General features: G+C 44.2%; 1 protein-coding gene and 1 long non-coding RNA gene across 6 annotated transcripts; one reads left to right on the top strand and one right to left on the bottom strand.

Annotated features, from left to right (window-relative positions):
• Nucleotides 1–52564: 52564 nt before the first annotated feature.
• On the bottom strand, nucleotides 52565–132207 carry LOC308067388 (5-formyltetrahydrofolate cyclo-ligase-like). 5 transcript variants are annotated; one of them, XR_013929579.1, is made up of 5 exons: nucleotides 129013–130351; nucleotides 125509–128881; nucleotides 121912–122176; nucleotides 63416–63583; nucleotides 52565–62806 (listed from the first exon to the last, which is right to left on the bottom strand). XR_013929579.1 is itself a non-coding variant. In XM_080396170.1 (4 exons), the coding sequence occupies exons 2-4, from the start codon at nucleotides 125644–125646 to the stop codon at nucleotides 63468–63470; spliced, it is 519 nt and encodes a 172-aa protein (XP_080252296.1). In that variant the 5' UTR covers nucleotides 125647–128881; nucleotides 129013–130351; the 3' UTR covers nucleotides 52565–63467. The 5 variants fall into 5 exon arrangements, 3 of the variants coding, with proteins under 3 accessions (XP_080252296.1, XP_080252294.1, XP_080252295.1); XR_013929580.1 differs by having other exon boundaries at nucleotides 52565–62776; XM_080396170.1 differs by having other exon boundaries at nucleotides 52565–63583.
• Nucleotides 60930–77865, top strand: LOC308067391. The gene is made up of 3 exons (XR_013929581.1): nucleotides 60930–61040; nucleotides 61078–62541; nucleotides 63467–77865. It is a non-coding gene; the product is annotated as an uncharacterized lncRNA (long non-coding RNA).
• Nucleotides 132208–144179: the final 11972 nt, after the last annotated feature.

The raw sequence follows: 144179 nt of genomic DNA, 5'->3' as shown, positions 1-144179 counted from the left end.
TTTTAACATGTGCTGAAATGTATATGAATGTCTAGAGCAGGAGCTCTTATTAAAACATTAATTGATTAACCTTTCCCACTTCTACTTCCAATGTTTTTCCAATAGTATTTTCAGTGTTACTTATTATTTCCCCCCCTGTATCTTTCTAAGTAAGCAGAGAGCGAGAGCGAGCAACTGCTTTATTTTCTGGAAAAAATAGGTAAAACAGGAAAATCAGTGCCTTTTCCGTTACAAGGGTGGAATCCTGGTGCCACTGAAGTCCAACTTCCCAGGGCTTCTGAAGAGGCAGTATTTCACCCAAAATGCTCTCTGGGGCACCTGCACTCTGTGTCGTGGGGACTGTCCTCGGATCCAGCCAGCCCTGCATGCTCTTATGGCATCCACGATAGCTCATATTCTTCTTCTTCCCTCAGCCATGGACCTGCTAGCTCCATCTGCACAGGCAGCATTTGGTGAGAAAACCAGTTATGTTGCATGTGATTTGATAATGACGCTGTGAGAATGTCACTGCCACATAAATCAAAATGTCCAGGGAGTGGGGTATCTAGATGGATTTGAAAGGCACACTTTGCCGATGCATGGGAACATGTCCTATGCTGTTATGTTAATGGATATGATTTATTTCAGAAAAAAGAAGAAAACCCAGCCAAATGTAGAACCAGTGATTTACGGGAAATAACATTGTTTGGAATATAAATATAGACATGCAACATATTTGTTGCTGATGGTGCTATGTTCCCTGGGCTAATAAAGCCATTTTGTCACTATTTTTCTGTGTCTTGATCTTGCACACATTTTGCCTCAAAGTTTTTCATTTCTAATGAGGTTTCCTATCCTGAATATTTTTCTCAGCTCAACAAAAATGGTTTGACATCCATTTGTAAAAGGCTTCATTGTAATATATTAGTACGTTCTGTTCCTACATCAGTTTCTTCTGTTTTCAGGATCTTCCCCAGCACTCCTTTGTCGCCCAGATGTGGGGGAAGATACCTGCAAATAAAGATGTATGTTGTGTCAGGGCCTGCTGCTGAAAATGTCCTGAGCGTTCCTGAGCTCTGCTTTTGTGCCATACTTAGCAAAAACTTGTCATGCTCCTTTCCTGGAAGGTTAGTATGAACTGAAGCACTTGGAAAGCAATTGTTCTTCATGGGGGTTTTGACCCTTTAAGTGACTAATATTTTTGGAGCTGTTCATCTTGCTTTCACTGCAGGCATTTCTGCTGTACCATGAAAGTAATGAAAAAAACTAACCAGAGAATGAGGTTTTCCTGTTATTCTGTGACAAAGTAGTACACAATAATTATTTTTCACTATGTACAAATGAATTGTATCTTTTTTAGTTAGATTGTAATCATGGAAGGGAAAGAACATCCTGGAAACTGAAGAGCTATGTTTAGGGCAAGTTTAAAGGACAGCATGGCAATGTATTACTTTATCATCATGTATCTCTGATCTGGAACAATTCCTCTACAAACCTTTAGCAGTAAGAGGGTAATCTAGTGCCTGGTTTTATTCAGTATGGGGCTTGTCTGCTGGTACCAGTGGGAAGAGGTGAGTTTATGATGTTGATATTTGCAGGAAGCTGAGGTGATATTGCCAAGACTTACCAAGCCTATGAAGTGCCAAGGCTGCAGGAATCAACTCTTTGTATTTCAGAAATGTTGCAGATAAAATGCAAATAAAAGTCAAAACAGTAGTAACTGTGAGACTTGAAACGCATTAGTCAAGAGAGATATTTCCCTACACATTGTCAGTCTATGCAGCTGTCCGGCCTTCCTGCCTGAATTTTGTTTTATTCAGGTTTTCCCCAATAACGGTGGGTTATCTTTTCTACTCCTATCAGTTTGCCATAGGTTTTAAGTGGTAGAACTGAATACAATTCTTCAAGAATAAGTTCTGCTGCTGTGATCTGTTTTACTTAAATGTGTGATCAAACAAAAATGCAGCTTCTGAAGAACACTTTGGAACACGAGCAAAATCTGGCAACTTGTTAGATGCCCTCAGTGACTGTAGTCTTACTGAAGACTTTGATCACAACTTCCTTCATCTCTTTTCCCGCTGCTTATGAAGTTACTCTATGTAAAAATGTAGTGTACGATATACTTCAACCAAGGAACAACAAACTCATTCTGAAGGCGGGAGATGGCCAATCTCTGGGCTTGAGTCGTGTGTAGATCTTGAATGATTTTGGAGAAGTTGCTGTGGAGAGGATGTGCCAAGTGACTGACAGCAGGGCTGCACCAGAGAACATCCTTGTGCTAGTTACCAACTATAATGAAGTGGAAAGGTGACCTTCTGCAGTCAGATTTCCTTATTTCACAATTGTAAATGAACTTTCCCCCAAACTGTATGGTATAATGGGTATCTCTGCGCGAACCCTCCCGCCAGCCTTGTCTGCACACCTACATTTTGAGCCATCTGGAAGCTCTTTACGGGCCAGGAGCCATAGCCTGAAGTAGGACAGTCTTCTCTAGGGGAGCTGTGGTGGTTACTGAAGGAATTCAGCCTTTATTTAGTCCCTAAGAGATGGTTCCCACCGCTGCTGAACTGCAGGTACTGCTTAGCTGCCGTTGTGCGACTGCTGCGCTACATTGCAGTATTTCAGGAGGAAAAGTGGAGAATGACTTTTCCATTTGAAGCCATGTGAGGGGATTCAGCCAGACGGCATGTAATTACCCTAGCTGGAGCCAGGCCAAGGCAGAGGATCTGTGGCTCCCCATCTGCGGGCTTATTTTCAGCACTTCAAATGAAAGATTGCACAGAACACATTGAAATTAATGAAACAAACTTAGTTTCTGTCTGGACATCTCTTCTGTCATGCCCACATCAGACACAAATAACTCACCAGTGGTGTACCCTGGACTGCCCTTCACAGGCTCAGCCTACAAGTCCAAATGAAAGAGCAGCTGGAGGCAGGGAGCCTTTCCCATTCATTCAGGTGAGCTGCGAAGTGGGTAATGAAAATGCTATTGTGTTCCAACATGGGCGAAATAGGTTATTCAGACAAGTAAATTTTGCCTGTGACTCTTCCTCTTACAATGGAAGAATGGCCCTAATCCAGTAAAGCACTTTAGTATGTACTGAGCTGGAAACTGGTGAGTGGCCCTGCTGATTGCGAGGGATCGGCTCTCGTGCTGGAAGTTAAATGTGAGGAGTGGGAGCTGGCAGGTGGGCGGATGAGCGGTGCGCTTGCCCGGGGGCCCTGCCTTATTATCTATGATTATACGGGCTTAGCGTTGGGCTGGATCCCGGCCTGTCTGAACAAAGCAGCAGGATTAGCAGGCGTGCAAATAGGGAGCAAAGCCAGAGGGTTCCAGCAGTGTCAAACACAACTTTGTTACTCTGACAGAATGTATAAAAGTAAATGAAAAGGCTGTATGATTGCTGTTGCCATCCTGTTAATTACGCTGAACTCATGCTTCATTAGTGCTACAATATGCTTCCATCTTAACAAAGCCCTGTTGGGTGTATGGAGCCACTTTACTATTAGTAAAATGAAGCCTTATCAGCAAGCCCGGTAATTCATTTTGTAAGACAAGTCATGACATATATTGTGTTGGAATTGCACTGAAGAGACAGATTACTTGCTTAACACTTGCTTTTCCTAATGAACAGGAAAAGATGTTTTCAGAAATAAGATATTTATTGTATTGGGAGCTCTTCTGATCTCATGCCTAATTACAGTGCATAGCCCTATAACAGTGTTTCGAGTAGTTCCTAAATAACACAAATTGAACTGAGCTGCTTTTGCCCTTGCACGTACTCTCAGTGGCACGGTAAAAATACTGTCAAGCATTAAAATCCCTGTTTCTTGGTGTCATTGTGGGGAAAAGAATTTTGCATGTAACCGGTACAGTATCCCTGCAGCAGGAATGCAGCAAAAGCACTAGCACATCCCCCATTCCCACAGTCCCTGCTTGCAGCAATATAAAGCAGTCCTGATTAAGCAGCACAGTGAAAACTTGACACAAGCAAGAAACTACGTGTACTGGCTTGTCCACTGCCCCCAAGAAAACACTGTGCTCCCCTGCCCCTGCTCTATCGTGGGCAGAGCGTGTTATTTGTAGTAGTGTTATGATCGATGTTGACTGGCACTGGTTTTTCTATGGACTCACCGTGCTGGGAAGGGAGTTTGGATGAAATTAGGGGGCAGGTCCACACTGGACTCAGCTGCAGAGCTGACTTCAGGCTGTCCTGCCCTACCAGACTTCCCCACTTAGTGATGTTGGTGGGGTTTTGTGGCTGCTTTCAAAACCAGATTTCTGAAGATTAGAATTATGTTAGAATTAACACCCACCCCTACCCACCCACAAAAAAATAATAATCCCAGAGAGTTTTTTCTGACCTTTAGCTGTTTGACCTATCCATCTAGTGCAGTGTACGGCAGCCCTCCGCAGTGCAGTCGGTGCCATGGGAGTAATTGGTTGTGGGTGGAAAGAGAAAGAGCAAATGGGTGAGAAAGTGGATGTATGGAGGAGTGACTTTAACAAGTCTGCCACCAAGGGTATAAGAATTAGTTGTTTTCACAAAGGTATGAATTTGAGGCAGAATAATTTCCCAACCTGTGTAACTAATTGTTAGTGACTGTTAGGGATGTGGGGGCAGGTTGTGTTTTGTGCTTCGGTGGTTCTCACACAGTACCTCTCTCTTCTACAGGCTGAAGTCAACTGGCAAATGTTGGCTTCGTTTCAGCACAGCAGGAGGAATACCATGGTGCTCCACCATCTTTCCCAGAAAGTCCTCATTTGATGGATCCCTTCTGGGACCCCCGGTGGAAGCATCGCTCTCTGCCACAGCCAAAAGTAGCTGGGTCCAGCAGAGCGGGTCACACGTGGTGGAGTTAAATTCAACTCCATTCCCCTCACAGCTCTGCCTGCCAGAGTGATCTGGATTTGCTATTACGGGTGGTAAGATCAGGGAAAGATGTGTAGCAACATCTTTTTATTTTCATGTTTCCTCCTTGTACCATTCTTTAGCCTTACTGTAAACACCCATGCTTACTCATGTCTTCCTCAGTAGACCTAAAAATATCTCCCTCCTCCCATTTCCAATGCTATTCCTTGCAAACCTGAAATGACCCTATATGAGAGCGTCATAACAGCACAGTCTAAAAAGAATAAAAATGGCGATGAGGTAATGTAGCAAAAACAACTGTTTGAAAGAGCATCTCTGAACTGCTCGCTGATTCTGTTTGCTTTTGCAACTCAGGCTGTTTGTGTTGTCATCCAGCTCCTGGGCTGAAGGGCATTTGTTGGTGTAACCCTGTGAAATCCATGGATTTTATCCCAGGGTGGCTTCAGTCACAAGTGAGTGCCTTGGACGAAGGGCGTAGTCTCACGTTCACGTGCCAGGCGCTGTACGATTGCATGTCCCCAGTGAAATCGGCACCAGCCCTGAGAAGCTGGGGAAGCTGCGCTTAGTTTGCACCACATCAGGTTTCAGGTTTGCCCCAGCGCTCTGAAATGAGCACTGTCGTACAAAATGTACAATGACAACAGGGAACCTGAGGTGGTGTTGCAGAAGGATTATTATTTACTGCTTCAATAGAAATATCTTACTTTTAACAGGCATGAAAAATGCTGCACTACGGTAAATTTGGGAAGATCCTGTAAGATTTTCTTACAAGATGGAATAACACCTTTCCTGATCCCTTAGGGCCACCATCACCATAAGCCAGAGTTGTTGGTTTTCAGCAGGTTAGTTTGAATCTGGATCAGATCCCTTGCTCTGCTTTGCTACGCAGCTGTAGAGGTGCTTGAGCTGAAACAAATGGATGTGACAGGATGAAGCAGGGCAGGACAGGAACGGCTGTTTCGGTGGCAAGGCCAGCCTACATCAATTTAAAGCGATCACAGAACTGTCATGCAAGGTGGGCGGTTGCTCATGTTCTCCACTGTTTATGGTCAAGGACACACAGCTGGTTGCTTAACCAAGTGGTTTCCTAAGCTCATCTTTGTGTAGGTTACATATATAACCAAAAGTGGATAAAGAAAACTAGTGTGTCAAATAGCAAGAAACCGTAACTGCCAACTCACAGTTGTGGTTTTAGCATATACAGGCCATAAGAGCATCTAATTTTTCATTCTTCTGCCTGTATTTGTAAATGTGGATGTGAAATGATCCATTATCAACGCGTTCCCACAAAATAACTTCAGCAACAGTACAACATAAATCCTCGTGCAGATGTCTAATCCATTTACTCTATGGAGTTTTTTAGATAGCTTTTCTGTGGTGAAATAACCTTTTTTGAAAAGTGGATGGTCAAAATTTAACATGTTGAGGAGCACAGGCTCCCCTCCCACTTCCCTGTGTGTGTGAACTGAGTTTGTGGGAATGGTGGGTGTCAGGTGGTACTGAATATATTTTGATTCACCTGTCATATGCCTTAACTCACTACAGTGTTTTGCATCTGGGTCAGCTGTATTTTTATCAAGCATTAACATGCATAAGGGTTTGCCAGTACTTAATAAAAATGCTACTGAAAACTGCATTCTTCCACCTCTTTATTGAAGCAGATTATATTGTGTTTGAACTGTGTTTGAACTGAAGGTACACTCATGTGAAAACTGTTATATTCATAACCCACACCCAAGCAATAACAAAGAGCTCAGCTAATGAAAATCACTCAAAGGAAATCACTGCCCACCTCTTCCAAGATCAATTAGAAAGATTATTCCAGCATCCCTAATGCTACCATGCTGCTGTTGTACTCTAAAGCACCTCTTCCCTTTAGAAAGCTAAGGCAGGGAGTCTGACAACAATATGTAATAAACGGTGCTGGGAAAAAAGCATTTCTGGTGCTATTACCACCATAATTTCCTACAGCAAAGGACAACACTGGGACAATGTAAATATATAAGGTCTCCCTGTGAGGCTCACATTCAAACGAGCACAAGAACAGAAGGTTTGGGGCCAAAAGCTGCTGCCCACAGCTGGATCAGAGAGTTTGAACCACCTTTTCAGACAAAGGCTGACAAAAAACTGTTTCCTAGGGGGGTTTCTATCTTTGGAGGACACCTCAGCTAATGCTCAGTAGATCAAGGATCAGCTGGAAGACAACTGTTTCTCCAACCGGAGAAGAAAACATCCTTTCTGGCAGCACACCAGCAAATTCAGATGCTGTAGCATGACAACAGACAGAGTAGCTGCCAGAGAAGAAATACCGTGTGTAGAGCAGGGAATCCAGCATTCTGCTCTGTGGCTTTGAGCATGGCAGTGTGGGCAAACTCTCAGCTGCTGGGACACGATGATGCTCCACGGGCTTTGGAGACAGAGAGCAAATTATACCAGTTGCGAGTTTGGCTTTCTTGTGGATATTCCCATTTCTAAATGTGTTTGTTCTTCTCCCCTTTTTCCTCTCTTCTGGTGTCTCTGTTGACAGCAACAGGTTTCTCTCAGGGATTTATTTTCCCCACTGCATCAGAAGGTAGGTCTGAGCTTTAGCAATGCAGAGCTGAATGCTGGAGTTTCTTAGTAATTGGCAAAAGTCTTAAAAACTGAGAGTCTAGTATTTATCAATAATGAGAAACTGTCAGAACTGCTTTGAATATTTGTCTGATGCTAATTGTTCTGCCAAAACCAGCTGATTTTTAACTATATGAAAAATTAGTATTGCCTAAACATGACTTCTCATTGCAAAAAATGTGCCAGTCCTTGAAACAGCATTAAAGATATAATTCATTGACTTATGCAAATGAAAAATGTTCATAATAATTTTGGTAAATATTTCATTTAGTTTAAATACAGATCCATTTTAAACTGCAAACATAGGCAAAGGCAGGTAAGTTTTATTTCTAGCAGTTTGCAACACAAAGAGCTGCTGCATTTTTCAAGTGAATCTTCCTTCTGGCCATATCTGGAGGCTGAAAGGGAGTAGAGAGAGAAGAGGGTGAACCTTTTTCTCCAATGGTCATGACCATACCACTGAATAACTATGTTTTTTCTCTTTACAGTGGTGTTACAATATGCGGTGTGATTCCCATGCTGCACTATGAAGGGAAAAGTGCCCCAACCCAAATAGCTAGGAACAGAAAATAGAAATACTAATCTTAACTACCCCTGTGTTTGAATAAGAGGATTTGTGGAGCACAGCAGGAAAAGCTGAGGCACTGGTTCCCCGTGAGCTAAATTCTCACTCTTCGCTCTCTAGCCATGTGGTTCATTGGCCTGACACATTACAATGCATTAGTTTGGCCGTGTTAATTCCTTTGAAATATGTTTCAACCCACTGTACTTCCAAAATTACAAAACAGTTGATTTAGCTTTACGTACTTACACGTTGTTGGAAAGATAGGGCGTTCCCGATTTGACTCTGTAGCGTTCACTAATTGCATTCGGTTTTCTTGTCTGAGCCATCAATAAAAGCTTATGAACTTCTGACTTGTGTGATTGCAGTCACAAAATGCCTTTTTTTTTAGATGTGGAAGGTGCTTGTTTTTGTCATGCCAGAAGATGGAGAAACTTTCTCTAATTCCCTCCGTTGATAATTTTTATCTTTGCTTTGCTTGCTGCTTACGGCCACCTTCGTCAACAGGCACCACATCGACCGCTTCTGCTTGCGGAGCGCTAATGAGTGCTCGGTGCTGTTGGTGGCTGCTGGAAACAGCTTCATCTTCCAGCTTCATCGCTGTCCACAGCAAGTGAGTCCACCCCATCTGGAAGGGATTATAGATGAGAGAGACGCAGCGGTTACAGGCAGCGGGCAGCGGGACTGCCCCGTGCCCCCACTGCAAACTGCCCGTGGCCGTGCAGGGCGGCAGGGCACCAACCTGGGGGAGTTTGTGGCCGTCTTCACCGTGCTAGAGCTGTTTGCCCACACTCTTCTCCTTCCTCCACCCCAGGGTTTCATTTCTATGTGGCTGTTCATAACCACCTCAGTTCCCGCTGCAGGGAGGGAGATCCCGCAGTGTGATGGGGACCATCTGTTGTCCCCCGACACAGTTTCCTCAGGGTCCTCCTTTCCCACCTGGGAAGCACAGGCAAGTCCTGCCCTTCACTGTTGGTGATGAAAAGCTTACCAAAATCCACAGGACTCCTCTTCAATAAAACACTAGGTTTTCACCAAATGCAACAGGCCAAATTTCTCGTTGAATTTCTAAGACCCAAAGACCCCAAAGAGCTTTGCCCGAAGCCCAGGAGTTTGGTTTTCAGCCAATGCCATTGACAACCAGAAGAGGAAAGGTGGAGAAGGGGATAGCTGCTACATACTGGTTCCTTTGGTATTCTGCCATTCATGTGTGTATTCAGCTTTATTTTCCTTACCTTAAACATTTCTTTTCCTCAGCCAGGGGAGCTGCTGCTTTCTCTTGCTGCTTTTCTAGTGAGCCTGTTTTGGATGATCTCCATATTCCCAGAGGGTTTGTACCTGCATCTCCCTGGAGAGAAGCAGCTGACTTTGTGCTCTTCAGGTGGGGGAAGAGTGTTTGCACAGCTAAAATCGCCTTTGTTTCTCACGTTGGCATTGCTTACATCTAATTTGCTGTCCTCTGTTATCACCTAGGCACTTTAAGAGCTATTGCTTGCCAATACACACATCTGCTATTCTTTTTTGCTAAATGCATTTCATTTTGCTCTTCTAGGAGGTATCTCACTGTCTGAAGTCTTGCACAAAGCCAGAAGGGGGGCAGTACCCCCATTGCGTGCTCCCCTTGCAGGGCAGCGCTGCAGAGCAGCTCGGGTACAGGGCAAGGACTTTTCCCTCAAACAGAAGTTGCCGCACGGCATGGCACCAGGGCCAACAGCCCGGCTTGTCGGCATGAAACCCCCAGCAAAGCCTGGAAAGTGAAATCCTGGAGTCACCAGGGCTTTTTACCCATAACTTCAGCAGACTCAGGATATCGCCCCTCCACCCTCTCCAGCAGTGCAAGACGGGGTCCTGCAGACCTTGTGCTTTGCTCAGCACCTTCAGTTCAGGGTTGAAATCAATCATTTGGCTTTAGATTCAGTTTTAGTCCTTGAGATTTCCTGGAAAACCTTAGACAAGCAGATAGTGCTTACGTGATTTGTAACCCAGAAGAGGAACAGCCGCACCTTTCTCATGGCAGCGGGAGAGCTTTGCTGCTGCAGAGGCCACCTCCTCCCTCTCTCTGTGGGTGCAGGAACCTGGGCAGCAGGGCGCACCGAGGGAATAACCTTCAGTCTGAAAAATATGGATAATATCCAGACTGCAGGCCCTTGCATAGATGTGCTCCCTGATGCCAGCGAGGCGTTGCAGATGCTGCAGAGCCGGTGCTGTGCTCGGGACTCCCAGCTCAGACCTGTTGCTTTTTTCCTTTGGCACCTCTCACCGTTACTGTGTATTACAGCTGGACTCCAGATGTATCATACTGTAAGATCTTGCTTTAAGTATTCCCTGAAGAGGCACACAGCTTTTCCAATTTTAAAATGCTAATAAAAGGATTAGCATCATTATTTATTTGGTTGCTGTTTTCTCCCCGATGCACACATGTCTGAACAAACACACATACATGGCCCAGGGTTTTTTCTCTTGTGAGCGAGGCAACATCAACAACGTTCTCACCCCCTGCTCCCACGAGGGTTTTAAACAAGAAATCACTCATTTAACTGAAGTTTTATTTCACTCATTTAACTGAAGTTTTATTTAAGGTATAAAGTTCAAAATGCTTTCCACTAATGTGGTCAGCTGTGTTTTTTCTGTTCATCAAACTGGGATGAGGGAGAGCGATTGGTGGAATAGGAGGACATAAAAGGGAGATCACACAGATTGATGGGAGGGTCCAACAGGAAGGTGGGTAACAAGAAAGGGATGAGCGAGACATTGGGAATGTTGGGGCTGGAAGAGATTTCAGGACAGGGAGTTGCAAACTGCCCTGGGCTGGGGCAGGGCACTCGTTTGGTCAGAGCATTCCAATCAAGATGCTGTTTCTTAAGTGAAAACATGCGAGCCCCGTTTCCCAGCAGGCAGCACTGGGCTGTGCCCTCTGTGATGTGCTCATGGGCAGCAGCTGAGCCTGCTGGCCCCTGCCAGGTGGGAGGTGGATGGCAGCAGCGCTCCTGGGGACTCTTCCTGCTGTGGCTGCAAGGTAAGGCCCTGCTCTGGCCAGGGATTTAGGTCTTTCTTTCCTTGCCAGAAAGGCAAAGACATGAGCAGATCCCTTATTCCTGTTTGCGCAGACTTATTTGTGGGTTGCAGCTCTCTTGCTGCTCCTCCAGGCGTGAGACAGTGGTTTGGTTAGGGAGCTGAGTAGAAACTTTTCCCATTAGGACCCGAGTTGGTGGATATAAGGAGGTTTGTTTGTCTTCACCTTTCTTGCCGTGTCATGGAAGTGCAGCTGGGTTTGCAAGTGCAACAGAAAGAAAGAAAGAAGCGTGTGGTGGTTTGCAGGAATGCTCGCTGCTGCGTAGCCTTCAGCTGGTGGCCAGCACAACCACCAGATCAGGTCAGAGGCTTCGGTGGTTTTGATTTGTGGATTTTTGTCCAAGGGAAGATGTGACCTTTCTGCTGAGGTTCTTGCCTCTGGTGTCCTTTTTAACAGGTAGGGTCAAGAGAAAATCCTGAAATACAGCTCAGATGTTTTCCCTGAGCTGTAATGTCAGGGTGGAAGCACTGTAGGTTTTTCTTCCAGCCAAATTAAATACCCTGTGTCTTTGATTGTAAAGATACATATTTTGTGGGGTCTTTTGTGTAAATCAGTACTGTGGAGTGAAAATGGTAGAATAATGATAATTCTCCAGCTGCCTTGTGTTTTTTCCCTAACATAACCTCTCTGGTGCTGCCTCCAAGTGCTCCTTATCAAGCCTGAGGACTTTTCTGTCCTCTGGCAACTACAAGAGGCAGCCCGGGTTAGTGTGCTTTCAGAGAACAGAGCAATCATTGTCTGTATCTGTGAAGATCTGAGAGTTAACGCCAATGGTTGGGATAAATAGTGGGCTGTGAAAAGAAAGAACGTGGATTTCTGAAACCCATCAAAGCATTTAAAGGATTTCTCATTGTGCCCAGATGATCGCAGTCAAAATAAAACATTACAAAACAGAAAGAGTAGGTGAGGAACAAAATAGTTGAGGATTGTTTTAAAGGGTCTTACGCAGAGGCTGAATTCAAGATGAACAGTGTTTTCTGGAGTACCAAAACAGCCCACATAATTCACATAAATACTTCTGGGAATGTTTATCTTGTGTATCATTTATGTATCTGCCTTGTGGCTGGAGCACATGGGGGTAGAAGGGAGGGCAAACTCTCTGGGAGTGTGTACAGGAAAACGAAGTGCAGCAGTTTTGATGCTTGTATGTGCTTTACTTGAAATTCAACTATGGAGCACACAACGTTGTGACTTGGGTGCCTCTGGAGATCCACAAATATCCATTAAAAAAAATGCTCACATGAACAACCACGTTATTGCAGGAACACATCTTTCTTTGGCCTCATACAAGGTAAGGCAGTCTGGGTTCCCAGCCTCACCCAGCCCAACTTCCCTGTTCAGTTTTTCTTTTTCACATTTGGTTGAAGTTCACTGTCAGTGTTAATTTTGATGAGGTCTGACTGCTTACACACGAACATAGCTCCATACCCTAATTTTCTTAACTGATCTCAAATTAGAGATTAACTCTCTTTAAAAAGTGATGATGCCCTGTTAATTTTTAGAGAGCAGAAACATATGACTTAGAATTTGCTTGACACATTTAGTAACGCCTTGGAGCAGTTCTGGATTTTCAGTATGTCTGTATGCAGACCCTTTCCCCTCCTGCCTGTGCCTATAGGAAGCCCTTTTCCCCTCCTGCCTATGGACCTGCCCTAACTCGAATCTAGTCTCTTCTTCACAACTTTTAGCTGGCTGTAGTTTCAGGTCTGTGCTACTTTTCTGTGCCTTCCCAGAACATTCACCGTGGCACTAGGATACAAAAATGGAAAAGATTGGCTGAACTGATTTGCATGAACACCTCTTAGCCTGCTTTCTATAATTTTCATAGAGTTGCTGTAACCTGTTATGGCTGATTATAAAGCTATAGCGTTAGTGATCATCAGTGATGGTGCAATCTTTACTGTGAGGAACAGAATTTCTGCAATACCCATCTTGGTGAATACCTAGGCATTCTTTCTGCAAATCAGAAAAAAATGTGATGAGAGTGTGAATCTTTCTGTTGCTCTACCCCACAGTTAAAAGGAGTGGTAGCTTGTATTCTCAGTCATTCCTCTGATCATACCGAATCAGCCAACTACTGTAATGATAAAAAAGAATGTCATATCTCGTGTGATAAATAGGGATATTTCATCCTAGAAAGGATGCCCAAGTGGAAACTTAGCGGTAAGATGACCCAGGCTCAGTACCTTTCAAAGTCAAGCTCACTGGCAGGCTGCTCATAGATTTCAGAAATAATCTAAAAGCAGAATAAAAGCTCAGCCTGTACCTGAGATCATCAAAACTGATGTTAGCAGCAAATCTGACAACTTGCTTGTCTTAGAAAATCACTTGTGAGCGTTTTTCAGTTTGTTGGAGTTCCCTCAGTGGTTTAGAAAAACAAATATAGATGTACTGAAGAGAACACGTTTGCTTAGGCAGTATCCTAAGCCACATGGGGAGCCCTCAGTATAAGATGATTCTTTCTGAGGTTTAGGGACTTCTCCTGTACGCATAATGATGGCTGCACTGAAAGGAGAGCACCTGGAAAGTGAGCAGCAATAATCCCAGTGCCTGGGAAAGGTGGTGCAATAAGCAGGGTTAGTTCTAGAAAGACTTGGCAAGACCACAGTGTTGTGTTTCAGGTGTGGAGTGAAAACAAAAGATAAATTGAGAGGGTAAATAATGAGTATGTGCAGTAGAAGTAAAAAGTTTCACTCCGTAAAGGCTTGTGGTATGCTTGCTAACCTGTGAACTGGTAACACCTTTTTGTGATTAATCCTGGGTGTCTAAGTGGCATGATCAATACATCGTTAATTCTCAATAACTGCACACAGTGAAAGTCTATATTCCAGCTGGACAAAAGCAGCCAAGAATGAGAGGGCAGCGGTGCTGGTGGTGACCACTGAGCTGGCAGACTTCACTAGCTATGAGGCCAAGTTCACATAAATCCAATGGGACACAGACTCCAGAAGGACCCAGCAGTGTCTCCTGCAAAACTAGACGGGTAATAGGAGCTACAACAAGGTGCTAAAGTGCTCGGGGTTCTTAAGGATATTAAAGAAACTCCAAAACCAAAACAAGTTGTAGATTCATAAGAGCAGATCAAAACTTTTCTCTGTAGTGCCAGAAATATTGGGAAACCTGAAACTTCAGGAAACTCCCTTGGGTTTTCTCTCTGTTATAAATTCTGACCTTTGACTCAGCTGCCCAGACACTGTTTGGATTTTCCATTGGTTTACCTCATAATTGGATGAAGCTCAGCAGTTCCAGCTGAGTTTCTGGGTTCAATCAAATCATCATATATATGAATGCAGAAACTTCTCATTGAACACCTACTGGGAATTCACACTGCGGTCCAAAACCCAATAAAAAAATTGTCAGAAGAAATCTTTAAGTGGCATCTTGTACAGATGCCCAGAGGAACGTGTTAAGTATCTTGTGGTACTTTTGACGTGATTCAGCTATCGCATCCCCTGTCCCTGTGCGTGCCTCTAGCTTTCAGCATGCAGTAATTGCTTCCTGCACCAAACTGCTCTGTGGAGCCCCTGAGCCTGCACTAAGCCTGATCCGTCTTTTTTTTCCCAAGCAGTGCAATAATTTAGTCTCCTGAGGAAGGTTACTTGAGTAGACTTGTGTTCATGTATAAAACTTACCTTTGCTTGAACACTTGTTTCTCTGCACTGATGTGTGCAAATCATGCAGCAGGACGTTGACCCCCCCAAAAAGCCTCCTCCTGCCACTTTTCTAAAGCATCTTTTCTCTGTCTCAGGGAAACCTGCCTCAGCTCTCCCCAGTCTTTGATTTCTGCCTGGTGCGCTTATGGCTGCAGGTTATCTGAAGGCTCATGGTAAAGGGAAAATGTAAAAATACTGCCACAGCTTGTGATTAAATTTTTGAAGACCATGCCTCATCGGCTGTAGTTTGTCAGTAAGCAGTTGCTATTTAAATTGTACTGTTTGTTATTTGGATGTACCTACAAAAGCCTTTAGTCATCTGGGTTTTTTAAAATAAATTGAGAAATATCTCTTGGTCAGACATTGCTTTTGCATTTGGACTCTGTATGGTGATAAAACATTTCAGTATTTGCATTGCTTGCTTGCAGCTAATGCTATGCCCCTGGAGGTTCTATTAGTAGAAAGAGTATTTTCTGTAGAGGAGCCATATGTGTAGAAAAGATAAGATTTGCAATTGCATATTTTTTAAAAAAATAAATATATAGGTCAAATGAACAGCTGGTCTAACTCCTGTTCTCAGTGAGCTTCCTTGTGGGCAGGCTCAGCTCAGAGCATTTATGGAAGCATAGCACCGGTTATGGCACTGGTGGCTCAACTGTTATTAAACAATTAGTAGGAAATAGCCCAGGTGAGAGACAAGGAGCATAGGAAAAGCCTGGGAAGCTTATTTAGTGAGATTTTTCTGAGTTAACCTTTTCACTGGGTTACTGTGCCTGAAGGAATAGAGTTTGCAGCTGGTGTAAGTTTGATACATTTTAGATGAGTCACTGAGTTTTATCTTGGAAAAGTGAATTTAAAAGTTGCTCTTGCTGTGTTCTCATCCTTATTTTTCATGCTTGGGGACAGGTAGTTCAGGAGGTGAGTGATGGGTTCCCATCCCTGCTGGGACTCTGGCAGCTCACATGAAGACGGTGCAAGTGCTGTGTGTCACCTCAGGAGTGGGATGTGGGGCTGGGGGGACTGCGGGCACCGGTGTGGTGTGGTGCAGTGCCCTGGGGGTCCGCAGCATCTCCCACCTGGGCACAGGGATAACACAGGGCTGTGACCTTGGGAAGGTTGAGGCGGGATCTGTTTGTGGTCCAGATCCAGTATATCTGTGTCTGCCGTTTGGATTGCCCTGTCTTAAAATTACTGTTGTGGATGTCATTGGTCAGAGCGGTTAATAGAGAGTGTTTCTGCAGAGTAACTTACAGACTTCTGAATCACCTGAGCATCCCCGTGAGCTGACCTCTGGAGCCAGGGCAGCCAGAGATGGCTGAGCTGCCCCGGGGACACACCGGTTAGCACAGCGATTCATGCAAAAGCCCTTTAAATATTTAAGACTGTGTGTGGTGATACGAGTTCGGCTGAAGTTTTCAGTCCACTTCATGAATTTGAATTACTTGTGAAAAAGAAGTGGAAACCAGAGGTCCGGTCTTCTTAGAGGGTGTCTGGAATTTGTGACATCAAGGTTGCTGGAGGACGGATTTATGTGTTTTCATCATATGCCCCTTGTGCTGTTCCTTGGCCAGCTCATTTGCTGACATCCTTCTGATTTAGGATATAGATTGTGCATTCTCCTCCCAGTCACTTCCCTGGTGACAGTGACGTGTTTTTTGAGAGAATACCTGGGAACACAAATCCATCAGGAATTTCAAGGAGAGTGGCTTATTTGGAAAATAGTAGGTCTAAGTTTTGTACATCTGCCTCCTTATGAATGCACATTTTTGTCTAAAAAGGCAGTGCTTCTCTGGAGAGGTGTTCTTGCGGGTATTTTGCTTCTTTGTCTGAGGTCTGTGCTCTGAAACAGGCAGGATGGAATCTTAACACCTCTCAAGTAAATGAGAGTCTTGCTGTTAACTATTTTACTTTATTTCTACTGGCCTCCCTCCAGGCCAGTAAGATGGTTATGTGTTTATGGCACCTTCTCCAGGATCTGTTTCTCTGCTCTTTTCCTTCTCAGGACATGAAGTGTGGTGATGCCGCTGCTCATTGTCGCAGATGAGAAGTGATAGTTGCATATTGATTTAATTATTATATTTTATAAACTGAGGAAATCGGCGGTGCAAGTTAACCGAGCTATGCAGTGGTTGAGGGACGTTAAATACCCCAGGCACTGTGTGCAGGTGGTTTCCTGGCAAAGGAATGGTCAAATTTAGCCTGAATTGGTGGGATAATGAGGTTGCTGTGGATAATCTGGGATCCTTGGTGCTCTGTGTAGCTCCTGTTACCCATGGCTAAGGATGGTCAAGGAGGGATTCCCTCGAGAGGGGGCCCCAGCCTGGCAGAGACCTGCCTAGATTGCTGGGGAGGGGCATTTCTGCAGCCTCCTTGTTTGCTGGTACCTCGGGACCCTGATCTGGGGTGCTTATCTTGCTCTGTATGTGTTCTCCTTCTGGTCCCAGGTCCCCAGGTGATGAGCCACTACCCTGCTGCAGCCTGGCTGGTGCCAAAGGAAGGAGCAGGGATGCTCCTCTTCGCTCCACTTGCTGCCACAGTCTGAACCGTAGTCAAGGATGGCAAAGAGCAGGGGACGAGTCCCTGTGTGGCTGAGGGCGTTCAAACCCACTGCTCCCAGTTCCCAAGTAACTCATGCCAGCCCCTTTTTGGACGATGGAGACCTCTGGTCTCACTTTTTAGTAACTGTGGTGTGGTCTGGTGAAGGTGTCTTGGGGTTGCTGGTGTTCACCTCCATGCCAGCGACTGGGGGGGCCACGAGGGAGATGCCTCAGGCTGAGCATCTCAGATGGGAGGAAGGCTCTGAGCTGCCCTGCTGGGGTGCTACCAGCCTGCAACTAACACAGGGGCAAAACACAGGGTACATAAGGAATTCACTAGCGAAGGTGTGTTTATTGAGGGCAGTTTTGAGGATGGTCACTCTCAACTCAAGCACCCAAACCGCCCCCACCCACCACTTCAGGCTGTCGATCCCTTTTGTCGGTGTAGCCTTTGGTCTAACAAGGGAAGAGGTGTGTGTTAGAAGACAACTGCCAGCCACTGTGCTCATCCCTCATGCTGATTTGAGAAATAAAGTATGTTATGGAGAACCTCTCCCCTAATTCCTTTTCAGTTAATGGGTAAAAATAGCTGGCACAGCTTGAAAAGTGCAGTGCATGTAGTTCAGGAAAGTCTCAAGTCACAGTGGGAAGAGTTAAACTGCACTTAGTTAGTCTTGTTAATCTGATTTATTATAAGCGAAGGCACTCCAAGCAAAACAGCAATCCCTTAGATTTTTGTAAGAGATCTGACAAGTGTTTTACAAGAAGCATCTGATAACGTTTAAGAATATTAAAAAAGCATATATAATTGCCTCCTAGGAGAGGCATTTGTGCAGTGGAAGTCAAGAGAGTAGAATGTGGCAGATTTGATGAATAACAGTAAAGAAAAGCTGAGCTCTCAGAAACAATATTATGAAAGCGTGATGCCTAATAGTGTTTTCATGCTGGCAAAACTTTACACAAATATTTAGGGAGTAAATCACTTGTTCTCAAACTCAGAGGCAGCATTTATCCAGGAAGATACAGAGACTGCTCACTTTGAGTAGCAAATACTAGACCCTGCCCTTCCCAGGTTCTGTGCCTTAGAATTCAGTGGGCAGGCGAGTAGATCAGATCTTAATATTAAAGACAGGGGAGAGGAGCTCAACATAGGACGCAGTTGTGGGTTGGTTTTTTTTTTTTTTAATTTTAAAAAGTCTGCTTTATCCTGAAATACAGCAGAGATTTAATTTCACATTAAATAAGACTGTGATCAGGATACTAAAAAAAAGTATATTTATATGTCTTGGAGGACAATACATAGTGAATTAGTCTGGTATAGGAAGAAACATAGACTTACTGTGCACATACGGGTGGGATGGAGCTGTGTTCTGGCCTGCTGCAGCTTCATTCTGGGGCACTGAACCGCACTGAGGCTGTGAGGATTTAGAAATCCTGCACAGTCTGTCCCGGCACAGCCAAACCCTTTGTGTCATTAAGCCATTAAAGTCAAGTACTTCCAGTCTTACACCCTATTTTGACTCGTTACCTAGGGTTTGGGTTTTTTTTCCTTTCTAAGTCACAGCGCTGATGCTCCAGCACCCCGGCAGTTTCCTTCCCTCCCTGTGCAGGCAGGGGGAAACGGGCAGCGTCCCGCGCATCAGCACAGTGAGCTTTGCTCGTGGCCTCCCATCCCTTAGCAGACAGGAGAATTCCTTATGGAAGTTTGAGTTACTGCTATTTTACATGCTGTCCTAGGACGTGCAAAGGGCAACCTCAGAATAACAAACCGTCCTTCCCCATCTCTTTATGTTTGGTGATGTGCCCAAGGATTCAGCAGGGAGGCTAAGGGCAGCACGAGGTGGCAAGGAGGTCACAGGTGGCTGTTGCAAAGCATCTGCTGCCTCAGGCTGTGGGGATTTTTTTTGCAAAAGGCCAGTATTGCATCGGTAAGGCACTCCTGGCCACAGAAATGCATCTGGAGAAGTACAAACATGGACTCTGTGTCTACTTGTTTTTCTTGTCTGGAGAAAAACAATTTTGGGATGTAAGATAACACTCTGAAGGGAAGTCTTCGGCATAGGATCCTGCCCTGGGACTGAGCAGACAGTGAGAAAATTCCTTCGTGCAATCTGGGTCTGTAGTGGAAGCCCCAATTTTGCTCTGGATAGTGAAGCTGTTGCTTCATGAGAGCTCAGAACTGAACTTATGGTCCCTCCTATCCTGGGACAGAACAGGAGTGGGGACTGGAAGATGCTTTGCTTTTGGCCTGATGGCAGCAGGAGTCCTTGGGACACTGCTGCAGCGGAACTTGTATACTAAGGGAATTGAGAAGATCCACCAAATCTGAAATAGGAGGTGCCTGAGACCTTTCCTTCTAGCTGTTTCCCAAAAAGAGGGTTTATGGAAAAATTTCCGCCACTTGACATCAGATCAATTTTCCCAGCACTTAATAGATGCAGTTTTGCACCCATTAACTTTCAGAGAGTCTGTTTAATGCCGTGGGTCTGGTGTGCACTAATTCTTCAAAAGCCTTGAAGCTAAACAGGCTACTCTGTCAGTGACATGTGAAACTATTAGAAAGATGGATGTGTTAAAGCTCTATAGCAGCAAGACTCTGTAGCTGTGGCTGTCAAGTGGCTCCTTCGGGAGGCAGCAAGGCTGTGTGGGTGGAAACCCTCTTAGGTGGGAGCAAAGTGCCCTGTGGGGTCCTGCAGATCTTCAGGGACTGCCAGCCTGATGCTGGTGAAAGGTTTGTCCTAGAAACCCTTCCCCTTCCTTAGCTTAGCTGGTGAGGGTTTGGGGTACAACACCCTCCTTGCTGGAAGGACAAGGGCTGGAAGTTGCCAAGCCCAACCCAAGAGCCCCCTTCAACTGCGTGGCACGGGGGCTTCAAACCCCCCCATCCAGCGCTCTCATGTGCAGTGAAGTGGCCAGTCCCAGTGTCATGATTTTTATTTTCACATTGAGAATGAGGTGGTTGTATATGGGTTTTTTGGGGGGTTTGGGGTTTTGCGAGGCTTTTTTTTTGTTTGTTTGTTTGTTTGGTTTTTTTTTGTTTAAAGTATGAGCTTCTTTTCCTTCCATTCTCAGATTAACTCAACAACCTTTTTTCTGAAGCCGAGGGAGCTGGAGCTGGCTGAGACGAGGCCAGTTGCACTTCATAGTGCTTTGAATATCTTGAGACTAAGAAACATGTGGAACTGGGATTTATTTTTACTGTAAAGACCTATAAGGAGGGGGGAAAAAAGAAAAGATCATGAAGGAAACTTTTTAGACCGGATACTGGAGACTTCATTACACCACCAACCTCTACTGCTTGTCTCATGGGTTAATATTTTTAGACCAAGTTAAAACCATGCAGCTCAGACAGTATAAACCGAAAAGTCATTATAGAAGAGGATAATTCCACTTCCAACCTTTTATTTTAAAAAGATATCCTATGGGGAATTCAATCATACTGTGCTAATCACTTTCATTATCACCGGTACAAGCGTAAGACTTCACAAAGTTCTCTGAAGAGCAACTCAGTAATACTGTGCCATCAGCTTTTATGGTTTCGGGTTGCTTGTTGTAGCCCCTGTGAATATGCTCTGTGTCTATCTTGACTCTTCAGGGATGCAACGCTTGCTTTATCTCCTCCTTCCTCTAACAGCAGAGCGCTCCTCCAGGAGTTGCCTTAATGACAAAACCTCAGAGGATCCACCAGAGAGGGAATTTCCAGGATTCTATAAAAATGTAATGGGCTTCCATGGAAATGGTTTGAAAAAACCCAGAGAATTGGACTCCGTCTGTGGTGGGGTTTAGCCATCCAAAATAGGTCTCTTGCGGTAACGTGATCTGTTAAACTCTACTGAATGTTTCCCTGCAAAGTGTATCTTTTCCTGTAGAGATCCTGAAATTCTGCACTTTTCCACATAAAAGGAAAGATGAGTATTTGTTTCGTAATCTGTTTGGCCCTTTCAGAATGCTCTGAATGACAGACTCAGCAGCAGAACGCATTTTTCAGTGTGTTTTTTGTTTTATCTCCTTCAACGAGACAACTCCAAGAGCCACTGGACCAGAAACACTCTGCAGAGCCCCAGAGCAATACATGACATGCAGTAGATGAGGCTGCCTTCCAACACCGAGCACTCCGTATCACATTTCAAGTGGTATTTAAATTATCTTTTCTGCTAAAGCCTGGAGAATTAAGACTTTCAGAAATGGTTAATCTCATATTGCTGAGGATCCAGATTCCTGCACAGCCAGGGAATCTAAGGCAGGGCACACGGCTACTCAGCAGCAGGAGCTCTCGGTGTTCTCGGGTCTGCAGGACTCGGGTGTTCAGGCTGCATCCTCGCCAGGTACAAGCAAGGTTAGCCCTGCCAGAAAGGGCTGGCAGCTAAAATCAGACCTTTGTAAATTTGTGCATTATGTAGAGCATCACTTGGAGGAGCAACACTAGAAATATTTAAATCTTCTGCAAAAGCTGAATTTCTATACTGTGTGCTTTTTTTTTTTTTTTTTTTTTTTTTCCTTCTTAAACCCCATTTGGGGCCAGACTCCTCACGGGTGTGCATCTTTCTGACTTTGTGAAGCTGTGCTAATTGAGAGCAGCAGAGGATCTGTCTCTCTGGTGTTACATTTGAAATATTCATACAATTAAACAGTGCTTTGAAGTGCTCTGGCGCTAGATGTACTCTGCTTTACTTTGGGTGGTCAGGAGATGAAAATGGAAATGTTTTAATTAGATTTGGTCCTAAGAAAGTGTGCCATGTCCTTGTTGGAATTTCCTTGCTAAGTGATACTACACCTTCTCCTCGCAGCTCAGAGCGGTTGGCCCTGTGCAGAGGAGACCGTGATAAATGGTTGGTTTTAATCATCTCTACTTTGGAGTGAATTAGGAAGGAGGGGGATGTTTTTATTCACTGAACTGTATTACTCCACAGAGAAGGATTTTAGACCGAAGAAAGAACTTGAATACATCTTGGCTGCAGGACAGGATTGGATTCATTTGTTTATTTGGTTTTGGGATTTTATTTTTATTCTGCTTTTTACAGTGGAAGAAAACCACTTCAACTTCCTGCATAATGAGGTGCTGTTTTCTGATATGCAGTATCGAAAGGTCAGAGAAGCCTCGCTGCTATAAAGTAATGGCTTATGCACTTATGGAGTGTGTGTGTGGGGGACTTTCCTCTCCCCACCCAGAGCACCAGCCCTGCTGGCAGGGAACCGGGGCTGTGGCACGTTCCTCATACAATTGCACCTTTCAAGAAACTGCTATCCCTGGCGACATCGCATTGAGGTTTAAAATTTATTGTGCTGTTGGATGGGGATTTTTTTGTACATACTTGTCTCATTTCAGATTAATTTACAAACAAGTCTCTGTTTTCACAAAGCTTTCACTCAAAGTTGTCATATTCCCAAGCTTTGTTGGGTAACATCTTGTTGGCGACGTACCTCTGGCACAGCTAGAAAATAACAGCAGATGAAATGTATGTAGCTTTCTCTCTTCAACAACAGCAAACATTGATACTTTCACAAAAAGTTTTCTTTCTTCCGGAGTCTTAAAAAATGATATATACGTGTGTGTATAGATAATTAAAATTATGTATAGTGTATATGTACACACTTGCGTGCATATATATAAAAGCTAGCCACTTGGTGATATTTCTGGAAGGTTAGATGACATTGTAATCACTGAGAAGTTTACTTCCTTGAAAGTTTAAGCTGAAAATCCACAGGCAACATTAAATCCACTGACTTTAGTCACCAAATGAACTTGCCCCTCAAATGTGTATTTCTGTGACACTCTCCTTCCACTGCGAGACTGTTTTCTAATTTTATTTTCCTCTTTCATCTTCCAACTGCTTATCTGTCCTTCCAGATTCATTACCTCTCCTTTCCTTTCTCCTTGCTTCCTTTCTTCTCCTGCTGTGTTCCCATTTTTAATGATTTATTTTATGTTTTATTTTATAATGTTTATATCTGCAGAATGAACTGGTTTTATAACCCCCCCAAAATGAATTCTATAATTTATTTTCCTTGGGAAGTTAATGCTCACTGCCGCTGAACAGCCTCTCGCTGATAGTGATGCACACCCTGATATCGATGCTGGGTGACTTCACTGCGGTTCAAGCCACACGTTTTGGCTGAGTCAGTGTCGGGATGGGATCGTGATGTGGGTGCCTTGGGGGGGATGACCAGTCTGGGGTAGGAACTTAAATATAGCTGTTCTGAATCAAACTGGTCATCCCTCTGTCCCTAGCTCCTGCAATTAACAGATGCTTAAACAAGAGTATGAACTGGAGGAGCATCTGCAGCAGTCCTTCCTTAAGCAACCAGCTACTCTTCCCCTTCTTGCTGTAGTACACAGCAATCAGAATCTGGTGATTTCCTAAGCAGAAACTGCAGAAACTCAATCATCCCATTTAATAGCCATTACTTGGTCCTGTCTTCCATAAGTTTGTCTAACCCATCCATGAACTTATTTATCATTTCAGTCTCCATAATCCCAGGCCAGAGTGTCACTCAATTATGCATGGAGGGGAAAAGTATTTATTCCTGTTTGCTGTAAACTTGAGGCCTGATAATTTCACTGGGTGCCTTCTAGTTCTTAAGTGTGGAAGAAGGCCAGGAAGATGCAGCACTGGGTTTATAGTGGGTTACGTGCCTCTGTTCAGTGTCAGAAAGCTTTATCTCCTCCTCAAGGCAGAAACACCTCACTTCCAGCTGAAAACTAAAGTCCATAAATGCATAAGCGTTACCAAAGGGGTGCATGAGGACTGTAGAGGTTGCATAACTCATCCAGGGTATTTTTAAATAATAGCATGTCTCACTATATTCATCTCTCCTGAGCTTATTCCTCAACCTCTCGGTACGTTTTGACATTCAGAGTTAATCATACCTTCCAGTCAAAATACGCAGCACAAAACCATCTTGGAAGAAAGCTGCAGCTCCCTTGAGCCCAGACCACAGATCGTTCGGAGCCGGGCAGCACCAAGGCTGGGCTGATGGTGTAGATTATGGCACATAAATGGTACCAGCTTCGCAGCATCCCTGGGAAATCCCTGTGGCAAACACCACAGCTGCTGCCCTGGTTATTCCTGTGCCTGGGCACGGGCAGCTTGGTGCTGAGCAGTGTGTTTCTGCTTTTCCTTTCTTCTGTATTAGCATGGCTACTCTGGTCACCGAGCAGAGGACTGGAATAAGGGTGTGTGTGTGGGTGGTCCAGTGCACTGGAGTCCTTGTTCTCATCTGGCATCCCTGACCATTGGCCTGGGATTGTGGGGATTGCTTTCTTCAGTGGCTGTGTGCAATGAGAACTGCTTTATCTAAATGCAAACGCTGAAGCATTTAGAAGCTGGAAGGAAGGGAAGGTGGATCCAGATACTGCCTTCAGGAACAAGATGTGATTCCTAGTGGTCTTCGTCTGGGTTTTGTCTCGGGACAGGTCTGCCCTGACTGACCACCTGCCTCCTGGCCACCGCCACGATGTGGCCTGACAGCAGAAGCACAATGCGCATCTCCCATTGGATTATCCGGCAACATTGAGCTCTGCTGCCAGTAGCATGAAAGGGAGACAGTGAGAAGAGCAGTGGGAGGCAAGCAGCATACTCACTTTTAATTTACCCATAAAGGAGGAACAGAAAGAGAAGGATGATGTGGCCTGCAGTGCTTTGTGGAAGGGAACATCTTTTCCAATTATCCATGTCTGCATTGTGTAAAGTATCAGGAGTTCCAGTACGTACCCCCTCAACATCCCACTCATGTCAACATACATCAGCTTAATGCACAGAAATGATAGGTGATATGAACAGCTTATCCAGCACACGGGATAATTGCTGGGCACTCCATCCAACCAACAAACCATTCTCTGGGAATCCTTAATACTTTGGCTGTGACCCTTGGGAGTGATTTTAAAACTTGCAATCTTCTCTATCTCCTCCTGCAGTTGAGGAATAAAAACTATTTTCAGGAATGATTCAGGCTAAAGATCCACTCTGTGAAGAAACTTGCAAGGAAAACACCAAAGGTGGGTGATCCCTGAAAGCTGGGATGACCTAAAAGCTGTGTGCATGACAGCATGTAACAACCTTTTAATTGGAGTTGCTCTCTGCCCTCTGTAGTCCTGGTCTGACACAAACCTGCAGTGCTCTCAGCCTAAGATGGCAATTTCCTTCTTGCAAAGCCCTGCAGAGAGGAGCATCCTCAAAGTGCCATAATATAGCAGTCTCTGGCAGAGACAAACTGCACGGGACTCACTTTCCCCAGTGCTGCCTCTTGATTATGTTGGTATATACTGCAAAATAAGATAAAAAGTCCTCTTAGCATCAAGGACACTATCTCCCTAGCAATCCAATACTTGCCAGCTTGAGAAGTGAGACCAGATGTGCTTTGTTGCTCTTGAAGTACCAAAAAAAAAAAAAAAAAAAAAAGGCACTGACTGCAGGGTTATTAACTTAGGAAAGTTGTCCATCCGCTAAAGAACCATAAATAATCCACGACAGCCTCTCTGCCTGACTCCACATCCAACCTCCTCTGCTTACGCTAGTTCACAGCCAGATGAGATTCTCCTCCTCACAGCTGTCCAGCAGATTATTTTGGGCAAAAATGTGATGAACTCAGCTGGAACCACCTGCTGCCTCTTTGGTTCTTGTTAGCTCCATGCAGCTCTTGGCATTAGACTGGGCAGTTGCTTCTGGGAGCAAGAAAAGATGGAGGGACCTGATTATAGTTGGGGACCGTTGCCATCTTCCTGGGGATGGCAGCCAGCGATGTGGGCAGTGACGCATGTTGGTAGAAGAGCTCAAGGTTGCACCAGTGTGTATTACAGGCTGGCTGTGGCTTGTGAGCTTACAGCATGTGGGGTAAATGGCTCTAGGCACGTGTGCTTTGGTGCACTAGAAGAAGTTCCCATCAGCTGGTGACTCAGGTTTTGGGGGCTTTGTCACTGCCTGGTGGGCCTGGAGATGGGCATTTTGACCTGCTGCAGGAATATTGGTGCCACTCCATGCTGTGTCTCTGGCTCTGGTTTCTGGGTGCTAGTAGCAACTTACTGAACTCTGATTTCAAAAGGATGAAAAATGTAGAAGGGGGGGGGGGGGGGGGGGGAATTAAAAAAAAAAAGAAGCTATCATGGTTTGATAAGGTTCTACCTATGCATTATTTCTGCTCACCTCTGCTAAAACTGTGGTATTAGAAATAGCCTGTTTCTGTCTAAATTTCAACTCCATTTTCATGCCTAATGCTCAAACATGGCCTTTTCTTGCCTACATGCATATGCATCTGTTCCGATGGCACAAAGCCTACTTGCATGTTAGCAACATGCCTGTTGCGCTGGGAGAAAGTACCTTCTCACACTTAATTACCCTCAATGAGAACTGCCAAAATGGGCGGAATCGGCTTCAGCCTTTGCTGTGTCTCCCTGATCTAGTGCTTAACATAAGAGACTTATAAAGGTTGCTGTGAAGAGGAAGAGAATAATCTTTTCTTCTCTCCAGGATAAAGTAATGGCTTAAACTTCAACAAGGAAGATTCAGACTAAATAGGAGGCAAAACCTTCTAACAGCAAGGATGAGGGTTTCCTGGGGAGGTTGTAGGGATTCCACAGCTGGAGGTCTTCAAGCAGAGGCTGGATAAATATTTATTAAGAGTGACATAGCCATGGCTGAGCTTTCACAGGGGAAGGGACTAGAGAAAGTAAGTTGCCGAGATGCTAAGGTTCTTTCCAGCTTTTTGTTTCCATGAAGTAGGCAAGAAAATTTTCCTTCTAAACAAATAATAAATAAAATCTTTCACTTCTGCTGCTCATGCTTCTGCTCTAGGGTGCAGAGTCAGGATATGGATTACCTGTGCCAGGAAATGTGAGCTGAACAGAACAAGACAGAATATGCTTTCCCAGCCTGTACAACTCAGCAGCTGTGGCATTACATGCTGGATCAGCTGTGGTTTCTGAGTGTCAGTCCTAAACCTGGCAACAGGGCACTCAAAGGGGACAGAGATTCAGATCTTTGTGTTCATGCATATCTTTTTCTGATGTTGTTTTAACTTTCTGGGGTGCCTAAAGCCATCTTTAGGAAACAGTGTTGGCAGTGATTTGATTATTTGCTGAATTTACCTCTTGCTTCTCGTTGCATTTTTAGACCCCTGCTTTGGTTAGTAGTTCTACACACATCCCCTTGGTCTGCTTGCACCTTGCTGGCTGCAGCTGCCCCACTTTGTACTTTGCATGAGCAGTTCATGTGCTTTGCCTGGCCAAGAACTCTGAGACTGATGATGGTGTTGATGCTATAAAACAAATTTCTGACATTACCATGGAGAAATGGCTCCTGGCTGGACAACTGGAGAGGGGGAACCCGTTGGGCTGCACCAGGAGTAACCAGAGATGTTTATTTAGTGTGTCTGCCTGTCTTCCTGTCCTGGGAGTGCAAAGTCTGCAGCTGGCCCAGCACATGCCCTCCAGCTCTCCAGGGGAGCTGGTCCATCTGCTGCCCATGGGGGAAGGAGCAAAACCTCTGCTTCTTGCAGGGGGGGAGTTACCTGAACAGGAGGGAGGTGGTTATTTCCCTCCATAATCTAGTATCCGAGGCGTGGGTGGCAGGATAATGATGCACCCCGCAGTATAGATGGCCCATATTCTGTACTGACTGAGCACTCCTACCCGTGAATGTATGAGGTGGTTTATTTTCAGGGAGTTGGCACAAAAAGGGGCCTGTGGAAATTCAATTAGCAATCAGCACTTGTTTTTGGCCATAGCTGTTACCGTGGTAGATGAGGCTTATATGACCCCCAAGACCATCCATCTTCTTGAAGAGAGGAGTTGCTGTGAACACTGGGTGAGGTAACTGGGTGGTTTTTTTGCATTATTTTGCCACGGTCCCAGCTGTTCACCAATGGCTCTCTTGTCTCTGTTGATTTGGAGCCAACTGCTTTGCATCTGGATCTTATTTCACCTGGAGAATGGCACTTTCTGGATAAATCTGTGTTACTCATAGGTCTGAGGAGAAGGAGTGCTCTGAAGACAGTAGTGTGCTGGAAAATCTTATAGTGTTTTGCAAATTTTCCTTTAAACTGACAAACTACTCATGCAGATCTTCTCATTGCTGTAGGTCATGAATATATCACATCTAGTTAGGTGTTAGCCTGCCAGCAACACTGATTTGGGACTGAAATAACAGTAGTTTTCTGGCCACTGGGCTCGATTGTGAATCTGTGTCCAAGGAGTCCATCAGCAGGGAAAAAAAGGTAGTCCAAAATAATTGAGGGGAATTAACTGCCGCTTTATGAGAAAAGACTGAGTCTCCCCATTCAGACAGGAGAGGGTATCGGGGAATACAACTGAGAGATCCAGAGGCTGAAGTGCACTCGGAACTGGTTTTCACTATATCCCGCAGCACAAGGGAGGAGCTGGCGTGGGAGCTGGGTGGGCTCCAGCAAGGTGCTTCTCATGCTTTTGTGACCAGGAGTAGCGGTGCAGTGCTTGGCTGTGTAGTGGCAGCCACCGAAGCTTTGTTGGGAGCTGGAAAGAAATTACCTACTTGGTCAGCCAAACAGGAGCATCCCAAGCTGGCCAGTACTGGTCCAGCTGGGAATACTGGGCCAGCAGCTGACAAAAACAGTGTGGTTTGTATGGTGTGGATGTGACAAAACCCCGGAACAAAAATCCCTAGAAAGGGAGCCTCCAAGCTTTGCTGTGCTCGTGTGAAAGCCAGTCCTGGAGGCCAAACGTGTATAAACAAACTTTATTAACCAGGTGGGTGGAAGCTGTACCAGACAGGGTATGTGATGGCGGTGCAAGCTGAAACCTTTCAGTGTGGTTGCACATGGTAGGTCTGTGCCAACACAGCCAACGATCTGTGTTCATAAAGCCAGTCTTGATTCTGTTCTGTGCTGTGCAATTAAGACAGCCAGGGAGACCACCAGTTTTGCTTGAGCATTCATCAAATTAACATGCCACCAGCATCATGTTAATGCCAGTGCATGAATTCCGCGCAGGCAGCAGCACTTTTACCTCAGTGGAAAAACCTACAGCTTCAGGGTGATGATGTGTTGCATACCTCTTCTGCTTTAATATTCACTCCCTGAATTGCTCTCTTGGATGTGTTAATTCCACATGCCTTTGTCTGCTGTTCTGTTTTCCTCTCACAAAGCCAGGGAAGAATAAATAGCAGTGTAATGCAATGTGCAACAGTATAAACGCCCTCCAAAGAACAACTGCTGAGACTGTTGACATGAGAGTTTGTAAGAGAAACAAAAGAAAATATGCTGATTCTGCTGGTTTGCTGCCTAACTCATGCTATGCCTGACTAAATGTTATGTCAGAGCTCCATTGCTCATGGTTTTCTGATGTTTCACTGAGGAATAAGTGTCATTGTTTAAGTTATGCGGTTAAACCTCAAGTTGCAAGGTAGAAGTACTCGCCTCTCTTCTATCAAGCGCCTGTCTAAACACGCTTTTATGGAGTACAGACATTAGATGAGACATCTTACTGTGTTTCACAATATTCTGTAATTATTAAGAGGAGGAGAGAGATACACAGAACACCCCTGACTGCAGCACAGGGGTACCACCACCCACCTGCCTGTCACTCTGCTCAGCATCACCCCGCAGGGTGGGACTGGGGGAAGCTGCCTGCTGGAGGCAGCAGCAGGCCTGGATCCTCACCTGGCAGGAATTGGTCTGGGAGCCATGAAATCTGGTTCACAGCCAGGTCAAAATCCAAAAGGATATAAAAATTCTTGACATATATGGGGGACTTATTGAGGGAGATCTGTATCATCCCCACCATCATCCTCAAATGGAAGAACTGGAGGTACAGGAAAGTGTTTAATCCAAGGTCCGTAGGGTAGGCTGGTACCGAGAACAAACTTGGATCCCAGGCCTCAGCACAGGTTGCTAAGATAAAGTGAGGGTGCTCCCCAATTCCTCAAATACATAAGGAACCCATAATCTTACAGGGGCCCCTTCTTGTCTGCCCCACTACATGACTTGTTCCCCCAGGCTGTTGTATTTCTCATTCGCATTGCATTGCAGAGGAAAAATAGCAGTGCCCTGAGAGCTAAATCCCAGGTGACCCATGTTTTAAAAATGGGCCAGCAGTGGAAAGGATAACATATTAATCCACTTTAGAATTGCACTCTCACAATAACTGTAAGACCCCTGTCTCTTCTTGGCTCTGGACATTTCAGGTCTGGAGTGCTGATGATATTGGATAAGTGTATTACAGCAGAATAAATTGCCTTGCAGTTAATGACAGGAGATTAATAAAGTTGTCTGAGGCAAGGAGCTTAAGGTGGGGAGTGGTCCGTGCTTTCAGCTTTGGTGACTGTCGGTGCCATTGCATCTGGGGGTTTCAGTGGCAACCTGACCCCTGAGGGACTGCAAGGAGCTGCAAGGAGCAGATGATGTTTGGAAGGCGCTGCACATCTGCCCACGGGGAGGGTGAGTCACTGCCACTGAGCGACAAAGAATAATTCAAGGTCAGCAACTGAGTCTTGGGAGCCACCTTGCCCGTTGCAGCTAGATGTTCACTTAAGACCCACGGTCTTTCTTTTCTATTACATATTTTTATCTTCCCACCTAGTTATCCAAGGCTCTGAAATGTGGAGCATGGCTTAACTCAAGAGATAGTGATGATGATAATAACTTAGCATTTATCCAGTAACGTCCGTGGTGGGAAGCACCGTGCTGAGCTTTAGTGGTTATTGATATTAGTTTCCCTCATGTATCAATCTGGTAACTTACCAGGGTGAAAAAGCATTTGGTCAATAATCTCAATGTAAAACTACTGTGGAGCAGCACATTAATTGGATGCAGGCATTGGACCGGGAAGGTCTGGCAGAGCTAAACAGAGGGACTGGGCTGGCAATCTGTTTCCAAAGCAGAGTGGCACAAAGTGGCAGAAACTTCAGGAGTGTCAAACCAGCTCTGAAGATTTACTGCAGAGAGGTTTTGGGTACTTGGCACAGGGTGGATGTTGAGCTGTTGTAGTCTGGCTCCCCGGGAAGGTGTATCCAGCGGCATCTTTGCACGCCTGGTTGCCTGCCTTTGAGTGGCGTTCTGCAGAGGTTAGGTGAGATGAATCCAGGCCAAAGTGCTTAATGATGCTGTGTTGTAAACTTCAAGTAACCCTGTGAGTAAGGCAGAGCTCTACTGCCCTGGGGCAGTATTATCGCAGCCTCTGATTAGGAAAGCAAATTATTTCTCCAGCCTTTGGAGCGGCTACTTTCTTTCCCTCAAACCAGTTGTCTTGGCCACGGTGCCTGGGGAAGGAAGGGAGCAGTCCCTGTGCTTGGAAGTAGGCTGGAATTAAGTGCTTAAGTGACCCACCTAGGGATTACCTTTGGCTGGGGAGGATTCTCGATCAACTCTAAAATAGACTGATACAATCTGATCCACAACAGGCTCCCAAAGTCTCCGTGACAGCTGAATTAATTGAACAAAGCTACTCACAACAGCAGCACCTGCACATGTAAAACTGACTGGCAATTCCAGTTAACAGCATCTGGCAGTTTCAATAGAAGTGTCAACAGACCATGCAAAGGTTACTGGAATTAAAGGGAATTACAGAATTGGTTTTAAAAACTTAATAAGCTCATGAACTCGGAAGATTGGATACACAGGATCTGGTTTTTAAAGCTGTTCTAGTGCATCCTTCTGGCAGAGGTTATTTCTTTGACCATCTGTGAATGCTGAGCACAGAAATAAGGCTCGTGGCAAACTTTCCTTTCACTATTTCTTTCCTAAAGCAACGTTGTTCACAAGCTCCCTAGGAAGAGAAGCAAGCCATGAGAAAGAAAAGAGTAGCATTTGGTATGGCTGGTGCAAAAGTCTAGATCACTTCAAGTCATAGGAATTTTGTCATGAATTTCAGGGACTTGACAAGCGTTTTGTTTGTGAAGTTTTGATATCAACGAAGTGGAACACAGCATCAAAAACAGTGAAAGATCTTCAATGGATTTTGTTGGACTTCGGTTCAGGACCTGAACAAGAAGTCTAACACCCCTGAAATCAGTGGTACTTTCTACCTGACTCTGAAACAGATTCTAAAAACTTTCTATCGGCCAAGCTAGTTTTAGTGACAAGAGTTATCCCTGTGCCGTGACAGCAGACGCGACTAAGGGGCACTCAGGGATGGAGAACTCCTCTGAATCCTCCTGTGTGCTTCCAAGACAGGTTTCATCATTCATACCCCCGATCATTAGGCACTCATGATGCGCATTGCAATGCCTGCAGAAGAAGTGTTGATGCTTTTGGGTAAATTAAGCCACTGGAGGTTTCCCAGCAGGGGAATATGAAAAGCCTCCTTTCTAATGCGATGACAACAATGTGTCCTCATACCTGTGCATCTCACCTCTAAGCCAGTATCCCCGTTCTTACCAAAAGTCCTCCTGACTACTGCAAAACCAGCCTGAACTATGTACAGGGTATTCATAGGCTTGATGCGTGTGCAAACAAGAAACAACATTGTACTCCAAAATCTGTAACAAACTGCAAACCCTCTTGTTGAGATGCAGAAGAGATGCAAGTTCCTCAGTGAGTTACACCTTGGTAACGAAGGAGTGCATGTTCAGCTGCCTCCCCATCAGCTCATCAATCTCTCATATCTAAGGCTGCCATTGTAATTTTTTTTTTTTTTTATGTCAAAGAACAGATTTATGGGTAAACAGGCAAAAATAAGTAAAAGGAATGGAAATGAATGGCCACCCTTCATTAGGCCACTCCCCAGGTCCTTCATGCAGACATGAAATATGCCAGTGTAAAATCTTCGTTGCTTTACATGCTTGCTTCAGGAAATCACTTGCAAACATTCCCATTAGTGTTTCTCTTTGTAAACCAGTAACTGAAACTTAAACTAGTATTTGTGGCAGAGGCTGCACACAATGCAATGCCAGCCTTCCTGGCTTGGGGGAGAAATGCCTCTTTCGGCTGGGCAACAGTGTGTTGGTTAAGCAAAGCGGGGGGACCACCGGCTGCTAGTTTCCACCTACGCTTTGACGCTCCTGTGCTGTGTGGCCTTGGGCACGTCATTTAACCTTCCTTCCCTGGTTCCTTCTTTTGTAAAGCTGCAGGATGAATACCTACCTTCCCTGACAGTCTCTGCTGCAGGGGTTTTATACAGAACAATAGAAATGAGTTCAATTTTCAAGAAAAATGAGTCAAAGACCCAAACAGTATCACTCTCTCTTTAGCACTGAGTTATGTGTCCCATCAAGCATAGCTTTGGGCAACAAGGTGGATAAAGTCGCAATGTCATATTGCTTAGACACCTGCTAACTGTACCATTTGTAAAGTTTGCCCATTATTAGCAGAGAGAGAGAGAGAGGAAGGAAAGCAAAAAGTCTGGCATATCTGCAATTTGGGTTTTGCTGCTTTCATTAGAAATTCTTCCTAAAGCAATTGAAGGTCTAGCTGGCCTTGAATGTTGTGGAAAAAAAGAGAGAAATCTCCTGCTTCCCTTTGAAACGTGCTGCTTCCCTCTGAAAAATGCATGGAAAAGACAAACATTTGGAATGTGTACCTGTAATCTGTGCCCTTCCTCTCACAAACTGGTAGTCACAGGCAGCTGATAGGAGCAGCAGTCCACAAAAAAACCCAACCTATATACATGACCAACAGCTTTTCAATGATTTTTTTTTGCATTTTCAGAGTTGGAATAATGTCATCACTGTGTAACATTGCCAGATTCTCTGATCTCCACAAAAACATAAGCTGTATCCGTAATGTTAGAGAACACTTCTCATTTGCAAAAATTTGCATTCCTAAGAAGTGCATTAGAAAGGCAAAATTCTTTGCAGAAGCCGCTGTTCAGAGCGTGCAGGGCTGCCTGATGCAAGCACACGCTCACAAATGCTATATTCCTAAAAGAGCAGAGAACAAATAAGGGAAGGAAAGAGTTTCCAGAGCCCTTTGGAGAAAGTTTCAAGGACACTGCAAAACTAACAGTTTGTGGGTGGGGTGGTTGCAGGGCAGCTGCTTTGGGCTGCTGGAGGATGCCCATGCTGGAGCCGTGGCCAGCAGTGGGGCTTTGCTACCCGCTGGGTAACTTTGCTGGCTGCTGCGCAGTCTGAGCCCAGGCTGTCCGAGGAAAGGAACCCAGCTGGGCTCAGCCCAGCAGTGACATGGGGAGCCTTAAGTGTCGTTGTCATCTTCTGCTCATGAGCAACCCTCAGAAATCCTATGTCCCCAGAGCAGAGAGGGGAGATTGTTGTGATTCTGGCTGGATGAAGAAGAATGAGGTGTTTTGTTCCTACGTCACCTTGGTGGGAGCTGCTTGACTCTGCTTTTGTATGTAAGGGTTGAGGAGCATCGCCACTGAGCTGGTTCAGTGCATTCATTCCGTGTTCAGGTTTTGAGGCTATTATGGCATTGGGTCACTCACTTGGGTTCCTGTAGGTTGCTTGACATGCCTCCTGGCAAAGAATAATTTTTCCAGCTGAACTGCTGCAAAGCATGTGTTTGATTTTTTTTAAGTCAAGGCTAATAAATGCAAAGCAGATGGGGAGGTGTCCTCTGCCTCAGAGAGGCAATTCCATCAGTTGATGACTTGCACAGCAGGTCACAGCTTGAGCAGAAAAGTTGATGTCCTCTCACAGCTTTTGAGCTTGGTGGGCAAGGACAAACATCTTATTTACTTTATTTATTTATGGATAATAATTTAGGGATGAAAAATTGCAAGAAAGTATCTGAAATGAACTTTGGCTATTCCATTTCCAAGGAAGAAACAAACAAATTTTGCTTTCAAGCTCAGATTGTGTGCCTGTTGCTAGCACAGACACCAATTTTTAAAGGAAACTTCCCAAAGCAAAAGTTTTAATGAGTCCTCAACACCATATTGCATCGCTTGGATTTGCATCATTTGAACCATATTTCTACAGGTAACTTTTCCAAGTGGTGCACAGCACTTTATTTGCATGAATGCCTCTGCATGAGTGATTCATACTTCCAAACTCCGGATGTACAAAAGGGGTCCAGACATTTGAACAAACAAGTATAGCATTTTTCTTCTGTTTCCAGTGGCTTATCCATGGACAGTCAGTGTGTCCATTCAGGAGAAATTCAAACAACCGTTTTCATCCTCCTCTGGGGCAAAAACCTATTAAACCATCTCTACCTGCAGCTTGTGCCCTGCAGAATGGGCAGGCTGGGGTGCTGCACCCCACATCTCTCACCTGTGCTGTGGCAAGGGATGCTCTGGGACCGTGTTGCAGTCTATGGCTAGTCAGATCCCCAGCTTGCACTCTGTCCGGGGACAGTGGAGCTGCCTTGGAGGCTTTCATTACACTATTGCTTTGCAGGAGAATATCAGAGAGCCTGAGAATGAAGTTCTGCTCTTCCCTGTGCCTTCATCTCCCTTGCCTCTGGGCTATGCCCACAAGCTGGAGTTTGCTCTTACAGCTCCAAACAAAAGGGAACCCAGGAGAGCACAGGAAGATTTCATTCCCTGATGTAATCACATCCTAAAAGAAAAAAGCTCTCTTGTCCTGGAAATAGGTACATTAAATAACTCTCCAATGTTCTCAGCTCAGTGTTCAGCCCGAGCATTAAAACCCTTTAAAACAACTAGGGAAGCCATCTGATTTTACTATGTCAGTAATGATGCTACAGCTTTGAGAAATTAATTTCTCCCCCACTGCATCCTCTGTTTGAGAAATGATATCACATTGTGAGATACTGCACCAAGCTTCGCTGATCACATTGCATAACAGGATGCTGGCTAATGATCCGAGATAATAGAAGGCAAAAGCTGAATACATTTTTAAAAATCATCACATGATACAAAATAATGCCAGTACTTGGTACTATGCAAGAGAGGAGAAACTCTTCTAAATGGGCTACCCAGATGCTCCATCAGAAAGAACGTATTTTCATAACCAGAATTATCTACTTAATTTTTTAATTTTTTTTTGTTATTTTTTCAACAGTGGAATCAATGAAACACCTTAGGCTGGATGCTCAGCAGGTGTAAATCAGCAGTGCACCACTGGAGTTGATGGATCATTATTTCCTGCTGCTGGAAAAGGAAACTAAGAATAGACGCAGTCAGCAGTTAAAAGTTCTCTAGTCCCAAGCAAGTGCTTGCAACGTTGGCATCATTAACATCAAGCAAAATCCTGCCCTCATTGTAGATTAATAGCAATATTCTCATCAAAGCTTCAGAATATCTACAGCAGGGACCCCAGGTGAAATCCAGCCAGCATCACTTAGCGTTAGTTAAATCCAACTGCCGGTGCTTATTAAGAAGGTTAAACTTTGCAACAAGGACACTGAAGCTTATGCAAGCAATGACTCGCCTTCCCTGACCTTGCTTTGCGGCTGGTGCTGCACGTTTCTCACCAACAACACTGACAAACTTCAGTGCAAATCCAAAATTACACGGAAACCTCGTGATCTTCCACTTTCCTTAGCTTGGTGATGGTCTCACTTTTACAAGGCTGAACACGTGAAAATCAAGGGTGGAGGACAAGGAGAGCAGACATGAGAGAGGGGGAGAGATGAATTGCTCTGCCCAATAAAACAGTCCAGTCTGTTTTTTGACCCGTTGCTGTTCATTACTCACAGCTCCTTGGGTGAATGGATTTTTGTTCCTATTCAGAATAATTCTCAGATCTCTTACCAAAAAAACCCATCAAACAGGAGTATGCTTGTTCAGTTTCCCCCTGGAAAAATTTCAGAGTAATTAGGAAGCAGAAAGAATACATATGGCCAGCCATATAGCTGGAATAATAATCAAGAACAGCGAGGGCGGGGGGAAGAGTCGGACAGCACTGCCTGTGAGACAGCCTGGGCTGTTTGGAAACTGTGTGCCCAAGCAGCATCTGGTCAATTATAAGAAATGCATCAAATGAAATTCAAATTCACTCACAAATGAATTAAGATGAGAGGAAAGGGGAAACATTTGCGAAGAATTTAATTAGAATGAGTAATTCAGACAGTCCTACCTTACCTTTTCGAAAAAATATATAAATATTTACTCCACTTTCCCATGCCCAGGCTTGTGATGGTACCCATCTTGCTGCTGCCACTATGGAGTCGTATGTTGGGCTTTTGCTCGGGGTTATTCTTGCAGTGTGATGCACAGTGCACGGCCCCTCACCTAACCCAGAGTTACTATTTTTCATAGTGTTTGTATGTAGAGGGCTTTGTGGTGACTTGCTGCCTGAGTGGGAAAGAGGAGTGCTTCATGCACGTAGCCAGGTGTGTGTGACAGGAGGGAAAGATTCCTTGTGATCCTATGGAGGCAAAAAATATCCTATGGTCATGACCAAGGCTGGAGGGTCTCGTCAGGAGTGTGTCCTCTGTGTGTCTGGGTTGGGATTGCTGTCCGAGCCCGTGCGTCCCTCCTGTTCACTTGGAAAGCCTCTCTCCATGAAAGCCTGCAGGTGTTAATGACCTGCAATACCTGTTAGTTTTGATGGTACCAAATGGGGTAATCGAAATCACAACGAAGGAAAAGCCTGGATGAAGATACTCTTTAATGAGGTTCTGTGTCATGTAACATAGCTGCTTCTGTCTTTCCACTGCCCGCCTGGCAACGCAGCGTTCTTCAGGACAGCATTTCTGCATGTATTTTAACTCCTGCAAAAACAGAGGCAAAAGCTTAAAATTAAGCATGCGCTGAAGCACCATCCTGAACCGGTTCTGTGCTTGCTTAGCACAGTATAACAAGACACCCCATCATCAAAGAGTGGGCAGGGAACAGAGATGCTCTGCAAATAAGTGTTTAGTTATAATATTTCCTGTAGTGCCTGTTCCTCTGTCCCTCCAGGGTCAAGTGCAGAACCATGTCTCCTGCACCACAGGCTCATTAGCCTTATTTATCTCTTGAAGGGGTGGACATGGATTCTGACATTTAGCATGGGAAAGCAGATCTTCAGCACCAATCTGGAGATTAATTGTTGACATTTCTCTCCTTTTACTCCTTTGATGTGTGTGGAAAAATATTAAATAAATATATGTAGATTTAAAGGGATGTGAGTAGGGAGAGGAGCAGCCCAGCTAAAGGACAGCCTGGTGATGCAGAGCAGAGGCCACCATGCTCCCCTGGGGTGATTGCTCCTAATGAGAGAGCAACAGCAGTGACGAGCAAAGTGAGATTTGCACAGCCCATCCAAGTGCAGGAGGTGTCAGAAAAATCATTCATCTCACATTTCCCACCCCCTTCCTCCAGCACATGGCTCAGCTGTGAACAGGTCTTCACACCAGCGTCTGCACACATGGAGCCAGCACAAAGAAGGAGCAAGTGCTGCATGTATGGCCTTCCTTAATGCTATTTCTTTGTTGCCTCCTGCTATTTTCAGTGGTGCACCAAGGCTATTTAGCCTGTTTTTGTTGTTTGCAGCAGGCTGGATGAATGCGTGTGTGGTTTGGTGACAGTAGACAAAAGCAAACCGCAGCTCAGAAACCAGAGAAACTAAACCAGTCTCATCACTTTGGTCACCTACGCTGTACTTGGACAAGCAAAGGTGGGAGAAATTAATAAGTAAACATGGTTTGAAAGCCTGGCCCCGGTTAAATTGGTATCAAAGAGCCCAGCTTCAGTAGGTGCAGGATTTCTGTGGAAATAAGGCCCACCTGTCTGCTTAATGACAGCCCCAGGCAGCATCGGGCACATAACACCCTGCCTCTGAAGGCTGGGATGGGGAAGTGCTCCTTCAGCCCTGAGCACTAGCTAAGGCAGGTTTCTGACAGGTAACACCTTTAAAGCCCTGTCTTGGTGCAATAAAGGGATGCCTGAACCCAGGTTCCTAAAATTTTCTCCATTTTGGATCCTCCCCTAAGGCAGCAGAAAGAGAATGGGTTACTTTATTGTAGGTCCATAATTAAGACTTTTTCTAGTTACATGTCCCACTTGTTTTCAGCCAGACCAGAGATGCCAGAGCCACTTGTTGCCTCTAACCATGACTGTCAGATGCTTCTTTCAGCGTCAGAGCTGAACCTTCCCCAGAAAACAGCAGATGTTTGCCGACTGCATCCTCCCAGAGCATCCCCGGTCTGCCCATGGGTTGCTGCCACGTGGCACTGACAGCATGAAAGTCAAATGGTGCCTTCAAACACAGCATCACTCCCAGGCAAAACCTGCCTCACACAGTGGAGTAGCACCAGGTGTGATCTTTCTTTGATAAAACACTGTGGATAAGGATTTGATCTTCCCAAGAACAGGAAAATTCAAAATGTTGCTAGAGGGATTAAATACCTACATCTTTTAATGAAGAAAAAATTCATCATTACTGTTACTATAGCAGACAGGAAGACATCGCCAGACAGTAAATCTGTCGTGGTGGTTATTGCCATTTAATATTGAGTCAATATAAGTAATGTCTTGGAGTCTTTCCACATAAACTGATAAAGCAGCCAGGACATGGGCTGCTCTCCAAGTAGCAAGTAGTTTGAACTTGAGATTTCTGTAATAATTTTTCTCACTCTGCTGAGGAGGAAAGGGTAGACTTAAGGGCTAAGGCATTTGCTGGAAAACTGGACTGAAATCTTGGCTTTGGCTTCCTATGTGACCTTGGGCAAGACATTTAATCTCTCTGAATTGCTGTGGAAGGGAGATCTCACTTCTGCCACCCCAGGAAACTTATTTAGATTCTCTGGGATACAAATTGTCTTTTATTATGGTTTGTACTATCTCAGCTTGATCCAAGATCTGGTATGTGTCTTGGATTTGGAACATAGGAGACATCTGTGAAAGATGATATATTCCGTAAATTTCAGTTCACAAGAATCTTTTAACAAAGACCCTAAGTCTTTCATTCAGAAAAATCTGGTAGAAGATCTGGTAATGGCATTGTTCTGTTTAATTGTGCACACAGCCTTGGAAAATTCATCAACATGCCTTGCCCTGGTGTGAGATTCAAAATGTTTGGCTCATTGCTATTGAAAATCATGGTTCTTGCTGCTGCCATTGAAAGAACTTTTTGCTGTAAATAGTGTCCCAAAGTAATTCCTATGAAAAGACTGTATGCAGAGATCAATGTGCAGTGGCTGGCCCGAGAGGATTAAATAGCAGTATGTCTTCAAAGCATTAGGATGAAAGACAAAAGCCCTGTGCCCACAGAGGCACCGTGTCTCCATGTCCTCTGGGTCCAGTCACAAATCTGTGCTGGAGAACGGGCCCAGGGCTTCATCCAGAGCAGATGGGGAAGGGTGAGGGGAGGTTTTGCGGCCAGGGAACTGTCTTGCGTGATGCAGGGGTGCACACTGTGACAGCTGGTGGCACAGGCAAACAAGCCCTCCTGCACCGCTCCTCCTCTCTCCTCCTCCCATTCTCCAGCACCCTAATAAATTGTACTGCACCAACACAGGATTAAAAGGAGGAGGGAAGCACCAGTTGTTACCACCAGTGAGCTGTGGGGTTTTCAAACTATGGGCGATTCTGGGTATCGGTTTTAGACACGGAGTCTCAGGTTAGGATACCTGAGGGACTGAGACAGTCGGTAGCGACAAATAATGCTTAAATACTGTGGCAAGCCCTCATCCACATCCCCAAGTTCAGCCCTTTTCATTCCACTAAACCCCACCTTTATGGTCCAAGCCCCATGCAGTCACACTGATGTGGGGTACAGTCACCCTTCCCTCCTCTCTCCATACGTGTATTTGGTTGACTTCCTTTGCTGTTTTTCCTTCTCTTTTCTCAGCTGTCTGCACTGCTGTGGTCCCTTGTTGACACGGAGGGAGGGCAGACGTAGCTTGTTGCTAAAACCACTTGCCTTTGGCTGCCAGATTATAGTCCTGCTCGTGCCTGGTGGCTGGTGGTCACTAACCTGTGGGTGATGCTGGGATGCTGCAATCAAGCCCCAGCCACCTCCTGCAGCTCCGGCTGAGCAGTAACAGAGATGAAATTGCACTAAGATTTCTCTTTGTTGCCTTAAGACATCTTTGCACTTTCTTTTGTTCAATGTGTATTCCAGCTCAACTCAGCAAAGAGCTCTAATGGGGTAAACGTGGCAATACACTTAGGTAAACCTGTCCCAAGGGAAAACAGTCTAAATCTTTCTGGTTTGAAAAAGCCTCGGTCAAAGGTTTCCATCAAGACACTGAACCGATGTAGCAGTTTCACAGTTGTTTAATATTTATATAATCATGCTTAGCATCCAAATAGGTCAGGAACCTATTGTGCTACGTAAAAGACAGACATATTCACATGCGCAGTCTCCAGCACATTTTGAAAGCATCACTGATGCCTCCAGACTGTTACTGCAGCCACCAGTACTTGCCTAATGGGAAAAATGAGTACTGAAGGTGTTCCTTAATGCAATGAAAACCCTTTGTGGAAGTGTTCAGATACACAGACAATTGAGTTTTCTCTGAGCTTCTGTTCTTGAAGGCTTCATTTCAGACAAGGAGATCTCCTGAACTAGTGGCACTTACCTCCTGTCTCTGTGCGGGCAAGTTCTGTATTGATTCTGGATCCAGATACGCTGGTTATCAGGGCTCCGGTTCAGGGTTGCTCCAGGAACCGTGCAAGGGAGTTGGGCAGTTTGTATTTCTTCTTTCCCTTCCTTCTGCCTCTCTCCGCCTCCAAACACACGTGCTCAGTTGTTTACTTGCTCTTGTACGTGGCTGCAGGAGGAGTTAGGTGTACAGAGTGCTACCTGCATGCACTCCTATATTTCTCTATACACCAGGATAATGCTGGGTTCTGAATAGTTTGATGTTAGTATTTCTGCACTTTAATTTAGCAACCCAGGCCTTTGTGGCCCTTGAATTGGTGCAGGCAGAATACGCCCAAAGGGAGCTGTGACCATGCAAAATCCTGGCAGAGGGGAAAGGCAAAAAGAAGGAAGAAATAATGGCTCTGGCCATAGCTCCTCTCTGCTAGCAGCACAGCAGATGGTGGAGGGTTACTAGACAGCAGTTCCTTGAGGCTTAGCATAAGCCAGGAAACAATAAAAGAAAGAGGGGAAAAGAAGATAGAAAAGGGAATTTAAACAGATTGTCATGTCACTGTTCTATTCCTGCCATCTCAGCAGGAAATTAATCACATAATGTCACGTAAAAAAAGCTAGCCCTGAAGGTCCAATGCAAAAATAGCTCTGCCTTGAGGGCACGAGAGAATCAAACCTCAGGGGAGGAAAAAGGAAAACAGTGATGGGGGCAGGGAGGGCAGCACGGGCTGTGCTGGGAGGGGGAGCAGTTCATTTGGCCAAAACCCAGGCTTAGATCTGTCCCATCGATGCATCCAATGGCTCTGAGAAGTGGGAGAAAAGTAAAAGTCGACCTGGGGTAACGCAGCTCCCCTGTGAAAGCATCTTTCTGCTCTGGGTGGGGGCAGAAGGCTGGGGGGCTGCAGCAGGGCAGGTGGGGAAAGGGCTTGTTGGCTGGAGGAGCCAGCCTGATGGAGCCACGAGTCAGCAACGCCTTGGCATCGCAGAGAAGTAAATGGACCGTTCTTTTAATTGCAGATTTACAGCCAAGATGGGTTCAGAGGAGTCCATATTTCTTCAGAGGAGTTGGATGGCCGTGGAGAGAAGGCTCCCTGGAGAGATATCTAGGATATGGATGGACGTTACCCATAAATACAGTGAAATAAGTTTCCCATTAGACTTAAATTCAGTGAGGCGGCATGAATCACCTTAAACATGCATAACTCCCCCTTATATATCACCACTGCTGAAACATTAATTAACCCATAACAACCATCCCTAGACACTCAAAAAGATCTCATTCATTCCTCTATCCCAGCACAACTGCTGGAGAAACAAAATAATGGTTTCTGTGTCAAACTGCAGCCTGTGCATTTGGTGCTGCAGAAAGCTGTGGGGAGTCCTTCGCTCTTCATCTGGGAGGTAACTAAGGACCTATGGGACTACATGGCCCAGGGGAAGGGGTGGCTTTGAGACCTCTGCTTGGTTCTTTAAGATACTCATATGCTCAAGTGCTTTGCCTGGACAATACCTGCCTGAAATGTGGTTGGTTTCCTTTTTCATTCATTGGTTTTATACAGCTCTACCAAAAAAGATCACGTTGACTTGCATTAGGTTGCACAGATTGGTTTGAACTTGGTTTCCAATAAGAGAGAGGCAGCTGAAAGAGCAGAGCAAGGCAATTAAAGAAAAGCCGCTAAGCAAATAAAAGGGTTATTTAAAGTGGCTGCATCCCTATCTGGAGCTCCTAGTATTTGTATCTGTGCCAGGAAGACCAGAAGCCAAAAACAGAGAAAGAAAGGGAACTAAGTGGAAAAGAGAAATTAATTCTCAAGTAACTGAGAACAGGTGCTTCATTTGGGCACTTGGATGTGAATGTACTGCAGTTGGTTGCTCTATCGACAGGGGAATTCAATAAGTGAGGCTGATGCACTGATGACAGAGCTCAAAGAATGAAAACCTGTGTAAATTAACTCCCTTCACCAGACTGTGCTTTATTGAAAAGCACAACTTGTCAAGGCAATACCTTGAAGGTCACAGCTGCAGCAGCTTGGGCAAAACCCCCTAAAACCTGAACCTCCTAAATACCTCATGTAACTAAAGGGACTTGAGTTGCAACCCTTTATTTTTCCTTCTGCTGACAGAAGGCTGGTGCCTGCCTGACTTCTGCAATGGAAATGTGCTTGCTTAGATCCCCGAGCCATGACAAGGGAAGAAGAAATGGTCTGTACAGCTTCCCACACTGCCGGGAGGGCAGCAGGGGAAAGCAAGCCCTTCCTTGGCTTGGCTCGGCTCTGGTGGCGTGCTGCACCAGCCAGGACACCTGAACTGCTGCTGGAGGTGGTGTAAGGAGCTTCTAGAATGGGCCAACAAGAAATTGCTTCCCCTGCTCCCAGTGCAAGGAAGAAGCAAGACAGGAATCGTGCCTATCAGCTAGGGCTCCAAGCAGCATTCCTCAGCAGCATCCCTTTACTTAAGCTTGCAGCTAAAGACATAACCTCACCCAGGTGGGTTGTTTCTGTTGAGCTGGGGTCACTGCACATCGTCCAGAGGGAGCTGGGAAGAGCAGCAGCTGTGACACCCCCCTGTCATGGCATGTGTGACGTCTGGTGCTGCAGACAAAGTTATGGCATCCTGACTCCATGGGATGCAGAATGATGTTTCAGAAAAGAGTTAAGAGCATCATGTCAAATATAATTATGAGACAATAACAGCCTATTAGTTCCAGTGCCTAATTTTAAACCTCAGACTGTCTAAAAACCCTCAGTCTGCTTTTAGAAGAGCTGTCAGCTCCTCAACATATGAATAAGAAGCATAGAGAATGGATAATCTCTGCCTGTCTTAGGGCTAAATACCGTCTTCTAGAAAAGGTAAAATTCCCATTTCATCATTTACTCATTGAAATTTTTCTTTCTGGCTAGATATGAGCAGTTTCCCCTGGGATGAGCAGGCTAACACAAGGACTTTATCTGATTTGACTCTGAGCTGTTGCAGTCCTTTGAAAAGGCAAAGGCATAGGGGAGAAGCACCATCCTCTGAACAGCTCAGCCTCAGTTATCCCAAATCTGACCAGTTCCTCCTTCCTTTGAAGCATCCCACTCTCTTCTCTCATCCCCCTGTGCACTACTGCAGCCTGTCTTTCCGTACTCACCCAAGTCATGTTCTCTGGATTAATGTACAGATCAGACTGTTTGCTCTGCAACATCCTTGGTAACTTGCAGGTCAAAGTATCTACAGAGAAAAATCTGATTTGTCATGCGGGCATGAGCTGATAGCAAGGTTTTTATTGTTTGATAGTCTTTAGTTAATGTTATACATATGCAAATAATACCTTTCAAATTTTGAACGCTTTTTGGGTAATTATTATAAATTGCTACACAAAATATCCCCCCCCAACCCTGTGATGTAGAGTCGAATGTTGTATGTATGAATGATGCATCAAAAGTTGCCTGTATCCTGAGTCAAGATATCTTCCACTAACGAAGTCCCTAAAGAAATGCACCACAGACCTTCTGAGCTGAGATAATCTGATGGTTTGGATATATCAAGAGATAGCTAAAATAGCATTAGATGTAAGATCTTCCTAGTAAAATTCACCAAAGCAACACATAAACATCAAAGACTCTTAATTGTTATAATATATTCTTCTTTTTGGACTGATAAGAAAGTAGGGTAGTGCCCTAGATGCATAGCTATGAGAAGTAGTGTGGCTCTTAAACTGTGTTGGTGTCTTATTTGTATAGAATTATAAACATTTTGGAATTAATTAATTTTTGCCTTGCAAAACACTCTCTAATTTGCACATCTACGGTGCGAGGTCATAATATACTTGATTTTTCACTGTTGGCCAAATATAAAAACTAATAATGCTCAAAGGTTGCACGTAAAATTGAATGAAAAAGCACCTAGTGTCGGCACTCTCAAAATAATCCTGGCTACCTGTTATGATATCTGTTGGTTCTGCTCATGTGAGTGAAACAAGTTAGTTCTTTATCAGATCAGACCTCATCTTTTGGAAACAGACACTGTCACAGACATGATGAAATCATAAGTTCCTATCTTAATTTTTTATAATGAAGTAGTTAGAGTATTCCATTCCTGCACCCTGAGTTGAAAGAATGATATAAAGCTAGTAATTCGATTAGAAATCAGATTCTTTTCCTAACGAACAACTATACATTGTGATACTAATATTCATGCATTGTGCTAAAAAGTAAGCGTTTGCAGGCTTGCTAGCCACTTCACTGAGCTCTCATGAAAATATTGATTTTTTTGGTGCTCAGCCTTGAATGTCGCTGTTAGGCTGTGGGCTCCTGCTCTGCAAGGCACGGAAGGTTACACGTGCAAGTCACATTTGGTAACTGAAAAATTAAGTGATTATGAAAACGTATTACAGTAGCAACCCTCTCTCTCCAGGTGCTTTCTGAAATCCTCCTCCATGTTGAAGGTGGTGAAAGTGTTGAAGCACCTCGGTACCATCTCACGGGGTTGCCACATACCACCATGCAGTAGCAGTCGAGCCTCGTCTTCTGCCTGCCCTGTGCCCCTTGCCTCTGAGGAGCAATGCAACCTGTGCTCTTATATTGCTGCTCTGAGTGTGTCTCCTCCCCAAAAATATGCCCTGCGCCGATGTTGCATGGATGTGCTGGGTGAACCGCCGCAGGAACAGCTTTGCTGTCTCATTGCTGCAGAGCCCCTGTCACTGTGCTTTAGCAACATGGCACGTGAAAACAAAGTTATCAGAATAAACCTTTTAGCTATAAATTGCAGGTATTAAAGATCCATGTGATAATTGTCTTATCTGGCTCCAAATGTGCTTATGATGCTGAGAGAGAAAAAATTGGATTACGCCTGAAACAGGCTCTTCCATTTTCATAAATTACCCAGGAAAGCAGCGCGGGCTCAGAAATGCAGGCACCTTGCTTTTGGCAGACTGTGATTTTGTTGAAGGATCTTGTGGAAGGGAACAAACAAACAAACAAACTGAGAAAGGTCTATTTAGGAGGAAAGGCTGGAGAGTTAAGAACAACGAACCAAAGGCAAAAAGCTGTATAAAAGCAGCAAAGCTACAACAGAAGAATGGGGGGAATATTATATTAAATATGTCCAAATCAGGACAATTTTTGGCTGTATGATTAGCAGAGAAGAACAGATGCGTCCCCCAGCTCCCATCATCTGAAGCCCTCAAATCTATCTTTCTCTCCCAATTCATCTGCATTTTACTGTTTGCTCTTGGATTTTACAGTGGGAGGCAGCAGCCACTTGGCCCAGGACAGCCCCGGAGGCTTAACATCAGTGGGTGCAACCTGGCTTTGCTGGCAACGTCCTCCTCTTACATCCAGTGCAATTTAATTGCTTGTTTATGGGGCTGGTGAATTTTTCAAAGGACATACCATTAGTCTTCCACATTGGGTGGACAATTATAGCTGGGGAACTATGGGAAGATATGAAAGATTGATCATAATCTCATTTCCAGCACAAACTAAAACTGCAGTGTGCTCCCATGGTGTACCGTCTCCCATTTAAATGCACGTGAGAGCTGTTGTTCAGGCTGGGAAAAGCCATGGGTGGACTTTAATCTGAATGGCTTTGTTACCCCATGCTGAGGGGGTCAGACATCCAAACTGAATGCAAAGTGATGCTGGTCATAGAATCACAGAACCATTTAGGTTGGAAAAGACTTATTAAGATCATTGAGTCCAACTGTTAACCTGGCACTGCCAAGTCCACCACTAAACCACATCCTTGAGTACTGCATCTACATGTTTTTTAAGCGTTTCCAGGGATGGTGACTCCACCACCTCCCTGGGCAGCCTGTCCCAGTGCTTGACCACCCCTTCAGTGAAGAAATTTTTCCTAATCCCCAATCTAAGCCTCCCCCGGCACAACCTGAGGCCATTTCTTCTTGTCTTATCACTTGTGACCTGGGAGAAGAGACCGACCCCCCTCGCTGCAGCCCCTTGCAGCAGCTGTGGGGAGCGATAAGGTCCCCCCTGAGCCCCCTCCTCTCCAGGCTGAACCCCCCCAGCCCCCCCAGCCGCTCCCCATGGTTCTTGTGCCCCAGCCCCTTCCCCAGCCCCTGCCCGGCTCTGGACACGCTGCAGCCCCTCAGTGTCCCCCCTGCAGTGAGGGCCCAGCGCTGACCCCAGGATTCGAGGGGCGGCCGCACCAGTGCCCAGCGCAGGGGGACGGTCACTGCCCCGGCCCCGCTGGCCACGCTGTGTCTGACACAAGCCAGGCACTGCTGGCCTCCTTGGCCACCCAGGCACACGGGGGGCTCATGCCCAGGCAGCCCCCCAGGCCCTTTTGCACCCTGGATGTGACCCCGTCCTGCCGCTCCCTGGGCCCGGCGGCGTTTTACCCCGGGCAGAGCCCCCGGCCCGGCCAGGAGCAGCCGGGCTCTCCGGGAGAGGCTGTGGGAGACGCTGCCGGAGGCTTTGCCCAGGCCCAGGCAGACGCCACCCACAGCCTTTCCCTCAGCCCCCAGCAGGTCACCCCGTCACAGAGGAGATCCGGCCCGTCAGGCAGGACCTGATGTATGGGTTGGTCCCTTTGCCCTGATCACATTGACCAAATGATGACTGAGAGAAGCTGACATCCAGGAGCAGCACCATTAGCATCGTTATAAACATTGTACCTGGTCTGTGTCTTGGTGGCACAGAGGAATTGTGTAGAGCATATATTATTTTGCATACGTTACTCTAGTTGGTTAGAGGCAAGTGGTAACAAAAGTGACAGAAGTTCTGAATAGTGTTTTAAACTATGGAAGCGCTTTCAAAATACAGTAAGGAATGCAAAATGGCTATAATATATATGAATGCTTTTTGGGCTCTGGTATATGTTGAATCTTGAAATAGTGTGGTCAGTGATATCTGCCATATCCCTGACATGGATGATTTTTTAATTTCTCTGTCTTTCTTTCACTCTTTTTGGAGAAGAAAGGCTAAAATATTTATCTCAAAACAGGCTTCTGAATTCATAAAATACATTGAAGTTATTTCTTCACTTTTGTCAGCTCTTCGTAAAACTGCTCGGTAAGCTCTTCGGACATCTTAAGTGGATTTTCCTCTCATTGGTTTGCTCACAGTGCTCATTGTTGAAAATTATTGGTGTTAAAAAAAACCCACAAGCTTTTAGAAAGATAAGCTTAGAAAGGAAACCCAGACAGAACCAGGAATGGGTTAGCATTAAGGAATATACTGAGAAATGTAACAAGGCTCCAACAGCAGCAAGCCTGGATCTTCAGGTGAGAAACCAGTTCTCGCAAATCTCACAGTGGCTCTGGGAGTTGTGCAGGTGGGTCTGTCCCAGAGCTGGGTGTCATGAGCTGAGATGAAGGGAAGCCCTTTGCAATGGCCTTGGGAAGACTATGACCAAGGTGGACCATTTCCAAGGAAAGTCTATTGCTGCAGAAATACTCTTTCTTTGTCCCATGTTTACAAAGATCCCTTCCCTAGAGAGCTTTGTCAGGTCAGGCTGGTCTCCTGGTGTGGATCCTGCAGCAGCCAGAAGCTGTGGGACGAGGGATGACCAGGCTGATGCCTCTTTCTTGTGCTCACGCTCCTACTTGTGAAAAGGGGAAGCCAGGCTAATTAATACATGATACTGAAATTTTACTGTCTTCAAGGCTGATCCTCCTAAAGCCAACTGCCTTCAATTTTAGGGCAGTAAATTGCTGGCAGCACAGAATAAAGAGACTGAACTTTCTTTATTAGCCTGAATATTCCTTATGGGTCTTGCCAAAGAGCTGGTTTTTTTTTCCGTTCAGTCCTGGTGCTCTTCATGCTCCCTCCCCATTTTCTGCTGATTTTTCTTTGACTGCAAACATAACTAAAGACCTTAAAAATTAGTGCAGGGCTTGTTTCTCCCTGTCACCTACCCACTTACTATAGACAAAGTTGTTGTCACCTGGTAGCAGCCATTGAGCAGCTGAGTAAATGCATGATTTATTGTTGGTTTTTTTCCCGTTAGGAGAGAAATGAACATCAGAGCCTCATATCTTTGGAGTAACCCTGTTCGTGTAATAGGAATGTGTGCGAAATAGACTTATTTCCCAGACAAGGAAAAGAAAGTAAGAAGGGTGTGTTCCTATGCACAGCACCCAAACCGACCCAGCAGTCATCTCTGAAAGCTTCATTCCAGGCTGTCCTGCAGCCTTGCTCAGGCCATCATCCCTGTAATATATCTGCTGCTTCTCTTTTTCCCAGACTTAAAACACCCCTTCCTCATCACATACACCCATCCATAATCAAAATAATATCAGCAGATCCTCTTTTCCCACATCATTCATGTTCTCAAGTGCCTTCGCATGTGTCCTGCTCGTGGCAGTGATGGCTGGTTGTATTTTGGGGAGGGCTCTGCATCAACCAGTTGCTCCCAATCCAATCTAGTGGAAGAACAAGACCAAAGAACATAGGTCATGGAGTTGAAGTGAGCAGCTGAAGGAGGCAAAACCAGCAAGGAGAGGGTTCGCTGGTTAAATCTTTGCACGTTTCCCCCATTCATCCCCCCTAAGGCAACATCTTTATTGTGGTCTTTGCTCCTACACAAGCCCACACATCATTATAGTTGTTTACATACCATCACTAGCAATAATAATAATAGCTAAGTAATAATTCTTCATTTGAATGTGATGAACGGCTGCATCTCTCAGTAAAAATAAATACATGAGGAAAGGGAAAATACATCATTGTTACTAGCAAATGAGGCATAGTGCAAGAAATTGAAATATCTGGCTTATGGAAAAGCAGGGAAAAACAACTTTGCAAGGAAGTCTTAAACCAACAGGCATAAGGATCATTTATCGAACATAAGAGAAATTAATAGGGAAAAGGATAATTAAGAGAGATATAAATGTTTGCTGAAGTTCTGTATAAGTGAGTACCAGCAGGCATAAAATTAGAGCTCAAATAAGAACATAGATTACGGTTTCATACTGCAGCTGACATACTCAATTTGTACATTTATTTTTTTTAATTTCTACATTTTTAAAGGATGAAATGCATCCCATCAGGAGAGACCCCATACGTTGCCAAACACTTAAATGCCTAGCTCCATAATATGGCGGGTGAAGTTAGAGTTCCCCTTTCTGAGGAGCACAAAGACTTGTGCAGCTCTCTGCCCTGAGCACGGCAGTGGCCACAGTCCTGCCGAGCTCAGAGGGCTGGGTCAGCACGCCAGCAGCCGGCTGCTGTCAGCCTCCCCACCTGTGCAAATGTGCTCCATAGGGCACCAGTCTTCCTCTGCCAGCAATTTCTCTACCATTTGTGGAGCAAGGAAAGGGGGAAGACAGAGGAAAGCATCCCATCCCAGGAATGTTCCGTGCTCTCCCTGTATGCAGGGCATTTGCAGCACCCTACCTGCTGTCCAGCCTTCCCTATCTCACTCATGGTGTCCTTCAACAACCCTGCTGAGCCAGGCAAAGCCCAGGATTTCTGGGGTTAATGCCTTGTCAAGGTTCAAAGACAGTTCAGGGAAATGCTACCAGCTGAGAGCTAATAAGACAAAGCTGTGCCTGCTCAGGCTCAAGGCTTTGGAGGGAAAGGAAAGGGAGGTAAGTAAGCTGTTTGCTCCAGGGGGTGACGTGGGGTAGGAAGGGAAGAGGGTGGTGATGGGTCATGCTACATGGTGCTGCTCTTACACCTTTCAATACTTTGTTTCTGCACTTTCAGGCTTGTCAGGTCCACACAGGAGGGTGCTATGGCCAAACTGGCACCTCTCTGCTTTGGGCAGAGATGCCTTTGCTTAGACCCTGCTGTAGGGATGGTGGCTCCTGCTTTCACCTCTCTGGGCTCTGCTGGTCTCCTCTTTTTCCTCCTGCAAAAGCAAGTGTGCTGTACTGGGACCAGATGGGTGCTGGGTAAGGGGTGTTTGAACCATTAAGGTTCTTCAGTCCTCTAGGCATCTAGAAAGTCAAATTATTCTCTGGTGGGATCATGCTCTTGTTTTCAGTTCTCATAGGTTTGGGTTTTATTTGGTGATGTGTCAGTGAGAATTTAGCACTCTCTCTGAAGCTGGAGTAGCTGGATTCATGACTTTCACAGAGCTTTCTGTACCAGCAAGGGAGGAAGGTGAATAGATTGGAAATATTCATTTAATAGCACCCTAAAGCAGCCTGTCCGCAAACCGCTGCACATCCAGAATGTGTAACAGTGAGGGGGTACAACCCGCCCCCCCCCCCCCCCCCCCTTTTTTTTTTAATTACTTACAAGCTCATGCTGAAAAACTCTCATGCTTGTGCTCTCTGGTATAAATATGTCAATATTAAAATCATGCTGTTATTATACTTCTAAATCTGTAGGATAACTCCACCAGCATCTGTCTTGAATAGCTGAGTTTTAGCTCAGCAGAAAGCAAGGACCTAAGACCTATTTCATCAAAGGGAGTCGATAGTTCTGTTTCGTGTTTTTTCTTCCTCTCCTGAACTGTTTACATAATGGCAATTTAGCCCGTTTTTTGTCAACATGTTCCAGTCACAAAGCCTTCAAAGATGGCCAAAAATGCTTGTCTTTACTGTAAGCCCTTTTGCCACTCCACTAGAGATGAACTATATTGTTAAAAACAAAAATTCAGGAGTGAGTCAGAGGCACGAAAGCAAGTGATAACAATTAGGAACTGCTGCTCACCTTTGATGTTCAGTATTTGTGCAACTACCCCAAGCCCTGCTTGTCCTGAGTGCGGGGCTGGCTTGGTGGCAAGGCAGAGCAATGGTCTGTCTCTATTCATAGCAACATGGAAAAATAAATTCAGGGGCTACCGAAGTGAGCTTTATGTAAATGTTTCAATAAGCTAATTTTTCCAGGTGGACGTATTCATGCAAGAAAGCTAGAATTAGCTGTTTCTTAGGGATGTGTGTCATTGTTTGCTGTACTGTTATCTCACATACACGTATATCCATGCTGGAAAAAGGCTCAGGTTTCTGTGTTGTGGTGAACAATGGCAGAGTAAAAGAATCAACGTCTTTATTTAATGAAGCTACATCATATCCTTATAACTCTTTCTCTGAATTAAACTGCTTTAGATTTTTTATATTAGCAGGAAAAAAGTCTCTTGGTATGCCCATAATTAATTGTGAACCCAGAGTACATTGTTTCAGTTTTGCAGAGATCCAGCCCATGCATATTCATTAGAACTTAGTTCAGCCTTTACTTTTATTTTCTAATGATGGCACAGAACTGGGCAAAGGTCTTTTTACCCCTGTGGTAATGAAAAGGCTGGGATCAGGCTGGGATCTTGCTCTCCTGGCATCCTGTAACACCCACTGACTTCTGACTGAATATTTTTTTCTAGAACAACACGTGAGAGGCTGGGTACTGTGGTTTCTTAACAAAGTGGAAGCATCAGAACAGAAAAATGAAGACTTTTTAGTTTAACCATGAGAGGAAATATGGGGTACAGGGAAGCTAAGCTTTGCAATAAAAGCAGAGAAGCACAAAATTCAGCAATTTTATTAAAAATAAATAAAAACACAGACTGGAACCTTCATCTTTCAGGGAGCAGGAAAGACTCCTGTTATGGGTGAATTTGCCACAGGCATCTTACAAAAAGGAAATGGGACACACTTCCAGGTGGGAAAACAGCATGTTGGCTCCAGTCTCTCACACGCTGCGACACCAGCTGTCCCATATAACGTGGGATTTCCTGTAGTACATTCACAAATCCTGTGCCCCTTATTAAAATGGTATTGCTTGGACAAAGGTTTCAGCAAAAGCAATGTGCAGAAGTAGTCCCAGTCTGCTACACATGGCTGACAATAGGCAATGCTATTCTCTAAAAGCCTCACTGGAATGTAGGGCTCCCCATCACCACCTCTCCTCCTCCTTGGCTCATGTGCCCTCCTGCCTGGGGTCTCTCTCCTCCTTCCTGGATCTCATGGTGTTGTGTTCATCACTGATCTATTTCGCATCTTAAAGGCTTTAAATCTGGCAGTCCTATTCTAACTGCAGTCAAAGGAGATGTGGAAGCCCATTATTTCTACTGTGTCTTCCTTCAGTCACCGTACCTCAAAAACATCCCATGATTTCCCCTCCAGCCTCGCATGTCAGAAATTGCTGTGAGATTAATGAAGACATGGAGATTCAGCCTTGGGAAATAAGATGGCTGAGCCATCTTAAGTTTCTCCAAGGACATTATAACCTCAAATTCAAATGTGACTTAGATGAGGTCACAGAAGAGAGAAAGCCTAGGAGAGAAAGGGGGTTGCAATTAGGAACATGTAACTGCAATAATTCTTCAATTTCCACGCATGATGAAATGAGTCTGTCCTGGCAAAGCCAGCCTGAAGAGAGGATATGTTGCAGTACGTGTTTGTGAAATGTTTGTATCATCCAGGAGGAAAGACAAAGCTATTTGGGTAGCAGCATGCTGGCAATACTTCCACGTTTGATCTAATCCCTAAAAATGGTTGGGTGTGTGGCTTTGCCAAGCTCCAGATGGTGGATTCACATCCGTATTAGGAAAAATTAGGTTTAGACCCCAATGAGGTGTTAATTTTTAAACAAGTTTAAAACAGCTCAGAGCTAAGAATAGTCTACAGCTGAGAGTCTTGCGGTAATCTAAGGTGAAGAGAACATGCATAGAAACTTTTATAAAACAATCGCACCACGACTGCGTGTGCTAATTCAATACTGAAGAAGTGCAGCACGCATCCCTTTAGTTCAGATGCTGTTGTAAAGACAGGAAAAAAAATCAGCTGAGAATGTGCAACAACACAGTGCAGGACAAAGGTCCTTCAGGAATGCTGTAAGGTTGGTCTTACCTTGGAGAATGGATGAGAGCCTCTGAGATATTCCCATTTGTGTTTTTCTAAGGCACACAAAGACGCACATAAATGGCATGTATTAGACCATTTGGTCCAGAGGTCATTTAAGGGCACTGTTTGTCCCTTTCCAATGCCCACAGGCATGGAAACCCACAAGGCTCAAAGCCTGAGGGGATGGTGGCAGTCGGAACAAATATTCCTGAATAATTGCTTTTTGTGGAACACGATCCACCAGGCGGAGGGAGTCTGTGATCTCCTTGCAGTGGTCAGAGGCTGTGAGGTTCCCAGGGCTCCTCCATGCTCAGCAGCATCAGAACAAGCACTTTGGGGCTTCTTGCTGTTCTAAGACAATTGCACACAGCTGGTCTTGGGTTGTTTGTTTTTTGTAAAAATGTGAATGCTTTTTGAATTTAACTTCTGAAGTATGAACCTTCTCGGCTCATCAAGGCAGGTTGTAATTGCTTTTATAATTTCTGAGAGCTCATTTGTACTCTTGTAAGGTGTTGTACCCCATTCTTATCAGTTGAAAGATTATCTCTGGGAACTGTTTACTATTTGCCAGTGGATCCTAAGGCATATGGTCAGTTCAGTTGTGAACGAGAAACTGTAATAAATGGGGCACTTCCTTCACTGACCCACTCTGTCTTCTTGATGTAGCACTCTCGCAGGTTTGCTGAGGTGCTCAGAGATTAATGTAGACAGAAGGAAACAGTGCAGGGACTCTGGTTTAACCATTCATTTTGATGTAAAGAGTATGTAGGAACAGTAGTTAGGGTGACAACCTGGGGTTTAGGAAAGCTGTGTTCAATTCCCTCCTTCACCATGTGTGACGTTGCACCTCTGTGCCACAGCTCCCAATCTTTATAATGGGACAACTGTATTTTCCTACTTCGTGGGGTTCTTGGGAGAATAAATGTCTTTAAAACTGTAAAGTGTTCAGTTAACCTGACAATGAGATCATATAAGTGTATTACATAGATATGGCAGAATCCCATGAAAGTGGCTTTAAGATAATATTAACATCTATCTTCTTGAGGTTGAGTCTATAAGAGACTGCTCTGCATCTGTATTTCAGGTTATTAATCATCTTGCTGATCCATCCATCATTCAGGATGATCCCTGGCCCTGAAAACCTAAAAGAGCTTTGCCACGACCTGCATATTAGAATAAATATTTCTTCGATCTGACAGAACTCCTGGATCTGACATTTTCTTAAGTATCTTATATTTTCTCCTAAACTAACAGCAGCTAATAAAACACAGTGATGATTTTTACAAGGTGTCCTGTAACTCAGAGGAATAGCTTGCAGATCTGAACTTTGCTCGTCTTTCTAGGTGCCTTGCCTGGGCTCTAGAGATAGGCCAATTCCAGTGATTAAGGAGTTCTGTTAGTATCAGCGTTATTCAGAGTTTTGGCTGCTTTATCTCTGTCTTGCTTTTAGTCCCAGCTGAAATCAAGAAATAGAAAGGCAAATTGAATGAGAGTGATTGTTATTAATTAAAGGAGAAAGTTAAAAAGTTATCCAAACTTTTTTGGTGTGGAAAAAAACGTTGAGGTATGTGATGTCTCAGGCTTCATGAACAAGTTGATGTCTGTTCCTTCTTTATCTGAGTCCATTCAAGCATGCCACACAGCTGATATGGGGCCCATGCAGCTTTATCTGAATCAGTTCTCCCAAAGTCTTAAACTATATAATTAAGCTCCTTTTAGTGACTGGAAAACTGCCACTAAATTTGAAATCTGTCATGGTAATTTCAAGGCTAAAGGAATTAAATTTAACAAGAGATATTAGTCCTAATTATTACCCTATCTCTAGCCTTTTGCACTTGCCTAAATTCCTTAAAAGTTTTGTCCCTTCTGTAACACCTGATCATCAGAATTTTAATTAAGGCTAATCAGGATGTCTGAACCATGACTGGCCATATATTACTCTCTTTGACTTAATAGTAGGTGTTCATCTCAAAGCCTCATTGTATTAGTTACTTGGGGTGACACAGCTGTCATGGCTTCCAGTTTTTAAACAGTTTTTCTGAAGTTATTTGAATTGAATGAATTCAATTTAAGTTGTAATTCCAGAGTAGATTACCACTCTTCTGCATTATGGCAGGCTTGTAACAGGCTAAATCCTTTTTGGAACCATTTATTGTTGCCACTGATAACATATTTAGATGCAGGGTCTGATTTTTATCCCAGAGAAGTACAGATGAACTGCTTATACCGGCTACTTTTTTGCTGGTAATTTAGATTATTGACTTCAGCAAATATCTTCATTGATTCCCTATAATTTCTGTCGTCATGTTTTTCAGTGTTATATAATAAGCTCCTCTAGAGTTCTTAATAGCGTGAGTATTATTACAAAGGGTAAATTCACATATGTGAAGAAGATCTATGCATCTGTCCTTCAAGGGGTGAATGTCCATTAAAGAACACTGGTTGCACATCACAGCTCTCAGAAAAGGAAAGGTTGGCTGGGAGAGAATGTTCACCACCTTATTCCCATTTATGAAATTGTTGTCTATCCTTAGTTTTCCTATGGCAAGCATTTTACTTTAAAGCCACTGTTTTCTCTTCATTTTCCTCTTTCTTTTCAATAAATGATGCCATTTACAGAAGAACATGTCAACAGCTTTTACTGGTTCAGACCATGGTTCCCGTTAGCTGACTGGGAGCAACCAAAAGCAGGCTCCCAAGGCACAGGACAAGGACACTGCAGTAAATATCAGTGCCTTCCCAACATATTCTCCCAGCTCTTGGTGGTCAGAAGACCAGTGACTTTCTGGGCTGGAGATCCAGTTAGTGGTCTTCAATATTTTCAAACATTTTCTTGCCTGAATTTATCTAGATGGGTTGTTGCAAGAGACCTGATCCTGCAAAATGTTGATTCATAAAGGTTTTTGAAGGCAGTATTGAAAATGGGTGTGTTTTTGCAAAAGAGGTGTGCTAAGACAAGTCTGTGTGGCAGGACAGGGTGGCTGGGTCACTGTCCCATGTCAGAGGTGATGTCCTCTGGAGGCTGTAATGGGCAGTTCTCTGTTGTGACTGCTCTTTGTTAGTGATACTCAGGGAAACAGAACCTATTGCCAACATGATATATTGTCTGAGGTTGAACAAGAAAGCAATTACGGTACCAGATTGCCTTTAACAGGTGGAAGAAAAAAAAAGGTTTCTTCTGCACCTCAGCTTGTGGGCTGACACTCAGATAAGGTGAAAACATCATAACTTGCAGTGATTAACTGTGAAACACTGGAAATGAGTGTTCAGAAGTGAATTTGTTCTCAAATACAGCCTTAAATACTTTTAGCTATGCACTTCTTTTTGAATTGCACAGCCTTCTGTAACACCGTGGAGCATTTTTATGTGCAGACTTAATTGAAATAGTCTTATTTATAGTAGTGAATATTCATTCTTGTTAAAGGTGATTCTGAAGGAGGCTAATAAATGTTCTCGCTTTCCTTTGCATTGGCTAACGATCTGGAAAACTAATATACTGCCATTCCCTGGGAACCCGATCTTGCTATGCTGGATTATACTGGACCAAAGTTGTATTTCACCTTCTGTTTATTTATTATTCACATCTCTTCAATGCCTGAAGTTCCTGCCGTGATGCATCAGGCATAGACCCAATGGGCAGTCTGTGTCCCAGAGCTGGCGATTTAAGCCTGAGACGAGAGATGACAGATGGAGCCAGGGAGACAAAGAAGTACAAGGAGATAATTAGACCAAATCCATCAATGCAACTGGCCATGGTCTTCATGCACTAGCACTGCAGCAAAGGATTGTGGCAGAAGAGTGTTTAAGGAGAGTCTTCTAAGATGCATGTGACATACTATGCTAAAATATCACCTTTGATACTAAGAAAGATAATTTTAATCAGAGAATTTGATTTCAGAGTGAGTTATTTTTATCACTGATCAGTAGTTGTTCTTCACAGTGCTTTGCTCTCAGTTTAGCTGTCCAGGGCTTAGCAGGCTGAAGACTGGCTCATCACATGTCAAAGGAGACACTGGCCCTTCGTGCAGCTGTAACGCAACGCAAAGCTGCAGCTTTTCACAGGGTGAGGTATGACAGCACGGACGTATGAACTGTCCAAGGCTACAAGTTAACTGTGACTGGTCATATAAATTTTTTCTTCTGCAGTGATGATGTTTCATCATTTAAATTGCCAGAAACAACGAGGATGCATGGCAGTATCCTTTACCTCAGTTCTTTTACATAACTGAATGCAACATTGCACTGCAGTGAGGGATTTGGGGAATCTGAGCCTGTCCTCAGCACTTATTGCTTCCTTTCTCAGCCAAGGAGTGAGAGGAGTGATGCTGGCATTGGGAATTGATGAATACTGAGATTTCATGGACCAGTGCTCCTGTGAGCTGCCTGAAGACTTAAGCTGTGTCACCTGGAAAAGTTGTGCACTGGGGCTACCCCTGCATGGGGGTCCTCAGCTCCCGCTTAGGGAGGTCTCTGGGTACAACAAGTAATAAAGGATGAAAAATGACCTCTGTCAGCAGTCTTCTCTAATAACTCCTGGCAAGTGATTCTCAGTCTGCCTCATAGACGTGTATTGAACCCAGCCTCCATTCTCAACAAAGGCTTTTTGTTAATAAATATTATCAAATCAGGAAACGAGCTATACAATGAAATGCAGAGCCTAATGATGGGAAATGTCTGTTGACTTTCAAGATTTTTTTGGGTACCCAGCCCTGCTCGTCCTTCTGTGAAAACAGGAGGCGCAGGGCTTTCATCTATAGCTGCCATTCTGTGCCTATGGTGAACTGTGCTCAAGTAATTTGACTGGGACAATCTTTAGGAAGCATCAAAATGTGTTGGTCCCACCTCAGAGCAGAGAGTTCATCTGAAAATCAGGGTGGTATGAGGACTCAAGAGCAGCTCATTGTGTAGGTGGGCTGCCCTTCCTGACTCGTTCTGAGCAACGGCCAGGGTGCTGTTACAAGTGTTGATCCACCCCAGCAATTTCTAACTTCTGGAAATTATATCAAGCTCTGACAGAAGCAACTTTGGAAAGTCATGAACAGACCAAAAGTGGAATGAAAAGCCTCTGAATGGTAAAAACAACCTCACTCACACCTTCTCTAATTCTTCTCTCTCCTGAAAGTGCCTCCCTCTGCGAGCTTTTGCAATTACCTCTCATTAGCCATTGACAATAAAGGAAGAGAAGGCATAAATTGGAAGCATGAATCATATCCCAATTTAGCCTATCTCTTCTGCTAATAAAAAAGCATATGCTTCTTAGATACTCCTCTGCATTGAAGCTAAGAAGGAAGGCAGCAGAGGGGAAGCTGAACCATGCAGACTTTTACAATGAAGTGTTTTCTATTTTCTTTTAAACAAGAGAGTAATACATCAGAAAATGTTCTTAGAACTGTCTTCATCTTTTACCAGGTACGCACCTAAACTAGTTCTCCATATCTAAATGTGTGGAGGAAAGCCTGCTTTCTGGCTAAGTATCTGCGTGTCTGGGGTTAACTGTGCGGCTCTGGTGCAGATTGTGTGTGCTTGAGCATTCTTTATGTAATAATCTGCATTTTACAGCTGAGGAAATCAAAGTGCCCGGATACAGTTCATTGAAAGGGCTGTACGAGACCATTGCAGTAAAAGTGAACTCGCCTGTGTGACCTGCAAGATTCTTCTAGCCCAGAATTCCTGAGCTCACAGGCTTGACAGGTACATTAGTATTCCTGAGGGCTTCAGGCACTATAATGATGGAATAAGTTGATGGAACAGAAAGACTTCTTTAAACAGACAGTAAAAATCTAATAATCAAAACACCACCAGCTCCAAATATTCTTTTTCTTGAAGCAATGGATGTAACGTAGATTAGGATTAGGTAGTTGTAATGCTCAACTGACAGTATAAAGCCAACACTTTTGAGAGCACACAGGTATCTTTCAAATAGATCATATAAAGACCACCAGTGATGATATCCTAGACAGAAATAAAGTAACCCAGCTAGGCCATGGGCCCATTGAAATAATCCAAATTATTTCATTTGAAAGATACATATTTTTATTCCATGGCAGTACTTTGTATGTTTTCTGTAGTGCTATACTATATTCATAGTGAAATGCTCTTTTTTTTGTATAAGATCCTTACAAGTACCACGTGGTTATGAAACTCTATATTTAATTTACAGAAAGCTGCGGAATTTAAACAGGACGAAGCTACTCCACAGAAAGAATCAGATATCAGTGGAAAAAAAACCCAACAAAACCCCACAGATGAAATATTGAGGAATTCTCAAATTCCACATGGTTGTAAAACAACCTTTGGTACTCAGACAGCATAACAACAAGGCCACTTAGAAGCAACTTTGCAAAAACTCAGTGCAGATCTGTTGCACTGCAAAAACTTTGAAATGTGCAAGCTAGCTGTTGTGCTATTGTATGTTATTACATCTTTTCAGGAGAGAAAGAAGAACAAGGCAGTAGACAGTGTGCTCTCTGAAATCTGTTTCTTTTATCTTGTGCTGCTACTAACGCATTAGTAGAAGAAGAATCTCTCATTTGAGTAAGTGCTAAAAAGGAGCCTCTGGAAAAATGCACTGTGGTACAATTCATTGTATTACAAAACCCAAAGTATACCAAAAGGTGCAGTCCGTGGTGTGTTGTGAACTGCCTGGGAAGAAGGTAATGGATGTAAGAGGTCATGATCCCCTGTCTTTGTGGCGAAGCTAGCTGAGGACCCGGCCATGCCCTGGCCGACATGACTATGGTAAAGTGGCAGCATTTGCCCATAATATGTAACAAAACTTAAACAGTGTTCTGGGGTAAAATTAGCAGTTTTGTGAGTGTCCCCACTGCTCCGCACAGGCCAGAAAAGTCCCTCTCTTCCAAGAGTGACATAAATAGGCAAATTTAGAAAACTGGGGGGTTTGGGACAGCATTTTTTCCTCTCTGCACCTTCTCCTGTGCTGAAAATATACAGAAGTGGAAGTAAGTTGACAAGTATGGTTTCTGAGCACTGAAAGTCCAGCCCTGTCTTGGTGTTCTCCAGTTGTGTCACCATCGGCCACAAAACCAGCTGCTATTAAGGAAGTGAAGCTGTGGTGTCTGATCTGCAGGGTTTTTCTCTTTGCTGGAAAACTTCCCTTGGACTCCATCTTGTCAGAGTTCCCTGGAGTCCCACAGGCTCCTGGAGGCTCAGAAGGGAAGCAACAACAGGAATGAGCCTTTCCCATTTCAGAGCTGACAGAAGAGTCCTTTGGTAGCGGCGGGGAAATGACAAGCAGAACAATTCAGATTAGAAGTCCACAAATCCACTTGACTAACACAGCTCAGGCCAGCAGTGCCAGATAATGAAAGTTATTAGATGAAATACAACCCTTATTTTAGAAGGTAATACTTGTCTTTATCTCCTTTAAGTTCTTTCTGTGAAAACTATAAATGCTCCATCCTTCCCAGAGCCTTTTCAGACCGGCTGTGTGGAGTGTATAATATGCTGATATTTAAGATTTTGTTCAATTTTATACTCAAAAGGCTGAGCCCTTGGCTCTAATCTGTTAATGCCTGCACTTCTGGAGGCAAGACCATACAATGAGCTCAGATGTGAGACACCAGTAAAAGCTTTATGGACCTTCAGGTACCTATGTGCTGGCACTGGTTACCCAGGCAGATTTTTAGGAAAGGGCATGAGAAATTTTGGTTGGAGTAGTTTCAGCAGGGTTGCTTCTGCCATGGGGCAGCCTGTTGGACTAGATGACCTCTGAAGAGGCCCATCCTCCTTTCCATTGTTCGCCTTTTCGTTCTTGCCTTGGTCGTGGTGGCTTTGTGTTTTCTGCTTTCCATCCATGCCAGTTTTTAGAAACAATTATCTGATCCTGTGTCTCTTCAGGACCCCTCAGTGCTGCACAAGTGGCCCTGCAGCCCTTCAGACCAGGCAGAGACACGGTTCTTCTTGCCCTGGAGAAGAACCTGTCCTCTTCACAACCAAGAGGAAACAGTGTAAGCTGAGGGGGTGAAACAAATCACATGTTTATCTCTATTTAAAAATTGTACAAGAATTCCCATGCTATCTTACTGACAGATAAAAGCTAATATTATCACCTGTCAGGGGAAAAGAGGAGGAAGACTGGAACATGATCTCCTGGGAAACATGAGAACCTGCATCAAGTGAGCTGTTTGACAGGTGGATCCAACAGACTAAGGTAATTCCCTTTTTTATTTATTTCAATGGGTAGCTAAATAAAACCCCATAGTGAGATCCCTGCTGAATGCAGCTGTTTTGAGATCTTTCAGAGTTACTGATTTCAGCCTTGAACTGTATTGAAGCTTCTTTTAAAACAAAGATTGCTGCTTCTGGAAGGGCTACAGAAACTTGCTTCAGGCAGGTGCTCTCTTTTCCAGTCCTCAGCAACTGCCATAGCTCACTGCAGCTCTCACCTGAAGTGTGAAAGGACAAAATTCGTCTGGCTGAAGAACATCCATCCCACAAAAAAAGAAAAAAGAAAAAAGAAAAAAAAGATTAATATTCACCATGTGCCATCCATCAACTTGGAAGTTCCCACTTCCAGACATGAATCAATTTATTCCTTCTGTTGTCCAGGACAAGTGTGGTAGACACCTTGCTCTCTCTAGGCTGTACATCCCATCCAGGAGGCACAGGCAAACCAGCAGGATTCATTTTTCACTGTCACCCATTAGATAAGCTTCACCCCGTTAGAAAGATGTCCTGGGAATGAAGTAAGGGTGGGAACCCACAGTGACCACCCACCCTTGACTTGAGACACAGCTGCAGGGGTAAGGAAGCCAGAAGCTTCCCATGGGCATGCTGACATGGCAGAGATGTGGACACATCTGTATAAACCACACAAGTGAAAAATTTTCCTTTCCTAGCCCATTCCTAGCTACATTCACATGAAAAAAGGGAACAAGTCCCAAACATCCACAGCAAAATAGGCAAGGAGGAGATTGTTGTAAAAAATGAAGAAAAAAAAAAAAAGTGCCAATAATGATGTGGCCACTGGTGTTGAAAACAACACAAGTATTGAGGGAGGGATGGGGATTTTTTTCCACGAGCACCTGAGGGGTATTCATTTGCTGAAAAGCATTTTCTTCTGTATGCCTCTGAAGGTCACAGATGTGAGAGGCTTGTGCTGGCTCCCCGGGACAGTCTCTGAGCACAGGTTTCAGTGGCACCTCCCGCTCGCTGCCCCCATTGGCAAGATCCACACGTGGCTGTCAGCACTTCTGGAGAATCCAGCATGCAGCAGATGGGAGAAATGAGAGAAGACAGAAAAAATTGATTCAGAGACCTCAAAACAGTGAATCTTTCCTTTGATGTTCTTTGGGACAGAGTATGGCTTGTGTTAATGTTTCTTTGTAACTGGGCTGGCCATGGATGGGCTTTAAACCAGCTGTGAAGGGAACATGACCAGCTCGTAACACCACTGGCCTAGCAGTTCTGCTCATGTTTTGGAGGGGGATGTACACGATGATGCAGAAATCTTGGGTAGTATAAGACTCTCAGCAGCTTTTACAAATCGAGGCCATTTAAAGCAGCCTGAAGGTTGCTCTGCTTTCTACCAGTGGTGGATTTGGCCTTTGGCCCATGCCAGGATCAGGAGTGGAAAAACGTCTCTGCCTACCTTTGCCTTCCTACAATAGCAACTCTGAACGGCTCTCTACTCTGTTAAATCTGATTTCCTTAGTGCTATTTCTGATATAAAGGTAGAGGGTCATTGAAGTTACACTGATTGCAAAACCACTGTAAAAGTGAGGAAAATTAGGTCTGTTCTTCTGTTAGCCAGTGTGCGATTTTTAGCTGAAGTGAGCTTATTGCCACAAACCTGTCAGCAAACAATATGTATGGCGATCAGAAATACCTGGGGAAAATGCTTTTACTGATGTGTGAAATGCCTCAGCCGTCACTCAAGTGATCCATGCAGCTCCAAGGACAAATAAGCAGCATCTGCGTTAATGCTTTTTGCAGCATTTGGTGCTGGCAGCTGCATTTCAGGAGGCCAGTTGTGGAGCAAGCCCTCGCTGCTCTTCCATCAGCTGCGTTTTCTGTCTTATGTGAGCGGTCTGTGCCTTCCAGGAGGTTTCAGCACAGCTGTTTTTCCTCCCTCACCCAACACCATCTCAGATCAAGTAAATTTCAGGCTGCAAGGAATGCAATTTTAGTCGCTATAAACCAAGGTTAGACATTTCATGCTGTAACTAGAACTGGCAACTTCCAGTGAGCTTCTTTACTACTTAAAAGCAGAATTGGTTGTACAATAGCGAGGTTGAGATCCTGAAGGAGCAATTTCTCTTGCACAGACCCATCTGGGGCAGTTAGATGACCTGCTCTGTAAGCTGTAATTTTAAAACAGTAGGACAGCTAAGCACGTAACTGAACCTAGAAGGAAACCTCCTGAAAGCCCCCCAGCACCCACTAAAAAGCCCCATTGCTCATGGATTTCTGGATGTTCGATTCTGGCACTCGGAGCTTCCCTGGTTCAGTTAGCAGATGTTGTTCATTGTTTGCAGTCTGCATTCATCTGTCTCTACTTCTTTCTGCTCATCTATAATCAAGTTCTTGAGCTACAAACGAGCTACTCAACAACCCACTGCCTTATGTTTGTATCATAACCCATTAATCCTGGGCATCCTTTACAGGAGCTTTCTATTTCTAGAATAGTGGAGAGAGGGTTAATAGATGTTGCACAGACAAAAACATCTTGTGTTGAAGCTGGTCCTTATCACATCACTCAAGGTGTTATTGGTCACAATCAGCTATGGTCACTAGCAATATATTGACCTGTTGGACCGTATAACAATCCATATAACAAATAACATTTGATTATCCATTTCTTGAAATAACTATGAATTGTTCATTAGCCCTTTATAAGGTATTTATAAAGTATTTATATACTCATATTTCATATAAAGCATGACTGTAATGTTAAAGTCTGGTATTTGGCCTTTTAATGCAACCAATTCAAAAATCAGTAAGAAACAAGTTTTTGGGGCATTCACATCTCTTTGGCTGAAAGTGCTGAACATCAGCACCTAGTCCCAGACTCATCTGGATGGGGGGGCACTTTCTCTGTCTAAACAGTTTGTCTTGCCAAGTTGTTCTCCTGTGTTCCCTCTCCTGTTAGAGGAGAGATTGTTGCATTATCAGAGCAAAATAGATTGAACCCATCTATTTCAGGTGCCAGGCTCAGGATGGGTCAAATCACTCTCTGACTCTGGAGATGGCCAACCTGGAGAGACTCCAAAGAGCTGAGGTGAGGTGAGAGCATCCCCACCGTTCCCAACACTGAAGGCCTGCTCTAATTCAGGAAAGCACTTTAGGATATGCTTAAACCAAAGGGCTGGATGGAGCTGTAGCATTTAGCCAGGGCAGGGGGGGTACACCACACCATGCAGGGGGGAATTTTTAAGGGAGCAGCATGGTTTACGGGGCATTTTAGCGCACAGAGTGGCTGAGGATATCTAGATGTCCACATGTGGAGTGAAGAGCTTAGTTACAAGTGTAGGAGATTCATCTTTATCACATCAGAAGGTTGGAGGAACCTTGGAAATTTCAGCAGGGCATTCAATTCTGAGGCATATTTGTTGAAAGGTCTTTTATCTTTGGCTGCAGTAACTTTCTCTCTCTCTCTCTGGCTCTTAGGACTAATAACAGCAAAGCTAGCTAATGTTTATGAAAATGCTTTGTACAGTTTCCAAGTTGGGCACCGCACTCTTTCTGGACTGCAGTCCAGTCATCCTCCTTCATCATCTCCATGTCCTACATCATCAGGCAGCAATGTGTCACAAGATTACACATCACGATTTAAACCCCGTAACAAGCTGTTCTGAGATGGGAATGTACAAGAAGTATGTTTTGGCAAATCATATGAGAAGCAGAGGAGAATAGCCGATGATTCCAACAGGCAACCATTTCCAGTTTGGCCATGAGTCTGTACTCTGGACCAGTCTCTAGGTAACATCATCCAGCATCATGCCAAGGGGAACAATGGCTCTTTTGATTCCAGTGCTTGCCTTGGTATCTGCAGACTCTGGGAAAGCCAGCTCAAATTCCTTCCAACCTCATCTTCATCCAAAGAGACCCAAGAATTTCTTTATTCTCTGTCCCTGGCTCTCCATGGCTATAATCCACAACCTGCATTTGAGCCACTGGAGGCAAAGATCCAAAATATTCACAAGGGGAATGGAGTAGTGAGAAGGCGAAAGACAATCTGCTGTGATATAAGGTGGGTAATTCCCTATCAACGCCTGAGCAAACACACAGACACCATGGCAAGGAGCCTGACAGATGGTTAGAGGGGAGCAATGGGCTTTTATTCACTGAGGCATGGCCGCCTTCTATTTCTGTTTGAAACAAAGATGTAACCTGGATAACAGTTCTTGGCTTGTTCACTAAATTGAGCCCAAGTCGAAGGATGGATGTCCACACAGGGTGCACTGAAACCAGTTAGGGTGCCCAACGGTTCTTCTTCTACATCCAAAAATGTCAGTCCATGTGTCCATACCCTGAGGAACTCTCTGTTTCCAGCCCACCATCCCTTTGGTGTTGGCACTTTGAGCCCAGCACTTGGGCCAAAGGCAGCTTAGGTGCCAAGTCCTCAGCTGCTGTGCCTGGGCATGGCACCGCTGCCTGACTGCAGCCTGGCATGGACAGTAATGGGTCTTATGTTCCCTTGGGGGATGCCTTTGCTGTCCTTGGATGCTGTCCTGCGAGGGTATGCTACAACTCCCCTGTCCAGGGTAGGAGGGCACCCACCACCAGCGCAGCCTCTGAGCAGGAGACAGCACTGGGGATGGGGAAGAGGGCTGAGTTTCTCCCCTTTTCTGGGTAAATCTCCAAGTGTCCAGCCTTGGGCAGCCCCCCCAGGGAAGGGGCTTGCTGTGAGGCTGGCAGCCCTGCCACAGAGATGGGCTGGCCTGCAGCATCGCTGCGAGCTGTGCTCTGCAAGCGGAAAAGACTTTAAAGGCTTTGCTTTCATTCATTTGCTCTTTTGTTTCATCAAACTATCAGCGCAGACAGCCTGCCTCTGATGTCGCCTTTCAAGTGATTTCCCTCGCCGCTTTTGCAAACACAAGTTTATCCCTCCTAGAGAGGTGAACCGGGGATATGTTTAATATAAAAAGAGAGAGGCGAGGTAATCAAACACCTGCTCCCTCTAAAACAAAGCCTTTCCTCTTCACAGGCTGTTGAGCACTGATGAGGAAAGGCGAAGGCGCACACCAGCCCTAAGCCGGCGCAAGGTCCAGCCTTCAGGGTGGGCAAAGCTGGGTCGTAAAAGCAGAAACGGGAACCGCACTGTGCCGGGGTCTCAGCTGCTCTGTCTGGGCTGAAGAACAACGTTTTGCCAACATTTCAAGTTGAAAATTATAGGCGCTGTCACTGCTGCCTGTTCCCATCATCAGGCAGGGAAAGAGCAAGTGTGAAGTGGATAAATTTAAGAAAAATTGACTTTGTTATTGTCCCTTGAGAGCCCCTGGGGCTGATCTACGCAGGTGTTGTGCCTCCATGGATCCCATGGACTTTGGCCAGACCTAGCTGTGCTTGGCCCTTTTCGCTCAGGGCTTCATGCTGCTGCTGGTCCTGGGGTCACTACGCTGTGGTGGCCACAGGTCTGTGCTGGGAACCAACCTCAGCACCTCCAGCTGGGCAACCCCAAATGCTGGCATGCAAAAAATGGCTGTGACATAAAACTGGTTGCCTCCTGGTTGTAAAAGCATTGACAGATGAGTGTGACCCTTCTCGTAATGCCACCCGTCCTAGACCTCCCAGGACTACATCTCTCTGGGTGCACAGCAGATGTATCACAAACTACAAGGGCATCTGCAGGAATGGACAGAGGGACAGGTACCATATTGCCACCCTTCTCCTCCCAGAATATTTTCTTTTTCTCTTGCTGCCCACGTAGCACATATCCATGGCTCCCTGGCACTGTCCCAGTTGCAGTGGGGGACCTCATCCTGCAGACAAGCCCGTGGGATGGGCATTTCTTGCTTCCCTGAAGGACTTGTCTCATGCAGGTTTTCAGACCTTCACCTGCAGCCAATCTGAGGCTTCAGACAACTTGGATGCTCTTGGAGAATGATGTTTTACAGTACTGAGGAGAAAAAAGGACAGGACCGGGGAATAAAACAAGCCCAAAAGCCAGAAGGATTTCTATACCCCAACATGTGGCAGTGACACTATGAAAGCAGCTAAATCGAGCTGGCCAATCCTAATACTTCATCAGGTGCCCTTTGCCTCCCTGGTGAAAAGCAGCGGTGCCCTCACAAATGTCAGCCTGAACATCCTCAGTCAGATTGCTGGTTGCCCATGAATCTGAGATGGTTTCTCATTGCCTCTAATGGCTGACGTGCAATAATTTCAGAGGGAGCTGCACATGATGCCCATTAGCAGGCAATCAGGCATCTCATATTCCTCCTCCAACACACAATTCTCCATGCGGGATGGTCATTTTCTCTGGCCAGGGCCAGGAGCCCCCTGGTCCTTTGGCTGTTGCCTTCATCAAACCTGCAGCCTGAAAGAACTTTTTGCCCATCAAACACCCGCTAGGACTGACTGCCAGGGAAATAAGCATATATATCATGTGGAGTACAGTGACATCAGCCCCGGAGAGCTCTCTCCCAGATCAGATGCCTGAAAAATCCCATCTGATGTTGACTGCTCTGAAAGGCTAGAGATGCAGAGGTACGTATTTCAGACAAGCAGCCCCCAAAGCAAATCTGTACAAGTGTCTGTAGACTGCACTAGTGCCTGAATTGTAACCAGAAGAAAATAGGCTGCCAAAATATAGCAGGGCTCAGGGAGTTATACGCAGAGCTGCTTTATATACTCACCTGCACGGTAAGCATTGCGCACCACCTATTGTACTGCTCTCCTTGCCCATATTTCATTATAGGTTTGCCATTTCTCAATGTGTAAAAATAGGATGTGCTGGCATGGTTTAAATGGTACTAAGAGCACCGTGGAGAGGCACAGTGATAGCTGCAAGGGAAACAAGGAAACGGGAGTTCTCCTGAGCAAAGAGCAATATCAAGCAAGTGCTGAACTGACAACCTCTGTTGCTGAAACCGAAATGCTCTGGCAAAAAGCCACCTCCACATACATATATACAGCAACCAGCAGCCCCGAAGAGGAGAGCATGACAGAAATGCACTCAGCAAGTAAAGCCTCAGCTGGATAAGAAACTGCAGACAGGATAATCCTGCTATTCTACCCATCTGAGGAAAGGCAGGTTTGGATTTGGAGGGCAATTCTCCACGGCTTTCTACTTTGTAAATTCAAAGGCAAGTGGCTATACACTGGTGCAGGTCTCGCACCTCCCTGCTGTCCAGGATGATTCAGGATAACTGGGAGGGAGGTCTCCAGGGCTGGTTTTCTGAATGTGCTGTGGTTTTGCTTTGCTGCAGCATAGTGCAGTAGCCAGTGCTACCCAAGACACACAGTTTTCACCCCCGCCACGTCCCACACAAGGTGTGCTCCTGGTGCGTTTTTGTTTGACGTTGGAGCTGGTCAATCCAGCCTGGTGGTGGTGGTGGTCAGGGAACCAAGACCTTCAGCTCTCTGTGGGTGCCCTGATGGCATGAAAGTTATGTGTGACCAGAGCGAAGGAAAATAAGGAGGAAATTGGTTGGAGGTGATTTGGAGACTTGTTTGCTGGGCTTTAATATGTTTTGGATAATTGACAGCTGGCCTTGCACAGTCACATTTTTCTCTCAAATATTTCTGTTTCCTCAGGTGACATTTACCTCTGCTTTTTAAACGAAATACGGTCAGAACCAGACTATCAGAGTGCACACTGATTGACTGCTCTCAGACAGCTCTCCAAGCCTCCTAAACACGCTAACCCACCCTCTTCCTGGTGAGTAGCTCCCAGTGATTTCTACATGAATAAGGATGCAGCTCTGCCAGGAAGCATTAGTGAAAACATGATCATCGATAAGAGCCACTCAGCCTTTCTGAGCTGAAATTATCCACAACAATATTTTTATAATTCTGGTTTTAATTTCTAGTAGTGGGCACAAGAGATGCTCTTTCAGCTGCATAGATAGCTTTTCTCATTATCTGACATGTAATAGTTTCCCCAATAATAAGAACCAGCAAATGATTAGGATTTTTGGCTTTTTATCCTGAGATAAAATTCAGCTTTGTACGAAAAGTATCATATTTATGTTTCATAGTAAAAAGTTGTGGGGTGTTTTGCATGTAGAGCTGAATCTCATTTACAAATAGTAAGGAATAAAAAGAGAGTTTAGCTAAAATGCTTATACTAATGTTTGGGAGTGATGGAGTGGAGAGGTTTTTGGCTGGAAAGAAATGTGTATGGGATATCTGTAATTTCCCCAATCTAGTGAATAGGACATCATTTTCCTCTTGGGTAGTCCCCCCTTTTCATCCAGCGAATTCAAATCACTGCATCTGGATAGGAAAGAAGACTTTGAGACATCAGTGAACAGCAAACAGCAAAATCTCTGGACCTGCTATAAATGTGATGAACTCCTAAATGAGAGATCCAGACACACGACACTTTTCTGCCAGCCCGGGGAATTTGGTATGACACAGTCCAATGAGCTCACCTGTGGTTGCTCTGCACTCCCCAGCGCTGCTTTTATCCCTCACCCAAAACACGGGAGACTGAAGCCATAACTAAATCTCAGCATCACAAAAGCCGGTTGCTAGGGCTGGTACATGGTCAGTGAGTCTCTGGCATATAGACACTTAGTGGTATATAAGCCTTTTTCTACTGCCAAAAGTCCTCAGCAGCTGCACATGCTGGATTTATCAGACTTTATGAGATATGGCACCACAGAAATTGGTCTGAGACTGCTGGACTATTTACTACCACTGTACCAGAATAATTCATATGTTTATTCCCCATCCTGAATACCTCCAAAACTAAACCTTCCAGGTGAAGTTGCACTGATTTAAAGCTAACCATAAATCCACTGACCCTTAGTAAACCATGCTTTTTCTTTTTCTTTTTTCTTTTTTGAAGGGAGAGAACACGGATCTGTTCAGTGTTGAGAAAAAGAAAGCAATTTTCCAACCATACGCATCAAGCAAATCTCTAGATCCTTTGCACTATGCTGTTCCCTCCTTTTGCTGGTTCCTGTTTGTTTTTATTTCCCAAAGCTTTCTACAGTCTCTCCTGCCCTCTTTTAAATTTTCTCCCTCGTAGCCTCTTCCATAAGGAAAGCCATAGATGGAAATGTGCTTGGTTTACTTGTTCCCTCTCTAAGCAGGGTAGCAAACAAAATAAAGCCAAGTCCCTATATGTGCCGTATGTCAAATCATTTAATCAGTGCACGTTGATTCACTGTCTGTATCATACACTGCCCTTGATTGGGAGCTCTGCAGAAGGAGGTAACCCCGTGGTGCTGCACCAGTAGCAGATAACTGATTATTACTGGGCTGTTATTTTTCCCCTTTGGCAAAAAGGGTTGACTTTAGAGGGGGCATAATTTTTTCCTAGCCTGCTGATGGCTAGATTTTGGCAAACCTCTCTATTTGGGACAGCCTGTGTGATTTTAAGCTTGTTTTCAGCTCCCACTGCTTTTCCATTAAGCTTTTTTGTAGCTCACTTCCATGAATAGGAGCCTGTGTCATCCAGTGCTTCTCTGTTCCTGCATCACTTCCAATCTCTTAACCGTTTTCTGCATCTCGGACATTGTTATGATCCAAAGCAAATAACTGCTTCCTTAGCTATTCTGCTGATTAGCTAATTTTAAAAGTGCAGATTTTGTTCACAAAATTCTCGCTGGACACAGCATCAACAACAGCCTTTTGTGCAGCTCCAAGCACAGGGGCCTATGACTCCAGGGCCAGTGATAATGAATTCAGATGGTTCAGGCAAAAGTAATTTTTCTCAAACTAGACCATTTCTGTACAGAAAATGGGTGCGATGAAAACACTTCATCTCACCCACCATGCATTTCCTCCACAGCTTCCAACAAACTCTGTGGACAGCAGATAAAAGGATTTTGTCCATTTTGCCAATGTCATCCAGTTATCAGTCTCCACTCTGCCTAAATGTTCCATATATACCATGGCTAGGCAAGCAGGTCTGCAGTGCTGTCAGATGATTGGAGACATCTGACAAAATTGAAAGAGCAGCTTGGAGGCAGGACTTGGGTTTCTTCGTGGCTATTCCCTTGCAAGGGTCTGAGACCTGGTGAGAAGAAGTTGATGGGTGGCAGCTCCAGCACCAGCTCAGCTCCATGTGTGGCTGTGAGCACAGGAGCAGGCACAGGGACATCACCCCCGGACTCTGGGTCCTGCTGTGGACCATAAACAAAAGAAATCCCCAAAACCCACAGACTTATTAAGTTAGAAATGTTGTCCCTTGTGTGAGGGAGTATTTGTTAGGTTCTGAGAACTGCCAAGGTTACAAAACCCAGACCTCCCACAGGGAGTTACGTAGACTGAGCAAGTTTCTCCTCCATCATAGTTTTACCAAGAAACTATCAGCTGGTATTTTTAAGGAATACTGAGGATAGGAGAAACTAATCCCTTTTTATTTTTTAATTTATTTTGGGGTTATAGACTGATAAAAAAAGCCATTGGATAAATTGGATGAATAACTGTATCATCTATATTTTTCCCTGTCTTCTTTAAAATGTCAATAAGAAGATGGGAGTTTTTTCCATGCCTCTTAGGAGAATATTTCACAGAGATTTTGTCCTGTTTCTTAGTTCAGACTTTCCTTTCTGTCATTTTTATCGTGCTCCCCTTAGCATTACATTTTTGTACACACAAAATAATTCTTTTCTGTCTGCCTGAACATGGTACCCATAACCCTAGTCATTACTCAGTGAAGCTGTATATATTTAGTTCATCATCTTTTCTCATAAATCAATCTTTTCAACCCCAAAATCATTTTAGCTGCTCTTTGAATTGTCTCCAGTTTGTCTGTTTTTTTTTCCTGCTAATGAGGTGGCCCAGAACTGAATGCTGTATTCAAGGCAGGCTGCCACCAAAGTAATGGGAACCAGGATGATTTCCATTATCTGCTGTTTGACACAAAACTTTATGTGAACATGTTGCAAGAAAAGGTCTGTTCTTGCAAATGTAAGAGTGCTGAAAACATACACAGTCCTTATGCTGTGTGTTTAGTGCTGGGGCCTCCAAGCATCTGTATTTCCTGAATTGTGCTATTTTTCAGTCCTGTAAATTTTGCCCATAAAAAAAACTGGGGAATTTGGCCTTTTGGCTGATTCCAGATGCAGTGTCCAGGTAGCTGAGGACTGAAATATGGGACCTCAGCAAAACTGTATGCTTCTGGTGCAGTTACAGCTGTAATTTTTTTAGCAGCTTGATCCACTGTCTCCTCATTTGGAAGTATCAGGTCTACACCCTAAATGAATTGAGATATTTTATTATTGATATGAATGAATGAATGAATGAATGAATGAATGAATGAATTAATGAAGCAAGTAAGAATAAAATCAGAGATTGATTTTCTTTAGTGTTCTCTCCAGCTCTCCTGAGCTGAGCATCACCAGGCAGATGACACGTGGATCTCTCTATGTCTGTGCATGATTTTTGCCTAGGGATTCTTTTGTAAATTTTTTTAGAGGGATAAGAGTATCCAGGAGGGGTCCTGTGTCCCACCTCTGGGGGTACACAATCTATAGGTCTTCCTCAAAGACGATCCTCTTTTAGAATGACTCACTGAGAAAAACACCCCCTCTACATTCAAACTTTTCCATTGTTGAGGGTCCCACCCCAGCCCTTGACCAAGTAGTACACAATTACTGACTAGTTTAGTTAAGAACGAGTGTCTTCTGAGCTGGCAGGCTAAAGGCAGTAATAAGCCACAGAAGTGCATCAGGCCTTTCTTCTGGCTGTGCCTGGCCAGCAGGGAATGCACTGACCACAAATTAATCTTCTTGGTACAACAGACAGCACAGTTTTCTGTAATTCAGGTTTACATAAAAGACAGGTTCCAAAGGCCCAAACCAGACGTAGTAGGGATGGATCTACCTCATGCTCTTCCCTCTACTCTGACATGGTGTTGCCACTGCTTGCAGAGCCAGGAAAGGCTGTTGGGTTGCAGTGAGGGGACAGGACTCACAGTTGCTACACTTGCCTGGAAGGATCGAGGTCTGGTTTTGCTTTTCTGGCCTGGCTTCTTCCTAGCTACACACGGGAAGATGCCATGGGGTCCTGGATCCTCCTCCTGGTACTACCCAAAGGTGCAGTTTCACATTACAGCTTCTGTAATGGTGGCTCTGGCTATGAGTGCCAGGGTCCAGTAGTTTACACCCTCTTTACTCCTTAAATCCTGCCCTGTGGCAAGTGACTGCCTCCTTGGTTGCGCTGGGACATCCAGACAAGGCAGTGAGCTGGTACAGAGGAGAAGATGGGCTCCGACCAGCTCTGCTGCTGAAGGACTCGGTGTGTTGGCCTGTGCCTTAGGGATACCCTTTCAGCACCAACTGTCTTCCTGGAAACTGTAAGGTGAACTCATGCCCTGTTTTCTGCAGTGTGTTATCAGTAAGACTGAGAACAGCAGAGGACTGAAGTTGCAACATGCAAATGAAAAGCAAGCTCAAAACCACTGTGACTTTTCAAGCCTATCTTGGGCCCCTTCATGGAGGAAAAGCTGGACTGAGCCTTGCTCCTGACACCTTGCAGGTCTCAGGTTTTCTTTTGCGTTATCCAGAAGCCTTGTTCCTCCTTGCCCTTCTGGAAATGCATCGTTCAGCTTCTGAAATCCTTCCTCAGCTCCAGCTCATGTCAGGTCACGGGACTCAGCTCAAGCCAAGCTCTCCGCTTGAAGCATTTACTGATCCATTTTTATGGTACAGCCGTCACATAAATACAGCACCAAGTTCTCCTTATGGCCATCTGGGGACTTGGTAGCTGGTCTAACAGCCCTGTTATTTTGATGTTAAATAGAGCAGTGAGAGTAGCGCAAAAACAAAAATCAAAACCTTAACAAAACAAGGTCCCCCCACAGTTAACAGGATTTCTGGAAATTATTTCCTTCCATCCACGTGCCAGCGTGACAACGGCCAGTCCCTGTTCCTTGCACCCGTAATGGGAAAGAGCAAAAATCAATAGCAGGAAAGAAGGATCAATGCAAACAGAAATGGCAAGTTTTGTTTTAAAAGATTTTGGCAGAGGGGTTTTAAAAAACGATGCCATCTGTGGTATTTCTCTACATCGACAGCATGCACTGTGGATAATGCCAGTCCCACATCAATAACATCTGCTAATGCCGCTTTCTGAGTGGTGTAATCAATCCTGCCCAGCAGGCCCCGGGGTAGAAAAGTAAGCTCACAAACGGTGCCTGCCATCTGCATCCCACCCGCCCTCACCCAAAATCTGGCAGCCCTCACCCCAAGTGCCTGACAAGGCCATTGCTCGTACTGGGCACTGAGGTGCTGGGCAGAACGAGACGGGGGGTAGGTTACCCTGCAATGATGCCAAAACTATTCCTTTATTTTTTTTGCAGCTTGTCAGTCTTGAATGTAACCAGCAGTTTCCCAAAGAGTCTTTGCACATCTGTCCCTGGTTGGGACAATGTGGGTCCTGTGCCACGGCAAACCCCACAGGCAGGGTCATCCCGGGACTCTGGCATATCACGGGGGCAGAGCTGGACTGTCACTGTGCTCTGGGAATGCACATGTGGGCTGCAGGTGCGTCATGGTTTGCCTGTGAAATATCTGAGGATGTGTTTTCAATACTCCCAGGGACAATGATGAAGGGATGCAGGGAATAGTTTAACCACTGCTCAGGGCATGCAGCCCTCTGGCACCTCTTAGCTCTTATTCCAAGAAGAAAGTATGCTTGAGGTGGCTCTGGCAGAAAAGTTTTGCTTGTTCTTTCTACGTGAAGTATCTTGAAATCTGCTGAGATTCGAGGTACCACCCCAACTGTCAGCCTCACCCATTATAAAATACCCATCTTCCTGCTAGAACATGTTGTTTGCATTACCTTGGTCTGCGCTGGCTCCAGGCAGCAGGAGTGACGGCAGTGCAATGCCTGTCATGCTGAGCAGCACGCCCTACGTCCCCCAACCTCCACCTAGTCTCTTCAAATACATTTATATAACGCTGCAGTTACAGGGAGTTCCTTTGAATGCAAAGTTCATGGGGCAGTAGCAGAAAGGAGGTGGGACAGGAGCAGATGCATTTTCTCTTGGGGCTGGATGGGCTGGTAGCCTTCAGCATGCAGCCCTGAAAGCATCCATAAGGGCTCATGGAAGTGTAATAGAGAGTAGGATAAGTCATGTTAAAGAAAAAGTGGTCAAAGCACACATATTTGATACAAAATCCCACTGTATGGAGGAACTGGTTTCCTACCAGTCTCATTTGATATCCATTTCTACAGAAACACTAGGCTGAGGTGCTGGGGGAGGAGGGAAGCATAAAGTCCTCACGTTGAAGGGAACATATTGGCTGGATTAAAAGGAGTGGCTTTTCCCCCCAAGTCTGAAATATGTTTGACAAATAGCATAATTTTTTTAAAAGGTTTTACTTGTTGTAGACATGATAACAGGGGTTTGACACCTATTTTTAGCCAGATTGTGAGCACTTATTGCTTTTTCTCCACATACAACAAATGCTCCCTTCAGAATTGTTTGCTTTCAATAGCACAGAGCCAAGCAGTTGTTTTAATTAGGTTTCCTATAGACAAGGACATTCATGTAATACCTTTCTTGCATCAAGACCAAACAGAATGGGAAACTTGGTGCAACAGCTGCTGAGAGTTATCCATGACAACAGATACAGCCCAAAATAAAGCGAAACCTGGCCGGTACCTGATGCAGAACTCAAGTGCCCAGCTGCTGCTGCTCATCAGCAGTATCATAAATGGAAACTTCTGCCCGTCCAGCAAGCAACTATGGGTTCACAATCTCACTGAGTCCCTCTGCATATCTCTTGTAGCAGAATCACAGCAGTATTGGCAATGCACAACCTGAACAGTCATGTTACTGCGCTAGCACCAGTTTGACACTTGCAGGAATTTTGACAAAGGGAGCAAAAAAGGAGAAGGAGAATGATGTAGGGAACTTGGTTAGATAAAGTTTCACTTGTCAAAGAACCGTTGAGGAAAAAGGCTGATGTATTCCAGCCTGTTGTATGGTGTATTACAGAAGCAGTCTATTTTTGTTCTGCTATTATGCCATGGAGAATTCATCTCTCTGCAACCGCAGAAGCAATAAAGGAAAAAATTGGCCCTTTTCCTGTAAATTGACTCCAGTACTTTGGGGTGGGTTGTACTTGCTTTCCTTGCAGCTGAATGCAAACCTATGTATTCCCGAAGGAACCCCACAGTGAAAGCCAAGGCGCTCTTGAAGATCAAGTGCAAAACTCAACGACCCGGGACAAGAGAGCAAGTCTCGAAAATAATCAGCCTGAGCTGGCATCTGAACCTCAAAGTAAATCAAACACTTGGAGCTTTGAAAAGTTCAGAAGGCTTTAAGGAAGATAAAATCAGTTGCCACTAAACTTCTTATTTAAAGCCTTGTATTTGGTTTTGGTTGTTTGGTGTTTTTTTTTTTTTTTTAATAGAAAGAAATATTTCCAGGGAGCAGCTACAAACTCAGTGTCATTGGAACAAGAGAAGGCCAAACTTCACCTGAGAGGAGGACTGAATGTCTAGATCCTGGAGGACATGAAGCCTTTGATGACAGCCAAGAGGAGAGCATTTGATGCATCCCATATCAGAGGTGCTGCCATGCTCATTAAGCATGTATCTCCTTGTGGTTATGCTTTATAAGAATCATCTTTATCCTGAAAGGTATGTACAGATGCACCTTCTGTTGGCCAGCAGCTGCAAGATGTATATAGAGGAATTATAGAGGAATGAAGATGGGGTAATTAACATTGATATTATACAGCTGTGGGCTTGCTTCAGGGGCGGTGGGTTGGCTGATGTGGATAAGGTGCAGCTGTGGCTGGTTCCTGCTAAGTAATTAAATAGCTCTAAGGGGTATGGAAGAGAAGGACCATATGAAGAGGAGTGCTGGATGAAGAGAGGCCTGGAAGAAGCAGAGGGAGGAGAGTGCGTGCCCTGAATGTAGGAGAGATGAGAGAGGACCCAGGAGAAGCAGGGATCCCAGATGAGGAGAGGCTGGCTGGGAGAGGAGCCAGAGAAAGAAGAATCTAGATGCAGCAGAGGCGAGAAGCAAGTGGACTAGCCTGAAGAGGATGGAGAAACAGCACGGAGAGTAGATGAACTTTTGAAACCTTGTGGGGGATCGGTGGCTGTGCTGGGGCAAGGTGTGGGAACTACTTATTGAAGTTAACCTGGTATGGGATGGTAAAAGCCTTGTTGCAGCTGGTTAGTTTGGATAGTGCTGTGACAGATACACGCCCTGAACTTCCAGGGAGACTTTAGGAATAGCTCCTTGCCAGGAAAAGCAAGGATGGACAGGCTGGGACTATGCCAGGTTTGCAGATGCTGCTCTCCCTCATTGCTGGGAGCGACTCTCCCAGGGGACACCGCAGGCTCAGACCTCCCAGGATAGCTTTCTGTCCTCCTTACTGCTAGCAAACAGAAAAACATCGCCTCTGCGCCAGAGGAAGAGAAGCAATAGCAGGTCAGTGTGGACTGACAGGCAGGGAAACCAAAACAAATGATAAAATAAATAATATGGGGGGTTGGTAAGAGTGCAAAACAGCCGCATTGGCACCTCGGTTCTCAAAACATTTCAGGTTGCTGTAGGTGTGCAAGGCAGTATCTAAACAACAGAGCCCCTGCAGCCTCCAGAAGGTCAGCCAGACACCACCCCTGCACTGCCTCTGCGGCTGCGAGCAGCACGGGGGCCTTGGGGCTGGCCAGGCAAATCCCACCATGCTGGCCAGCACGGCCCCCACTGCCTGGGAGGCAGGGATGGGCATTGCTGTGAGGATATTTGGGTTAGCCTGTGGCTTTGCAGATCACTGCAGAGCAGGGAAGCTTGTTTGAGGCAGGAGAGGTGCTTTCTCCAGCTCAGGACAGGAACCTGGCTACAGCTGGCCAAGAAATAGATGGGGAGGGTAGCCGGGGCTGCGCTGGGTGAGGTGCTCTGGAGGCTCCAGAGGATGAGGTGCCCCTGCAAGGCTTTGGGAAGCTTTAACAGCACCCCCAAAAGACCGAGGGGGGGGGGGGGGGGCGGGGGAGGAGAGAAAGAAATCTGAAGCAACCAGACCAAAAATAAAGGGCACAGACTATGAGAACAAAGCATGAGCTGCCTTTGTCTGTGCTCCTCTGGGAGGGAAGGGGAGTGGGGCAGCCGGAGGGCTGACAGGGGGGTGAGCATGTGGGGGGAAAGTGTGGTGGGGAGGGAGCTGTGGCTGCTCATCTTGCTGTGGGGACCTGCCACACATGTCTCCTGGGAGCTGCCGAGCTGGCAGCACACGGCAGCCTTGTTTCACTGAACGAAGAGGGGAAAGCAGCCAAACAGGGAGAAGCATGAAGGAGGGAGTGAGGCTCTAAAGCAACGAGCAGGGGTGAAGACCCACCAGTCCCTGTCTGGCTGTGGCTCTTCCCCGAGGCACCCAGAAAAGCCACACATGGGTTATGGCAATGTATCATTCAGGGAGCATTCTCTGTGGAAAAGGATGGTGCTGTTTACGTGATGTACAGCAAGATAAGATTATTTATAATAATGAATAATGAATTCCTACACATGTTAACTGGAGCTGCAGCACAAACACGACACCCTCTAAGAGCAAAGGACTTGCTTCCACCCCATCTCCCCCCGTGTACCTTTACCCAGCATCACCCTGTCAGCACCTTTGTTCACGTTTAATATTTATGCAGCACAGGGTACCAGGAGACTGGTTGGGCCAGGGCAGCAGGCTGTGCCCGGTGCACTGCAGCAGCCCATCGTGAGCCCTGCCTCCTGCGCCCCACTCATCTTGTTCTGCAAGGCATGCAAGCACCCTAGCAGCCTCCTTCCTGTAATTTTAATGATGTTTTTTATTTACTGGATGTTGTCAACTTGCTGGGTGCTGCAAAGGGGTCAAAATCAGTCTGACCCTGCTCCCCAGATGCTTGGCTGGATGGGCTGAGACAAGTGGGAGATACTTGGAAACGCCAAGCAGAGCAAACTGCCCTTTGGTCCTTCCCACAGGATGTTGAGGACCCCAGGGATGGCACAAGCTTTGAGTTCTCGCCAGCTGCCAAGGAGCATTGTGATGATGGTGATGGGCACGGCTCAGCTGCAGGTTCCACACCTTGAGTCATATAGACTGGGAGGAACTTCCCCAGGGAGCTGCAGCCCTCAGTCCCACATGAGGTGATTATTTATTGACTGTTGATAATTCAACTCTTGTGGGACCGAAGGGGAAAAACAATGAAAAAAACAAAGTGTTTGGAAGATACCCAGCTTCTCATGTTCTGGCCTTCCTGCTAACAGCCTGGGAGATGGTTTTGGTGATAGCTGGTGGAGGCTGAGGCTGTTTCTCAAATCTCAGATGTTTGTAAATATTTATCCAAGTTGACTGGGTTGTGGCATTCCAGTTTGCATTGCAGACATTTATACTTCTGCTCCATTATGTCCTTTTTTTGCTTGCAAACATTTTGTGGAACGAAAACAGGCGTTTTTGAGCAGCACTAATTTTTAATCTAATTTCAGGCAGGTTGGTAAGTTAAGGTCAGCATTCTGTCAATGACAAATTTAATGAAAATAAAGGTCCAGACACCAAATGTTATGAAACTGGATAAGGCTTTTTGACTGCTGTCATTACAATTGATAGTTCTATTCAGTCACTTGAAATTTTATTGATTTTTTTTTTCCCAAGCACTCCACCTTAAACTTATTTTTCATTTCAAGAAATCAATACTATGGATCCTTTGACACAAGGCATGCAGCATTCTGCCACAATATGTATTTCATGATGGAAGAAGCTGGGATTTTTTTTTCTGCTCAACTTCTTTCATCATGAAAATAAACTGAAAATCTTGTTTACTTAAAAAAATACAAATTTGGGCAAAACTTCCTGCCCTTGATTCTCTGCACTAGATCACTTGTGTTGCTCTCTGCCGTGGAGATTTTTTCCCCCCAAAGCCTAGCTGCTGGTGGAAGGCAGAGTTATGAATGTGCGATGAGGTTCATCTAACAGCTCTGGTAAGTGGAATTTTTTTTTATTTTTCATCTGTCTGTTTTTCTCTCTTTTTTTTCCCCCTCAATTCTGCTTTCCTGGGCACAGGTGGAAAATCTTATTTTGCAATTTCATCAATAAAATGAAAAAAACAGGTTTTGCATGGGCAGAGGCTCAGGGTTGGAGCTCTAGTTAATGTTGCTGCTGCAAAGGCGGTTGCACTCTGGGTCAGTGTACACAACGGGTAGAAAACATGTGGGGTGATGAAGCACTAGCAGGGATAGGTCTCTGTGAAGCTGCCTGGTGAGATGGGTGAGACCAGGTGTGGGCGAGGGGCCTGGGCCCACTGGGGACACCAGGTTGTTGACTGTGGGGACCAGTCCACACCACTTCCCTCTCCAAACCCACACTTTCAAGCCCACATCCAGCGGCCCTGGGCTGGCTTTTCAACACACACCCAGCCATGCCCTACCGTGGGCACGGACAGGTTGCATCATGTGAGCTCAGGTGACTCGGCACCAAAAAATCTGTGGTTTTGGATAGTCAGCAGCAGCAGCAGGTGCTGCCCTGCATCACCAGCCTTGAGAGGCTCTGATGGTCACCTTCACTCTTCCCGTGTGATGAATGAGAGACAGGCATCCAGTTCCTAACCTTCACATCATGTCTCCATGCTATATTTTTTCCTATATTTTACTTTTTAAAACCTAATCTGTGCTTGAATAATGCCTGCTGCTTTCCTCTGTCAGGAAAGCTCATGGGAACAGAAAGATCAAGGTCAAATCCCTTCTTAACCCAAAGGAGATGACCCTTCTGGGGTCCTTATAAACACCCTGTACTGTGGATCCAACCATCTCTCTGACTGATAAATAATTTAGTTCTGGGTGTTACGAATCCCTGGCTTTTTATGAGTATAGATATTTATTACAAGTACAGAAAGTCTCACCTTTATAAATAATTAAATTTGGTTACACACAATGGCATTAGTGAATGATCTGAAATTTCCGTGAAAAAATAGAGTATTGTCCCTCTTTTTCAGGAAAAAAAAAAAGAGGCAAGGGAGTGATAACAATGTAAGAGCATATAGGAGGGGTGAGTGGACTGTATCTTTTTTTTAAGTATCTCTCTAACCCAACAGATTTGTGACTACAGCTCTGTAATTTTGAGGTAAACGAATTCAATTCCGAGAGAAGCAGGAGAGGCGGAGGGAAGTCTGCTGTCAGCATTCGTATAGGTGCAACAGGTATAAAAAGACAATATTCAGCATCCATATCTTATTACATCCACCACTAAACCAGAATGCTATTAGCAGTCATGGCACAACAGAGAACGGGAGGGGAGATAAAGAAAGAAAAGAAATCAGGATTGATGTTCTCTTCCTGTATTTGTTATCTTACAGAAAACAGCAGCAGAATACAAATCAACCCACCACATGTACAAGAGGGTGTGATCCTTTGAGATTTTTGTTTTATGGATGAAATAAATTCAGTCATTGGGGGATGAAGGGCTCTATAAGTGTAAAGAAAACCTAACCTTTTGCACATTTTTTCCTCCAGTCAAGAGCTTTCAGAACAGAGAGTGGTGTGAAGGGAAACGCCAACAGTGGCTTGGCTAAGGATGGTCACAATTTTCCTCTTATCAGAAGAAATGTTCTGATAGAGTTCTTCCACTCCTTTCATGGCAAATCCTTCCTGGAGATGACAGAGAAATGCACATAAGGAATTGTTACTCATTGGGGAGGGGGAGAAAAAAAGAGAAAAAAAGCTTTTAAAAGGGAAATGAGCTAGCTAGGGAAAAGTATGTGGGCAAAAGTGGAAACAAATACGTTCTCATTCTTCAAGTTTCAGCAGAGACTGACAGTCTGCTTCTTTCCAGTTCACAGTTTTTGACCTGAAAACACAAGTTGATATGCACTACAGACTAAATCAGCATCTGTTACACTTGTGAAGGAGTCCGTATCTTCCCAAGAATGCAGAAACACAGCAAGCACCAGGCTAGTGAAGCGATCTCACCTCTGCCACCACCACCTCCTGTTCTGCACTGGTGACAATGCAAAGTTTTTTCCCACATTACAGTACACCTTGAAAAGCAAGAGAGATTTCACAGCTCTCTATATACTGGACACAGTAAAAAGAGCTGAAATTGGACTGAAAAGCTACCTAAAATATTCCCTTTTTCATATTCCTTATAGATTAACATATTATGTGTATAATTTTTCAGGCTTGTACCCTTTGATAGAATATAGTGGTTTACAAGGTGGAGCCAAGAAATTGGTAGTTATGGTATCACTCATAAGCATACAGCCCTTAAATTTCCAGCATAGCAAGTATCCCAGAGCATCTTGGATTCTTGGGTTTCCAAATACATTGTGCCCAGAAGGTGATTTCTCTGTGAAATCAAACTACATTCTAAACCAAAGGGCACTTTTCAGATTGGAGATGGAATTCTTAATTATGCAGCATCAACCACAGCAGTACTAGGGAGAAGCAAATTCACTTACAAATTATGCACATACATCAAAACCACCCTCTGTTTCAGAGATAAATGCCCAATCAATCCCATCTATTTTGCCATCTACAGCAGACGCTGCATCAGGCTATTTTATAACTATAAATTTTAATATGTCTTTCCTCGCTATAGTCCGTCAACTTGTGATTATCCAGACTTGGGGAGGGAGCTGAATAAAGTAAAGCACAGTCTAAAACCAGTGTAAATTGTGATTGTGAGATTGTGAGATTGTGAGAATAAATGTTTTATTTTCTATATTAATCTTAGCAAAAACTGGAGTGATGATGTAGAAAAAGGTCAACAATGGGAATGAAAGTGTTTTATTTTTGGTATAACACAGTTAATCCGCAACTGGATAATCTGCCCATACATAATTAAAAGTTGACAGTGTCTGTATTGAGAGCTAGGTGAGAGATTCAGGGAAAAAGCAAAGTTGATTTTGTTTCAGTCTTTGCTAGGACTTTGCTGCTTTGTCCAGGTGATGGATTAAGATGGAGCTGGGATGCAATTTACAGCTCTGTCCCCTGGGCAGCCTTTCCGGAGAAAGGATAGCAGTGATGGAACAAGCGTAATCCTGATCGCTTGGCAAAACGTAACGTGCTTCCAAAACACAAGGGGCAGGGCCACAGACAAGGGTTTAAATAAAATCAGTTTGTGGAGAAAGATCTATTGCTAAGTGTAAGTTGAAGCTGCGGCCAGCGTCCAGCTGGGTAGAGAGGATGGACCAAAGGCAACGGTTTCATCAGGAGAAATGGATCGAAGCTCTTCTGGTGCTATGATGTGCACATATAGGAGAGGCAGATAATGCTTAGAAGAAATTCTCTACGTTCAATAATCATCCTTTTCTGTACATTCAGTAATTGTCCTTACAGACATTTGATTCCCTATTACATCTTTCTGAATCATATTAGAGGTAGCACACAGAATAAAGATTGGGCTCCCTCATTCTTTTATGCCTCTAAACCCAGCTGGAATGCTAGAAAACTAAAGCTCCTTTTCTCTCTCTTTTTTTCTTTTTTTCCCCCCTTCCCTTTACTTAAAGGAAAAGGTGTTTAATAGTAGTTTTAAGATTAAGAAGGAAATGGGTATTTAAGAAAGAAACATATTCCTCTTGGGTCACTATGAAAAGCTGTTTCATTATTGCCTAGAACCAATGGAAATAAAGCCAGCATGTCATCAAACCCTTAATACAGCATTAGATCTAATTGAATCTTTTGCATCTATTTTTAATGAGCAGCTCATTTGTTTAATATGATGGCTACATAATTATGAGTTTGTTCTCTACTTGGGACATATTGGTTCTAATGCGATGATATTTAATTTCTATCTTTCAAGGAATTATAAGAAACAAGCTGCCAAGCTTGAAAATACAGTGAATAGTCTACAGGACTGAAGAGGCTGCAGCCCATTCACCTGTGTGGTGTCCCTGAGGGGACCGAGCCTTTTATCTCAGGTTCCTTCATCAGCATCTAGCGCTGGATCTCTGTACGGAAACCAGCCCGATGCTGACACATGCAGATGTATTACTGGGGGAGACTTCCCATAAAAAGAATTCAAAGCCTCATATTAAATGTGTAGTAGCTCAGTGCAGCAATAGTGAGCGATAGGAACAAGGACACAATCCAGCTGTTGAGACAGAAACAACAGGATGCATCGGGAATGCACATCTGTTTTCATAGAAGCAGCATCATCTGTTTTCCTTGCAGCCATATGACCCTATTTCTGTCTACTCCAGCACCCAGAAATGGCTTTAAGAAGCCACCAAGACGCCTGCTGGGAGCTGCCTGCCCGGTTTCTGTCCCCCAGGCCTGTGACTTAACGTGCTGTCCCTGCCACATGTCACCGCTCAGCACCCTCTCCTCTGCTCTGCTCTGGCAGCTGGGTATTGCCGAGAGAGCTGACAGGAGTGAAGGTGAGGGAATTATTGCCGGTAATAACATCTGCAGCAAATCTAGCCTTCTTGCCACACTTTGTTTTAACCAAACCTGCTCCGTACAAAGGGATCGATCACCTGTAAATTCTCCCCAGTGCTCAGGTTGAAGAGTGGCTCCCCTGACCTGCGTGCCTTTCTCACAGCTGCGCTTCAACCCCAGCTGCCTGTTCCCCAGTAAAATTAATAAAACCCCTTAAAGCTGCACGTAACAAACCTCTACCCTCAGTCCACCCCCACCTCATAAGGAACAGCCTATGGCCCTTGATTTGCCCTTTTTAACTACTATTGGTATTTATATTTTCAATAAAAATGGCTTTTCCAGTATTTTTGCAGAAGGGCTGTGTGCTGTGCCTTACCCTGCCAGCGAGCCCTGAGCACGAAGGGGTTACCCAGCCATAAGTGCTCCACACAGCGGGGCTGAATGCAGGTAATTTCTCAGCCAGCCAATTTGCCATTCTCTCTCTTTATGCCATTACTCTTCCCTTCGGTATAAGCCTCCCTCACACACGACCCCATCAATAACACTGAGCCAAACACAGAGCTTTGTTTAAAAAAAAAAAAAAAGGCTGTGGATCCTCACAGCTAATGCTTAGCCAGCTCTTGCTTAACCAGAATGACTGTTTGGGGGCTGGGGGCTGGAAGGGAACCCCTTCAAAAATGCATAGTTTTCTTTGATGACGTATCCTACCCACTCCATTCCTGGGCTACGGCAGTGGCACAAGTTAATTGCAGAGCCATTGGGGAATAACATCACTCCATTGACATGAATAACTGCAGAATTGCCATTATTTCCAGCAGAGCTACAGTGCAGTCCCCACAAATAACTATACAATTGACTTATATAAACCCTATTATTGTCCTTCAAATGTTTCCTAGATAACAGGAGCCGTCATTGCGATGGATTTCATAGGTATGCATTAATAAAATTAAAGATTTATAGTTTAGCCAAAGTCAGAAATCTCATTGACATTACCGAGTTGCTGCTTTATTCATGCAAGATAAGCTCCATGTGACTTATACAACTTTTTGCCTAAATGAGGCAAGAAGGATTTAGCCGGTGAAACACCACTGGACAGGCACAGCTTCAGCTTTCCTATGGACCGTGCACAAATAGTAACCTCAGGGACACTCAGAGCAGTAGCTTCGCATCTTTGGACAGGAGAACCAGTAGATCACTCCAAGTTAGGAAAAATCTATATGGACTAAGGATGCAAATGTCTAGAGGGAAGTAGGACTGACAAAAGCCATTTTTATTGTTTTCATTATTTGCTCCAGCTTAGAAGAACACTGCAAGGGTTGTTTTTTTTGTTTGGGTGTTTTTTGTGTATTTTGGTCTTCCAAGTGCAAGAAAGGCAGACAACAGAAGGAGGAGAAAGGACAGCACAGACTGAAACGCTGGCTTGGGCAGGCAGTGAAATATCACACTCAAGTGCCTGAATAACCCACAGTGAAGAGAAGATTAGAGAAATGAACAATAAAACTGACTTTTCCATCTTGTCCTCAATGGACGGGAAAGTAATGGAAATCTCATGAAAGATAAATGGTAAAGTTAGTTTAAAATGGATTTAATGAAAGTAAAAGAGGATGAGTGCTCATTCCAGGCTGCTGATTTATATTTTCTATATTTTAGTCCTCATAACCAAGTTCTGTCTCGTTAGCAATTAGAAGTTTAATACAGAGTTACACATTCAGTCAAAACGCAAGCAGCTTTTAAAACTTTGAAGGAGCACTATGCTGCATTCTGAAAGATTAGAAAGGGTGTCCTTGGCTGGATCTGTGCATATTAAAAAAGTGATCTTCAAACTCAAGTTTTTCTTGGGGGATGGGGAATAATTCAAACCATCACTTCCTTTTTTTCTTCCATTGAACTTGGTAGAATGTAAAATTATACCAAACTTATAACAAAAGGAATAAAGGTTTACAAAGAATCAGCTACAAAATGAGTGGCTCTTGTGAAGATGAAACATACTCCAAAATTAGCTGAGGGTTTGTTTTTTGAGTTTTGTTTTGGGTTTTTGTTTTTTTTTTTTTTTTTAAATCTACATTCTTTGTCTTTCAGCTGCTCACAGATTCTAGAAAGAATGAGCTAATTTTCCCCACTTCTTCCTCTCAATATTTTTCCACAGTATAAATAATACATAACAATATTGGCTTTATTTGGAAAAAGTGGAATCTGTCTTGGTATCAGAGCCAAGCCGGCGGCAGCCCCAATGAGAATGAGGGTTATGCACCGTGATGAAACCTTCATGTTACACAGTAAGGACCATGAACCAGCAAACCCATCCTTGGCTAGATGTGCTGGAGAAACATGCACAAAGGGATGTATAGGGATGCATGACCTTTTAGGTGGGCAAAAATAAGCAAAAGTCCTTTTTAAAGCAGTAGGCACAATACAAACACAGCCCCAGGCTGCCCACACCACCTTGCCAGTGACTCAGCACCGAAACTGAGCCTCTCCTAGACCCAACCAGATAGCGCAGTCTCCTGTGACTCATCCCCAAAACAACAGCGAGGCTGCCAAAATGCGAGCGGGGTGTTGTGACAAAGATACTACGCGCCAGCATTCTGGGTGAGACCAACCCACCCACTTCTTATAGGAAAGGACAGCAATTTTAGGTTGCTACTACTGACCTGGGCTGAGCACAGACCTGGGAGTGAGCAGGTCTCCATCTCTGCAGGGCATAGGCAAGATGGGGCTGCTGCAATGGCCAGCCAGGAGCTAATTAGCTAATAGTAATAGGCTAATAAGTAATAGAAATTGGCTAATTAGCTAATAAGTAATTTAGAGCATTGGAGCCCTGGTCAGCTCCCTGGCTGCAGCTGGAGGATATGGATCCAGATCTCTGTAGATTGACAGCAATGTCCTTGATCTTTTTAGCTGTATAAATAAATAAACAAATAAATTACATTTACGCATTTTCCTTCAGAAATGAATGCGAATTTTCCACACACAGTCAAGGAGCAACCCTCTACTCAAGGTTTCCTCCCATGCATGTCCCCAGGACACCTACGTAATACAGGATCCTGCTCCAGGCTCTGCTCGCATCTCTGAATCTCTTCTGCCTGGCTCTGCTGCCATAAAGCAGCTGCTAGTGCCAAGTGACTTTCTGCACCAGTGGTCTTCTCATGAGCAACACTGATTTTTCTTTCCTTAGCAACTGAAGATGCAGGGTCTGACTTCAGTCAATTGATTTTGATGGGGATTGCATCCACTTGCACAGGGAGGAATTGGATGCACCACGAGTGTCTCAGTCCCTGACTGAACAATTGTACTAACAGCAAGGACGCAAACGCAACAGATTTCAGGCTGTCGCAGGTAGCAGTAACAGTCAATCACCTGCATGAAATGACTGTGTTATAGGAAATCCTCCTGCGCCATGAAGTGAAACCATCCTGTTCCTGGCCTCTTCGGAGTCCAAGAAGCAACTCACTTCTTGATGAAAATCAGCTGGCCTTTAGTTTCCCATGGGAACACGTTGCACAGTAACTTCATAATCCATGATCAAAATGAAGGAACGCAACCTTGGCAAAGCGAGTGCTTTTAGATGTAAATTCCCCCAGTGCCTGCTCGCTGGTCTGCACTCTTACTCTGATGCATTAGTATTTATAAACTACAAACTGCTTTTGCTGGGTGTATATTTCTGTAGTGGCCTGACCTCTCAGCCAAGACCTCAGTCGCACTGCAGAGCTGCGGCAGAGAAGCTCCCAGAAAACAGCCCCACCGTAGCATCCCATGCAGTGAAGGTGACCCCTGTCCTGTGATAGTCATGCTGTGCTGTGAAGGGGTTGCCTGGGCACAGCCACATCCCAGCTGATCAACTGATGTGGAGTACTTGGCCATGAGTATCCTACTGCCATGTGATAGATTTCTGGACACTTTTAACCCTAAAAACACAGTGGGTGCAACCAGGAGGCTCTCACAAGTCACGAGCAGGGCAGCTGGTAAGGCTCCCTCTTCTCCATGCCCTACCAGCACTGCGGATTTCCCTCCCTAGTGCAGGAGGAGCAAATATATTAACCACCACGGCAAATGCCAGACAAATAAACACAGTCGCTTTTCAGGCCCTGATGAGTAGGGCACATCTCTCCCCAGAGAATAATCTCCCAGAAATCGACACATAACATTGAAAGACAAATGAGAATGAAAAGGCCTCTCAGATTTAATAGCCTCCATGAATTACACTGCCTTTCCCCTACATGAACTGTCACTCTTTCCATTAAAGAGTCACTGTCATCAGTAATCCATTTTAAGATTTATAGACGTGGAGATTTATAGACTTACTGTTCTTATCTGCTTTTTTCCCCCCATGCATCTCCATGGGCCCCCAAACCGTGGGATTCTATCCAAAACCTCTGCCCTGCATCTGAAAATATAAACTTGTTATGGGATGGCAGGATTTTGAATTGGATGCCAACAAAAGTAATAATGCTGATAAGGATAGCAAGGATGATAACGTGGGGGTGGGTGGGGAGAGGGGGGGAATGATCACAAGGACGAGAAAGGATAAAAGATGAGCAGGAGAAAATAAGAGGAATAATCCAGGTTTTAATTTATTTTTCACAAATTCCCACTCTATACATTCCATTATTTTTTGAATGAAAGAAAATCATTAGGTTACTTTTACTCTTTGGTCATCTTTAACTTAAGAGAAAAAAACACACACCTTACATCCTTGAAGTGAATAGATTCAGATTCAGCTTTTGCATCCAAGAAAGGCCACTTTACAATGCTCACAATAAAGAATATACTCAGGTGGGAGTATACTGACATTATGAAGTCTCTCCAAACAGCTAGAGGAATTTTTGTATAAATGAGCCTCAAGCTACATGCTTTGCATATTTTTATCTGATTCTAGTGCAATTGCACAGTTTGTTCTGATAGTAATCGAATACCCATATGTGGATTAATACCTCCAGCACAAAATAATTTGAGTATGTTCATGCTGCTTTAAACTAGTCTGCATGTGCAACTTGATATTGAGTAAAATTGCAAATACTTACGTGACTTAGAAATCAAAGTACTATTCAAAAGCTTCTAACTCATTCTTAGTCTGGTTTTGGGATGTGTGTGTAAGAAACAGATCCACTTATCCTCACTCCATTATTCTACATATAACACTGACAGCAGGTAGCATTCAAGGCAACTCTAAAAAAGTAGCATTGGACAAAATTCCTTAGATAACCTTTAAAATCTCTCTTCCTGCTAAGTACTGTTTGGCATATTTGTACTTGTGTGTCTCTAAGAACTAGGACAAATCTTTTTCTCAGTTTTGTTGCTGTGTTAAAGAAAGCTGCTGTATTTGGTGAGCCACCAGAGAAATTGCTTTGGTACAAATGGCTACAGTGTAAACCAGTGGAAGTCTGCAGGCAACACTATCGGTGTATATTAAAAATAAGGCTCTCTTCCCAAATGCAAATTTGCTTAAAGAACTGTGGGGACTGAATGTGTAATGCATTCTAATTACCTTCCTCTTAATCATAGCTATTACCACAGGCTATCGTCATATTGGAAGCTGCCTGTGCTGATCCTTTGCAACATGCACATGTGACAGCTGTCAAAGTAATTATCAGCACAAATTTCACTTTCTATTTGTATTTTGTAGCTCCAGACAGAGACAAACTTTAGTGATGGATTAATTTTGCTGTGCTCTTGAGGAAAGGCAGAGCAGTGCTAAGACTCATTTTGAATCGATCCTACTCAAGCTCTTCAGCAGATAGGGTTATGACCCATGAATTCAAGAATGGCTTCCTGCACTCTTATGTGTTACACAGGAAGGAAACCATAAAGCCAAAGCTATTAGTCTCCACACTAAACAAACAGGTTCCTAAATAAATGCCCTGGGCTCATTGCCTTTAATAATCCCCTGGTTGAATGTCATTAATATGCGTATATTTTTCTCCTGACAGCGTTCTCTTGCAAAACAGTTTCTACACTGGGTCTTCTTATGCCCGCCACCTTTCGTATGGCACAACGACTATTTGAGAAATAAAATTCAACAGGGCAGAACTGTAAATGATGGGAGTTCAGTGTGCTTACACTGCTCTTGTCCCATCTTTAAGGTGACACTGAACAGAGGTCATTTCATGGAGCGACAGCATGGCAGAGACCTTGCGAAGAAGCGGGATGCTCAGCTGCAGCCACATTCTTCCCCTCTGGGAAATGCGTAACTGTATTTTGAGCACCAAGGGGATGTTTGTGTTGTTCTGTGGGCTAAGAGAATGGGAAAATGGCATAGAGCTTGCTTACCCTTCCAACACTCCCCTGGCATCAGAAGGGGGGCTGTCTGCAGTGGCCTCCTCCTCCTCCTCTTTCTCCTCCTCTACCTGAAGACAGCATGAACTGGCAGTTAGGGCATCTTCCCAAACCCACGGATCTTGCAGATCCAGAAGGAAAGGAGACATCGTACCTGAAAGCACAGAAGCTCTCTGCAGCTGCTCCAAAGGCTCTTTCCAGGTCAACTAGCTCCTGCACAGCCTGCTGCAATATGAGGAGCACCTCGCAGGCCACCCTGTTGTGTCAGTACAGTGGTCAGACGCTGTTGGTGTTCACCGCTGAACAGTTCCCACTTGGATCTGCAGCAGCAGAAGAGGCTGGAGCAGCAGTCTGGCAAATGGCCTCTCTCCTTCCCCATCTTCCTTGCTCCAAAATGCCCCAAATCTCTTGGCATGGCCAGTTGTGCTGGAGACCTGGCAGAGAGGGAGGCACACAGGAGGCAGCAGCCCCCATGACCATGTGACAGCTTGCAGAAAAAGCACATGTGATCGGTTATTAAATACATCTGCAAACAAAGCAGATGATTGAAAATGCCATTTCACAGCCTCCTGGCAGCCGTCGCCATGCTGACGGGGAGCAACATGGCATCAGACAGTGGCAGAGCCCAAAGCTCGTTTTTTACACACACATCCCCCCTACTTTAGGTAGTGATTTAGAGATCAGAGGAAGAATTTGACAGGTTAATATTTAAACAATTTGTTCATGTTTAGACCATCATGTTAATGATCTGTGTGTCACAACAATAATCAAGTGGGGTGGAAACTCACTTGCAATTAGCCACTTCTCCTGTCACAGCCTACAGCGCATCAGGCCCATGGCTTCTAATTTTAGCCAGATGCTTGCTTTAAAATCTAATTTACATTCTGTTTCCCCCCAAAAGTCCACAAATACTTGTGTCCCCACGGGTCTGTATATAAAGTCTCCTGACTGACTGGAGATAAGTCTATGACAGCCCCTGATGCAGAGATGGTCCCTTCCCTCCTCCCAACCATTCAACCTTTTGGCTCTTTGTTCCCTGCTGTGATCCTCAGATGACTGCAGTCCTCTCTCTGCTGTCCTAAGAGAAAAACATTTCATTTCTGGGTGCCACACTGGGGAAGACACTTGCCGTACCCCTCATGGCTTCTGTCTGTGCACCATAAAGTATCCTACAAATGTTAAAGGAGGACACTTCTATTCCAAAAATGTGGGTACTTATCAGAAAAAACAGAGGAAAAGCCATAAAACTAGATATCCAGACTGTGTTTGAACTATTCAAGTGGTGAGAAACTAGACTGACTGGTCCTGCTGCTGCTCCACAACCCTTATGCAAAACCAGACTTAAGCATCTTGCACTAAAATACCCTCCTCTTGCCTCCCTCCCTCTTTAATAATCTGCATTTGTGCTGGTACTAATCCCAGCCAGAGGCCTGTTGTGCTGGAGACTGTGCTTACAAAACCAAGACCAGTGCCTTCAAGAGCTTTAAACCTCACTTTAATTTTGGTGCAAATTATGTAAAACAAAGTGTTTGCGGCACTGTTCAGCAAGCTGGGGAATTTCTTCAGGAATTTGTATTATGTTGGAAAGTGGCGTTGGACTCTTTTTCTTTCTTTAAATAAAAGCAAAACAATAACCTCACTGCCAGCAACAGCTTTTGCCATCAGTAACCTGCATCATTTTTACAACAGCAGAGAGTTTTTGACTGATTGTCCTGTGCATACCAAATCTCAGCTCTGCTGTGGTGGAGACCTGAGCAACAATATCCACAGCAATATACTGCCTGCACCTCTTCAACATCTTTATTAATGATGTACAGCCGAGCCCCTGCTGCTTGCTGGCGCTTACCATCAGATTTATGGCTAACTTCCAGGGTCTTTCCCACTATTCTTAATTTACTATAACAGCAGTGTTCATACATGAGCGTTTCGTGTCAGGGAGACAGCAGCACACCCAGTAGCATTACAGCAGATGAATTCTATTAAAGTCCTACAAGTTTAGGCAGCCAAAGTCGTGGGGAAGCAAGTCCTCCCAGCTAACAAGCTGCAAAGTTGCTTTTTTAGCCCTTGTAAAGTGGAAGTGGCTTTTTTAGCCTTTGCGAAGTGTTTATCACGGTTGTAAAAGAGTAGTTTGCATCTGGCCGCTGACTCTCAGAAGCTGTCCCCAGCGGGGGAAGCTGCAAAACTGCTGAAGTCTGAGCTAAGCCCTTTCATCTCCAACCAAGTCATTGCAATTCAGCTCGCAGAGGGTAATCTCTTTTTCCCTTTTTCCAGTGTGATTTGATTGTATCTAAACCTCCCCAAATTCCCACCTCAGCTCCTGCTTCCTGTTATATTTACCTCCTTTCTCTTGATATATTTTTCACACTTGCCCGAAACTGTATTAAAAAGCTGGTGAGCTCCAAGGGTGATGTTCCCAGGGGGCCACAGACCTTCCCCACACCAGAAATTATGTAAATGGTGATGTGAGGCTTGGAGGTCTTGGGCGTAATGATCACGGAACGATAGACTTTGGGATTCTTGGAGACGTAAGGAGGGGGTCAGCAGAACAGCTGCCCCGGAGCCCCTGAGGGCCGGCTTCGGGCCGTTGAGGAGCCGGGCGGGCAGAGTCCCGGGGGAGGCAGCCCTGGGGCCGGGGGCTCCGGGCAGGCTGGGCGCTCTTCGGGAAGGGAACGTGAAAGGCGCCGGAGCAGGCCGGCCCCACGTGCCGAAAGGTGGTGGGAAGACCACCGGCCTGGCTGAGCAGAGAGCTTTGGCTGGAACTCGGGGGGAAAAGGAGAGTTTACGTCCTTTGAGAGAATGGCAGCCTGACCTGGTGCCAGGGGAGGCCGTGGAGCAGGTCACCCCGAGCGCCATCACCCAGCACCTGCGGGACAGCCGGGGATCGGGCCCAGGTCCTGCCTGACGGGCCTGATCTCCTCTGTGACGGGGTGACCCACTGGGGGCTGAGGGAAAGGTTGTAGAGGAATTACAGAGGAATGATGGCAGGTTAATTAACATTGATAATATACAGCTGTGGGCTTGCTTCAGGGGCAGTGGGTTGGCTGATGTGGATAGTGCACAGCTGTGGCTGTTTCCTGCTAAGTAGTTAAATAGCTCTAAGGGGTATGGAAGTGAACAACTGTGTGAAGGGGAGCTCTGGCTGAAGAGAGACCTAGAAGAAGGAGAAGGAAGAGTGAGCCCTGGATATAGGAGATATGAGGAGAGGCTCTGGGAGAAGCTGAGGGAAGTAGGAGGCCTGGATGAGGAGAGGCTGACTGGATGGGGACCCCAGAGGAAAAAAGAAGAGAGCAGAGGTAAGAAGCAGCTGGACTGGCCTGAAGAGAATGGAGAAACAGCACGGACAGTAGATGAACTTTTGAAACCTTGTGGGGGATCAGTGGCTGTGCTGGGGCAAGGTGTGGGAACTACTTATTGAAGTTAACCTGGTATGGGATGGTAAAAGCCTTGTTGCAGCTGGCTAGTTTGGATAGTGCTGTGACTGGGGGTGTCTGCCTGGGCCTCGGCAAAGCCTCCGGCAGCGTCTCCCACAGCCTCTCCCGGAGAGCCTGGCTGGGCCGGGGGGCTCTGCCTGGGGTAAAACGCCGTGGGCCCAGGGAGCGGCAGGACAGGGTCACATCCCGCTGGTGCCAGGCACAGGCCACGTCCCCCACATATTGCAGCTGGGTTGGCTCTGTTCAGTATCTCCACTGGCAACCTGGCTGAGGGAATGGCGCACACCCCCAGCACGCTGCAGATGCTCCTGAGCTGGGGCAGCACTGCCGTGCTGGGGCCCAGGGGCCGGTTGTGTGAGGTCCGGCCGGGCCCAGGGGCCGGTTGTGTGAGGTCCGGCCGGGCCCAGGGGCCGGTTGTGTGAGGTCCGGCCGGGCCCAGGGGCCGGTTGTGTGAGGTCCGGCCGGGCCCAGGGGCCGGTTGTGTGAGGTCCGGCCGGGCCCAGGGGCCGGTTGTGTGAGGTCCGGCCGGGCCCAGGGGCCGGTTGTGTGAGGTCCGGCCGGGCCCAGGGGCCGGTTGTGTGAGGTCCGGCCGGGCCCAGGGGCCGGTTGTGTGAGGTCCGGCCGGGCCCAGGGGCCGGTTGTGTGAGGTCCGGCCGGGCCCAGGGGCCGGTTGTGTGAGGTCCGGCCGGGCCCAGGGGCCGGTTGTGTGAGGTCCGGCCGGGCCCAGGGGCCGGTTGTGTGAGGTCCGGCCGGGCCCAGGGGCCGGTTGTGTGAGGTCCGGCCGGGCCCAGGGGCCGGTTGTGTGAGGTCCGGCCGGGCCCAGGGGCCGGTTGTGTGAGGTCCGGCCGGGCCCAGGGGCCGGTTGTGTGAGGTCCGGCCGGGCCCAGGGGCCATGGGTCACACCAGCCCCACACAGCGCTGCAGCCTGGCGGGCAAGGGCCTGCAGGGTGGTGTTGGCTGATCATACTACAGACTTTAAAGAGATAAGATGGAGCAGTTTCTTTTTTTCCTGCCATCTGTGCCTGATGTGCCACCTTGGACAGAGCTGCATGAGTTTCAGGGGCCATCCAGAGAAGGGATTCCCACTGCTCCCTGTGAGGGCTGGAGGCAGCGAGCTGCCCTCCAGGGCCAGCCCTGGGTAAGCTGAGCCCTCGCAGCTGGTAGGGGCTGGCAGCCACCTTCGCTGTCTGCACACATGGCATGCAGGTTTGCAACTAGCTAGCATGACTTGAAGGTAACTTCCTCTGTCAGATGTGACTTCTGCACAGATTACCTCTATCAGCATGGTCAGAGATTGTGCCTGCCTCCTCTACCCCTGTTAACACCCCATGTTATCTTACTCCAGCCAAAGTATATACATGAGACCACCTCAACCCTGCCTTGTCCCGCCTGGATCAGCCTCAGGCAGTCCCTAGCTCCACTCTGACTTGCCCCAGGCATGCAGGATGGCAGTGACAGAAAGCCAGCTAGGGGAGCTCACACATGGGCAAAGCAACAACAGTCAAGGCCCTGCACAGTTTATCTGTAATCACATTTTCCAGCTGTATCCAGAATGAAAAAGCCTATGGTCTAATAACAATCAGCCTAAGAATCTTAGCTATTTAATAGCAAATGATCCTTTCCAGTAATTTTTTTTGCCATTCTAATAGAATTGCTTTATTAGTAATTTTTTATTAAATTTGACAAGGTGATAACAAAAGGCTATAGAAAAGTATTCAGCTTTATTATAGTCTATAGTACTCTTCCATGAAGGTTAATATGAACTCACCACTCCTAATAATTAAATGGCAACACTTCTGCTGAGAATATTCAAGCCTTATAGTTCTAACATTTCAAGAACAATCCTTCATTTTACATTCATTTTCTATTCCACTCTTCTTCTGTGGCTTTCCCCATCAATAAGCTACATTTGCAGAAATTTAGGGATATTGTCTTTTTCCTCCCCAAGTACTTCTAGACATGCTATAGTAAAATACAAAATAAAATCTACTGATCAAGACAATTCTAAAGTTGTCAACATATTTTATTCCCTAACTATATATCCAAATCACCTCAAAAGTATTGTAGTCTTCTCTTGGAGTTGATAAGCCATTTAATGTATTATTCTGGTGACAGACAAGCTGGCATTTGCTACAAGCATTTTTATGATTCAGTAGTTTTCAGAGAGACTAGAAAGCTGAGCAGCAGATTTACGCTATAACAAAATAAAAGCAGAGATCTCATCTGCCTGATGAATGACTAAAGCAGCTTTCATCTGTGGATTTTCAGCTAGTTTGCCTGAAGGTGGAGAACTTATTGTTTAGGACGTGGTAACCCATACCCTCAGGCTATAATCAAATGGCATGTGTTGAAGACTGTACACATGCAGGGGGTAGAGAGACTGTTAACTCTGGGACAGTTTCCATCTAAACAAAACATGTAAGTCCAATAAATTTTAAAAAAAGAGACACAAAGAATAGAGAAATGCTATAGTCCTGTATACGGGCTAAGAAGTGTGCATACACCAGCAGCCATGCCTGGCTGGCTCCTCTGCTCAGCCAGTTGGCTCCTTGGTAAGGGTGCCACAGCAGATGTGGTTTTTTTCAGAAAGAAATGTATGCAAGGACAACCGTCACTGAAAGGCCATTTCATGCATAAAATTTGGCATCAACAGGCAGGCAGATAGAGTATTACTGGCTGCCTTATTCCTTAGCAAACATATTAGATAATGCCTCCCTCTTGGCCAAGCAATGAGTCAGTGGTCAAAATGAAGGGAAAGCTCTGACCTCTTGACTTCTGTTCTCCATATCTGACCAGAGATCATGCTAGTTGTCTTCCAGCAAAGGCCAGCAACCAGGGACCACCTTTGGTAGCAAATGTTTCACATGGGAGGGCAAGCAAGGCAGGTTCCACCCATGCATTTCAAAAGATGAGAGCCACTTATAGCATGGTGACTGTCTCACAGCACCAAGGGCTACATTCAGCCCATCTTTCACTGAGGGTTAACCAGGCTGTTTTGAGCTACAAATGCCACAGGTGGTGTGAGAGCAATGGAAAATTCATACCATCCCAGCATTCTCTTATTCTGCCTCTCCATGACCTCTAACTTTTCATCTCCCCTTGCTAGGACTTCATCTGTACCCTATCAGTTCTTTCCCCTACAAAGCAAATGGCCATGAGGACATGAGGCACTGTCAGATCTGGACTACATACAAAGTCTTCTGAGGCCAGTGGGAATATTGGACAAAAGCAGTGATTGCATTTTCTATGCATGGACATTTTGGTGCTTTCCGTATGATTTTTAAAGCATGAGTAATGCCAGGTTCCAAAGATTTGTCCTATATTTGAACCTTGCTCAGTCTTCCACTTGCTTAGCCATGAAACTTATTTTAACAAAGCCATTTCAACCTCTTAGTTAATTTGTTTCTGAGGCCTTTCTCTTTCAGAGTGTGTAATTAAACTAAAAGAGCCTGGAAAAGCCCCTTACAGTAAATAATTTACAAGTTCCTCCCTGGGGACATTTTTTAATTACAACTCCACTGGTCAGATCTTACCAAATACTCCGAGATAGCATTCCCTGCTGAGATCCTGAAATATAATTAACTTATCCCTTTGGTAATGGTATTTTTCCTTAGTCTATCCATTTCTTATGCAGGGCAGGCAGATTTGTTTATAAACAAAGTAGAGATTGATAGACGCTTTGTCATGAGAATAGCAATAATGGCATTCACTGCCACAGATGGGGGCATGTCCATTTGAGAAAAGATGATACTGTTTTGAAGCAATTTTTATAAATCCTACCCTGACAATCCAGCATGGAGAGATAGATACAAGAGAGCAACCAGACAGCCCAGATTCCTCTCTTTCTTGGCAGCCTGCCTTGCTCCCCAGTGCCATTTTATGCATAGCAAACGTAAATAATTCTGACGCACCTACCGACTTCCTAACCTTTGTGCTTCGGAAACACTGCTATATGCTATCAAACTGACAGTGATTTCATGTTATGTGGCAAAAAGAAAAACCCTGAGCGACAGCAGCAAGGTTGGGGATGTCAAATGAAAGCTGTCACATTTATTTAGCTCTGTGATTCTCAAGACAATATACATAAATTTTGTTTTACTATCCCCACCAGCCAAATGTTAAGAGCTATCTGCATCAGCCAGGGTCCTGCAGCTCCCCCAGTCTGGCCAGTGAGCCTGTGATGATCTCCTCCTGACTTGGGAGAGGCTGGAAAGAAACAAAGTGCCATCTCCTCTTGTTCCAAATGATACAGTATATTAAATAGTTTCCTCATCCCTTCCCGCTGCAGCTGTAGCCAAAAGGGCAGTTTGGAGTGAAGGCAGGAGAGAATGGCTCCATGATGTATTGAAATGTGATCTGCAAGATAAGAAGTCTGGGGACACTCGTTGCCTCAAGTCCTGAAAGCCTTCAAAGATCACTTGCTTTTCCTATTTCAATTAGTTCCAGCAACTCCAGCGAGCCCACAGAGGATAAAGCTTGGTGCCTACCTGTGGTTGTGCTGGATGGGAGCCTGTATTTTGCTTTCAAACTCCTACTTTATACTCCGCGCCCCCCCCCCCCCCCCCCCATTTTGAACTCCTACACAACAAAACATATGACTAAGTCAAGCTCTTTGTACAAGTGTTAGTGCTGGCTCTGAAGTGTCTTCATCATATGCTGGCCTTTCTGTTCACAGTTGTTCACCTGGTATCACCTGCAGTGAAATACACACGAGTCAAGCTAGCCCTTATTCTAGTGAATAAATCAAAGCTCAGACAGCAAGATCAAAAACTAATTCAAAGGGCTGTAAAGTGTTGTGACTAAAATCATATCTAATGGAGCAAATAATAATAACAATAACCCCCCCCCCCCTTCATATAAAGAATGTCTCAGAAAAGCAAAGCCACAAGGTGCAGAGGTTTTGGATAAAAACTGTGATTTCATGGCAGCCATTTGATTTATATGGCAAAGGCATCCTAATGAAACACAGTTCAAAAAAATAGGATTCAGCTTTAAAACCAAACATCATGGCTTCTCCTCAGCTTGAATGCAGCAGTGAGAGGTCGTTAGCCTCTGATTGTGTCCTGTTGTGCTGACATGGCCTCTTCATTTTGTGCCTAAAGTAGAACTGGAGCAGCATTCACGCAGTTAACACCTAGTGTCACACTAAACAAAACCATGTAAACGTGTCTCAGGATCCCAGATAAACTTCCATGGCTAAACCTTGAGGCAGGACACCCCTAAAACCACCCACTGGTTTTGCTGGGGTGGAAGCAGGTAGCTTGCTGAATGGGACTGTACTTAATATATGTATTTAAAATATCTATCAGATTTGGGATCGAGGTTTTGGCTGTAAGAAATACTGGCTTCTGTGCAGCTTTGTTGATGTCCATGGCAGGCTGTGCCATATGGCACAGTGCTGAGCCTAATGTGATAGGTGAGCTCAAACAGCCTTGCAGACAAACCTAGGTCTGCCACACGCAAAGCCTGTCCCATCTTTTTTGTTGTTGATGATGCTTTCCATATGCTAACAGAAGTTCAGAAATTAAGAAGGGATTAAAATACCACCAGGATAGATATTGTGGGGAAAAAAAAGAAAAAAAAGGGTCCAGTTTTCTCACATTTATTCCCCAAAGGTCTTGAATCGTAAGATTCTGCCTCCCTCCTGCAAGGCAGTACAGCTGGCAGCACTGCAGAGCTGAGAGGAGCTGGAGGATGCTCGGCCACGTGCACCTGCACAGATACTGTCATCCTAACTTCTGCTTGCACAACCTTTTGTGAACACATGGACACATCTTACTCTGCATCTTTCATTTGGTAGAGTGAAATAGCTTGATGAAGAGCTGAGGCCAAGTCCGATCACCATCATTTTACTAAACAGCCCATACTGCAAACTGCTACCAGATGTCTTGTTCAGGTTGCAGCTTTTCTGTACACCCTGGTGGGAAGCCCAGAAGTCCAATACCGAAGGTATTTTCACTCTAGCCAGATGGATCTTTGTTAATGCGGGATGGAGAAGCACCAGGGAGCACAGGCCAGAGAGACCTAACTTGCTAAGCTTATGTTCACCCCAAAGCAAGAGGGTTTAATTAGTTCCTATATTTGAAAAATGGAAATAAAACTGAATACAAGCATTCTGAGATGAAAAGGTTCATATGTACCGTAGGCATGGCTTTGTTCACAAAAGTTGTTGAAGTCTTAAGGTCATTCTGCTCCACAGATGGTCCTTGAGAAAAGAGAACTTACTCAATCCATAAAACCTGTTCTCTGCAATTCTTAGCACCTTTTAATCCTTTAACATAGCACCCATACTTCACACAATATTTTGGGACATTATGAATGGCCCATGTACAAAATTATAGAACTTGAAGTAATTTTGAATTGTACTTTACAAAAAGCTGGTTTTCTTCAGATGGAGAACTCGCTGACCACGTTTTAGACTATATTATAATCTTGCATTCATATAAAGGAAAGAACCATATACCAAAGGTATGGACAGGAAGCTGTTTTTATTAAGAGATACTCCCTTTATTTTAAAACAATTTTATGAGCCAAGTAAACAGTCAAAACTATTGTATACACTAAAATCAATTAAGGCTTTTTTCCAATCACCATTTCTTGCCCAGCTTACTATAGGACTTAACTGGCAGTTTCTTGTGTTGCTCATGGATGCAAATATTTAAGTACTAAGAACTTTTGCCACAACAAGTGTCTAATTCCAGAATGCCATTAGTTGACAGTTTACTTTTAAACTGGAGTAATAAAACTGTTAAGTATCAAGTAGCTTGTTCCTCAAACACATGATGACAAGAAATGGTCCTTACTGTAATAAACAGTCACACATTCTTGTTTCTATTGATTCTAGAATAAGAATTCACACCAGATATTTGCTAATTAGAAGCAAATCAATGCAATCGTCACTACTATTACCACATTTACACTGTTGTGGGGTTTTTTTGGTTCAAATACAAATAGTGTATCTTATTGCTCCCAAAGTCATATATGACTCTTAAATCATGTTTGATGTATATGACATCTTTGGTTGGTCAGTCTGAAGGTGGGTTGGTATCAAGATGCTTTCAGCAGTCTTCATAAAGGATTTCATCTACTTGGACATCATTTTCTGCAACAGGCACTGATTCACAAATCTGTTCCCTAAAAGCCAAAGCAATCATGTAAGGCTTTCCACTGGGATGTTTCATACATCTTTCAAGATAGGTATCATAATATCCTTTCCCTCTTCCCAATCTGTTGCCTTTTTTGTCAAACCCAAGGCCTGGCATGAAGATAAGGTCAAGACCTCCTGTAGAAAAATGAAATAAACATTAGTGGATGCACTGTGGATTTCCTGATGGCTTGACAACATCTACATAACTTCAGACATTTGCAAAAACACAAGCTTTGTGTTTTGCAAATGCTTCCCTCTCTTTGATCAGATGAAAAACAATTTGAATACTGAACCTGTACATTTACATTTTCATCTTATCAATTTCATACTAGATCAGCCTCAAAATAATTAGACCTTGAAAAGCTAGAAGAAAGAAACCTACGTTATAACAAATTTATTTTATCATTTTAACCTCACACTTCCAAATACTAATGTTTATGACTAAAACCAGGCAGAGACTGAACTCGGGGAAATTAAATGCAAGAGGGTTCAGAAAATCAAATTAATTTCAACCTCAGACACAAAAATAGAAAAGGAAAAAAGAATGAAAAGAAGATGCATAAGAGAGAGAGCATCTTCCTGATGCAACTGTAAGATTTCACGAATCTTTACTCACCCTCCCAAAACCAAAGAGCCTTGAATACAATATATTCTGAAAGTGGGTATTTGCCCTCTTGTGTCAAGATCTGAATACTTTTTGTGATGTCAGGTTCCTCTTCTCCCAAAAGGACTTTCTTGCTAAACCTCCAGCAATTTTCACAGTTGCTCCAGCAGCACACACAGGCATTCTGCTTGCCTGCCCTAAATATCCCTCCTTCTGGAGGGACGTATGGGCTCCCCAACTCTTCTAAGATTGCACTTGATTGGAACTCAAAATCAGTTAAAAACCAAACATGCTGCATAAGCTGCTAATCATCTGGACAAACAGATTTAACCAGTTGGTTAAACCCTGACAAAAGATCCCACCAACCAGCTCCAGATAAAAAGGCAAGATCAGCTAAGCTCTTTTTTCCTCGCTTTGTTCATACTCTGTGAACGGATGCGCATCGGCATCATGCCAGGTAGCCAGCTATAATTTACACCCGGCTGCCCACTTGTTTCAGGAGTTGATTCTCATCACTGCCAGGCAGGCAAAAGAAACCGGCTGCCACTCTGAGCGACCACCAGGCACGGAGGCAGCCAGTGTGCGGATTCCCATTACTTATGCAAGGCTTGTTCGTTTAGTGTGACAAGTCCTGCAAGGACATCCTCTAAACAAATGAGCTTGTCTGGCCTGGTGCTGACCGCTGAACCCAGGAACATCCCGCTTACTAGTTTCACGACACAAAGAAAGTCTTTCATTACTTGCTGCTGTAGCAGACACTTAAGGAGAGAAGGGCAGGAACAGTAGTGGAAAGCCAGTGCAGACTAAAACACAGCTGACACAAGTGTGGAAAGAAAGCAAATATTGCATCTCAGTCCACTGCTTCTTCCTTCTTACAGGAACCATACTTGGCCTTGCACAGCTTTTCTGTAACTAGCTTCTGCTCCTTCACCAGGGCTAGGATGCGTCAGATATTTTTTCACTTTCCCTATGTCCAAACCCACCTTCTCATCCCATTTTGGATTGAGCTGCTCTCACTACATTTAGCTGAGGAACGATGTCCAGCATTCAAGGAGATGTGTGGGAGCATGTACTAGAACAGCCAGAGCCAAGCAGTTTCCCAGTTTCCAGGGAATCCCATCAGAGATCACACATAAACTCTGAACTCAGCTGGAAAAGTATGCCAAAATTTCACAGAAAACCATCTCATTTGCACACAACTTCCCAAGCTCCTGGAGACTTCCTTCCACTGTTCATCATTCAGAGAAAAGTCAATGATGCGAATACTCATCCATCGTGACCTGATGACTTAATCAGAACATTGATACAAAATATGCAAGGCAACACAGTGTGAAATGCTTAGAGGAGATCAATCTTGCCAATCTGGCATCATACAGTTAAGAAGCAAGGCTTTTTTAAAGAGGTCAGGGGTGTAAGAATGAGCCAAAGGGCAGACCACAGAATATGACTGGTTGAAATAAAAGGAGTCTGCATGTTCTACCATGCCGCAGTCAACTTTTGACTCATAGGACAGACAAATGGCAAACAAAGAGGAAAAGAGGCACAAGGGCAGAAGTATGGCCTCACCTGAAAGAGATGGTATGGTATCACCATGTATGTCAAGTTGGATGTAGCATGTTACATCTCCGTTTGCAAGTAAAAATACATATTGGCCAACTGTCAGTACTATGGACTAGGACCTACAAACCAGCTGACCATCTCTCTGTTAGCATGGTTAGTAATAGATTCTGCAGGTCAACACCCCACCCCCCACTCCCCCCTGAATTACTCCTGGGCTCACTAGTTATCCTCTCCATAATTTGTCTCACATTGGTTTTGTGTAGGTATTCAGGTGGCTCAGAAGCCAGTATGTACCAAACATGAACAATGCACAGAAAGAAATACGCTCTGCCCAGCTTGTTTAGCTGTTTTCACTCCCTGTGACTCTCACGGCAAAAAGCAGGAAATAAGTGCAGTTACTACTGCTGGGCAGGTAGGAATACACACAAAAGGCAAACCTGCAGAGTAAAAAGGTGCCATTTCTCCTTACATTTGTATTACAGACAGGAAGAAGACAAGTCAGGGGAAGCACTAAGGAAACAGGGAATTGGCAGGAACTGTGAAGTGAAGAAAGAGCACCAGGCACACTTGAGTAGATTTAAATGTATTAAAGCACTGTGTTTTCTTCTGGGTCCTCTGGAGAAACAGGGACTGTTTTAATGACTCAGCTCTTCTATAATCATGGATTTTTCATGCCGAATAACTCAAACAAGCTTGTTCAAATCTCAATATGAAAAATTACGCTGTAAATACTGTAATAGTTACTCTTACATTTTTCTTCTACTGGAGCACTGTGATACCGACTTTGCTCTGACTAATAACACGTCTGATATCCATGCAACTCACACCGCACAAGATTTAAGTAAAATGCCAAATGACTTTCAGTAGCTACCCTGCAAGGAGCTCAAATGCAGTTCAAGCAGCATTAGTCCCAAATCCTACCCCAGGATCTAGAATGAATGGCAGAGATCTGCATGGATAAAATGCTTCCCTGCCACGTAACTTGGGGAGCAACAAAATCTCTTGTGGTGCCTGCGGCAGCACGGGGAAAAAGCCATCTCAGGATGAGAAGTGACACACAGATGAGACCAAGATTGCAGACACAGATGAGACCAAGATTGCAGACACGTAAGATTACTATCAGCAATGAGAGTACATCAACAGGATGATAGCTCAGGGTAAGAACAACCTCTTGGCACAGGGTCTTCATGCTCCCAGGCCCTTCCAGCCCTACAGAACCACTGGTTGCCACTCAAGATGCCCTGCAGGCTCATTCTATTCTCACATCCCACTCCCCTTGCTCCCACAGACCACTGTGTGAAATGGCATCCTTCTCCCTGAGAAGACAAAGTAGGTGTTTGGGCACCAAACACTACATCAGCTTTTAGTGCCTTGTAGAATATGCTAAGGGAGGTCTCACATTCACCACCTACTTCTGTCCCTCTCTTTGTAAAGTTTGCTGTCCCCTGTGTGTCCGTAGTTGTTAACTGGTGGTTCCTGGATCCCAGAGGGTCCTGTGAGTACATGCCAGGAGCCCAGGAAAGCACACTCACAGTGAAGAGGCTAACAGGTGCTGTAGGTAATGCTACAGATAATCTGTGCTTCTCCTGGAATACTTGCTTGTGGTCTGCAAATTGCTAAAGGTTGAAAATACTGTCTCAGGCAACAATATATTGCTCCAGCTTCTACATAGGAAATATCAATACTCCTTACACACTTTAATTAAGCTACTGGCTATCCCAGTAAGGTTAGCAATTATGATGATGGTCACCTAATCCTTGCTGTATCTATGACATGAGCTCTTGTGGCCAGCGCTCCTTCAACTGTGTAGCACCATGCGTGAAATAAAATACCCTGACTTCTCTATCAACGTGGGCATACAGCCATGCTGACACGGCCACACAGGTTTCATTTCTAGTGCTAAATACAGCAGAGCCAGAAAACAAATTGATTTACAGGATCACAGGTGGTCAATACTGTTTAATTATCAGCACACTGTCTGGCATTGCCAGTCCAAGTGACACCCACGCTTGCTCCAGGGGACAAGATTCTCATGGGCAGTAAAGACAGAAGAATACAGGTCTGGCTCCTTCCACCCTGGGCAGTCCTCCTACACCAAGAAAACTGGTTTTGCTCCTCCAGACACAGGTTTTACTGTCAAATGCCAGAATATGCAACACAAATCCTCAGACTGATACTATGAAAATATTGCTGTGATAGTCTCCCATAAGGCCTCATATTTTTAAAGATACTATGAAATGGTGAAAAGACAAAAAAAACCCACCCAGTGTTGCCTTAGGGCCACAGAGGCATCACAGAGAGACCAAAAAAGAAGAGACAGGCCAAGTTCTGTGCAGTGTAGACAGGACTAGCCTGCGCCACTTAGCCCTGTGTTATTTAGCAGTGTAGATACAGCCATAGCTCCAGAACCTGCCATGTGGGTGTACAGGCACACTCTGCACCGACTTGTACGCATCTATTTAGACATTCCTTATGCCACAGAGAAGTGAAATGACTTGCTCAAGGACCCAGGAAATTTGTGGCAAAACTACACACAAGAGGCAGGTGTGCAAGCTGTGCGTGCCCTGACTTTACCAGCAGACTGAAACATTAGCATCCCGTCTCCGGTGTTTTAAATAGGAATACATGGTTTCGCTTCCTCTAGGCAGCTGCTGTGAACCTCCTCAGTTCGGCAGTGCATTTCTCATTACCTTTCATGATGATATCAGGTTTGATTTGTTCCCGAGGGAAGGATTTTCTCCTTGCACCTCATTACCTCTCTTCTCCTTAATCTGATGTTCCTGTTTCAAATGCCAGCCGGCATTTTCAGAAGTGTTCTTGACAATGGTTAATTATAGAAGAGTCCATCAAACTACACAGATGCAGGTCATGTAAAGACTGCTGGGGACTTTTCCCGCCCTCAGAAGGAGCAGCCAGCATGGCTGCTCTCCTCCCAGGTTTGTGGAGGCTCCAGCAGCCCACCGCCACCTCCTGTGTGGGGTCATTCATCTCCCCCTGCACAGCTAGATGGTCCTAATGGAAGATGAAACTGAAATACTCTGTCATCCCACCTTCTCATCCCTTGCTGCCACTTACTTTGTGGACACCTCAAAGTGGGAACTAGGAATCTTTTGATCCTAGCCCCCAAAGCTCTTATAAGAGGATAAGGCAGAGGCCAAGCTGCAGCAAGTCCTGTGTCCCTGTAAAGAACGGCAACGTGCTCATAAAAATCACGCTTGCACAGACGCCTTCTGAGCTCAAGCCTACAAGAGGTTGACAGCAATCAGCTCTGTATGCCACTGCTGCTGCTCCTCACAGCAGCAGCTGTGCAGTGTGAGCTTCTCCCTGAAGCACAGAAGTTTGTGCATCATTTACTCCATCACAAGGATGGTTTGATTCTCCCAGCCTGGTACCTTGGGCAAGAATGAGTTTTCCAGCAGTTGGGTTCCCTCCACGCACAGCTCACTCTGCGGTGGCGGCTGGGGACTCCCCCTGCTTTGTTCAATGTAAATGATCACATAAGGTGCAGGACCAGAAGAACCAGGATGAGAACAACTCTCTGTTTAAAGGAAAGGAGTGTTCATGGTGTTACGCACACCAAAAACAATGTCAGATCCGTCTATGCACAAACTCTGTGGAGCTAACAAATATCTGAAAGTTGTTCATATACAAGGAATGAAGGCTTACTCTAGTCCTTTTCTGATCTAGCAAGGACCACAATGGAGAAAAAACCAAACCCTTTTGCAGGATTCTTACTACCTGCTGCTTCTGTATCTGCTACCCTGGCACAGAGGAAAAAAATAATTCAGTAACTTGATCCTATGTATCAGTCTTGGTGACGTGCAGGGTATGAGTCAATGTGTTGGAATAACTCAGAAAATTCTAATGACAGAGTTGCTACTGTAACTTTAATTACTGTCAGCATCAGCCTCTTGTTAGTTAGGCCTCTTGGGTAGGTGTTAGCTTCTCAACATATACTCTATAGGGCACAGATCATCATCTTGTTCTGTATTTACATAGCGCCTAACACTGTGGTCTGGGTTAATCACCAGACCTTGGGGAAAACAACTCCACAGAAGTAAATATTTCAATTATGCTGCAGCAACACAAATCCCCTTTATGGCTAGTGCAAAGCCTTCTCCACAGAATGCCCAGGTGCCCCTCGCACCACTACCAAGGTTGCTAACAGTTTGGTATTTCCTTCCAGATACAAGTTTTCTGCCCTTTGGAAAAAAACTGCCCATGGTTTCAGTCGCAGCCTCTCTACCATTATACACTTGCGTCGGTATAAGGTCAAAAAGGGAAATGCCAGATCTGTTCACTACAGGCCTGATCCAGACCCTACCGAGGTGCGTGGTTCCTGGAAGGGCTGGGATTGCTTCCAGAGGAAACCAGCTCCTTATCCTGACTAAGCCCTGGAGAAGCCAGATACTGTTACATTCCCAATCAAATGAGCAAGGAGACAAAAATGTTACCCTTTGCTGCTATAGATAAGCTTTTGAAAAAAAGTAGTTCATCCAAAACCAATGCTGCTGACTTCTTTCGGTAACACAGGGGATCGCAGGCATGAACAGTTACATTGCTTAACTTTACCCCAGCCACTCTGCTAAAATGCAAATAAAATCCCTTAAATGGAAAGGAAACTCTTGATTTCTATATGCTCACATGACACAGCCTTGAAAATCAGTATCAGAAGCTCAGCATGAATTCTCACCTCCTTGGAAACCTAAGTTACAGCACTTGGTATCAGATCCTCAGTTACTGTAAATCAGCATTGCCCCACTGACTACCCTCTGCACCAGCCTTGGGAACTACATGATAAACAACCTGAGTTGCTGACAGGAGTTGAGAAATATCAGTTCTTTTCTCTTGTTAGATATTTGTTGTTAGTTGTTCATAAACAATCATTTTCTAGTGCTTACCCTGTAGCGTCCTTATGATCCAGTCAGTCACCTAACAGAACTAAAAGTTGTGTCCTATTAGACTGAAAAAACAGCTCATTTTAAACCACAGTCAGTAGCTTTTCCTCCAGGTGTTTCCCGTGTGAACACCTTTAATTGAGCAGTACCACGCCACTTCAGCAGGACTTTGTGTTTTCTAACTACTCATACACATCTGTTGCTTTAGGAGGAGAGCCAGAGAGATGCTCACTTTTTACTCAGCACATACTAGCCGGGCAGAGCAATCACAAATCAAAGTACCAGTTCCAAATCTCACAGGCTCCATTCATGGTCTCCTGCTACAACGCACACTGTAAGTGTGCCTCAAGGCTAATGCTCACCTCATCCAGGCAGAAATGCTTTTAACACCAGGGCCAATCACTTTATTTTCATTCCTATTTGTGTATGGGAATTGCAGGCACCAGGAAGGTTTTGTGTCTTTCTGTCTTCTAAAAAACTTCTTACCCACATCCATGCACACCCATAACTCACCGATCTACCTTTTACATACACATAGATGCCAAGCAGACCATCTCCTCTGCAATCCATGCACCCCAGGTAATTGGTCCGCTAGCATGACCGAGACAGCTTTTGTTATTACTTCAATAAAATATTTTGTGGAAAATAGAACCATCAGCAGAATCTACAAACAAGCACTGAGCAACTCAGCGTTTATCTGTCTACTCATCCATGTCAATGCTTTGTGTCAGCATGAAACATTGGTCTCCACAGTTCACATTTGCCCTTCTGAACTACAGCATAATAAAATATTTATACTTCTCCCTGAGAAGCTACATGATAGCCATCAGTCATACAGGTTTAAAACAACCGAGTGGCAGCCACCATTCCATTATTAAACCTCCAAAACACGCTAATGAGGCTGTTTGATCAGCTCCTGTGCTAGCTAGATGCAATCAAGCAAACACCCTCTTACTTTGAATTCATTTAAAACAAAATCTTATACATTTGGTGCCAATGCATTTGGAAGGCTAAGTGGACTGCACAGTGTCAGCTGTAGTACATCAGCCCTGCACAAATGAAGCTATCCTGCTCCACAAATACATATCCTTTCATGTGTCATCAGGGAAGCTAATGTGTAAGGCTGAGACTTGGGTTCAAATCTAGCTGCTTTCACAATGTGGGAAGACTGTGCGAGACTGCAACCATCATACTCACTTCCCCTGAGGTTTAACTTACAGTCAGCTGAGGTCTAGTGTCTCATTTTCAGAATATGCCAAATGTCTACCTAAAAGAAAATTTGAACAAGTGCTTTTCTATTTCACTATTATTCATCAAGTCTGCATAAGACCCATAAATAAACCATAATCACTTCATGCCATCTACAAAAATGTCTGGTTTTGAAAATAGAGAGTAGAGGAGATAATTGTTTAGAAATGCTTTAGTTATCAGTCTGTGAAAAATTACTTATCTGCTCCTGATATTCAGATATGTGAACAGAGAACAGTCTGATGGGAAAAACATGGGCAATGAAAAATGTTTGGTTCAAAGGTTTGTACCTGGGTTCTCCTGTGATTTTAAACCACCAAAATACTCTGAAACAAGATGTACCATGAGCAATTCCAAAGAGAGGACAAATGGCATTAGAGCCACTTTACAGCACATCAACACATCTTGTTAAATCAGCAAATGAGGACTGCAAATCTGCCTCTTTAGAGAAACAAGTCATTGGTGCTTGAATTGTTTGTCAGGATTGTCATAACATACTTTAGCCTAAAATACAAGGATCTTTGTGTATCTTTATGTGTTTTTACATGAAATTCTTTAAGATCTTATCAGCTACACTTCCCATAGTGTTTATTTGAGCATTTATTTAAATACTTCCACTCAAAACACGTGCAAGTGTGCTACTTCATTTCTTTACTCTTGGTCCTCTTTTGCATGCTGCTGTCTGGATATTTTTAAATCAAAATATGACAGAAGTGAATCATTTGGGGATTTTTTCAATATGTCATGCATCACTAGCAATATTTCCAATGCCCTTTGACTCACTCAGCAGATAACCTACTGTAAAATATGCAGAATTGCTTGTGAAATATAAACGGTTAAGACATCAACTTCTTTGTCAGTGTATAAACCTGACTCCTGCAAGCAGTGACACCACCTGATGAGAACATTAGGCATGTTTACAGGCAGGGTTTATTGAACATGTACAGTCAGCTGGTTTGGAGGGGATGGCACCTTCACTGTTAGTGTCAAACATGTTAACATGAAAACAGTTGAGAAATCCTGCTTCTTCCATCACAATATTTTTTTTTTATATCCTTTTAAGCTTGCACAGCTTAAAAAAACTGACTCTCCTTGGTAATCCTTCACCACCCTCACTCCAACTCCTGATTTTCTGGAGACATCAGGCTGGACCACTTGTTCGTCTCCCTTTGTGTGTACAATGCTTGGATAAGATTTTAATTGTAGGGAAACAGCCTAATGACACCAATTCTCCCTGGTAACAGTATGGAATACTGACACCTGCCGGCAAAGCGCTTCACGTCACTCCCGGGCAGGAATTCACCCTCCATCAACACCCCAGAGGCTGATTCCCATCTCCATACACAGCAGCCAGAAAAAGCAGGAACTGAGTCCAGTTATGATGCCAAACGTGAAGACCAAGGGCTATCCTTACACTGTAAAACAGCAGCAGGAGTATCCTGCTCCCTGAAAGCCAGTGGCTCTCAGCCAAGTCCAAGGAATTTCCCACCGTTCAGGGAAGATGACAGTGTATTTTGAATCTCAGCAAAGACAGTGGGGATTAACTGTGCCAGGAAGAAAAATCTTTTGTAGCTGGAAAAGTGCTGACCTGATTTAATAGCCCACTAAGCTGGCAGAAAACCAATCCTAGGAAAAAGAAAGAAAAATAAAGTAGCCATTTTCTGCCAGATTCATGAGCTGAATTTTCTGCCACATTCATGAGCTGAATCTGCTCAGCAGTGAATACCAGAGATGGCACCCGGGTTGGGTAGACAAGAGGAGCACAGAGAAAGCATACAAGAAAAAGGCAGCAGGATTGCCCCTTCTGGCACCAGCAGCCAGCTGCTAGCAGGGCTCAGCTGCCTCACCAAACTGCATCTTCAGTATGCGTTACCCTGCACAGGTGGGCAGCAGCAAAAAGCTTCCACTCCTCCAGACTGTCCAGATTATGTGCACAAAGGCACTGAGATGATCTTGGTACTGGCTTTTCCTTTCCAAAAATGAAAAAAAAAAAAGGAGACAAAAATGTCTGGATTAATTACCACAGTCAGATACTTGCATGTTTGCATTTCCCCTGTATTCCTCATGCCACACTCCAGCAAAGAACCTAACCTCTTACTTGCTTTTGAGAGACTCTTGTCTCTAGGAAACAATACAAAGAAAATGACAATGCTACTGTTCGCATTCACTGTAGCAAAATTAGCCCTCTTTGAAACAAAACACTTCAGAGGCACTTGCAGTGAATTCAAACCCCTTGCCTATATATGTTACTTTCACTTCTCTTTAAACTTTAATTGATTACAGCAGAAGTAATCTTTTTAGTTGTTTTGCTGAGTGCAAGGAGAATATTTTCTGCAAGAAGGCAAACATGGATGTGACACTTAAGATGATTAAGGAAAAGCACTCTTTTAAAGCCTTAATGAACTTTATGAAAGCAAAAAGCTGTAGAGTTCCAGAGTTCTCAGCCCTCCAGGTTCACTGCAGGACACACTGGCACAGGCAGTATTAAAATTAAACCACACAGTGTTCACGGTTTAGTCTGCACAAAGGAAATGCAGGACATAAGGATACCAAAGGACATTACAAAGTGAGGCCACACAAACACATCAACTTTTGCATTTCAGAGCACTTTTGAAAAAGTGTTTTGAAGAAAGAGACTCTTTGTAATCCTGCTGTACCTGTTTCTGAACAGAAGCACCAGGAGAAGCTCAGATAAAAGTGTCTTGCATTCGCCTAGTAAATCGCATGCAGATTGTTATTAAGCTGTTTCAGAGAGTTATGGAAGCTGGTGCAGACCTCAAGGGGAAGGGCAGACACCGGCTTGCAGGGGAAAGCAATCCCAGTGCTGGGGACAGTCCCACATCTTTCAGCTGAAGGCTGGGATGCAGAAAAACCCTGCCAGAAACAGTTGCTATCACATCTGGGTCCAACACCTGAAATATTTTACTTCCAAGCAAGCATTTTCCTAGCTCTACCTGTTACAGAACCTGTTGGACAGAATAAAGTAAAATTATGTTATGGATCTCTAATACTGGAACAGGCATTTTTGTAATGATGTGTCATTGTGGAATACCTGTGTGGAAACCAGTAAAAAAGATCTGCCCAGTGAGCTGATTTGAAAAGCAGTGTTATGGTATAAACAGAAAGAATTAATGTCTACAGTGCTACTACATATGTTTCACAGCGTTTCTTTACCTGGGCATACAATTTTCTCTCAGGCATCTTTTCTTCAAAATAACATCAGAGAGACTGCAGAAGTTGAAAGAGCAATGACTGGAACTCTTAGAGATCTAGACAAGCTTCTATACGAGAATAAGATAATAGATAAAGTTTGATAAAAAAATTACTATAGATATAATACAGGTTTAACTAAACAAGGAATAATAAAAAGAAAGTAGGTAATACATCCTTATTTACTTCTCATCATAGAAGAATGAGGTATCACTTAAACTGAAAGCAGCAAATTTAAAATTAATACAAGCAACATAATATTTCACACATTGTAGGAACATAACATAATATTAACATAATAAGGAACATAATATTTCACATTATAACTAACTAACCAGTACAACTCACAGCTGTCAGAAGGCAGCGGAGCCAAGAGCTTAATACAAATAAAATTAGATGCTTAGAGGAACGCTCTGAATGCCCACAGGTAAGAGAAAACAGAACCTGTTTGTAAAGGGATAAGCCAGGGATGCAGCTGCTGAGGTAGGAAGAAATTTTCAGTTACTGCCACATAGCTAAAAATTGTGAGATTTCCTGGCTCTTGTAAAATACATGATGCTGGACTGACTGTATGTCCAGTGCTCTGATCCAGCACTGTGTGAGGGGAAGCGTCCTCTCTCCACAAGAAGACTCATCACCAGAATGTTAATGCTCACTTGCACTGAATTTGTTCTCCTTATGCATATCAAAATACTATGGCTCATTGTCTCCAAGCAGAAGTTCATTCCAAACTTTAAATCATTTCATTAAAAAATAAATTACATTAAGAGCTAAGCCTCAATTTTCAATTTTGTTTCGTGCCATGCTCACAGGTTTTCTTTTTTATGACCACTGTAAAAAGATTTTAAATTATAATCTATCCCTTGACATATTTTATACTGTAAGTTTTAATCAGGTCTCCCAGAGGAAAAGAAAATCTAATAGTATCTTCAATCACTTTACAATCTTGTTTAGGGTATTTTTTTGTTTTTTCCTAAATAGTAATATTTAACATCTCTGCTTTTCACATACCCATATTTCATTTATTCCAGATACATTCCAATCTGCATATATCTCATTTAAGTAGTCACAGTTACCCCTGAGCCTTATTTACTACACATCTTTTTTCAGAATGATTAGTATCATTTTGGATGGCCCCACGATGCCTTCATGTACAGCTATACAACATCTAATGCAGCTGAAGTAGCATATGAGACCTTCCCTGTGTTTCAAGACATAGCATTTTCTCCTCACACTTCTTTTATTTCTGAACTCTGATGTGCCTCATAGATCAAAACCCTCCTATTTCTGGTGCATCTTTTTTGGGGGGGTGGGGTGGTGGTGGCGTGTGCAACCCATTACGATTTTTTTACATCCCATTTTATTTTCCATCTGTAAATTAAACCTAGTCCTCTTAAGACTGTATTGCCACCACTTCAGTCACACTTCTAAAGAACTGTGCTAAGATTTGGAATAACTAAGAATACTGATGGCATCACAAGGCCATCAGTCCTGGCAGGAAATGCAGCCTCTTTGAATGTATGATTAAATAGCAGGAGTTTAAGGACAGGTGAAAAAGAGCTGCTGTGGACTAAAATGTTTCTGCAGGGCAAATCCCAATGGCCAAGTTTGAAATAGGGCTAATGTGCACTCAGGAACAACCTCAAACTACTTGAGGTTGCTTGGAACTGTAGCCTAGGGGTAGCCGGCATTTTCCTTGCAAGAGGTTCACACTTCTCGGCATTAACAGTCCTTATGAAGCAAACAGAATCCACGCAGGTAAGCTGTCCCTGCCTGTTTCTGCTGCCAGCATGTTGTAATTTATGCTACAGCAAGTCTCAAAGTGGTCTAAAACCAGTAAGGACAGAAAGATACAATGACCCTAACCTTACAAGCCAACACTCAATAGGTTATGTGAAAACGAAGCTGCAAAAGTTGCTGCTAGACATATGTTAGTGCTTCCTCACTTCATTTGAAATCTGGATCTTCCATTATTATTAATTATAAATATACTGTTACTTAAAGCACAGAATATCTAGTTAATTTTTCACTAATTATCCTGAAGATACAACACAAATATAGTGATCGGTAGACCACCACGTTTTCCAGTACTGAAAATGATGGAAGCCTCCAAGCTAAACTACAAAATACAAGTCCAATTCTTAATACATTCATTTATGGGAGCAAAAATACATTATGCTTTAGCAGAGTAGTAGCAGATTATTCAGCAATCCCCATTACACATAAGATGCTTTATTTTCAAGTGCTGACATTTTTCAGCTTGGGTAATTATCCCAAACTGAGGGAGGAGGGGTTACGTTTTTCAGACAAAATGCTTCACTGGTTTCTAAGAAAAAGCTTGCAAAAAATGATGGAGAAAGCTCTGTTGCTCCATGCTTTGTGGCAAGAACTTGTAATCCTGCTCGTAGTACCCTCTGTGTCAACAGGTCGGCTTCATCCCCATTCAAATTCATTTGAGTTGGGTTTATGCAATGCTGCAAATGTTTGAAAATCTGCCATTTGCACAGGCTTAAGAAAAATGTGCCTGGGCGAGTACTGGGCCTCGCTGAAGATGCCAACCTCTCCATCACACTGCTGGAGTCACAGTGGCATGGGTGGCCCCGTGACTATCAGCCACTGCCAGTTTCCAGGGGATGTTCCCTCCATCCTGGCTACTCATTCCTACCCCAAACACACTGCACTGCTACAGCTGCACGGTAAACTGGATCCAATAATCTGGGTTAAAAAAACCAAAACAGCCAAAACAGGGTGGAGGAAAGGAGGAAAATACCCTTCATCCAGAGTTGCAAGGTGATCCAGTTTACCACAGAGAGGCAGGAATACGCTGAAAACATGAGGAGGGAAAACTCCTTACACCAGTATTGCTGCAAAGGCAGAGCAAATGGAGCTGCAGGCTCAGCTCCTCCTGCCACCCCCACTCCCAACTGCGAGGACTCCAAAGGACTTTCATTTCAGTGCCTGCTCCTAGTCCCGCTGACTGGGGCAAGACTGGGAACCGAAACATGGAAGGAAATGAGGGCTGAAGTTTCACTAAGATTTTTTTTGGCATGCCACCCGTTTACGCAACCTCTCATCAGCTTCCTACCAGCCCTTCAGCTGCATCAGCCCAAGTCTGGGTAGTGGCCCAGTTTGAGAGAAGAAGAGCCTTTTATTGGTACTGGGTTACTTCTAACCAAGACTGGTTTCCCAGTATAGCTCCCAATGTGGCTGCAGGAGCATCTGTGCGGGCACAGGAGGGGTGGGGACCAAGAGGAGGAGAGAGGGCGGCGACTTATTTAATCAGGCACTGCCCAAAAGAAACAATTACAAAACTATGTATTTTATACTGTTTAGTACAAAAAGTAGCCTTTAACAGAGAAGAGTTTTTCTAAGCCAATGAAAAAGGGAAAGAAGCCAGCACAGTGGGGAAGGCAATGAGTAAATCGGGGTGGGGCATCTTGTATGTCTGGAAGCAGACAAGTGAAAGAAGACACAGCACATGATCTCCTCCTTTTTGGCAGGGGCAAGCTATTTCTGTTGGCCCAGCTGCCCCTGAAATGACATGCTAAGTCTGAGGGCAGGAGGAAATGGGGAATATGGTGAGAAGGGCCAGAGAAGGACACGTGGAAATTCAGATAGGCTGGGCAAAGAGCAGAAGGATGGAAAGGGGCATTATGGTGGCAGAGAAATTAAAGCTTGCAAAATAGGGTCTAGCCCAAGGACAAGACAAGTCTGGGAAACGATCAGTTTGGATGGAACAGAGAAGAAGCCATAATGTTTGGAAAAACAAGCAGAAGAGTCTGTGTTCACTGGGGGCAGCTCCTCTGCACAACTCAGGCTGGAACCAGGATCATGAGCCTCTGCTGCTTCTCCATCAGCAAATACCAGTTAACACCATTAAGTCACTGAACAATGTAGTGATGCAGAGGCCATACAGACCTCCATCTCCACACAAAGGTTTGAATAGCGCACAGTAAAAAAGGCCTTCAGCTCCAACTTGAACAGAAGGAAAGCAAGCGACTGAGCACACGCTTGTTAGCAGCACTCATTAACAGCAAGCAGTGTTCGCCTTCTCCATCCTTGAAAGAGCCCAGATCATTGCATCTGGGTTCATCTTTGAGTGAGCCTAGATCTGATGGGCAAGGACTATGTAATAATGTACTTAAAGACCACAGCAGAATTTACACAGATAAAAAGGCTGAATAAAGCTTGTACACACAACACTTCCTGGCATTTCTTAGGAGAGCCCCTCACAATCCATTAGAGTAAGCAGATTTAGAGCCACAATTTCTAATAACTCTTCATTTTTTCAGCCAAAGAAAAGCATCTAGGGCAACCCACCACCACCACTCCCCCCCAGGTGAATGTTTAAACACTTCTCCAGAAGTTATTGTAAATCTTCAAGTACTAGTTAGTAGTTCAGTTCAGTTATGAACATTTAAGCATAGTATTTGCTCAGGTTAGAGACTTCCGGATCCCTTAGTTCAAAACTGGTCACCTGCTTCCCTTCAAAGAAGCCACCTCCAAGATTTTTACCATATGGAGATGCTCAACCCAGGGTTTTTTGTTAGGGTTTCTTTTGTTTTTGGTTGTTTTTTGGGTGTTGGTTTTGGGTTTTTTTGAGTCCCAGTAAGAATAATTATTTTTTCAGAGGAATAACTTAGCTTTTCACCCACAGTTCTCAGACCAGGTTTAAGTAATAATAAATAACACTACAAGTGAAGAAACCCCATGTCCAGCCAGCTGAATCACACCACCTCCCTAAACCACATTAAAATTAGAGCTGCTGGGAAATGTCCTTTAAATTTATGTAGGAGTCGTGCTAAAAAGCAAACAGGGAGCACAGTTTTATCTGATTTACTCCTTCCAAAGTTGTGCAAAGTATCTATGGTCCTGTAAACAATTACTGCAACCTGCCTGAACTTTCATCAGAAGTATTACCTTGGGCAAAACCTGATACCAGTGCACATTTATACTTCCAATGTACAAGCATACAAATGGGAATTGGTACTTATTAAGAAAACGTACCACTGCCTTGCTCCAGAAGTTGCCTAAATCTTTCAGAAGATACAGCTGGAAACGAGCCAAACCATGCACCTATGTGCACCCCTACTCCAAACAAAATACCTGGACTTCTTCCACCTTTGTTCTTCCTGCTACTGTGTCCATTTAGCCTAAAGAAAGCAACCTTTCATATGTCAACCACTGTTACCCGTGCACAGTAGAGAAGATGACAGACTTTCTACTACTGAAAATGCAGTGATCTTTGTTTGCACCAACAAGGTGCAATGAGGTGTACTGCCAAGATGAAAATGCGTACCCCTGACCCTACACAAAAGGACCATCTCCAAAAGGCAGGGTTCCAAAAGGCAGGGTTCACGTCTACTCAATGCTGCCTGTGAGTGCCACCAAGACCAGGAAACTCCGTGCAACAATTACACCTACCCTTACATTTGAGCTATTCTTCAAAGGAACCATGCCTGAAGTTTTAAGGACAGTGTGAATTTAAGCTTTTTGTCATGCAAAATGAATACACTCTGAAATGACATGACTTATTCATGTACCTGCAGGGTATTTCTTGGAAATTACATAGCAACTTATGCCAGCAATGGGAACATTACTAGTGGAACACCATGTTATCTCCTTGTAACAATGTAAATGCCTCAGATCACCACAGTATTTGATAACATCACAGAGATAAATGTTTCATCCATGTATAAATCTAGCAATGGAGGACTGATATAGTAGCAAGGGAATCTGCATTCCTGCAAATGTACCAAAGTTCAAAAAATACAACAACTGACTCAAAAAATACAGCAAAAGGAATTTAAAGACACATTGAGATGCAGTGTGTGTTTCTGTGGGGACAAACTGGGGTGGGGTAGTGAGGGTGAGTCTGATTATGGTAAATGGTAAATAAAAAATATTTAAATTATTCTCTCTAATCTACCAAAACTGTCCAAGGATAAAGGACCAAGGTCTGACTTCCAAGTCAAACCGAATTATTTCCAAGTTACTAAAATCGAACTTCAGGCAGATCAAGTCTGACACAGACATACACCAGTTACAACTGCTGTCCTGGCATCTCTCTGTAGACTGCGGCAGGTCTTTTGGTATTGCTCTCTGCCCCTAACCACACCCTGGTGCACAGATAGAAACACAGCTCTGGAACTAGCCAGGTACCAAAGCTTGCTCCTGCTTCCCCCCAGCTTCACTGCCTGGCACCTGGGCCATCCCCAACAGGTACATCCCCGTGCACTCTACACCAGGTAGTCCTTGCTCCCATCATACCCAAACCAGTCGCATGTTTACTTTGTGATTGTTCAATTAACAGCAGCTCATCAGTAGTACAAAAGCATGTCCCAAGTGCCTGAACTAAGCTTGGTCAACAAAACCCTGGACATTTTAATGGTTACCTTCAAAAGCCCCTAACCCCCACCAATATACACAAATCTTTGACAAAAATTAGGAAAACAAGTTAACAGTGCTAAATACTAAATGTAAAGAAGATGGTTGTATGAAGCAGTGAAATCCCTTGCTAGCTAAAATGTGGACACAGAAAGGATTCTGAATTAGGACAGAGGTAGAGGTAGAGATCAAATATAAAAGGGAAACAAACACAGTGAAGTGTTCTGGGAAAGTACATTGGCATCCCAAAGCAAATACAAACCCAAGTTCAACCAACCAGAGTCATACACGTGTTATGTTCCTTTATCAACCATTACAAAATGGGTAAGTAAGTCCATGAGGTATGGAAGCTGTCTGCATGGTGAACTTCCACCTAAAGAAAACTCTGCCATACTGAGGTTTCAAGCATGAGTTCAACATCAGTTTTCCATTAACAACATTAAACATTTCTGCAGATATTTCAGAAGATACTGTGTTTACAAGAAGATTGCAAATAATGAATGCAGACACCAAAAAAAGTAAGTTTGTTTACATGTTTGTAGAAGTCGGGGAATTTTAGGTTAAGAAAAAGAGAGGTTATTTTGGGACCAAAACACACACGGCACCTGCTACATCTAAATGAACTTTTAACTGTTCAGCCCTATGAAGAATCCAGTGTCTGAGATGGTATTATAAGATCAAAATAAAAGTGTGAGAGAACAATGATGGAAGAGACTTTGCAATATCCAACCAGGCCTACAAGGAAGTCCTTTTATTTTCATTCTCAAGTCTCAGTCCAGAGAGCTGTTCCGCATGGGCAGGCTCCATATCAGCACTGCGATTCACCCATGCCACAGCATTTGCAGGATCAAAGATTTCAGAAAATTCTCATGTCAGCTTACAGGCTTGACCTGAGGAGTTCCCTACCTTTCACGCAGCACAAACTGAAGTTCTCAGGTTGCATGCTGAAACTGGGAATCCCCACGACTTCCAACAGCAGCCTGAGCTACTCCCGGCAAGCCCCTGTCTCCTTCACGAGCCTCTATGTTACGCTTGCTGAGACTGCACTGAGGATGTCCATGAATCAGACCAAGCAGCTGATTTATCTGGAGGGTTGAGTTTCCTTCAGCTGGATCAGCTGTGCAGCCCTGTTCCTGCCCCGCTGGTGTATCGGAAGGGTGGCACAGGGTACAGGAAAACGGGCAAGACGCAGAGGCATCTGCTTACGTTGACTTAAGCACCTCTAGAACACATAAAACCAAAGTGGAACATTTAATTCCACTCTTGCTGTCAGATTATTTCCTGCTGGCCTCCAGGCTACTCCTGCACAACAACCCCACAATGTGGGAAGAAAATACTCACCACCAGCAAGAGCCTCCTCTCTTGCACTGTCATCATCACTAGGCTGAAGAATATTCCAGGATGTCAAAGTAAGTGAAGAAATGTCTTCAGGTGATGATAACTTCAGCATGTCCATGTGATTGCTGTGAGGCTTGTAACGCGGGATGAAACACTCTTTGCCTTGCTTAAAAATGTCCTTAATGATTTCTTCTGTCTGGATTTCATCTGGCATGCTCAGGAAGATTGCAATTCTTTTGGATTCTTGGTACTTGGGATGGCAAATCACCTACGCGGGAAATTGATGCAATCAGTTTATGAAAAGTTTACGAAAAGATTGACTTACATTATTTTAATTGAACACACAACTGGAGCAAAATAGCCATTTTAAAGGGCAGAGATACAAACTATCATGCATCGTAAAGAGAATAAACTGACTTTGTTTCCTACTCCAGTATTTCTACCCTCAACAAAAATAAAATAGGTGAATTTTTTTCACCTAGTGAACAAAGCATTGTAACATGGGTTTGGGCCAGCAAAAAACAATTTTGGATACAGTTTCCTGATCCTTTAAATATTTGCGCCATATAGTGCAGACATCCTCAAATGCCCAGCATCACTGTAGAGAGATATAGCAGGTCAGAACTGCCAGCTTATGCAACACATGAGGATTTTGCTTTCCTTTTCTACCACCCTTTTTACATGCTGCATCTCTCATCTGGGCCTAGGTAGAATGAAAAGCACATAAATTATAATAACTCAAAAGAAAATTAGCATCAGAGCAGACAACTGCAGACCTGTCTTCCAAGACCAGGTCCCTCTTCCTTTTTTTAACCTGAAATGCCTTCCTTACAGCGTTTAAATATATGACTTCAAACATCACCTGCTTCTAATAGGTGATCTTATTACTGTACATTTTTCAGAGCTTGAAGGAAAGATGGCCTTGCCATTTTTTTGATTTTCATGAGGTTCTCTGTGCTGGGCTTATAAAAGACTGAATATAGGAAGGAAAATAAAAAAAAAAAAGCTTATATGGTGAAAAAGTGTTAGCAGATTCATATCTCACCATGTCTCTGTCCCATTCCAAATTGAATTCCACTTGTAAGATTTGAGAGGGGGTTTTTAAAAGCTTGTCTTCTCGTTGTCTAGCATGTTACCTATTTTGTTACTTACACCTGGACAAAACAAAGACAAATGTGTCCCTTCCCACTTAAAAGTGATTTATTCTTATTCTACGCACTTGCAGAAATCTGTCAAAAGTACCAGGCAATTGAGAAACTGAGCTTATCGACGGAACAGAGAGCACCAAATCCTCTGATCTGTGTTTGCATAACTTGCTCTTCTGAGCTTTAGCCTTTGCCCTGGCCCTGTTTGGACAGATAAATGTCCCTATGTAAGTTGAGATACGGTTTCCACTCTTTTTTTTTCTTTTTTTCCAGTACAGCAGCTAAAAGCCCAGGTGAAATATTCAGAAGATGGATATATTTTTGTAAGAAGAAGAAAAAAAAGAAACACACTGGACCAAATTATGGTAATGTGTAATGTGTTGCCTGGCCACAGAGACCGTATTCACAATTCAAAACCACATCTTACTTCCTTTTGTAATTTGCCCAACCTTACACATGGATTTTTTCCACATTAAGTGATTCAGCTTTTAAACAACAGATTTTCCATGGAAGCTTTTGTTTGAAAGAATGGACAATTTGGCCAAATTGCAGACTTCAGACAACGCCTGTGATTCATGTTATTGAGGGCCTCCAGAGCCAAATCATCTCATCGGTTTGGAGAAGAGAGAGACCAAGACACAGAACTCTCCTCTTTCAAAGTGGTGCTGTGTGCTGTGGGCACCACACAAGTCCGATCTGCTCCAACAGGTCCAATAAAACATTGATTATGCTGTACAGAAAAACATGAGGCTGAAAGATGTAAAACCACATGCAAGCAGGAAGACAGAATTTCAGATGTTTTCAGAACTGTGAAGATGAAGCACTTTCTGAGAAAAGCGAAAAAATTTCCACGCCTAACAAGTATTATCTGCCCTCTTCACCTGCTGATCGCTATTTTTGCAGAATCAGAGCATGCAAACAGCATGACTTTAATCATGAACATAAACATTAAAAAAGAATAATCATCCAGAAGCTAATTAAATGCTAGTGGCTAGGTCAGCCTGTGAAGCTATTTCACTTTGAATTTAAAGACCATTTTGAGATGAGATTTTATGACTAAAAATATTGTTCAGGTGTTATAAAATAACCTACTCTTTTATTAGCTGCAAGCACTGATGTATGTTATAAAGCTACGTTCTCGGCTTTATATTGTTCCAAAAATTTTCTCAGCATTTTCAAAAATTTCTTCATGTCTGCTGTATTACCCTCCTGTAAGGAAGCTGACTCTACTTTCTGCCACTTGTGCAATGCCTCTGTCTCAAACAAACTCAGGATTTTCAGTTTGTGTCAGATTATTAAAAAGGCAAGATAACATCGATTTATATGTCATATTGCCTGATGCCTTCCTTTAAGCAAAACAAAAGCTGTATCTTTTAGTGTGCTCTCACTAGCAGAAAGGAGCGCTCTGTTGCCACGTTGGTCAGCAGCAGTCAGACAAAGGCTGAGGGCTCCTAAAAATTCGGCACTGTGCAGGCTGGGTGCTTATAAAGTTGGCAGAGGTCTCTGCATTTTTGAAGAGGATGCATGCCAGTATTTTCTAAAAACTGAGATATTTAAGTCTGGGATGTGTGATTACTATAATGCATTACCATGACAGTAGGACGTGACATGTATTATTATTTTTTAAAAGCATTCCCAGTGAGAAAAAGGTTATGTGAGGTCCAGTTAAACTCCTTGTGACCTGAAGTTTCTGTGCCACCAGGTCCCACTGGTGAAGTGGCTACACATTAGCATTAAGTGAGGTCTGGAAAATGATTTGAGATCCTCTGGCAGGAAGCTACCAATATAAATGTAGATCATCCAGGAGTACCTGCTGGTGCTGCAAAAAAACCGAGGACTGTGCTCTATTACACGCAGTGACTGCAAAATAAAATTTTATAGTGTTTATTAAAATGATGAAATACATCTATATAGAAACTTTGTAATCCAAACGCAAACAGGACATTTCAGAAGTGCACGCCAGTATCATGCTGTGTGAGCGTAGCAGTCAGCTAAACCCTGCCTGATTTCTTTTTAGAGTACAAAAATTACATTAGAAATGGGATTGCATGGAAGAAACAGCACGGAAAGACGCGGAAGGGAAGCGACAGGCAGTTAGACAAGAGGCTCAGTCGAGAGAGTCGCGATGCTGCCACAGGCGTTCCCGGGAGCCGGCCATAGGCGAGCCCGGCTGGCAGCGCCGAGCCGCGCCCGGGGCCCTGCGCCCCCCGCCCGGGGCTCCCGCGCCGGCACCCCCGGCGGCCTCGGCGAGGGGCGCTGAGGGCGGCGGCCGGGCTCACCCCCGCGGGGCCCGTGGCTGCGGCCCAGGAGCCGGCGGGTCCCCTGAGTCACCGCCTCGACCCCTCCGCGGCCTGGGAAGTCCCCGGCGGGCTTCCCCGCGCCGGGCCGCTCCGCCGCCCCCGGGCCGCGCTTCCTGGAAGCGGCCGTGCGGCGGCCGGGCCCGCTCCGCACCCACCTTGCGACTGAGCAGGCGGGACTGCCGCCGCTTCTCCGCCGCGCCCAGCGCCCGCAGCCGCTGCCGCAGCTCCCCGCGCAGCGCCCGCTTGGCCGCCCGCAGCGCCGCCATCTCGCCGCCCTCCCCCGGCCGCTCCATGCGCCCAGCCAGCCGGGCCGCGCCGCCGGTCTCGCCCGGGCGGGCCCCGGGGCCGGCGGCGGCGCTGGCGGGCAGGGCTCCCGGGGCGGCCCGGCGCCAGGCCGCGCTCGCCGGGGGACGGACGGCCGCGTGGTCGCTGCCGCCGGGCCCGGGTGGCCGCCGGAGGTGCCGGAGGGGCAGCCCGGGCCCAGCCGCCCCCACGGCAAGGCCCAGCCGTGGCGGTATTTTTGTCCGGCGTGGATGACAAGGAATTTCCCCTTTCCTAATTTTGCTGTAGAAAGGGAAATTACATTTCGGCGGGATATTTCACCGCCGTCTACTGAAGGGTTTCACATCCCTGCGGCCTCAGCCGTGGGCCTGGGCCGTGAGGGAGCTGCTGTGAGCGCAAGGCCTGTGGCAGGGCATAGCCACGTTCGAAGGGAGACACTGAGGCTCCTTTTCGACACATTTAATGATCCAACCCACCTTTAAGTGCAGAAAGGGACGTTTCTGTAGAAGAGTTTCATAAATCTCTTCTACATGGCATTTGATGACATCTCAATTTAGCTACTGTGTGCACTGATGAAGCCGTCAGCTGTCCCCTCCGCAGCTCTTTGACCTCATATTTTGCTCTAGAAGCAGATGATGCTGTCCTGTGTATCACCTTACAGCTGTAAGGACCCCTTAAACAGCTGTGTCCTGCAACCTGGGATGCCACTCAGTGTCATGTACAGATAACTCCGTGACAGGCAACAAAGCATATCTATACTTCTTTATGAGACTTAGCTAATAGTCCTGTTGTTTTCGGGTATTTTATTATGTTTAGAACTGGGGTGATATATCTCATCACTGCTTTTCTTGCTCATAGATGCAGAGCAAATGGAGGTTTTGTCCTGGGGAAGATAAACTGGAGCCCACTGGACATTTACTAATCAAGGCTTCTTTTGTTTAAACCCAGGCTTTACCATGAAAGCAAGTTCCAAAGTTATTGCGTCACCTAGAATTTCAAAAGGCTAGGTTAGCCTTTTATATTTAATTTGAAAATTGTGCTCCCCAGTGTAAAATAGGTTACTAGCTTAGTGTAAAAGGAAGTTAATGTGGTATTAATAGACTGGTGTTAGCCACTACAATATGTGCAGACAGTAGTGCACAAAAAGGAACCGAGAATTACCGTTCTTATAATGAAGACTTTGCAAATAAATAAATATATGTCAAAATATGTTTTGCAATGTATTTCTGACACTTCCATAGATGTTCTGGAGGTGGGCATTTTCCTTTAGCTGCTCCTTGCCCTCAGGATGCTGCCATGTCTTCCTCAACAGCAACAAAGTTTATCTCAAAAGTCCTGCTATACATGCTAAATAATCTTTCTTGTTTTTATTGCGGGGGGGGGGGGGGGGGGGGGGGGCTGTGCAGAGAGGGGGAGAAGGTGCACGGCAGGTTCTAGCAAATGTTAACATCTGTGTTCTGTAGTTAAACCCACCAATTAGACCATAGAATCACAGAACAGACCTGATTGGAAGGGACCTCGAAAGATCATCTGGTGCAGCCTTTCATGGGAAAGGGAGCCTAGAAACTCTCCACCATTCTGTTTAATCACATCTTGAAAACCTCCAGTGACAGGGGCTCTACTGCAGTCCCTGTGGAGGTTGTTCCAGTAAATGATTGTTCTTACTGTAAAAAATCTGTTATGTCAAAATGAAAGACTGAGAACCCATTACTAGAAGGATGAAAGATGGAGAACCCATTACCAGAAGGAGGCAGCTTCATTCTGCTGGTATCATAAAGCCTTGATTGTCTGGAGGATTTGTCTCGGAGAATAATGCTGTTGTGTGCCACGGGCAATGGCTGCCTCAGTTTGGTTCACCTCCCAGCACGTCTACAAAAGAAGAATGGTTAGACCCAGCCTTAGTTCCTTAATGTAGGAGAGTCACTACAGCTAAAGAAAACCCTTCCAGAATGAATTCTCAAAGAAGTACTGTTTAACCTTTGAAAGCAAATGGAATTTGAGTCAAAACAGTAGTCGCCCAGTCTATGAAATCCTGGAAGTCTGCTAGGTCCTACTCGTGAATTTGCTGTTTTGCAGTGTATCCCAAAACGCTAATTACTGTCATCAGATCTGATCCAGTTAATTTATTTTGTTAGAAGCTGTCTGTTTCTTATACAAACTACCAGGTAATACTTAAGATGTACAACGGGAAATTAAAGTCTTGACATCCATGGACTTCAGGTCAAGCCTGTATACTGCTTGGATTCTGCAGTAGCACTGTGATAGCTTTTCTAAAAGTTGTCTTAGTCCGGTAGACCTTTTCCCATCTTCCAATTTTTCTGAAAGAAATGAGACCAATCATAACATTTCAAAATACATATTTTAATGTATTTTTCAAAAATATTAGTGTATTTACACAAATTTCTCATTGAAAAATATTTTGTGCTTGCCTATTTTAAAACATCTAGTTTAAAAGAAGTTCAGCCAGATGACTACATGACACAAATCTGAAAGAACATTCACTGTAGATATGAGCAATTAAAAAAATACAACAAAGAAACACGTACCATTGCATTAACAGTAAGTGAGTGCACATTATTAAGTTGCTAGCTTCCACAAATTGTTCTTCCCATAAAAACTGATTAGTCTGTGTCAGTAACTTGTGCCCACTTTTATGTTGGAATTTGCTTTTCCTTTTTCTTTGCAGAAATCCCCACCCCCATCACCCCTTGCTTATACAAAGATTGCAATAACATGCATTACAGTAGTATTTCATTTACAAAACAAATGACATTAAAACTTGTTTCTTAACCCATTGGATTGTATTTCAGTAAAACAACATCCTTTCATGGAGGTGCAACAGAGATTCCAAGAGCTGTCTGGGTGTGGAGAAAGATCTCTCTCTTGAAGCAGTCCTTCCTGGAAAGGTTGACTTGAATCGCTGCATGATGCTGTGTTGATTCCTCTTTGGAGGGACCTTACCTTCAGGTTTGGCAGTTTGGATAGCACGTTAAACATTGTATTTAGTAAAAATAAATACAAATAAATTAAAAACAAATTATGGAGGAAAAATACTTTCTCAGCAATATTGCTTGGAGGAAAGCTTAGCAATGAAGCTTGTGGCAGTATCTAGATACTACATGAATGGCAGGTCCATTTATTTTAGTAGTACTCTCTGAACAAGCTAAAAACAGCTATGAACATGGCTGTAATTTTGGAGAAAGATAGTAGTGATCTTCTTTCAAACTTCGTTAGGAAGCCATTTTCCTATGGAAAAGAACATACAGTTAGGAATGGCTTAAAAAATAGCACGTTTAGGAAAAATGCACCACTCTGCTAGTATCAGATAAACAGTGCTGCATCACTGTGCATAGAGGGACAGGTTTTCAGAGCTCTACCTCCAAGAGATGAATAGGGCTTTAAAAACAGTAGCTGAGCATAGCTGCACCTTGCTGAATGTTTTATCTCCACGTCAAGACTGTGCCCTCCCTGTGTAAACAGAAAATGAACTGTATCATCTGAGCCCCCATCTTCAAGGAAGATACAAGTACTATGTTTCTGATGCACTAACATAGAAATACCTTCCTCCAAGCCTCCTTATTCTACTATGATGAGCCAGGTATTATGACAGGATGTTGCCAGGAGTTGATACTTCTCTTAAATAAAATTGACCCTTTGAAAGAGATGGAGAGAGAAGCCTTTACAGTAAATCTGATGCATCGAGGGTCCATGACTCACCATCACCTTTTTTTACTGCTACCAGACAGAGAAGGATCAACACAAGCAAAAAGAAAAAAGGAAGAGCAAGACACTAGGAAACAAATGAGGGGAAAAAAGTAATAGCAAATAGGAAATATAAGAGAAGTGGGATGAGAGGGGGAGTGGAAAAAGAAAGTAACATTTACATATAGGTAAAGGAAAAAAGTACCAGGGAAATAACTGACACCAATGTCATTGATTCTCAGCTTCCCCTAACTACAAAATAAAAACATACTTGTGTGATGAAACTCTGCAAAGCAAAAGAGACCTCCCCTCCCACTGGCAGAAGGGGATTTTGACAGCTTGGGAAAATAATCCACATATTGACAAATGCTTTTCTGAGCATTGACCATTGATAGATCGAAGCTCTAGGACTGTCTCAGTCCAAACAAAAGATTTAACCCCAATTGCATTTACTTGTAAATTTGTTCAGGTAAAACTGGTTTGGGGGATTAAATAAAGGCTTTGCTGAAATCCACAGCAAAATTACTGACTTCAGCTGTGAGGATCACAGCTGTGTATTCTTCCCTTACCTTGAACTTCAGTATTTTTGGACCAGCTCCTCTATGGAAGCAAAACTGCTGCACTAACCTTAGGGCGTCACTTAGTTTTAGATTTAATAATGGGAAATGTCATGGCATGCACAGTTTAACGTACTTTGAGCAGGAGGCTGGACCAGATGATTTCCTGAGGTCTTTCATAACCTGAATTATTTTATGATCATATCATTCAAAACTAACTCTAGGGGTTTGTCTGTTACAGGTACAGAAAGTGCCTTTTTAAAAAGAAAGTTGTTTTTTAGCATTGTTCTATTTAAAGCAGAAGCACAGCTTTCACTGTAAGTCTCAAGGAGACATTCCAGATGTCAAATATTAATCCACCAAATAAAACCCCAAATAAAATGTTTTTGACAGTGTCTGTAACAATAGTTTCCTTTAAACAAAATCTCCTAATCTAGACTTTGGTGGAAAATGAGAAACTTACCCAGCCACCGTTCGCATCTATCCATTCAGCTTTGTTGTTTATTATGTACTCTGTGATGAAATAAGAAATCTGCTCCTTCTCCTCTCCAGTGAGCTGAACTCCATGCTCTTGAAGCTTCTTAGTGAGAAGACCTCCAAATGTAAATATGGTCATAATTCGTCCCCAGTTAGTATTTCCATCAGCAAATTTTTCTTCCATGACACCATTGAAAATTCTCTTGGCAACAGCTACAGAGGTAATATCAATCTTGTCTAAGAATGGTTTGAGAGCCTCCTCGGTTTGATCTTGCAGCGAAGATGCAATATTTCGCAAGACATGAGCAACCCTGGTTTGGGCTGGTCCAAGATGTGATTCTTGAAGCACATACTGCAGATAATCTTGAGCTAAGTAATAAACGTAATAGAACTCCGCAGTTCCCATTTAGAACAAAATGCGGAGAGCAGTCAGTGCACTGCTCTTAATCGGGGTCAGTAATGAGCAGCCACAGGACATGCACGCAGCTTTGTATCATCTGCTTTTGATGGAATTTTTTTGCTTTTACCACAGAAGTTCCTGTAAAAACCTAGTAACTTAATGATTGTGTGGGCTGTGGAATATGTCACACGGAAATGAAAGAAAAAGTGTCTGCTCAAGGGGAGGAAACATGACTTCTTGAGTGATTTATTATTTCTCTGAATAGTATGGTTCCACAACTAAAATCTACCAGCTTTCACCACATTCTTTACCAGTATAAATTGGCATTTCCTAGGGACTTTTGCTATGTAACAGTAGCAAAGGTTTGGTATTTGGCTTGCAAAAGGCTGCAGATGGTGTATGCTAGCAAAGGTTAGGCGTTTGGCTTAAAAAAAGTGCCCCAAAAGTGTATGCTATAGGAGCGTGCAGCCCCCCGCCCCCCGCCAGTCTCTTCATTGCCAGGGACTAATCTGTGTTGCAGGTTAATGGGTTATTTCTGGTACACAACTCTTTGAAGAAACTGGTAGACATTTCCAATGGGATGGAAGAACGGATAAACTTTCTTCAGCACGCAGGGAGCTTTGCACAACTGCAAAAAGTGGGAACACAGTGGTACAAGTATGGATGGAAAAGGGGGAAACCCAGCTTTGTAGCATTATCCCTATTCCAGACTTTCCCACACTCTCTCAGTGAGTGCTCCTCAAGGCCCTTCTTTGAAGATTTGAATGGGTAGCTTCAAAGATTTCTTTCCCCCACAGGGACTTCTATGGTAAAAAGACATTATTAGTATAAAAGACAATGCTAATGCAGTCAGCATGTCAGAACATGGGATGGAAATACAGGGCCAAGCTAGTGATGTGTGATACCATCTGACTCTTTCATGACAGGTAACGAAGTATCATGATACCTACCACAACTGCTCTTAGATTCAAATTTTCAGTCAAGCATTTATTTTTTTGCAGAAGGGGCAGGTGTGTCCAGCCCAGTCTTCCCTTATAAACCTCTTCTCCTGAGGCAACCTAATCTTGCTAAAGGGTCAAGATGTGTCAGAGCAGCAAGTTATGTGATGTTTGGAGATCCCTTTCTTTTGCCACCCTGCTTTCTTCATCCCTGTGCTTCTTAGCCACCTCTGATTCAGACCTTTTCCTTCTCTGAAAGCAAAAGCCATCCCCAGCGCCACACACCAACAGCTCTTCTTTGCTCCAGGGATGGCAGTGAGCCTGTTTCCAGTCCCGGGTGCTGCCTGATGCTCAGGTCTATGGAAGACGAGCAAAGCTTCATGCACAGGGCTTGAGTCTGAAATGTCAGGATAGCACTGACACCTAATTGTACTGGAGCAAAACATATGTAGAGTGTGATACAGCTCGGGTGTCAGCATATTGCTAATCCTAGCTACACCCCCCCCCACCTCCCCCCCCACCTCCCCCCCCATGTGTATGCTGCTGCTCTGACATCACAGTTTTGCAGAAACCCTTTGAGTAGCTCAGGGTAGTTTCCATTTCCTTCTCAGTTTTTTTCTGCTGTATGTGGTAAGTCTGTCTCAGAATGACACAGTACTGGTCCGTGCACAGCAGAGTTTGAAACCTCAAGCTATCACCAGCGCAGCACAGACTTCAGTCATTTCAGTGATTCAGGGAGCTATTTCCCTCACTTTCTCTTGGAAGCAAAGAAAGAGGTGGCTTGGTGCTGTGTTCACCTTCGGGAGAGAATGGGTTTAGGAGGGCAGTGCTGACTGGGAAAAGCTCTCATGTTAGAGGTTACCTCCAGGGAGGGACGCGGTGCTAGAACTGGAAATGGGCTGAGGGTGGGACGCTAGCTCTCCCCTCCTCCACACACATCAACATTCTCACCAAAGCTCATTTTGAAAGTTCAGAGGTGTCCTCTATCCAATACCTGCAGCTGCTGCTCTGGCAGAGCTGTTAGGCTGGCTTTGCCTTTGTTATGTTCAGTGATTTCAGCAAACTGCCAACATTTTATGAGGAATGCAAACAAACAAACAAACAAAAAGCATGTGACAGTCCTTAACTCTTCCCAACTCAGCTAAATCTGGGCAGAAATTTCTGGGGCAGAGGGAAGGCATTGCTCTATCCAGACAGCTTCCCTCCTGTCAGATGCTTGCTACAAACAGGGCTAAGAGAGGTACTCGAGGAAAATCACAAGAATCCTTTTACTGCATAGCACAGTCTGCGAAGTTACAGATCACTCCTGACTCCCTTAATCACTGATAAATGACAAGCTTGTTGTGGTCTTTGTGAGTGTAAGTAATAGTTGAATGTGAGAGCAGTGAACAATACCTAAGGAGACAAGTTTTGTTTTCTTCACCATCTACAGTGGCAGAGCACAGGCAGAAGCAGGTATTTCTTCATTAGTGGAGCGTTTAGGTTTCTGAGGAGAGTGATGAAATAAGGCTATGAATATGTCACCATTATTGAAAGCAATCAATGTTAATACTATGGCAATTTTGGTGCAAATGCTGCCACTTACAGTCTCTTGATCTCTTAGAGGGCTGCAAGGTGAACACCGCGCAGTGCTCAGCTCCCAGAAGGGGGTGGCAGCTCTGAGTAGACATCTCAGCAAAGCGTGACACGGGTGACCACAGCTCAGGATATAGCTCTTGGAGCTGCCCCAGGTCTATCTACTTCAATGTTAGACACATTTGCTTTTCAATGGCATGCGTCGGGGGGTGCGGTTCCAAGTGTTGGATGTCTAGTAGCAACGACAGTTTGTTGGTCTATAGAGACACATAAAGGGTCAGCCCAGAGTGCACAGCCTGGTCTTCCCAAGCTTGAACGGTCAACTCTGAGCGCTGTAAGAAATCAGCTTTGGGATCTCTTGCCTGTGTTGTGCCACTCTAACACTCTTATTCTCATTCCCTACATTAGGCAGCACCTTCCTTTCTCCTACCAGACTTTATTCACATTTTGCTGTTGTAAATGAATACTTACAACTTACTGAATCTCTACTTTTCTTCCTACTTGCTCTATCTCCTCAGTGCTGCATAGACTGCATTCTCATACACTGCCCTGCTTCTTCCTTATTTTCCTCTTTGCTGTATATACTTTGTCTTTGTTAAATTGTAAGTGTTAATAAAAGACTTGAAACAGAAACAGGCTACCTGGCAATAGCAAGGGGCTTAAAATACTTTAATTTAAATCTTTACTCTGTGGATTTGACTCCACATCCTACCCTAACATGAAAAGGCTTATTTTCCAGAACAGATGGGAACTGAGTTGACAGATCCTCATAAAATTGACTTGTGAGAGACGATGTTATCTCACAGTGTTTGAGACAAAACTAAGCCAAAATGACAAAAGCTTTGTTGAGCTATTCATGCTGCATCTGCCTTGCCAGAGCTGTTCCAGTTCCAGGTGAATGTGGGAACGGTGAGCTTTGTCTGGAGGAACAGTCTGAGGCCTTGAGAAAATTATTGCATGTTTTTTTTCTGGTTTTCTTCCTGTTTTGATGTCCAAACCAGGGTTATTTTTGCGTGGTATTGGTCTTCATTGCAAAAGAATGGCTCGGTACACTTGTAACTTTCCATCTGTCCTGCACAGCCCTGATATAAGACTTCAGGAGGTTTTGGTGACTTTTATTTACCCTCTGCTTTCCTATAAATTGGAATATGCAAGCTGGCTTTCCGGAGCCGAGGTGCGGCAGAGGCTCGGTTTGCCCAGTGGAGTGCTGCCACCTAGTCGCAGCCGGCCGCGCTGCAGCACGGAGGGCGCGCTAAAATACAACAGGGTTTAGGACCCAGCCCCGGCAATGAGCTAAATCAACCGTGATATTGTGTTTCCCGAAGAATTCCATCAGCACCAAGTCTCCTGTCCAAAGCCTGGAAAGGTCATCTCCATAAGAAGTTTCGGGAGCAGTTCGTTCTGAAACGCTTCAGCCCAACTCCTAATGTTTCTAGGATGGAGACAAAACAGCAGGATCCTGGGTCTGAAAATCTGCGGCGATTGAAAGAGAGGCTTAGAGCCATATTCTCTATATTCAGACGTATATTCTGGGTGTCTCAGAGACACATAAGACAATCTCCAGGAAGGACAGGAAGGTGTCGCTCTTTTTGCATCTTCTGTGCCAGCTGAGGTATTCTGGGCCGGTTGGAGAGCTAAAGTGATCCCCAGCATAAACTAAAGCGAGTAGCTACTCCAGCTTACTGTTGAGCTGTGCTGCAGTCCAGAATGACCAGGGGCTGAGCAATATGGCATAAGCTCTCTCCTGCTCCCAAAATACCACACAGCAAAGGCTGGGAGGATGGATCATATGAAGATGCACACCGTGGCTGTCCATGGCCCAAGCATGAGAAAAATTCTCTGAAAGGCCATTCTGCTCACCTTGTGACTGCTTTATAGCACTCCAGTGACATAAGGGGACTATAGGAAGGGCCAGGTTACTGTGTTACTCAGGGTTCAGCTGCTGCCCTGTCATTTCCTCTGGTAACTCATCTCAGCGTGGCTTCTTCTGGATCCCAGCTCCTCTCATCATCATGAGCCAAGAGGGCAGCCAAACACACTGCTCCACTATGCATGTGCCATGTGTCATCATATACATGTGTGTAGACACATGTTCTACATTCTCATAAGCCTTTCCAAGTGTTTATCTAGGATTAGGAGAATTTGAACAAGTAGTCATAGTTGTCAGCAGTGAGCCATAGACACGTGTGGCTCCCTAAGCTTCCCTGACAATGCAGCATGAACAAGTAGCCTTGGTAGAAGCTTTACAAGATTTTGCAGATGCCAGCAGAAACGCTGTCTGCTGGAGCCAGCTTCATTGCTGAAAATACTTGCTCGAGAAGGTTAAAAAAAAAAAAAAAAGTCTTTGTGAGTGTTCATGAAATAAGAAGTCAGGAGCTCCTGCCTCAATATGATAACCTAAACTGTGTGTCCCTCACACCCACTGGTCAAGGGTGGTCTTGACTGTGGGCTCATTCTGCTGCGGCAGGTGCAACGTGGACATGTGCAAAGCCCATTTGTATACTGATGTACAGCTTTGGTTCAGATCTGTGTCTTCAGAAGACATAATGCCATCAGGAGAGACAGGCATTCAACATCAGCTGCACCATTTCTTTAAAGCTACTTTAAGTGGTGGTGATACTCAAAATCTGCGAAACAGCATTTCATATTTAGCGTACAGAGTCCCACTGGGTGAGAGTTTCAAAATATGAACAGGATTTAGGTGAAGATTTCCCACTGAGCATGAATAGGATATAGGTGCCTAGTTCCTTTAGGTACCTTCAAAAAAAAATTGCAGCTATTCAATAGGACAGTTTAAAGTCAGGCATGCTTTTATATTCTTCACTATTTGATTTTCCAAGGGAAGCTTACGTATCTCATGTTTTTAAAATAAATTGCTTCAAGATGCAAGCTCACTTCACCAGGTATGATTTACCTGGATGCCTTAGAGGTTTGCAGTCCTCAGCACCAGCCCTCCCAGCAGCATGCTTCCTTCTGTGCTTCTCCCTCATTTAATCCAGCCCTGCATCTGCTACTGTTACTACTGGAAACCCTTGCGCTGGGTCAAGTGGTAGTGATTCATAGATTAAATAACTTTCTGATAGAATATAATGTATTCTTTTAATAAATCATTTCCCCCCCCCGCTTTTACAATATCCCCTCTGTTGATGACCCTATAAAAGAGGGTTGTAGCAACACTAGTATTTCTAATATAAATCACTCTTCATAACTCATATGAAGGTTCATAACTCATCTTTATTTTGTTTTATATGCAGGGTTCCAGTCTGGGGGCACATTTGTTTTTATTCCTCTTTCAAATTGCTTTGAATTATTTTAAGTTATAAAAATGAACAAAAATGCATATGTATAGTGTAGAGATGGTTTCCTCTGTTATAATCAATCCAGATCTTTGAACAGAAAATATGTTTAAGGAAATTAATTTGTGATGTGATCTCAGTAATTTTCATATGCTGGAAATAAATATTTATATTAAAACACATTTCTGAACCCTAATTCAGTAAAATTACAATTTTATTACCTTCTCAAATGTGTATTTGCATGAAATACACAGTGCTAGTGTCTACTATTTATAGCTTTTTTTTTTTTTTTAAATAAAAAGCCCTTTATCTAATATATGAGGAAGACACAGACTACATTGCTGTTTGGTAGGACTTTTCTGAAGTCAAAAAGCAGTTGGTATGAAACTCGTTCATTCTGCCTATAGCCTAAGAAACTGAACTGCATGTGGTGGAATAAAATCTCCTGCATAAGCCAACTGCAAGGAAGGACTTGGGAGCCTAATATCCCAAACCACCCTTCTGGAGGGTTTTATAAACCAAACTGCATTTCTTATTCTGATTTGCACCATTTCAGCAGACACTCTGCTGTTGGCACTGTGCAGAATTTTCAAACCCACAATGATTATGTGCAAATTGCTGCAAATTATAGCAAGAAATTAGCTGTAGCTCCCATGGTATGTTTTTATCCTTGTGTTTATTATGATATTCTGATCCTCCAAAAAAGCATGCTGAGATGGCATTTCTGTGCTCCTAGGAGAAGGCTGTGAGCAGAAATAGCTAACTAATCTGTCTCCCCAGGTATTTATACCACGTTTGTCGCTGTGCTGTCTGAGCATGTCATACTATCCCCTCAATCTTTTTAAGTGAAATGATGTCCCATTAAGTAAGTGTGAAGGGAGCTGATGCTACCATACTAGTTATCCAAACCTACTGCCATTCTTTAACCTAAGCAGAAATAAATTTGCTTTTGAGCTCCTTTTTTAATCATGTAATTTTACAGTGCTCTGTGCTTTGAATTACATTTGCCCATCACTTCATTGCAATGGCTGTGTATAGAGCCCCCGGTTCATCTAGGGAATTAAGCCTGTAAGCGTGTTAGTAATGATGCTAAGACGGGTGCGTGCTCAGGCACTAAAATGCTGTGCCTTTCAGAAAGCTGAATTCTTTTAGACCCTTTCAAATAATCTCAATGCAGAGAGCATTCAGTTATTTCTGCTGACTGGTATAGGTAATAAAACAACACCTAAATGCCCCAGTCAGGAGTAGGGAGCGTGTTGTGCTGGGTGCTTCACCCATTAAAGCCAGGAGGTTTCCTGCCCCAGCTCATTGAGCGTGGGGAGAAGTGCTGAGCCAACACAAAGCCCAGTGGCTTCACAAAACAGCAGGACTGGGACTGTGATGGTCGTTCATTGGGCAACAGTGAGGATGATTGCATTTAATCTGTGAGGCATTTTAATGGCTATCAGTAGCAACAGCAAGCAAACTCCGTACCAGCAGTTGGGTGTATGTAATTCTGAGTTTTCACAATAAAACCTCAGAATACCCATTCATCCTTAGCAGACTTGCCTTTGTATCAATTTGGGACTAGATTCTTGGCATGCCAGGGAATTATGCATCATAATGACTTAATCAAGGGCTTTCAGAGTGTATTCTAGAGCTGAGAAACCTTTTTGAACCCAAATGCAGATGGAAGCTTGGACCCAGCAGCGAGTGCTTTGCTCATGAAGTCAGAGGAGCTCTGCACAGACTGACCCCCAGTGCCTCAGCGAAGCTCTATTGATTTTAGTAACTTCATCTGTGCAGGGATGTGAATCTATCTACAGGGAGCTAAATGAAGCCTAAAGTTATTGATTTTCAAGAGAAAAGAACTTTAGTTAAACATCTCATATGTTTTCTTCATTATTCCTGATTTTGAAACATGACATCACAGCAGACTAACGATATTAAGGAGTAACAGTAAATAAAACAGCTGGTTTCACATAATTTAATGCAGGAAGACCAGAGAGAATGGGATTCACTGAGTTAGACAAGGTTTATATTTGCTCTTTGTGCTGGCTAACTGTTAATCACTCAATGAGAAACACACTTCCAATGGCCAGTGCTCAAGCAACGTAAATAATAGCAACATCCTTGTTTCTCCTTTGCCCTTAATCTCCTTTTGGAGGCTTGACAATAAACAGCTATTCCCAATCTATTTTGCAACTCAGAACTCGGATCCCAAAAGCCCCCACCAAACATAATTAGTTTGCTTTACATCCCTCCCTCACACTCCCGAGCTAATAAATAGCCACTGCAGTTCCAGAGGGAGTTCATTTTTCTGGCTGCCTGCAGGGGATTGAGAGATGCTGTCTCACTTGAGTACAGCTCAGTCCTTTAGCTGGATGCATGGCAGGGACCAGTGCCCTCTACAAAAGGTGGCAAGCCACAACATCTAGAGCCATAGAGCTCAGTATCAAACGTGGTAGTCCTATGGCTTGGCAGACCCTTCGATTCTCTGAGTTTTGGTTTCCCCATCTGTTGGGTGGGTTTCCCCGAAAGATTTGCTGATTCAGCAAACACAACTTCATTTTCTACTTATACCACAGCTTTCCTGTATGACCTTGAGAAAACTCCTGGTCTCTCTCTGACTCAGTTCCCCACTTGTAAAATAGAGGAAATTACATTCAGGTGTGTGTGTGTTTTGCCTGTATTTAGCCCTTTGTTATAGGGAGTTTACATGTGTGCCTCAGCTGGCCCAGGTTGTACTGGGATGTCTTAGCCCAGGCTACTGATGGTGACAAGTCTGTGGCCACAAGCCAAATGGAGCTGAAGCAGGTAAGAGCTGACTCAAAGGCGCATCGCTCCAGTCATTTGCCATCTGTGTGTGAGTCAGAGCCCTAATATTTGTTTTCTTCTATCCTTTGTTGGAAGTCAGTGGAGCTGTTTATTTGTGCAGCAGCTAGCATGCTGTGACCTTGATCTCAGCCAGGCCTGGGTGCCAGTTTTAACACATAGTCTAATGTAGCATGTTATAGAGTGAGATACTGGGTTTGGCATTTTATGTATCTCTGTGTGTGTATACCTCTTGAATTCCTTTTTTCTCCCACATGACACTGTACCTAACATAGATCTGCCTTAGAGGTGCCAAAGATGTAGAGCTCATAATTCTTTGGACATATGTTTTGGTTAAGTCACCAAAGATTTAGTGTTTGTGAGGCAATCTGAAAGACAGTTTTATCAAGTTGATCTTATCAAATCACTTTTCTTTCCCAGTATGGCTTACTAGCTCTAAAATTATTCTATTAAACTGTGTTACCACAGTCTGAGGCAATTTGTTTTCCTGTGCATTGATCTTTGATCCAAGGTACTTGCTCCTGAAAACATTTTTTCTGCTTAACCACTTAGATAGAAGCTAACTTTGTATAATTGAGAAACTGGTGTAGAACAACATTTCTTTTGTAGTCTGTTTTTTGTTATTTGCCAATCACTTTTTCTGGATAGTCAATTTGTGACTAGATTCCTATTCAGTCATGGTCAGATACTTTAGTGTTCAGTGTACTGAATTAATTTGTTGTGTAGCTATCCAAAATATTTTAAAATTATAGTTTTCATAAAAGGGTAAAAATCTCATGTTTAAAATAAGAAATAGTTTTGTCGGTATTTAATACTTTAGAAATGGAAAATTTGAAATAATTGTAATAATGACAAACTACATGTATAGTTAATTAACTTGTAATCTAATGGAAACTAATCTTCCCTTAAAAGGTAAAAGCACAATAGGCATGATTTAGTCAGGTTTTCTGTTTGTGGTGTCCAACTGGATATCCAACAAAGAAAATAACTGGGGATTTATTGTAGTAATTTGTTGCCAGACAATGCTCTCTACATTAACCATGGCCTCTTGTGAAATCTGCAGGCATTTCAGGTGCATTGGGGATCTCTGGCTATTGTATCTCTTTGAGACATTGTTTTCATCTTAAGGCATCCATGTGATCCAATCCTTTTTCTTGGTTTCTGCAGGTTTAAAGCCCTGTCCTTCAGCCTCACATGCACATGTGTAAGTTCCATCCTCCTGGGTGGACAGAGGTAGCATGCAGCTGCAGGATCCAACCTGTAAAGCTGCCATCTCAATTCTAAAGAGTTATGAACACTTCTGTCACCTTCTGAGGAAGCAGGGCTGGATAACAGAGTGTCATCCAGAAGCTCATGCTCTGGAATAGGGTTCAGTTTTAGCAAACAAATTCCCTGATTCCTGGTGATATTAACGAGATAAGAGTGCCGAGACAAACACTTACAACCCCAATAATACACCAAAAGTGGTGTTCTGCTATGAAAAGTAACTCAGTAAAAATATCACTTCCAAGCCGCAGGATTATTGGCTCTCACTGAGTCCAGACCAAATGTGCTCAGTTTACAAGCAAAAATACAATAGTTATTTCTCAGCCACCAGCCGTAAAAAGGGGTTGTGCTCTAGGTCAGTTGCCCTGTAGCCCATGTAGTCATTTCTCCAGGTAGGTGCTGCAGCCTGGTAGTGTTTTACCTCTGCTTTATATTTACACTAGCCAGGTTGCAATGGGATGTGAATAAGGTCAAAACAGGTTCCTTCCCTCTGATAAATGTATGGCTATTTGAATCGGATCATCTAGTCTGCCCTCTTTGATAACACAAACCACAGAATTTCAATTAGCCCTTTCTTGTGTGTAACTCGTAACTTTGAGCTAAGAGAGGCTCTCCTAGCCAGACAAATCCCCCACAGCTTTGTCCTTTCATTTCTTTTAATAGTTTTGCAGGGATCCAACAATCCCAAGTGAGTGCTTTGATTCACACGTGCTGGTGACTTACCTTGCAACATCTGTTGGGTTCCCTCTCCCAGAAGTCATTCCCTCCCCCTGTTCTGCTCCTCCTGCAAAGACGGCTCGACTATTCATCAAGCAGAATCTGATCCGCTGCATCCTGGTGCTCAGCAGATCAAGGTGGACAAACACCAGTTTCAGTGGTCCTTGATACCCTGGGTCTCAGTTTGGAGCACTGCAGTAGCTGTGATGTAAGAGCCGAGCCATCCCTATAGCAGAGGCAAATCTCTCTTGCTGCCTTACTGTAAATCAGTCCCACTTGTCCATCAGAGCCTTCAGCAGATGATTCTTGCATATGAATCTGGAGCTATTGGAATGGTGCTGCACTAATGTTGTAAACTGTCTTTCTACCCTGAGGTATCTGTTTGACATTCAGTGAAAGTTTGTTCTGCATCACTGGTATGTCTTGCAGCAAGTTCAGTGGTTAAACAACCAAAATCATAGGTAAAAAGTTCACTGTTACAGCTAAACACCTCCACTGGTGGTGTATTTCTGACCATGAGTTAGGATATGGTGACAAGACATTCTGTCATCTTTAACACTACACAAACTAATGTTGATGTCTCTAGTCCCCATACCCCCTTCATTAAAGTCTGAGATTTTGGTACCTGCTGGCATATTTAAATTAAGAAGAATGCTGAGTCAGCACAGGCTATCCCTTGTTATCGTGGGTAAATGATTGCATCAGTCAGTGTTGACTCCTAAAGAATTTGTAGAAATTTATTTCCAGACAGTAGTTGAGTTATCAGCCTGCAAAGGACTGATCGATAGCAATTGTTTTCAGCTATTACAGTGCTTTTAATTTGGCACATTGTCCTTTTGTCATGCAACATCACAGGGTTTCTTCTGTCTTGAGGAATCTGAAGAAAGGGAGTATTGACTTTTGAGCGATTAAAGTCTGGGAAGCTTTACCTTCAGTTTGTCTATAGCATCTCCATATAGACAGAACAAACTATTTAAGTTAAAAAGATTATTAAGGCAATTCTGTGCAAGGAAATTTTATTGCAGAGATTTAGCCATGTATGTCTGGTTGTATTAATGGGAATCCTACTGCTAAATCCCTGTGCACCCTGCTAAATAACTTGCTGTATGATTTTGGTTAAGCACAGAAAACAAGCACCACCTGAAACTGTTTGACATACTATGCTTGATGCATGGGAGCCAGCAAGAAAACAAAGCGCTGCAATGCAAATTCGTCTGTTCCCAGTGCTGTGAGGGGAGGAGACTGGTATTAAGATAAAGATGTCCTGGGACATCAGTGCTTGCTGTAAGGCATCACTGTCACAAGTCTGTACCATGAAACCAGCTTTTATCCTGCTACTGGGAATGCACCTTTCTTGCCCTAGGTCTCAGGAGTCCAGCTGGGCAACTCTTGACTGAGTTGGGCTCCTGGCTTCAAAAATGACACTCAGCTGTAGGGTCTAGGTAATCTTTAATTTGCAATGAATTTGGCATTGGACCCAATTTGGACACAAACCACTACTTCTATAGTGATTTTTTCCTCTACCTTCCGTGTAAGCAAGATTTCAGCTTCAGTGTATGCTGGTTTGGTACTTCCCATCTGCCTTTGGCAGCAGTTTTTGAAGGGAAGGTCTGATCAGTTGTCTTCCCTTGTGGTGCAGTCCTATTCGTATAATGCTAGGTTATAGAAACAATGTGATATGGATAATCTGTCAGGAGCTGTATCTCCTATTTCAGATAATAAGAAAGTCCTTTCATAACTACATATAGCAACACAAAAAATGTTAAATATTACATAATAGAAGAATTTCTCACCTTCCCTGAATTCAACTCTGATCTTCCTGTCCTCCAAGTATATGAGGCAGAACCAGCCCCAAAGCGGAAATGAGAGCAGACTGTGGGAATGCACTAATGATCCATCTCTCCAAGTCCAGTAGAATGCTGCATATCCTCCTACCGCGTTTAGGAAAGATTCACTGTCTGCTAGATCGTATGGTATTATCTGCATTACAACTCAGACATCAGCAAAGTGCCTACGCATCCCTGGCAGAAGGCTGCCTGTCATGCACCTTCCTACGTGTATCATGTGTTTGGGCTGCAGTGAGTAAAGCTGCGTATGCTTGGGTTCTAAGCCAAAGGGAGCTGGGCTTCACAAGTCACTGGACTGCTTAGGAAACATTTGAGAGAAACTCGTGTGCTGCTAAAAATGAAGCTTTCACTGCCCAAGTCACAGTCTTGTCCCTGAGCCCAGCTGGAAATACTGTGCCAAGCGTGATGACAGGGAACCTAATGCTGGTAGAAGTACCATCACTCACAAGTGATGAAACAACCCAAAAATACTTTGGGGCATATTTTTACAAGCAGCAGCATATCAGCTCTTATGTCCTCATCAAATTCCAAATCAAGTAATTAGCCTGCAATTTCAAGTGGCAATATTATTGTTTGCTTCATTGCCTACTGCACTCGCTAATGCTGTTTGTGCAGGACGGTCACTATTTCTCCAGCATAGCAGCAGTTAACATTTTAGCAATGAGCAAAAAAAGCCATTATCAGCTTCCGTAGCACCTTGGTTCTCTTCAGGATGAATGGTGCAACATAAATGTAGAGGATTATTTAAAAACCCATTGCAAACACTTCTAGCATATTAGCCATAATAATAGTCTGACTGTTTTATTTGGCAATAATCCAGTTCCTTCATCAAGATACAGAACCTGGTACATGTACTTGCAGACCAACCAACTGGCTCATAAAATAGCAGGATGGGAAAATTATTGAGAAAAACAATGATGTGTTTTTATGTTGCTGTAAGTTATGGATGCGCAAT

The sequence above is a fragment of the Falco punctatus genome (genome assembly GCF_963210335.1).
Source record: "Falco punctatus genome assembly, chromosome: 7".
Taxonomy (NCBI): domain Eukaryota; kingdom Metazoa; phylum Chordata; class Aves; order Falconiformes; family Falconidae; genus Falco; species Falco punctatus.
Note: the sequence above shows the minus strand (reverse complement) of the source record. Positions and strands in the feature narration are given on the sequence as shown.

Coding starts and splice junctions, on each gene's coding strand:
- LOC308067388 (XM_080396168.1), bottom strand. CDS start 125,646: ATGGAGCGGCCGGGGGAGGGCGGCGAGATGGCGGCGCTGCGGGCGGCC. Junction 122,177..125,508: donor CCCGCCTGCTCAGTCGCAAG/GTGGGTGCGGAG, acceptor TTTCCCGCGTAG/GTGATTTGCCATCCCAAGTA. Junction 102,799..121,911: donor AGAGGAGGCTCTTGCTGGTG/GTGAGTATTTTC, acceptor ATTTTTCTACAG/GAGGTCTTGACCTTATCTTC.